We start from the raw sequence: 141,155 nt of genomic DNA, 5'->3' as shown, positions 1-141,155 counted from the left end.
GACTTCTGACATGGCTCTCTTTTCATACAGATTACATAAACACAGAAGGTTTGTTTTCGATTTGACTTATATGTTTTAAAACCTGACATCTTAACGTTTTTTTAGACATAAGTGTAATTTTTTTGTCATTAGTATTCACTAAGTTACAGTTCATTTTCTAAGAACTATCAGATTGGACTTCGTTCAGAGGGAGACGAGAGATCACGCATCATGTTAGTTTTCTTTATTTTACAAAAAGCACAACATTTTGTTTTTACTCTGAGTGTACACAAATGAAAGAAGATATTCCACAGATTAAAATGGTGTATAACTCTTAATTGTATGTGCAACATTGATGGAGTATTTGAGTCTCTTTCACACTGATAAGAAAAAAACCACGGTGGTATCGCCGGCGATACCTTCAGACCTCAGAGTGTTAAGGCATTACATGGAATGGCACCAGGATATTTGGTGGAGCTCATTAAGCCATATAAATCACATTTAATGCTGAGATCCTCAAACAAACTTTTATTAGTGATCCCAAGAGTACGTCTTAAATCCAAGGGAGACCACGCTGTCACTGGTCCAAGATTATGGAAAAAGCTTCCTTTCGAGATTAGATCGCCCCCTACATTAGGTATCTTCAAGAGTCATTTAAAATTACATCTGCTTTCTCTGGCATTTTAACTTTACACAGGAGTATTTATTCTTGATGAGGACTATTATTGATGATGATGTGTTTTGTTGTGTTGTTTGATTTTTTTTGTATTTTAATCATTGATTTTGCTTACAATGTACAGCACTTTGGAGCTACAGAATAGCCTGGAAAGTGCTCAATAAATAAATAAATACAATACAGTACAAATACAATTAGTTCCTGCACCTGTTCTGTTTTACTTTGATTACTCTGTGTATTCAATCCAGGGGTGTCCAAACTCAGTCCTGCAGAGTTTAGCTTCAACTTTCCTCAACACACCTGTCTATAAGTTTCTAGTAAGAGCTTGATTAGCAGGTTCGGGTGCGTTTAATTGGGATTGAGCTGAACTCTGTAGGACCCGCCAGGAGCAGGATTGGACACCCCTGATTAAGGCTCCGTTTACACTAGTGCCTTTTCATTTTAAAACGCACAACTTTTGCCACGGTTTCACCTGTTGTTTACACTACTCCAGTGTTTTTACCCTCGAAAACTGGGACTTTTGAAAACAATGGCGTAGCTGCCCATGTCCGCTCTGTGTATCCTTGACGATCGTATAAACAATAACGAGACTGAACTCCACTGAACTTTTAATACTGCAGCTACCGACATGCACAAGAGAAAACGATTTTCACTTGTACACCAGTGTTAATTTTGTTGACGAATAATTTGTCATAATTTTTTAATTTTTTAATTCATAATTTGTCAATTATATTTTTTCATGGACGAAAATGAGACGATGACTAAATAAAAATGCGTTTTGAATGACTAAATCTATGACTAAAATCTACTCTAACGAATAAAAACGAGACGAAAATTAAAGAGAGGGACAATTTGGGAAGATATCCAGTCAGAACTGCTGTTCTGTGTATAAGATGCACACATTTGAAGTGTAACGTGCTGATCCAACCATGGGAAAAGTGGCGCTGTTGTGTGCTCTACAGGCTTGCGCAGCAGCACTTCAGACTGCTTAGCAATGAGTGAATAGCGCACATTTATGCCAAGCAATTGCTTATAAGCTAATGTTGATGAATTATGACAATGTTTACTACACAATGTTTATGTGGTAATATGTTTTAGACGGTTATAAGAATGCATATTTTATCACACTCATGAGCAGTCTGCTACAGAGCATACTGCATACATTTCAGAATAAGAGTCACAGTGTATTTCGAGATGGTTTATAATTATTATTTTTTTCTGGTCATTCTTGTTATTTTGTTTACACAATAAACTGTAATTTACTTTTTATTTACTTCATAGTAAACGACTGTATCTTCTGTCACAGAAAGGAAAGACTAAGAACATTATTCAATATATTTTACAAGTATAAGGGTTATTATAGCTAACTAAACCTAAAACCAAAGAAATCTTCATTACTTGAAATTAACGTAAGTGAAATAAATAAAAAAAAAAAAAAAAAAAAAAAAAAAAAAAAAAATATATATATATATATATATATATATATATATATATATATATATATATAAAAATGTAAATTTATTTTATTTAGCTTAACCTAAGGTATTAAAATAACAAACAGGCATAAAAACTTACAGAGATTTAAAAGCAAAAACTAAAAGACAAACAACTTTTAACTAAAATTATAATGAAAGAAGAAAAACTAAAAATCTAATCTAATAAATATTTTAAACAAAAACTATAATAGTACCTCAGTGAAAAGTGTGTCAATCCCTGAAAAGTACTGAATTTTGCTCTTTCATGTCTTTTTGCACTTGAACAGTCAAAAACCGTATGCTTTGGCGAGCAAAGTATAGTTGGGTGAACATAAACAGTTTGGGGAATATCAGATGTATATCAGTGTATAGGATCTGTGTATTGTTAGAGAAATGCTTAATGCATTAGGCCTACAATTTAACAAAATTAGATTTTTGTTGACTAAATCTACTGTAGATTTAGTCGACTAAAATCTTATGATATTTAGTAGACTAAAACTAGACCAAACCTAAAACAAATTCTGATGACTAAAATATGACTAAAACTAAATGGCATTTTAGTCAAAAAACTATGACTAAAACTAAATCAAAATTTGCTGTCAAAATTAACACTGTTGTACACACATGCCCAGTGTGCATGAATGAACATGTGACATGCGATTTCAGTCGTGTAGACGGAGATCGTTTCTGAAACGCTGTGGAAACATCAGTGTAGACAATGATCATTTTAAAACAAAAATGTACTAGTGTAAACGGGTTCTCTCTTTCTTTTTTCTGTGTCGTTTATGTTGATGTGGTTGTGCTTTATTTCTCCTACATGTTAGATTTGTGATTAAAGACAATGTTTGTCACATTTTGAGTTTGTTTTTTGATTCTCTTTCTGTTCCATTCATGTCTGAGTTTTCTTTGTATATCTTCTAGGTTGTTAATAGTTTAGTCATCCTCGTTCTCCACCTGTTTGTCTCTACAGTACCTTATTTGATTAGAGTGTTCAGTTCAGGTGTGTCTGGATTGTTTCTTCCTTTGTTCTGATCAGTATTTCAGCCTTCAGTTTGTGTTTGGTCCCTGTCCTGAAGTGGTTATACATTTTCCCATTTTGAGTGATATTAAAAGTCTTCCTAAGGATCTCCATCATTGTGTGCATCATCACGGCCACTAAAACGCTGACAGTGTCTCCATCATGAGCTTCATTACAACCAGCCATTCCTGACCATTTGTTACACTGTTTTTTAGTCTGTTTTTATTTCTGTCTTGTTTCACAGCAAAGATTTGTCGGATTTCAGCATATAAAAACATTTTATAGCCACAAAGTTTAAAATGCTTCAAGGTTTAATTCTCTTTCTACTGATACACATACAAACCTGTTAACTAAAACATTTCTGAATCTTTCTTCAGATGGAGATGCAACTCTCTACATGCAACTTTCTCCATAATTTAAAATCAATGCTTAGTTTGTGGTTTATTTTTTTTAATGAAAAGTTCCCTTTGCTTTTGCCTCCAGCATCATCCTATCAGTCATCACGTCTCACTTTCATCATGTGACTCCTGTGGCTCAACTTACCTCAGTATCTCCAGTTTACACTTTATACTCTTCAGACCAGTGCAGAGCAGCTTCACTCCTGAATCCTGCAGATTATTATTGTTCATGTTCAGCTCTTTCAGATTGGTATCTGATCCAAGGACTGCAGCCAGAGCTGGACAGCTTTTGTCTGTTAAGTTACAATTATTTAACCTGCAAGGGAAATAAGTCAAAACACAGAATTAGATGGAACACTTTCAGTAAATTTTTCTATATACAAATATTAAATATATTTTCCTTTTTTATTACATAAACAGCATATATACAGTAAAGAGGCTGAGCTAAACTAACATTACTCTTCATAAAACTAGTATTTCCTGTACATTATCATTTTTTTATTCAGTGACAATTTTCCTAGATCAAATGAAACATGTTTAAAATGTGTACATAAAATATGATACAACAAGCTTTTGCATTACATTATGTTTTGTCCTCCACTATTAACTACTCAAAAATCTAACCATTTAGATACAGAGTGGCAACTGATAATATATCTGTACTTTATTTAGACTGTCATATCTAATTGTTTTATATTACAACCTTTCAGAATTACATCTTATTTTTAGGAACATAAATAACATCCGTACCAAATTACACATTTTTTCCCAGTTTGAGCATCTGAATAAAATGTATGAATTTTGTTTCCTCAAGTATAAGCTAATACAAAGATGAGAGCAAAACATGACAAAATATACTGAATGACTTACAGAGCTCTTCTGGAGGTTTTGATGACTGCTGATAATCTAACGAGACACTCGTCTGATTTCTTGAATTTCTGAAGCTCAAACTCCTCCAGCTCTTCCTCTGATGTCAAAAACACGAAGGCCAAAGCAGACCACTGGGCAGGTGAAAGGTCACCAGATGAGAGACTTCCTTTGCTAAGGTGGGTCTGGATCTCCTTCACCAGAGTTTGGTCGTTCAGTTCATTCAGACAGTAGAACAGATTGATGGATCTCTCTGCAGGCAGATTATCTTCTAATTTCTGCTTGATGTACTGAACTATTTCCTTGTTGATCTGGTCAATGTCATCTTGCTGTGTCAACAGACCCTGTAAGAGTCGTCGATTGGACTGGAGTGACAGACCGAGGAGGAAGCGAAGGAAAAGGTCCAGGTGTCCACTGTCACTCTCGAGCACCTTGTCCACTGCAGTCTTGAGAAAATCAATCATGATTTTATTTTTCTTGTTGATGTCTCGAAACAGATATGGATAACGAGTCTTGAGCAAATTTTTATTTTTGTTTTCCTGTTCTGTAGACTCATGATCAAACACATTTGTCTTGTTGATGTCTAGAAACAGATGTGCATAAAGGGCTGCAATAAACTCTTGAATGCTCAAGTGAACAAAGCAGTACATGGTACCAAGAGTGATCCCCGTTTCCTCCTTAAAGATCTGGGTACACATGCCGGAGTACACTGATGCCTTATAGACGTCAATACCACAGGCTTCCAGGTCTGTGTCATAGAAGATCACGTTGTTTCTTTCCAGCTGATGAAAGGCCAGTTTTCCCAGTGAAAGGATGGCATCTTTATCCCAGGAAACATCTGCTGTGTATTCTCCATCATACTTTCGGCGGCTCTGCTGGATCTGAAAGCGGAGAAAGTGTGTGTACATCTGTGTCAGAGTCTTGGGAGTGTCTTCAGTATTTGATTCCTGCTGTGTTTTAGAGATCTCATCAGCCTGATTGATTTTCACATCATTATTTCTTTTCTCCTCCAGAATGTTCTGGAGAACAGTGGCACATGATAAAGAGACTCTTTGATTGTTTAACATGATCAATGATTGTGTTGGCCTGATTCTGATCCGTGAATCTTTTCTTGAAGTACTCTTCCTTTTGTGAGTTATTGAATCCTCGTATCTCTGTCAGCCGGTCGATACAGTCAGGAGGAATCTTACTGGCAGCTGCTGGTCTGGTGGTGATCCAGATGAGAGCAGAAGGAAGCAGATTTCCCTTCATGAGGTTCGTTAGGAGAACATCCAGAGAGGCTGGTGACGATACATCACACCACGTCTCATTACGATCAAACTTCAGAGGAAGGCGACATTCGTCCAATCCATCAAGGATGAACAGGACTTTGAATTGATTCCTTCTTGTAAGGTTCAGTCCTTTTGTCTCTGGGAAAAACTGAGTTATAAGGTCCATCAAACTTAGTTTTTCTTTCTCCTTTAAGTTCATCTCTCTGAATGGAAGAGGAAATATGAATCTGATATCTTGATTTTCTTTTCCTTCAGCCCAGTCCAGAACAAATTTTTGCACAGAGACTGATTTTCCGATGCCAGCGACTCCGTTTGTCAGTACAGTTCGGATCTCCTCTTCTTGTTCAGGAGCTTCAAACAAATTTCTGCATTCAATCTGTATCTCTTCAGATTCATGACACCTGGAAGCAACTTCAATCTGTCTGACCTCATGTTCAGTATTGACCTGTTCACTGCCACCCTGAGTGATATAGAGATCTGTGTAGATGTTATTCAGAAGTGTGGAGTCACCTTGCTTTGCAATTCCTTCAAACACACATTGATACTTCTTCTTTAGACCACATTTGAGCTGATGAATGAAGAGCAGCTCATCTAAACACATAAACAGAGATAGTTTTAATCTTAAATTTCTCTCCTACATTTATAAGTGTCAATCAGACAGATGGTCATGAGTCTCTGACCTTCTAGAGCATCAGCAGCTTCATCTTGCTTCATCTCTCTCAGGTAATGTAGTGTGAGATCAAGAGCTGCTGCTTTGATACTGCATTTATTCTCATTAAAGTCCTTCACAAAGTATTGTGTGTTCTCATTTTGTAATATTTTCTCAAACTTTTCCAGCTCTTCCTTCAGAAATGTGATTATTTTGCTCTCGAGATCCTGCAAACAAAAGAAAGCAAAAAGGACAGAACAACACAATTTAAATCAAATTGTACATCTTTTTGGTCAACACTATTCATTCAATAATTATATCTGTTTAAAAAATCCAGTTAAAAGATTAACATCCTAACCAGCTTTTTAACAAATGGATTTAAAAAAAAAAAAAAATGCATGCTTCAATAGAAAAATAAGTTATCAGGAGGAATCAAATTAAATTTATTTTTTAATAAAATATTTGTTTGTTTTAAGTATTGAACGTTTATGAAAATGTGTTTTCCTACCTGGAAGATCCACAGATCTTTGAAACTCTCGTGTTTCCTGCGAGTCTGAACGTCTGAGTCTAATGTCTCATACTGAAGCCTGTAATCAAATAAATGAAAAAAAAAAAATACTGGTTTTCCAGGGAAAATATTACAGAAAGAGAATAAAGCATTAGCTGTGAATACTCTGATAAATATTTGATCTAAAGTGTTTCATGATTAGTATTCACTGATACAATCTCTAAACACAGTCAGTGTGAAAATTACAAACACATGAAATACCTTTTATCAGATTTTCTCTCACTGAACCCTGGTGGTAATACACCTTTTGAACTGTCACTCTTCAGAGACACAGAGCTGGACACATGTGAGTCTGATCTCACACTAATGACACAAAGAACAGAGAGAGAGAAACACTTTACTACAGGAGATACTTTAGTCTGATTTGAAAAGGTTTAATGTTGCAAATAGTATTTTAGTTTATTATTTATAGTTTATAACTACGGTTGGATGGAGGGATATACACAGGGGTGCACATAACTGGTGTGCAGGTGGACATGCATGGTAAAAATAAACGATGGACGCACATTTGAGCACCAACATTTTTGGGGACAGGGACATATTTCTTACTGGAGTAGGATTTTTCTCCATCTCTGGTATGATAGCAATCATGATAATAAGCGTGTTGACTGATTATTAGGGGTGAAACAGAACGCAGTTCATCCATACGGACTAGACCCATGGTTCGGCATGCATGTGATTTGCGGATTAAAAATTTATTCATCATAGAGTGGAAGGTTAACATTTGGACATGTTTTGTCTTGCCAATTTACACATTCAAATAACTTTAAATGCAGACAGGGTTCCTACACATTTTCCATTGCAAAATTCCATACTTTTCCACACTCAAATTTCCAGACCTACTTCCAAACGATTTCTGCCATTGGTAAGCCTCAGTCTCCTTTTCTATGTTTTCTCTGCTTCATGTTTGTCGCCCGGGTCCTGCAGTCTTTTAGTGATTTTTAAATTATTGTTTGATTGTAAAACCATGTACCTGTGTGACTTTTGTTGGGGATTAATTAGGGCTGGACGATTATGGCCTAAAATCAAAACCTCGATTAATTTAACATTTTACCTCGATTACGATTAATGAGCGCGCCATCACTATGTGTTGAACCGGCATTCACCTCCGTGTTTTGCTTTTATGCCACTGACTGGACGGGGCAAAGTGATGTGGCTACACATGCGGTAATGTTTTTAAGGGGGAAGTATTAACAGGATTAAAAAAACGAAATAACCGACATGGGAAAATTACGTCGGTTAGAGGTTCTGAATTTCGGTTTCGATTACTTTTCGATTAATCATCCAGCCCTAGGATTAATCTACAAGTACTAATTTATTCCCTGTTTAACAGGGTGGCGTAGAGACCATACCACTAACTAATTGGCGTAAATATTTAATTTAATATTCTATTAATTTGATACATTTACTGCATAGACATCCTTCTCTGATTTATCCATTCTGGTCAGTGTTTGCTCTGTTCTCGGTATTGGTTGTTAGTATCTGAGAATTTTTATAGAGTAGCCTAGGAGTATGAGTAGCCTGCACAATCACAGTATGACAACTGTACAGTTTCCCCAATTTTTTTTTTTTACAAATTCATAACTTTAAAAACATATCTGCAAAGTCAAGAGAGGTGAAAAAGGTGAGGTGTAGGAACAGACTTTTTGTAGGGGTGTGTGGGGGCATCCTCCCCCAGGAGAAGATTGTGATTTTAACATGTGCACTTATGACAAAAACATAAACCTAAATTGCATATATTTAACAAAATGCACCTCTTGAAGTTCATTTTCGTATCTGACTAATGAGTTTTTGGACATTGAACGTCTTTTCTAAGGTAGGCTAAATGTGACATTTTTACAAGCTGTTTTATTCACACTTTTCTGTGGTTGAATCGATTGCATGTGACATGATACAGATTTCAGTAAGTTGTACTGTATCTTTCAACATACCTTTGGATGTTCAATCATGTTTTGTGTTATAACTAGTAAAGTGGAAGAGATGGTTGGTTCACGAGTGCTACAGTGATCCGTTATGCCACAGAGCTCCAAGAAAGATGGCGACTCACTCCACTCTATGAGAAAGTATCCTATTTTCGATACTTGTGAAAATCTTGTGACACACACTCAGACAGAATTTTTTTTTTTGGCTCTGCACGATTCACATAAATGATGTATATTGATTCAAAACTGCTAATTTCGCCAAAAAGTGAGTAGTTTGCAGCTATAATAAATAATAATAATAATAAAAAAAACTGAATAGAGCCAATAGTCTGGAAACAAATATTTTTCCATACTATGATTTTTTTCCATGCTTTTCCACACCTGAAAATTACTCAAATCAAATTCCATACTTTTCCAAACTGTGTAAGATCCCTGTGCAGAAGAGGCAAAAATCAGTTATGTCGTAAGTAAACAGTTAAGAAATAAAACGGATGTGTGTCAGTAAATTCGATCCGCGCATTCGCTCTTAAAGGTCCCATGGCATGAAAATTCCACTTTATGAGGTTTTTTTAACATTAATATGAGTTCCCCTAGCCTGCATATGGTCCCCCAGTGGCTAGAAAAGGCAATGGGTGTAAACCCAGCCCTGTGTATTTTGCTTCGCGTTTGAGAAAACAAAAGCTCAGACGACCCAATCTGGAATCTTCCCCATAAGTCGTCATAAGGGGAAAGGTTACCTCTCCTTTCTCTGCTTTGTCCGCCCATGAGAAAATGAGCTACTACAGTGAGATTCGAGCACAATATTTTTATATATTATATATATTATATACATATATATATATATATATATATATATATATATATATATATATATATATATATATATTAGTGGTGGGCCGTTATCTGCGTTAACGTGCTGCGTTAACGTGAGACTCTTATCGGGCGATAAAAAAAATATTGCTGTTAATCTATTCTCAAAGTTGGGTTGGGAGCTGGGTCTATACTACGCAAGCTATGATGACTTTCACCTTGATATTTTAGCGCGGATGTATACCTAGCCGAATTGACCATTCGCAAAGACCCGCCCCCCTTAGTTACTGTTGCTTTGTCCGACAAGCCGTGGCGCTGTCACGCCACACAGTGAAAAATACATCACGGAGCAAAGAGGACACTGACAACACGTCGACAGACAAGACAGAGCAGGTTACTTATGATATTAAACAAAGTCCCAGCTTTAAAACGGTGTAGTTTTTTTAAAGAATAACAATAAAAAAAACAATAAAAAATGTTTTGTGGCTCTTTAATGTGTCGTGACCATGGTCGTGAGAGATTGTTGTAGCGCCTCAGCTCAAGAGGCTCGTAAACCGATTATCTCTTACTGCTAGTCCATTTATAGCATCAAATAAACATCAATGAACATGAGAATCAATGTTGTTTCAAACACGGAAAGATGTCAATATACAAAATTTTTCAAGTTTAACTCCACCGAGGTTAATCTTCTAACTCCTGACTGCTTTGTCGGACAAAATGGCGGATTACTTTTCAAGTCAAGTCAAATTTATTTATATAGCGCTTTTTACAATTGGTAATTGTTTCAAAGCAGCTTTACATATTAGGAGCACAGAAAAAAGAGAAGTGGTTAAAAAGCAAGCGTGGTAATATGTAACATATACAAGATGGTGCTACATTAAGCCAATGTCGGCTGACTCCCAGGGGTGGAAAAAACCCCCTAGGAGAAAAACCCAGCGTGCTAACACTGGGAAAAAAGTCCTAGGAGGGAAAAAACCCCTTGGAAGATATATATAATATATGTAAATGAATATGGAGATCAAAATCTGAATTATACATTTTTGTTATAGAGATTAAAAATAGATTATATATAAATATATGTAAGCGGATACGGAGATTTAAAAATCTGAATTATAGATGCAGCCAGAACTGGATCTGTAGGCCCATTGTCTCCTGGGCTACGTTGTAGTCAGGTCCAGACACTCAAACACACTTTTAGTCATTATTTGGGTAGCACACATATTCTGAATGTCTTCGGCAGAATTCAAATGAGCCATTTTAATCTAATCTAGATTAATTCCAAGATTACAGTGAGATTAATCTAGATTAAAAAAAATTAATCTATGCCCACCACTAATAATATATAATGTATATATATATATATATATATATATATATATATATATAACATATATATATATATATATATATATATATATAACATATTATATATTATATATATATATATATATATATATATATATATATATATATATATATATACATATATATATATTCATACGATAGCAAATCAGAGCAACATGAAGAGCCAACAATGTAGGCTAGCATTAGCTACATGATAATAACTGTAACAGCATACATAAACCAACTAAATTACCGTATCCAGACACAATGTTTTAAACTGACCATTTGGAGATGTCCTGCTGTAGCCGCTGAGTTGCAACTTCTTCATCCGGATCAGATTCTGTGTCAAACTGAAAGCTTGAACGACTGCGTGTCTACGAGCCATTGCGATACATCCACTGTCAACTTTAGCGCATGGTACCGTGGCCGCAAGCTGGTTAAAGCCACACCCACCCTCCACCTTGCCCCGCCTCTCTCCTCCTCATTAGCATTTAAAGCTACAGACCCAGAAACGGCACGTCCTGAGGAAAGCTCATTGTGGGACTGGCTTGTAGAGGCTGAAATTCTGCACTAAGGCTGAATTTCGGGAAAGAGACTTCAGATACAGTACTAGGGACCACTTAGGCCTATATAAAAGCATCCAAAAAGTAGCATGTCATAGGACCTTTAAGGTGACAGCAGCAGCATAATATTCCTGCTGTTGTCTGTGTCATTGTTATGTAATGGTGGTGTATCAAACACACGACGAGAAAGAGTAAAGTTAAATAAGTCTTTACTTGATAATCCACAGGGAGAATACAGAATCCAGAGCAGAACATACACCAACACATACCTTTTCTCAAACAAGAACCGACAAAGACACACTGACAGAACTGAACTGATATACACACTAATAAACTCAAATGACTAACAGCTGTGATGATGATTAGTGTCCATGAAAACAGACTGTGGTGGGAAACTCAAAGAGACACATAACAGAAGAAAAACAAACAAACTGACAGTGATGTGATGTGTGCATGTGACATATCGCCCCCTCCTGGAAAGGCGCATGCTTGATAGGCACGAGATAAGATGACAGAGAAGCAGATGACGATGTAGGAGGCGGTTTAGGAGGTGGACGGCCTACCGGGAGGAGGCAGTAACCAAAAATCCAGAGTGAAGATGATGGTGGAGTGATCAAGGGTGGAGCCTTGAGCAGAGGCAGATGTTGCGAGCTGACAGGCCACAGCTGAGACTGCGTCCCATGGCGGCGGCGCAGGAGGGAGGACCCATGGGGCGATGATCACTGGAGCCACCAATGACCAGAGGCGATGGAGACACCAATGATGAAGTCCACCGCGAAGCCAGAGAGCCGATGTATTGGAGGGACTCCAAAGATCTAGGAGGCCGCGACATAGCCGTAGTGACGACCCCCCGAGATAGTGGTAGAGATCCGGAGGGCTGAAGTTGAGCAGGAGCGACCGGGGGCAGAGGTGGAGCTTGAGGGAGGGAGGAGCTGGCGGAAGACGAAGGGGTGGAGGAGTCCTGCAAGGCTGAGAGTCTGACGGTCTCTGCCGGAATCGAGGGAGGAAGGAGCATAGGCACAGGAGTTAGGACGACCGATCGAGGAGGACTGGAGCGTGCAGAGGCAGAGGGCGGAGCCAAGGGATTCTCATAGCCATGATGAGACGACTCCCAGAGGGCCCGAGGTGTAGCCTCACCACTGAGAGGAGGCGCTGAGGGACTGATGGGAGGCATCAATAATGGGACGACAGGAATAGCTGGGGACTGGGACAAACACTGTGGAGCAGAGGACAGTCCAAAACACAAAACAGAGTCCAAGGTGTGTTGAAGAGGTAGTGGATGAGGGAGGTTGGGAGGGAACACAGATGACACAGGGTTAGACAGGACCACAGGGGATACAACAGCTCAGGGCTGGACAGAACCAGCGGGGGGACGGACAGTTCAGGTCTGGACGGGACCAGCGGAGGGACGGACAGTTCAGGTCTGGACGGAAACAAACAGTTTGAAACATGACAGACAGACTCAGGGGATAACAAAACAACCTCTCCATAAAAAAAAAATTCTCTCCAGTGCAGTGGCCGAACACTCAGTCTGCGTCCGAAAACTGAAAAATGCTGCCTTCTGAGGACACATTTCAAGGTAGGAAGGCATCAAGGCACATACGAATCCAATGATAGCTTCACTTCCTGTCTCATGAGATACCTTCCTCAGATCGATTTTTGAAGGAAGCATGGATGTATCCTTAGCTGCCTTTTATATCTCACAATCCAGTGCTTTCCATTCTGTGACAGTTGAGCTAGAAAAAATAAAGATGGCATCCAATCAAAGTTGCGTTTGCTGCTCATTTTGTGTATAAATGTACAATTTTTACCAAGATATTTCAATTTTGATATCATTTATATCGAGAAATCACTCCTATAGTAATTAATTATTTGTTTAATTCTCACCATAGCTTGCGCTATTGTGCTGTAGATCATTAAACTGTTACGCTGGCTCAGAAGTATGTCCGAAATTAGTTTCAGATGTTCGACGACCACAGATTCGTCACATGCGATATTTCACGGATCGCAGATTAAAAACATGTTTCATCAGTTTTATACATTAGTATGCACAATAAAGCTTTGATTTCGCTGTTCCTGTGTATTTAATGCAGTTTACTTTATTCTCGGTTCACGCTCAGAAACTTGCCCATATTAACATGAACATTAGTTTCAAAGTCTTTATTTCAGTGGATGATCAGACTCGAACTGAAGTAAAACTGTAAGTATTTTATATAAAAACACAGAAATACCTTATTTGACTCTTGTATAATCTTAGGTCTCCTGCAGGAACAATCATCTCTGAAGCCTCGGTATTCTTCACCTGGACATAAAGCATCTATACACCTGTTTATCAGAGCGGAAGTGACGTGTTTTCTGTGAATGTGCGACACTTCCAATATTAGCCGCTAGAGGGAAATAACGAGAAGAATATCAAAGTGCAGTAAACTGTAAAACTGTTTATAATTGAGAAAATACATTAATAATGTAGTGAGAAACACCAGTTTGCAGTATCAGCATAACAAGCTGTTTGTACAGATAAAAATAACTGGAAGCGAATGACACTATATTTACAGATCTGTCAGTCAGATTCTGTGTGAAAGTTGTATTCTGTCCTCTTGTTTTAGATCCAGTTGAATGAAGATAAGATGTTTGTGGGTCCTGATGAATCTGAACCTTGAAGAGGGAAGAACGCTTCTTCTTGTAATGTTGTGATTGCAGGGCTTGTTTGTAGTGATGCAGGTGTGTGACTGACTGCCAATGGACTCCAGGAATGTTTCATCCTGATTTATGACTGATCTGAAATCAGCATTTTACATAGGTTTAGGAATCATAAGAGCACATTGTCTCAAATAATGTTTATTTATATCTAAATGATTCAAATAGCTTAACAGAACTCTATATTTAGAATAATTCATACTGCAGTTTGTTAGAATCATATAATAAATGAAATGAAGTGTATTTTATATATGCTTATAGTAATAGTGTCTGTATTGTACATTATGTTCATATTAATGAGGTCAGTCAGGTAGGCTGTGAAAAAAACCCTCTGTAATAATGTCTCAGCTCATCATAAACAGCAATACTGTGAAATATTATTACAATTTAAAATAATGTATTCTATTATATTCTTTAAAATAAAATGTATTTCTGTGATGCAAAGTGTCTGAACAATTATGTTACCTCTATGGCATTTCATATAGGCTTTTAGCTTAAAAGCATGCACATTTGGAGAAATATTGATGGATTCTTATATATTTATGTCAATTGTCTATACAGAGAAGTAATATTTATTGTCATCACTATGAGTGCTGGATACTGTTTTTTCAATTCATCTGCAGCCGGAGGGCGCTCTCTGTACACCTTTGTCCACAAATTATTCTAAAGAAGAAGAGGACATTTCAGGAATGGTATTTTCAATTCATACTTGCAGCCGGAGGGCGCTCTCTGTACACCTTTAGTCCACAAATTCATATAAAGAAGAAAAGGAACTAGGAACTAACGGCATGTCTTCTAGAGATCGCTAACCATTGCTTTAACATCCAAATAAACACTTTTCAAGACAATAAATACATGATTGAGACGATGAATGCATGTATTGCCTCTGAATTTGAAATAGCGCTGGCTCCGTGGGCGTGGCCGCATTAGCTTTATTACGTCAGCTCTATTTTCATACAGATTACATAAACACAGAATGTTTGTTTTCGATTTGATGCACGATTTAAAACCTGACATTCAACGTTTCTTTAGACGTAAGTGTCATTTTTTGTTTGTATTATGTTACAGTTCATTTTCTGAGAACTATGTACTTCGTTCAGAGGGAGAGGAGAGATCACGCACATGTTAGTTTTCTTTATTTTACAAAAAGCACAACATTGTGTTTTTACTCTGTTACACAAATAAAAGAAGACACATTTTCAAGATATATTACTTATGTCTCTATGACGAAATAATAGTCTGTTTTGCTGCAATGTGAAAAAAATCCTGCAAAACGCACCGGCGCGTTTTCAGACCTCAGGGAGTTAACAATTAAACATGAACATGCTGTAGGATCTTTCTCACTGACTCCTCAGGTTTTTCCAGCTTCCATACTGTCTTTATGAAAGTCCTGTGAAAAGCACTCAGTGACGAACACAACTGTTTCATGACTGAAATAAGCACAACATTAAGATACAGTGATGATGAATTATTACAGATTCTGAAAGACAGTAAACATCTCTAACCTCATAATCATTTGGCACCTCACATGAAAAGCTTCATTATTTACTTTTTTGCAGACTGACAGAAAAAAAGACAGAATAGTCTGTTAGTTTTATAAATAATGGACATCTATATTCGTAATATAAATTTGAATGATGCTAGTTAATTTCATTGGAGTGGTGTAAACCTCATTAACATATTCATCACATCATGTGATATCAGTGATCTTGTCTGCTAATAATTATGAACACAGATGAAAAGATCTATAAATTCAGCATCATTATGGTAACTGGCATCATTGTAACTAAGACGTCCTGACAAGGCAAATGATCCAATTAAAGTTACACAAATCCAAAACATTTGACAGAATAACCAATATCCAGATAACTGCACTATTATATAAAGAGACGATGTGATAATTTCCCACTGAAGGATGAGGGTGTGTTAAGTTGGTCTCAGCACAAAAAGGTGAATCAACTGATCTTTATTTACTAATATAACATGATCCATCAGATGGAGAACTGCATTACATCAGAAGATAAAAGACAAGCGTCAGCATTTGGCTAGAGTTGATCTTTCACCTGAGGAGACACACAATATCTCCTGTGCTCCTGCTGGACACTGTGGAGTTGAGGAAACTTACACGCCCTTATCCTTAGATTTGACTGGCCTGACATGGAGCAGGACATCCGCAAGTGTGTAAAAAAGTTTTCCCTATAATATTTGTTGACAGGATTAGTTTTACAAGAGTAGATGGAGTAATGTAATTTTACCACAGGACATCGGTAATTTATTTTTTTAAATTAATTAATTTATTTATTTCTTATGCCAATTTGCATGGCATAAGAAATCTCAGTAAAACCATCAGTAGTGGGAGGGGGTAACTCGATTTACACATCGTATTTTTTTTTAATGTTTTAAATGTTTAAAATTTTGAGACTTTCCCCACTCTCCTTCCACATGGGTCTGTCTTACTCTTTAGCCAATCAGATTTAAGCTTATCAATGGAGCAATCATAATCACATGGTGTGTCTACATGGATGTTACATCATCAGCTTTCGACACAGTTCATGTCACAGCTGAACAGAGGTATGTGCAGTTTGATCAGTTCATTTTTACTGAAGTTAAAGAAGTTAGAGATCAGTTAAAGCAATACGTTTATTAGCTGCTGTTTAGTCCATGTGTGAACATCAACATTTATTTTAAGTATTGATGGATTCTTATGTTTACTTCATGAAGAATTATTTATGTGCATACCAGAGGATTTTAGAGACATAAACTCCATAGAAAGCACAACAATATTTTGACTGATGAGAGATGTTGTATATAAATAGACGATTATGAAAACGTTTTGGACAGTTTTCAACATAAGAGCGTCACAGCAGTGTTTGTACCTGTACATGTCCTGTCCACCACACATTCACCTGATGATCATCATGACATTGGAGACCATTTACGTTTCATCTATGTTTTGTTTAAGCTTCATATGTTTGTAGTTTTATTTGTAGTTTCAGATTTCTGAGGCTGATGATGTATGTAGTTGCAGAGACGATCTGTGCGACCTTACCATTCCTACTTACATCCCTACAATGGGAAAGGGATATGACTCCTGAAATGACTCACTTCTAATCAAAAGTGCCTCACAGATTTCATCTTTATCTGTTTATAGTCTGGATTTACTCTGTTTGCGTACAGTAATGGAGATCAAGTGACAACAGCGCCCTCTACGGTCACATAATATGATGGACACATCTGTGTTGCTGTCGCTTGCATTATTCGACCCCAGCACACTGTGATGGCGTCGGCGCTCACACTGTGGATGTCCCAAAAATTTTTATCTGCTATAGGCGATAGTATGATTGTGCCTCTGTGATGTGTTTGCAGTAGTCTAATGCTTGTGCATCTTTCTCTTTTACTTTGTTAAAGAGATTTTAAAGAGATTTCATGAGGCAAACTCTGATGCTTATAGATTGATATAATTCATGATATAATTCAGATAGTAAGGCCTAAGTAGATCATAGCACTGTTGCACTAATGGTCTCTATGATCAGATTCCCTCACAATGCTTTGAGAAACACAGTCCAGCATGGTTTCTTCTCCAACAATTCTAAAGATTGCTCATGTTGTTTTGTTTAACATCTATAACTTCCTCTTTATTTAAGAAGAACACATGTCTACACCGGACCATTATAATCAGTGATGTTGTCTACACTGGATGTGAGGGAAAAATCTCTGACATTAAAATGTTGCCTTGCTCTATAACATACTGACACAAATGCTTTATAACTGGTGTTTTGTCACGTCCAGTGTAGACAGATTTTAGCCATTCCGACAACAGTCGTGTCCGGTGTAGACACAAAACTGTCTACATCTGTAATACAACAGGCAAGAAAACTTTTCAAACATAAACAATTGTTCTTAACTTTATTAGTGTCATTTTATTTACAAGTAAATGTAGTGAAAGAGAAGATTATAATTGCTAAACAAAAAGCATTAGACTATCTAGACCAGAGTGAAAGACACACACAAATGCTGTTAACTGGTAAAAAGGTTTAGTTGTTCTGACTAGAAGAGACTCCATCCACAGAACAAAGACAATATACTGTAGATCTGAGCATTAGTAACAGACAGACACATAACTCACTTATAAAATAAAACAGAATAACAAAAATAAACAATATTCTGTGCATATTATTTAAGAGAGATAATGTAAATGTTTGAAGTAACATGTGGACTTTTATATCTTTTGATACATTTATGTGCTATACTTGACAATCATGTTTATGATTAGAAATATTTTAATCATTATGGATGAGTTCAATCCAGACATTATTATATTTGTAGGCCTGATACTGAAAAGCCTGAAGATTTCTGCTGACAGACTCATCTGAGCTTCTTCCTCCTGTTCCACCTTTAAAGTCCCCCTGTAGTCAATTATTTTATCCCTTAAAACTCATCTTTGATCACCAAAATGGCATATTTAAAAAAAAAATCAAGTGACAAAAAACTTCATGCCTTAAAATAGCTTGAATGTAACTCTACAACCCTTGCCTCATTTAATATACACAGATCAATGAATATGCAAATTGCCCCGCCTCCACTCGTGCCAGCTCGAAAAGTCTACTGTTGCTGCAGTGACGATTTGTTGTTTGTGTTGTGGCTACATGAAATAAATGCACATCCTTAAATGAGCGTAGATTTCCAGCGTATTTACTTGAACTCATCAGGTAGGCTAATATCTATGGTTTGATCCATTCCAGAGGCGGCCAAAATCAGAATTTATAATGGACTGAATAGCTCTCTCAGAACTTGACGTGCGATTCCACACTGACTGACATATGCACATGAATCACGGTCACACGTTCAGAGCAATATTGTTTTAGCTATGTTTTATAGTATTCAAATATTTTGAAGGACAAAAACATTAACTTTATTGGCTTTACTTCAAGTCGGCTGTCACTTTACTTTGGCACGGGCCCCTATGCACTCGCACACTTGACACGGCCCTTGCGACGGTTCTGTCATTAATATAGATAGCCTTTTGCTTGACTACGTTATCAACAGCTAATAATGTGTTGCTAATGTTACACAAACCATGTTCCTGTTCTTCATCTCGGACAGAGTCAGACAGATGCCTTCTAACAATCAGTATCCTTACAAACGCTTTGAACAACTCAAAACGTCAGCGGAGAAAGGCATATAGTTCATCATAACATTGTAATAGATTCCCTATATTGATAAATCTACACAATTTTTCATATTAACAGAAAATTTACCGGGATAACCTGGCTTCTCTCGAGACTTTCCTGAGAGCAGTCATAGTTAATGATATGCTAAAGCCTGCTGGCACGTTGTTCTGATTGGTTACAAGGTAGTCTGTGACAAGGTAGTCTTGGTTTACTGCAATTTCAAACATAAAATATTCAGCAATGGTGCTGACTTACGAATTTGCACATGGTTTGTCTTAAAGCATATTAAAAACACTACATAGACATATGAACAACATTAAAAACTCGATTTTTACTGCAGGGGGTCTTTAAATAAAACAAAACCATCATTTGATTGAAAACTAAAGCAACATTAATCATTCAATATCACATGTTTCTGATACTCATGCTAACACACATGCTGCTTTATTTAACACATTTACACATTAATTACACATTTATTTCTCCTCATAGACACAGTAGAGACTCTTCTGTGGATCACCTGATGATTTCTGATCCTCTCATGATGATTTCACAGATCTTCATCTACAGAAGGAGGAACAGAAGAGAAAACAATCAGTGTTCAGTGGATCAAAATGAAAATGAGTTACTATTAGTTCCTACAATCTGAACAAGTCTATTCTCAAACTGAAATGATTCACTTCTACTGACACAGTTAATAAAGCAGGTGTTGTTGAATAAAGCTGTGACAGTGTGATTTTGTTCTCTTTCCTCCTTTGTGTTGAACATTTTAATAACTTCACATTTTGTTCTCACACAAACCCTTTGTAAGGACTGAGGACGAACCAGACAAATGAATCGTTCAGATGATTCTTTAAAAAAATAATTCCAGAAACCCAAGCTTAGAGAATCTAATTGTTGGCTCCAGTCTGTCTACAGAAAAACCCTGCTAGGTAATTTTATGGCATCCATGCTTCCTGACTGAAGGACGGGTGACAAACTTAAGCTATTTGTAGCAACCAAATGGTCACCAGAAGATAAAGAGTCTTTGATCTCCAGATCAAAAGAGACAGAGAGAGTGACCTAACTTTACAGAAAAACCCACAGAGACTATTTATACAACTAAAACTGCATCGAATTGTTCCAAACTATTTGAAACGGACTTATCAAACATCTTTCAACTGCATAAATTTTATATCAGGTCCACACATTCTACATGTAACCAGTTATGCTTTAGAACAACCACAATTCATGTAAATGTTATAACTTTTGAATGATTGATTGAAAATATGCCTTATTTAGTCAACTTTGCTGCAAAGTTTAACAAACAACTTTTGCCGCCTTAATTTAAACTCCAGCCATGACAAGAGACTTCCTTTCATTTCAGCACGCTCAAACATGATTGGTTTTTACCTGACCACCATCTGGACCTAAAAAGATCCTGCAACAAATCATCGACTCGGAAAACTCTTCTCTCCAAGCTAAGGACGCCGACGAAAAGATTCATATTTGAAGTCGACAACGTGTATGAATGTTTGTGTGTGTGTGTGTTAGATTAGTTTGTGTTAGAATAAATAAAGTCTCCTGTTGATTTTAAAAGAAAGTGTGTAGTATTATGTGCTAAAGAATTAATGTCTTAAACTGTCGATCCTGTTACTTAGCTATTAATTAGTGTTTTCACAATAGTGGATATTCATATACGCTACAAGAGCTTATTACGATCCGAGCAGATGAACACTGGACGATTCAGTTGCTCGGTCGTAAAAGGTCTCTTTATAACTCCCTATAAATTAATTATTTCATTTGAGCTGATTTTGGTCCTACACCTTTGTTGCAATAAAGCTTAATGATAATTTCCTTTCATGAATATCTGAAAGGTTTGTTCACATATCAGAGGTAAATGAAGATCTTTAATATCACAGTGATGTTTCCTCACCTCAGGACACAGTTTGAGTCTCGTAGCACGTCACGGAGCCGCTGCTTTGTGTCTTCTATCGTATTGTGTCTCAGATCAAGATCTTTTAAGAACTGCAGTGCTTTTGAGTTAGTCAAAGACTGAGTTAAAGAAGAAACATCTGTAATGCCACAGTTCTGTAGACTACAAAGACACAAACAGAGGAAGAGAGATCATCTTACAAACAAATCATTAAGGTGAAGAATTTTACTCAAATATAATGTGAACTCAGACTCATTGTGAGATATTGAGTATAAAGTGATTTAAACTGTTGAAGTGATTTTCAGCATTTTTATTCTTGTATGTGAATGTTACTGACCTCAATCTCTCCAGTTTACAGTGTGAATCCTTCAGTACGTCATATAGGTGCTTCACTCCTGTATTTCCTAGATTATTCCCACTCAGGTTCAGCTCTCTCAGGTGTGACAGGTTTGATTTCAGAGCTGAAGTCAGGATGACACACTGTTTCTCTGTAATACTGCAGTTACTCAGACTGAAGACAGAGAAATAACAATAGTTCACATCTATGATGATCATCTTATTGAAGAGCTTCAGCAGCATTTAGTTTCCAATAGTCTATTCTGAAACCCAGTTACACTAGTTCTGTGTGCTGAAGACACTATTTCATCTCTTTCATTTTAACTATTTATTTGATGTCTCTATTATTTATTCTCTGATGAAAAGATAGATTTCTGCATGTACACAATCATAAAGCAGTGCAGTGGTATAAACCAAAACATAAGCACTGCTGTCTTTAAATAAATAAACTTCAATCACACTGTAACTGCTGTACAGTATAATGATACTAACTGTAGTTTCTCCAGCTTGAATTGTGGGTTCATCAGTAGATCACTGAGGTTTTTCACTCCAGAGTCTCCTGGTTTATTCATGCTCAGGTTCAGCTCTCTCAGGTGTGACGGGTTTGATTTCAGAGATGAAGTCACATCAGAACAACCTTCAACTGTCATATCACAGTCACTTAACCTACATTAGAGAGAGCAGAAAATAAGACAGAAGAAAAGAAAACTCCATCTTCACACCATCTTCATGAGCAAATAAAACAGAGGAAGAGAGATCATCTTTATTAAACAGATCACAGAATACCAAGATGAAAATGATGCACAAATACAATGTAAACCCAGACTCATTGTGAGATATTGAGTATAAAGTGTTTTAGTTTAAACTGTTGAAGTGATTTTCAGCATTTTGATTCTTGTATGTGAATGTTACTGACCTCAATCTCTCCAGTTTACAGTGTGAATCCTTCAGTACGTCACATAAGTGCTTCACTCCTGTGTTTCCTAGTTTATTCCCGTTCACGTCCAGCTCTCTCAGGTGTGACGGGTTTGATTTCAGAGCTGAAGTCAGGATGACACAATGTTTCTCCGTAATACTGCAAACACTCAGACTGAAGACAGAGAAATAACAATAGTTCACATCTATGATGATCATCTTATTGAAGAGCTTAAACAGCATTTAGTTTCCAATAATCTGTTCTGAAACCCAGTTACACTAGTTCTGTGTGCTGAAGATACTGTTTCTTCTCTTTCTATTTATTTGACGTCTCTATTCTTTATTCTCTGTTGAAAAGGCAGATTTCTGCATGTATACAATCAGTACATCTTATCAAATGCTCAAAACAATTACTAACTAGATTAAACACATTAAAAAGTGACCAATAGGGAAAACAGGAAGTGCGCTGATATAAAGAATGAAACATAAGTTCTGCTGTGTTCAAATAAATAAACTTCAATCACACTGTAACTGCTGTACAGTATAATGATACTAACTCTAGTTTCACCAGCTTGAATTGTGGGTTCATCAGTAGATCACTGAGATTTTTCACTCCAGAGTCTCCTAGTTCATTCCAGCTCAGGTTCAGCTCTCTCAGGTGTGACGGGTTTGAGTTCAGAGCTGAAGTCACATCAGAACAACCTTCATCTGTCATATCACAGTCACTTAACCTACATTAACAGAGAGAGAGAGAGATAGAGAGAGAGAGCACAGAAAATGAGAGAAGAAAACCCTTTAATCTGTAAAATCACATCTTCATGAGCAAATAAAACAGAGGAAGAGAGATCATCTTCTTTATTTCACCAGATCACAAAATACTAAGGTGAATATGTTGCACAAATATAATGCGAACTCAGACCCATCGTAAGATATTGAGTATTAAGGCCTGGTTTCACAGACAGTACTTAGATTAAGCCAGGATTCGGCCTTAGTTCAAATATGGAATTTAAGTTGCTTTTATAAATGTACACTAGAAAAAAAAAAAAAAAAAACATTATTTGTGTCCATCTTGAGACAACAAGATATGTCAGTACAAGTTGCTTTCAGTTAAAACAGCTCAAACATACATTTTAGTCTAGGACTAGCTTAAGCCTTGTCTGTGAAACCGGGGGATTGAGTATAAAGTGTTTTAGTTTAAACTGTTGAAGTGATTTTAAGCCTTTTGATTCTTGTAAGTGAATTAGACATGTGTCGATATTTGGTAATACGATATAGCACAATAATGAATATGCACAATATTGTTATCGTGGGCACTTAACAATGCAGTGAATAATTATTCATTATGAATTTTAAATTTTAAATTACATTTTAAGAACACGTTCTCCATCAACCGTATAAAATGCACAACACCACTGTATGCTGCGTCAAAGAGACTTGCACGCTCAGAAGTAAACATGCCCAACGTGCATGAGAAGCACATGAGAGAACAAGTGAATGAGACGCGCTGAATGAAACGTTCACTCTCTGACAGCAGAGGGCGCTGATGGAACAGCAGAAATGCAGCGGTTACCCCGGAAACCCCATAAACAAAGCAGCTGTGCTACTGAACATTATTTAAAATGCTTCAAACAGCCATTCAGTTTTTTTTTTTTTTTAAATTCGCAATGTTGTTCATCACAGCACCAAAGACTTAAAGACTTAATAGGCTAATTATTTTCAAACTTAAACATTTTTATATTTTAATATAGACTACAACATGTCCTATAATGATTTCTGATTATTTTTTATTGTTCAGTAACACAGGAAAAGGATCTACTGCCTGCAGTTGATTTTGATATTCTAGGTATTATCAACTGGCCTGAATTCTGAGATCACAATAGACATGAAGGACTATAATGCATTAAGAGCTCACTTCAGGTACAGGGGAGCTAAACCATTTAGTGCTTTGCAAGTAAGTAGCAAGATTTTAAAATCTACACGATGTTTAATAGGGAGTCAATGCAGTGTTGACAGGACCGGGTTAATATGGTCATATTTCCTGGTTCTAGTAAGAACTCTAGCTGCTGCGTTTTGGACCAGCTGTAGTTTGTTTAACAGGCAAGCAGAACAACCACCCAGTAGAGTGTTACAGTAATCTAGCCTTGAGGTCATGAACTAACTGTTCTGCATTTTTCTTTGAGAACATATGTCGTAGTTTAGATATATTTTTAAGATGGAAGAATGCGGTTTTACAGATGCTAGAAACATGGCCTTCAAATGAAAGATTGGTATCAAAGAGCACACCCAGGTTCCTAACTGACGCCGAAGACTTGAGATGAGAAATAAGGGTTTTATCTAGTGAAACCATCGCTCATTTTCTGAAAAAAAAAATAAAATTATATAAGGTTTTAACCTTAAATGCTCATCTTGAACTAGCTCTCTTCTTCTTCTCCTCTATTAGAATTCCAGCAGTGTATACACTGCTAAGTGTATTACTGCCCTCCACAGGCCAAAGTTTGAACTAATTGTTATATACTATTGAACTAGGATATTGCATATAAAAATTAGTTCCAACTTTGACCTGTGGAGGGCAGCATTATGCTTAGCAGCGTCTACAGTGCTGGAATTCTAATAGAGGAGAAGAAGAAGAGAGCTAGTTCAAGATGAGCATTTCTGGTTAAAACTTATATAATTTTCATTTTTTTTTTTTTCAGAAAATGAGCGATGGTTTCACTAGATAAGACCCTTATTTCTCATCTGGGATCATGTTGAACAATTTGAAGCTGCAGTGAAACTAATTTTGACCTTCAACTTTTTGGTGCCCATTGAAGTCTACTATAAGGAGAAAAATCCTGGAATGTTTTCATCAAAAACTTTAATTTCTTTTTTACTGAAGAAAGAAAGACATGGACATCTTGGATGGCATGGGGGTGAGTAAATTATCAGGAAATGTTTATTTAAAAGTGAACTAATCCTTTAACAGAGCAGCCATCAAGTGTTATACAGTATTCTAGGTTATTACGTGAAGAAGTTTTTGGTCCAAAAATTAGAATCTCTTTTTTTTTTAATTTAGTAGTAGGAAATTACTGGTCATCCAATTTTTTATATCAGCTATGCATTCTGTTAATTTAGCGAATTGGTAAGTTTCGTCAGGGCGCGAAGAAATATAGATCTGAGTATCATCAGCGTAACAATGAAAACTAACGCCATGCTTCCTAATGATATCTCTCAAGGGTAGCATGTACAGAGTGAAAAGCAACGGTCCTAGTACTGAGCCTTGCGGTACTCTATATTGAACTTGTGATCGATGTGACATCTCTTCCTTTACTACTACAAACTGATAACAGTCAGATAGGAATGATTTGAACCATGACAATGCAATTGCACTAATGCCAACATAATTTTCGAGTCTATTCAAAAGAATATTGTGGTCGAAAGTGTCAAATGCAGCACTAAGAGCCAGTAACACTAATAGAGAGATACAACCACAATCTGATAATAAGAGCAAATCATTAGTAACTCTAATGAGAGCAGTCTCAGTACTATGGTACAGTCTAAATCCTGACTGGAAATCCTCACAGATACCATTTCTTTCCAAGAAGGAATGTAGTTGCAACGATACTGCCTTTTCTTATATTTTTGACAGAAAAGGTAGATTTGAGATCGGCCTGTAATTGACATTCTCTAGGATCAAGTTGTGTTTTTTTTAATAATAATCTGACGCAATACTGTAGTAGACGTTGCATAGTGATAATTTTCTCTCTAATATTGTCAATCTTGCAAGTAAAGAAGTTCATAAAGTCATTACTGAGATGCTGTTTGGAAACATCACAATTTGAAGCTCTATTTTTCATTAATTTAGCCACTGTATCAAATAAATACCTAGGGTTGTGTGTGTTTTCTTCTTAGAGATTTGAAAAATAAGTGGATCTAGCATTTTTAAGGCCTTTCTGTACTCATTCATTCTCCCTCTCCATGAAATGCGAAGAAATTCTAGTTTAGTTTTCTTCCAGCTGCGGCCCATTTTTCTGGCAGCTCTTTTAAGAAAAAAAAAAAGGATTATTTTCCGTAATCTTCTTTAAGCGCAGAGGAACAACTGAGTCTAATGTGCTGGAAAAGACAGAGTCAATAGTTTCTGTTGCAACATCGAGGTCTTCTAAGCAGTCTGGTATGCTAAGGCGATGAAACTGATCAGGAAGTTTATTTATAAAGCAATCTTTAGTGGTAGAAGTGATGGTTCTACCATATTTGTGGCAGGGTGGCAGTTTTGCAGCCTTGGCTAAATGTAGCATACACAATACTAGACAATGATCTGAGATGTCATTGCTCTGCTGCAGAATTTCAACCGCATCAATATCGGTTCCATGTGACAATATTAGATCTAAAGTATGATTATGACAATGAGTGGGTCCTGAGATGTGTTGTCTCACTGCAATAGAATTTAGAATGTCTGTAAATGCCAATCCCAATGCATCTTTATCATTATCTACATGGATATTACAATAACCAACAATAACTTTATCGACTTTATCTGCAGCTAGTACTAACTCCGATAAAAAATCAGCAAATTCTTTGATAAAGTCTGTATGGTGTCCTGGTGGCCTATGTACAGTAGCCAGCACAAATGTCAACTTACATAATGTTACATAGAGTACCATCACTTCGAAGGAATTATATTTGAAGGACTTTTGAGTAATACTGTAAATATTACAACAAATTACCGCAACACCTCCCCCTTTGCCTTTCTGACGAGGATTGTGTCGATAATCGTAACCTTGAGAGCTAGACTCATTTAAAGTAATGTAATCATCCGGTTTTAGCCAGGTTTCTGTCAAACACAGCAAATATAGATTGTCTGTGATAATATTATTTACAATAAGTGCTATTAAAGAAAGGGATGTAATATTCAGCAACCCAAGCTTTATCATTTGTTTATCAGTATTATCTGTTTTTTATTTGTTGAACATAAATTCAATTTTTACCCTTAAATGGGTTTGGGAGTTTTTTGTATTTACTAATTCGAGGTACAGGCACAGTCTCTATGTGATAATATCTAGGTGAAAGAGTCTCTATGTGTTGGGATTTATATGACTTCTGTGACATGAGACAGCTAGCAGACGGTCGGTTTAGCCAGTCTGTCTGCTGCTTCCTGACCTTGGCCGTGGGTTGTCGTGTTTCAGCTCTAAGACTATGTGCCATATTACTAGAGAGAAGAGCAGCACCATCCCAGGAGGGATGAATACCATCTCTTTTCAACAGGTCAGGCTTGCCCCAAAAATTCTTCCAATTGTCTATGAACCCTATATTATTGTGCGGACACTACTTAGACAGCCAGCCACTGAGTGATGATAATCTGCAAACTATCTCATCACTCCGATAAACAGGAAGGGTACCAGAGCAAATTACAGTTTCTGACATTATACTTGTGAGTACAATGTCAGATAGTGCTATGACACATGGCGTAACTGTGCTGATAGCCTTTTCAAGCCAACATATTTAGTTTAAAATGTACATTTATTGATCCGAAAACAATCTTTGTTATTAATTTTGTCATTTGTTTATTTTTATTAATAACGATAACAACATTCAAAATTCAATATTTGCTCTTAACCGATGTTGGGTGAGAGTCTTTGTTTTACTGTTCTTAATGCTTAAGAAACAGCAGATTGATCAAGCATTTGGTTTTGTGAATCACTCATGAAACCTGACAATGATAACCAACAGACTAAATGATAAAGCAATGAAAGAAAAACAACACATTTCAAAAACAGACCCATATCAAACAAATCAGTGTTGGGTGAATATGATTACTACAGCTTTAAAAAGACTTGAAACATTTTGGTTGACTAAATGACTGTAGTGAACAGCAGACATGATGGCACCAAAGCTTCACAACAGAAGTTCACACGTCAAAACAAGAATCCTTTTGTCCTACTTTGATTAAAACAAAAGAGTGTGATAGGACCCTCAACGACAGCTAAAGGACTATTGTAATTAGCACTGCCAAAGGTGGAGGGCAGGAGAGATGACATCAACGGCCCATTGACCACAGGCTAATGTCATCACTAGTTACCTTTGTTCAACTCAGCCCTCCATGCCTGAGTCCAAGGCGTAAATGGGCATGGACTCCTATGGCTACCAAACCAGTTCAGGCTAGAGCATAGCAAGAACAAATAAATGTTTCAAAAGAAAGACAATTTCTAAACATATTGTCTTGAAATCTCCAAAAATCAACAGGGATACTGTAAGGAAAATGCCCTATACATCTTTTTAGTTATGCAGGAAACTGTGCACACACAGTGGAAACCACCTGGAATAAAATCCAATGCAATTGCACCCACTGAGACAGAAGTGTGATACCTCAATGAATCCACATCAAGTTTGGGCTCTACAAGTTCTGAACACTCCCACACAGACTTTGAGAAAGGTTTGAAAAAGAAATAAAGCATTTCCAAGGTCCTAAAGACAAAGTTTTATTTAAATGTGTATTGTGGGACAATGTAACAAGTTCTACAGGATGAAAGGTGGGCATGATGGCCGGACACCTGGAATGCAACGACCCAATCACATCACCACATTCAAGCAGCCCAACTGCTTCTGCAGAGGACTTTGCCTCCCGACCTGCATAACTCAAGAACCTCCAACCTACAGAACATCTTCCGTATTGCGTAGACATTAGCATTTTCAACACAATACTTAGCCTAAATTTTACAGGGATCCTGAGATCCTTTAAGACATGCTAAAAAAAAAAAAAAAACCTTCTTGATAATAAACCATATATATATATTAGTGGTGGGCGTAGATTAATTTTTTATTCTAGATTAATCTCACTGTAATCTTGGCTCATTTGAATTATGCCGAAGACATTTGCTGCGTCCCAATTCGCCTACTTATACTACGCCCTAAAAGTATGTACTCTTTTTGTGAACAAAAAGTACTTACTTTTGAGTGCGTAGCAAAAGAGTAGACAAGCATTGGGACATACTATCACATCATACAATCGTGTCTTTTCTCTCTGTCGCATCCTGTCACCGTAAACTGGCCTGTCAATCATCTTACATCCTCCACATTTCATTTAGTTAATTCCCTACCGTATCGGAGTGAAATGCAGCATGTTGATCTGCAGTCGTGGGTCTTTCATGTGGAGAATTCTTCTCATATTAATGCATAATAATGCATTTAAAAGTTAATGGCCAATCGGATCTTTATAAAAGTCCACATTGGTATTTGCAAATATTGACATCTTTCCACGTTTGAAACAACATTGATTCTCATGTTCATTCATGTTTATTTCATGCTATAAATGAACTCGTAGTAAGAGATGATCGGTTTATGAGCCTCTTGAGCTGAGGCGCTACAGCAATCTGTCACGATCATGGTCACGACACATTAAAGAGCCACAAAACGGTTTTTATTGTTTGAATTTCTTAAAAAACTACACAGTTTTAAAGCTGGGACTTTGTTTAATATCATAAGTAACCTGCTCTGTCTTGTCTGTCGACGTGTTGTCAGTGTCCTCTTTGCTCCGTGATGCATTTATCACTGTGTGTGGCGTGACAGAGCCACGGCTTGTCAGACAAAGCAACAGTAACTAAGGGGGGCGGGTCTTTGCGAAGGGTCAATTCGGCTAGGTATACATCCGCGCTAAAATATCAAGGTGAAAGTCATCATAGCTTGCGTAGTATAGACCCAGCTCCCAACCCAACTTTGAGAATAGATTAACGGCGATATTTTTTTAATCGCCCGATAAGAGTCTCACGTTAACGCAGCACGTTAACGCCGATAACGGCCCACCACTTATATATATATATATATATATATATATATTAGTCTCAGGTTACGTATGTAACCATGGTTCTCTTTCGAAAGGGAACTCAACACTGCGTTCGAAAACGCTATGGGGAACGTGAACTGGTGTCTGAAAACATATCAACTCACAACAATCCTATTGGCCGGCGACAGCCTATGACGTCATCATTGCATCAAGCTTCTTTTCATAGAAAAGAGGGTACCTTTAAGGGAATGTAGCAAGGGGGCCCGAGGGAACCCAAGCCAGTCACTTGTCAGGGGAACATACTCGACCCTGACTGCCACCAGGGAGGCCAACCTGGTCTAACAGAAACCTAGTCTTGGCCAACAACCTGTCTGATCACAGAGTCTCAATTCACATTCTTTAGAGAAGATATCCAGTAAGAGGGACAGCAAAGAGGCAGTACCCACCTCAGACCAGATCGTAGAGACGGGCATCCTGGTGAGCAAGTCTCAGCTTAAAAGCAACACCAGCCTGACCTGCTGCCGCATATAGAGTGTTGGAGCCTGCCTATATCATGAGATAGTTGCACTCATCTCGTCAGTAGGAGACATCAATGCGTACCCATACTCACTCCATCTACACCAGCGAATTAACCTGCTGAAGTTGATCGATCTCGATCTCAGTATGAAGATCAAGAAAGAATGGAAAGCTTACGGTGGCTGGAGGATTATGGCAAAAAAGGAACCGTTCGACAAAGAATCCGCGAGCGGTTTCTTTCTTAACATGCTCCAATGGCAGCTGCAGTCTGCCAGAGGCGCGTTCCATAATCCCAACACAGCTGTACATGCGTGGGGGCAGGGTGGCTTTGAGGATTCAGGAAGATCACCATCTTCATCCTCATCAGCCATCTCCTGCTCTCTTGTTTAGCTTAGATTGCTGGTGAATCTAATGATGTCAAAGACCTATGGTCACGGGGAATTTCACCCCTTCAACTCTTCAACAAGCTCCCGCTGAAAATCCCATGATCTAGTTTCTACTCTGCCTCAGCAAGTGTAAGACCTGAACCATTAGATGCAGCTGCCGGTCCTTCTCTCGAGGAAAAGACCAGAAGAGAGTGGAGCTGTCACATATCCCTTGTTTCCCTGGACTACGTTTCCCATGATCCTCCTGTTTCTTCACCTGCACTCACTTCCCTCGTCATCTCCCCATCATCACGGATCACCTGCACCTGGACTCTATTATCAGCACTCCCTTTATATTGCACTCACTCCCTTCACTCATTGTCCGTTCTCTGTTTTGTTAAGGTGTATGTCTGGTGTTCCTTGCCTTTATTTATTAAAGAGCATCTATTATTGTGGAAATCCGTATATGCCTCATCTCTCTACCAGCTACCCGTAACAGAAGAACGGACCAATACCGCTGGATTTTCCACAAGAAAGATGGATACTTTCCTCTGCTCCCTGGCTCCAGCTTCTCCCATGCCTCCCACTTCCATGACGGCCGGCGATCGTCTCATCGGGCTCTTGCAGGTTGGTCGTTCGCTGGAGAGGTATGTGGAGGAGTTCGTTGAGCTCGCTTTTTTGACTGACTGGCCAGATGCTAATTTGATAGCCCTGTTTCTGGATGGACTGGACGACAACACTATACGTTTTGATGAACCTGATTATCGTTTCTCCTTAAGCGAAACTATCAATTTAATTTTGTGTTTAAATGGCTCCAAATTCCTAGTTGAAGAGGTTCAGGATGAGTGTTTGTTTCGTCCAGTCCGTCCAGAAACATGGTTGGCCGGGCCAGTTAGTCAGCCTCAGTCTTCCTCCGCATACCCCTCCAGTGAACTCCCTGCCTGTCCCACGCTGGACCCACACTCCTCCGCTGGGTCCAAAAAGCGGAGGAGGAGGAAAAAAGCTGCCCCAGCCTGTCACGAACCTGCCGCTCCAGCCCTCACCAATGAGGCTCCAGCCTCACACGAGCCACCATGTAATGCGGCCTGGCTTATTGACTTTGTTACCGAGCCAATTTCTCCAGTCTCCGCCGAGCTAATTTCTCCAGTCTCTGCCAAGCCAGTTTCTCCAGTCTCCACAGAGCCAGCTCCAGTGCTTGTGGGGATTTTAATCATCTATAAGGGAATGGATCGGACCCCTCTTCACGCCGCCGAGCCCTCTGCTCCAGCCGCCGCCGCTGAACCCTCTGCTCCAGTAGCTGCCAACGAGCCAGCCGCTCCAGTAGCTGCCAACGAGCCAGCTTCTCCATGTTCCTTCACCAAGCCAGTATCTCCAGTCTCAGCCGCCGAGCCCGTATCTCTAGTCTCTGCCGCTGAGCCAGTATCTTCAGTCTCTGCCGCTGAGCAAGTATCTTCAGTCTCTGCCACCGAGCCAGTATCTCCAGTCTCAGCCGCCGAGCCAGTATCTTCAGTCTCTGCCGCTGAGCCAGTATCTTCAGTCTCCGCCGCCGAGCTCTCTGCTTCAGCCGCTGCCGCCGAGCCAGTATCTTCAGTCTCTGCCGCTGAGCCAGTATCTTCAGTCTCCGCTGCCGAGCTCTCTGCTTCGGCCGCTGCTGCCGAGCCAGTATCTCCAGTCTCAGCCGCCATGCCAGTATCTTCAGTCTCCGCCGCCGAGCCAGTATCTTCAGTCTCCGCCGCTGAGCTCTCTGCTTCGGCCGCCGCCGCCAAGCCCTCAGCTCCTGCCGCTGCCGAGCCTGCCGCTCCAGCCTGCCACGAGCCCACTCCAGCTACTAAATTTGAACTTTTTGTCTCCCCGCTGGTCTCCAGCCCTAAAACGGTGTTCCCTCCCTGCCTCCCTCTCCCGCCTCCTCCTATTTGTGTCCACACTGCACCTCCACCTCAAGCCCCTTCATCCAGTACTCCACCTCGGCCCTCTGTTCCATTACCTCCACCTTGGCTCCAACCTCCCTTGTCTCCACCATGGCCCATCAGTCCACCAGCTTCACCAGTCTCCATCCTTCCTCCGGTCAAACATTGGTCATTCATCAGCCTGCCCTCACCTCAGGACTGCACTCCTCCGTATTCACTCCGTCCCTCCGTCCCTCTGTTCTGTTGGCTTCTGCACTCCCTCCTGTTCTACCTGTGTTGTCTGTCGTCCTGGCTCCGCTGCGGCCTTCTGGAGCCCTGCCTACGCCTCGGTCGGCGTAGCCGCCGGTGTCACCATGGTCCGACGGACCTTCCGCGTTGCCTGGACTCTAAGACTTTTCGGCAGCCTGCTGCACCTGACCCGCCATGGCTGCCCACGGCCCCTGACCCGCCATGGCTGCCCTCGGCTCCTGACCCGCCATGGCTTTTGGACCCGCCCTGGAGACCTCCACTCCAGTCCACTCCTCTCCCTGCACCTGCATGAGGTCTCCAGGGCGCCCACCCCCCCCTCCCGGTTGTTCCATCTACGGCGCGAGGACGCGCCTACCGGGAGGGGGGGGGGTAATGTCACATATCCCTTGTTTCCCTGGACTACGTTTCCCATGATCCTCCTGTTTCTTCACCTGCACTCACTTCCCTCGTCATCTCCCCATCATCACGGATCACCTGCACCTGGACTCTATTATCATCACTCCCTTTATATTGCACTCACTCCCTTCACTCATTGTCCATTCTCTGTTTTGTTAAGGTGTATGTCTGGTGTTCCTTGCCTTTGTTTATTAAAGAGCATCTATTATTGTGGAAATCCGTATCTGCCTCATCTCTCTACCAACTACCCGTAACATGAGCATTTTACAAGTAAAACACACTCACAATAAAAAAACAAACAGATCCCACAAGAACTGCTTGTACATGCTTTTTTGTTCTCATAAAAGACAACGTTATAAGTTATGTGCGTGATCAGATGTCAACACTATTTAACACTATGTCAACAATTTATAAAGCCCCGTGCTGAAATGCATGGAAAAAATAAACCATGTTTTAGGCTAATAATCATTCGAAACATGATGATGTTTTATTGGGATATTTCATCCCTGCATTTTAATTCCACTGTAGTTAAATTGTGTCTACCTTTTAGTCTATTTTTGTGTTTCTTCGTTTTTCAAATAATAAGAATGAATTAACAGCCAAACAATGTTCTCATATTTTTAGTAGGCTACTGTGGCGAGGGGGGCGTGGTTCAGCGAGGTCTGCAACCGGAGAGAATAGCGGGAGACGCGTGGTAAGTGAGTGGGGTGAATACAAATCACGAACACCTGTTTCTCATTCCAGTGATTGGCGCGGAGAAAGGACAAAACGCCGTGAGAAGCAGGAGTGTGGGAGAGAGAGGGGAACTGCTGACTGAGTCGAGTCGAGGTTCGTGGAGTGAAGCCCTTGTGGATTGTGTAAGCCAAACTTTGAGAGAAGCCCTTGTGGATAGCGTATACCGAACCTGGAGTGAAGCCCTTTGTGGATTGTTTATTTTCGTTGTTGTGCGTTGCACCGACTTTCTGTTGAACCTTTTTGATACTTAATAAAGTCTCAGTCAGCAGTTGTTCGTCGTCCCTGACCTCTTCCTTCCCCCAACTACGAACTTCATTACAGCTACAAAGAAACATTTTAATAAAAAGTGATCAACAGGTCCTTAATTCATTTACAAAGGAATGATTTAATAAAAAGTAATCACACACATCTCAGTAGCCCGTGTTTGTTCGGGACTTGAACAGGGTCATTAGTGATACTGCTGATGAACGCTCTACCACTCGACTACGAGTTGACTTTCCCCCGAAAAGCCCAGAAGAGAAGTTCTCTTTTCCAGCAGCAACAGCGCATCCGCGCATGCAAAAGAGGAGTGGCCTTCATTCCTCTCACTTCGCAATAGTAAAAATAACCAACTCATTGCACATAAATTGTTGAGGAAATTTCTGGTACTGACTGAGATATGATGGTCTTGTGGTGTATTTTTTTATGTTTATTAAAGTGCAAGAGGGCTGTTCATTAAATAATGAGACCTTATTGTAAAGTGTTGCCTGTTGTTCTTTAAAAGTATTTTGCACTTTAATCTGCTCAAAACATTTTACTTTATATTTTTTTGTGTATTGTGTAATTGTATTAAAAAGATCAGAGCTCTTTTTGTTATAAGGTAAAGAGTTTTTAAACCTGTTATACTATGACAACCCTTTTTGCAACTTATTTCAATATCTTGATAATACCATGTACCGTGATAAAAGCTTCAGCAATTATCGCAGCATGAAATTTTGATGCCTAATGTGAATGTTACTGACCTCAATCTGTCCAGTTTACAGTGTGAATCCTTCAGTACGTCACATAAGTGCTTCACTCCAGAGTCTCCTAGTTTATTCTCACTCAGGTTCAGCTCTCTCAGGTGTGACGGGTTTGATTTCAGAGCTGAAGTCAAGATGACACACTGTTTCTCTGTAATACTGGATCTATTCAGACTGAAGACAAAAAGAGAAAATGACTCAAATCCATGTTCAGTTCATGTGTGATTTAAAGGAATCATGAATAAATGCCATACAGTCACTAATAAACCAGCAAAAAGCATGGAAACTTAATGATATAAATCGAACAAACCAAGACAGGAGCAATTTGAGTTACAATCCAATGTCTGGATCCGTCCTCACTCCACAAATAAAGTGAATTTATCACTCTAGATTAATATATACAGTCAAACCAAAATTTAATTCAGACATCTTGAACATTTCATTCATTAATACATTTTATTCACTATAGTAACTAAACGGTACTAAATGGTAAATGGCACTAAATGGTAATTAAATATATGACAAGATCTCAGAGTTAATTTCTGAATAATGTTTGGTTTGACTGTTGAATCAATACAGAAACAACTGAAAAATTAACATTTAAAAGGTCAATTTTCACTTTGTTAATGCAAGAAATCTTATACATTAATGAGTGTAATTTACAATCTCTAAATACATATTTTGCCAAATAAAAGAAAATGTAGTGAAAATCTTCCATTAGTCCAGTATAAATGTAAGATTTCAGAATAATCTATTTGTGTCAGTTTTGTTGTGTTTTATTATCATGGTGTTGCTGCCTGTGTGTGTTCCCTAGTTAGTGTCCTTGGTTGTTAATTAGGTTCTGCACCTGTTCTGTTTTACTTTGATTACTCTGTGTATTTAAATCTGTCTCTGTCTTCTGTCTCTTCATTGTTGTGTGTCATTTATGTTGGAAGTGGTTGGGTTTAATTCTTCTACATGTTAGGGTATATTCACTCTGTGCCCGAGCTCGTTTGACCCCCAAAGCGCGGTTTGTTTGGCAAGTGTGGGTGCTCCGTTCCATGCCTCGGCGTGGTTCATTTTGCCATCCCTGGCCCGCTTGGAAGAAGTGGGCCAGAGCACCTACTAGTGGATCAGATACTCTCAGATTGTTCAACATTAGGCGGTTTTGATTTATCGATGTTTAATTTAACGGGGAAGCATTTTCTAACAAATAATGGAAATTTCTGTCAATGGTGGGTTCAGAGTTCAAAACAACTTTGTTATACACCAGGCAATCAGTAAACATGATTAATAAAAGAACTCATAACTCATGCTGTGCTTTCTGATTTTGAGCTCATTTCTTTTAGATATTTTACATAAGCTCTCCTTCACAGTCTCTCCTCAAGATATTGTTCCAACTATGATATTAAAGCAGGTTATTGAGTTGATTGGTCCTTTTGTATTATCAATAATTAATAAGAGTTTTACTGTCTGGAATTGTTCCATCTGACTGTAAACATGAGTTGGGTACACTATCCTCTTTTTGGACGCATCAAGTAAAAAATGTAGGTATAGTTTGCAATAGTGCATTGAAATTAGATAAACATAAATTAAGTCATCAAAATCATTATTTTTAATCCCTAAAATGAAGCTTTTTGTATCACGGAAGGACTTAGAAAATGTTATTCATGCTTTTATTTTCACAAGATTAGACTATGGTAATGCACTGTACTATGGCGTTCAACACAAAAGCTTAGATTACAGCTGGTCCAAAATGCAGCTGCAAGGCACTCAGAAAAATGAGCATATTACTCCAGTTTTAAGAGAACTACATTGGCTACCGGTTTCCTATAGGAATAATTTTAAGATACTATTGTTTGTTTTTAAAGCTTCACATGTTACAGCTCCAACATATATTAGCTGATCTGATCCAGGAGAAGAAACCACAGAGAACATTACGCTCTGAGTAATTAAATCTCCTAGCGGCCCCGCGGACGTACCGGAAAATGAGAGGAGACCACTCCTTTGCGGCCGCCACAAGCATCAGTGTTATGTTAGAGGTGTAATGGGTTTTTATTAATGCCTCACTGAATTTAAGGTTTTATGTGTGACTGTGTGTTGTACTGAATCTAAAAGATTTTATTGTTATTTTGCTTTGTCCCATGTACAGCTGTCACAGATCCCTTGTCTCCTGGACTCCAATTCCCTAAATCCTCCTGTTCTCCACACCTGCGCTCACTTTCCTCGTCATCTCCCCATCATCACCGATCATCAACACCTGGACTTAATCATCAGCACTCCCCATTTATATGGACTCACTCCCTTCACTCCTTGTCTGTTCTAAATGTTATTCTATGTGTTTGGTTGTTGTCACTCTTCGTTATATTAATAAAACCCATCTATTGTGGATTTCCGCTGATGCCTCATCTCTACAACAGCCAGACCGTAACAACAGCAATGTGGTCAACATTTGTTGTATTAATATATGCTTTATAAATAAATTGAACATTAAACAAAAAGAGTGATCAATACACACTTATATTTAAATTTACACATAATTAACCTTTGAAAGTTAGGAAAGACATCTGTGTGTTTATAGTGCAGCTGTTTTTTTTTCAATCTATCACTTATTTGAAGAGTTTTCTAAGCTCTGGAAGAAAACCATTGATCTCCCTCTACAGGAACTGATGTAATTATTGACCCATGATCAAACTGTCTGTCAAATATTTGAAGTTTGATGTCACATTTTCATTGTGTTTAATTTCCTGTTTAATTGTATTACTTTACATTGTTGTGGCTCTGTGTGACCCTAAGAAAAAACTACTCTGACTCTACTCTCTCACACAAGTGAGGAAATATTATTATCAGATACAGTAAAATTACAATTAAAAGTAGAGATGCATCCATTTCAATTTTCTTGGCCAATTGTGATTTCCGTTTTTTTTTGTTTTGTTAGTGTGATCTGCCGATACAGATTTTTGCTTATACCGATTTTTGCCAATTCTAAGAACTATAGTTGAAAGCATATACAAATGAAAATCTACTTTTCTTCAAGGCAAAGTTTTATTTTCATTAATAAACAAGTAAAAAGTCAGTAATAAAATAAGAACAAATAAACAAATTGCAAACAACAGATAACACATAAATGCAATAGAATAAAGAGAGCTATTAAACTGTAAAAAGTTTTTCATGTTAAGAAGGTTTTTATTCAGGTTTAGAAATACTACACAAATTAATCAATTTGTGTAATCAAAGTAATCAAATGATAAATAACACTGGATAGTCTTCATTGTAAAAATTAAGTACAGATGCTGTCAGTTAAAGTTATAAAACTTGTTCAGTCTAGAGCAGAGAGTGATTTTCTTTGTCTTTTGTTCTTTGGTTAACATATGACAGACAGCAGCAGGAATATTAACCCTTTCATGCATAGAGGTCACTACAGTGGACAGCTATTCAATAGTTGTTTTCTCCTATATAAATGAGTCTGAATGTCACAGTTGCACATCAAGTCACTACATTGGATGCTAATGTGTCATGCAATACACTGCCACCCACTGGGCAACTTTTGCAAGTGCAAAAAAAAATTCTCTAAAACAAGATGGCAGACAGAATAACACATGTGCCTTGCAGGGGAGGAATGTCTGTTCATTCTTTCTATTCTAGGAGACCCTTGCAGGTAAAAAAAAATATGAGGACATCAAGCAACAACTAAGGAGCAATATAATTGTTAAAATATCCAAGTATTGATTTTGTGATTTGAGGAAATTGTGATTAATCATGTGTCCACTCAAGTGGACATCATGCTTCACTGGCTATATTTAGACTACAATTTATAGTATTGCTGTTGTTTTTTTGTTTTGTTTTTTGAAAACACACCATCTGCAGTAATGTTTTGGCTGAAAATCAATTTAATTTTTATATAGCAATATTTTGTGGATATTAGTTCTATCATTGAGAGTGATGATCCTTGAAAAAAACTCTATAAAATGTACTGTAAATTGTAGTCTAAATATAGCCAGTGATGCATGATGTCCACACATGATTAATCAATTTCCTCAAATCACAAAATCAATACTTGGATATTTTAAAAATTATATTGCTCCTTGATGTCCTCATTTTTTTTAGTCAATACAGTGGCAGTGGACCCTAATGTGTCATGCAATACACTGCCACCAACTGGTGAACTTTTGCAAGTGCAAAAAAAAAATAACAGAGACTGTTAAAAGTTCTGGAATATGTTCAAAATACAAAACATGTTTTATAGTGTTTACAATATTTATTTTTAATAATTGTTTTCTCAAACACATATTTCATCCGTTCTTCAAATGCGCGTTGTCCACTAGTGGACATTTCACCAACTCCTTGAAAAATGCATGTTTGAAAAAAATGTACGCCCAAATATTTGTATATGCCAGCCCATGTTCCCAACATTACGAAAGGCATTAGACAAGGGCAGCCAGTAACATCTGGATCTGCACAGGTGAATCAACAGACTAGGTAAGCAAGCAAGAACAATAGCTAAAAATGGCAGATGGAGCAATAATAACAGACATGATCCATGATATCATTATATTTTTAGTGATATTTGTAAATTGTCTGTCTAAATGTTTCGTTAGCATGTTGCTAATGTACTGTTAAATGTGGTTAAAGTTACCATCGTTTCTTACTGTATTCACGGAGACAAGAACCGTCGCTATTTTCATTTTTAAACACTTGCAGTCTGTATAATGCATAAACACAACTTCATTCTTTATAAATCTCTCCAACAGTGTAGCATTAGCCGTTAGCCACGGAGCACCATCAAACTCATTCAGAATCAAATGTAAACAATATAACAGTATACAATACTCACATAATCCGACGCATACATGCCGCATGCATGACGAACACTTTGTAAAGATCCATTTGAGGGTTATATTAGCTGTGTAAACTTTGTTCAAGGCAAGCGTGAGCTCCGTGGGCATGGAGCACGGGAATTAAAGGGCCAGTAGCCCTGAATCGGCTCATTTATAATGATTCCCCAAAATAGGCAGTTAAAAAAATGAATAAAAAAATATCTATGGGGTATTTTGAGCTGAAACTTCACAGACACATTCAGGGGACACCTTAGACTTATATTACATCTTTTTTTTAAAAAAGTTCTAGGGCACCTTTAATGAAATAAACTGATTTTCAGGTTTTTTTGTAGGCTCAAAAGGTACAGAAATGGTAATCTAATGTATAACTATAGAACTATAGATTAAACTTTATTAAAGTAAGTCAAGAGCAGTTATTTGAAATTATTTATAAAATGAAAAGATACTTTAAATGTGAAATTAAACCCGCCAGGAGGTGGCAGCAAGTCCCAGTTTATAAGCGAGTCATTGATATTCAACCGATTCATTCAATCGGCTGATTCAATCAGGAGTTCAGAGACGCAAAACAATTCTGTGGACTTTGTCTGGAACTATTTTCGTTGGCGAAACAAGCGATTTGGTGTCTAAAATGTAAGTCACTTAATATAAAGTGTTTGTTTATTACAACTGTACGATGTATAAAATCAATATCACATTTGTAATCAACTGATTATCACATTTGTAATATATCAAATGTACAATATGTAATAATTTTGTCTGCTAGAGGTCGCTAGAAGCCTATTCAAAATAAAGGCATAGCTTGATGAAGCCAAGTTTTAGAGCAGAATCTGGGACATGTGGTCTCCATCTCAACGGACAGTGCAAAAGAATAGGGATTGGAATCGGGAACAAATCATGTTCACAGATGTGATTATTAACATTACTGTAGTATGAAGCAGAGCAGGAGCGAGTGTTGTGGAGCTGAACGAGGAGCTGGAGCAATTGATCAACACACGCCTCACGAGCAGCAGGACTTTTATTATGACACAGTCGCCGGCGCCGCTTCTGCTTTTCCGGTCATGAGTATGAGGTAACGCAGCTCTGTTTATCATATTAGATACATTTGAGAGTGTTGAAAATGATGTTATAACGTTACTCTGTGCGTTCGCTCGGCGGCTGCTGTGAGACACTGTTACACACTGCAGTAAGATAGATCGATTTTACAATATCATATTAAATGCTGGATGATTGTGTTGATAAATGGCATGACATAAATTTTAAAACGTATTGTATGATGGAGAAAATGCTGTATTACTGTTACTAAAAATAAAGCTGGATCTGATTATGCTATGTTAGCTACTTGACTAAATAGTGTTTTTCTCTGATTCATGGTAAAGCATGGTACTCGCAAAAAAAAAATCAAGAAAATTGATTTAAACAATATGACTAAACGTGTTGAGCTATATAACAACAATTAATTTTCTGTCTATAAATATATCAAAACAGATCTTCCCTTGTCTATTAAACGTGTAATATATTAAAGCGTCTTTGGTGTTTCCATGGTTTCTACAAAATAAAACCGGAAACCGAGGGTAACGCGGGTATGACACCATTGACAGGCGACTCCTCACACGTCCCGGAGCCTTGGTTAAAACTGCAATTTTATCATGATTTACAAATAGTTAGAAATATTTGGGATATTGTTAGTACTCAAGTGAACAAAATATATAACACTGGTCTATTGGTTTTTGGATATTTTACTGCAAAAATATTACATATTGCACCTTTAACTGAATATTCACCAAGGCATTTTCACAGTTTTGACCGTTTAAGTGCAGTAAGCCAGTCATTTTGGTACTTGTGACTCACAAGCTGTTTGAGGTTGAGAAGCGATTTGTGTGCTCCACTAATACAATGTGGAGCTCACATTTTGTGTGAATGCAAAACCTGTGGGAATGACAAAATATTTGCACAATACAAGCACAATTTAACCAGAGCAAATGAGACGAGTGAGAGAGAGGAGGCGTGTGTCACTTCGCCGTTGGAGAGAATAGAGGGAGGATGCGCAGCTGACGTTATTGCCTGTGACGCTAGTAACAAAACGGATAGGCTCGGAATCGGAAACATGCAAGACTGTCCAGCCGGTCACCGATCCAGGCCGGTTATGCAGAAAATCAGCCAATTCCAATCCCTGGCCGGTCGGTCGATCGGTGCATAGCTAATTAAAAGTACTGTAATATTGTTAATAAATGAACAATACTCACATCAGTGTGTTGAATTGACAGTGTTTATCCTGCAGTAGAGCAGCGATCTGATTCACTCCTGTGTCTCCTAGTTCACGTCCACTTAGATTCAGCTGTCTCAGGAGTAACAGGTTTTTACCCACAACTCTCTTCACATACTGACAGGCTTCATCTGCAGCAGGACTCAAAAACCTGCAGAAGAGACAATTCAGTTCTCAACTAAATGTGTGTTGCTTTACAAAACTGGCTTGGGAAACTGCATGTTTGTGAACATCTGGAGACTCATAGACCTGCTGTAGAGATACAGTGAATCTGGGCTTGATGGAAAACAACTGTGTTCAGAAAACAATTTGACTAAAAGGTTATCTAGAATTTTTAATGAGAAGTGTACACAAAAACAAAATTGTGCATGTTAATTGTCAAGGTATACCACAATCCAGAATAGCAGCACATACACTGATCCATAGACAATTATGGATCAGTGTATGTGCTGCTATTCTGGATTGTGGTATACCTTGACAATTAACATCCACAATTTTGAACTGTAGCTTGTACTACAACTAAACTGTATTGACGGTTATCATCATCATGACAGAACCCACAGCATCTGATCTGATCTTGATCATTTTGATGAAACAAATTGTCCAACTCATTATATAACTAAAATAATGCATTTGTTATGAATATTTAGCCAGCATATAACTAATTTTGTATTATTTCATCCCGTCTCACCTCAGTGTCTTCAGTTGACAGTTTGGATTCTGTAGTAAATCATTGAGCTCCTTCATTCCTGATTCTCCAGGATCATTTCCTGTGAGATCCAGCTCTATCAGGTGTGAAGGGTTTGATCTCAGAGCTGAAGCCAGAGCTTTATAACCTTCTTCTGTTACACTGCAGTTAGAGAGTCTAAAACAGGAATGAAAACATTCAGCTGATTAATCAGTTAAACCTGAACAATAGAAATCCTTAAAGTGAATTTTATTTTGTTCTTTGTACAAATGTATTAAAAGATAGTTGCAAACACTGATAACTGAATATGGAGGCAAACAAAAGGCACAGAGAACTGTAATATGTTCTCTGTGCAACATCACTTTCAAGGTTTCGATTATCAAAAACTATACAGGTGTGTACAGTTGAAGTCTTTAATCTGAATGATCCACAACAAGCAACCTGAAAATGTTTGAAAAATGAGAAAACTAAAGTTTGGGAATGACTTAAATAAAGTCCAGACTTGTGGAAGGACTTGAAACACAGCTCATGCTGGAAAGCCTACAAATGTCCCTGAGCTGAAGCAGTTTTGCAAGGAGGAGTGAGACAAAATGAGACAAAATTCCTCCACAGTGGTGTAAAACACTCAAACTAAAGGAAGTGTTTTGTCGAGACTAACTGCAAAGCAGAAAGAATCAAAGATACACAGGTCCCGCAAAAACACTATAATACATTAATCCTGTTACATAAAATCTTAAGTGATATCTACCAGATCTTGCCCTCCTTTCTGTGGCAGATTTACCAGCTCTAACACAATCATCTGAATTCTGTCTCAACGGTATGCAAACAATGATTAAATCACTAAATTATAAATTTCTATGAACTAAAACAACACCATTTAAGTGTTTACATAAAAACTAAAATACACATATATAGATATTTTATCCTAAAAATATGATAATCCCCTGCATTTGCATTACATTCTGTACTGTGGTAAGAAGGGGTGCTGAGGGTACTGCCCAAGAAAAGAAAAAAAAAAATGTTGTATTGTATAATTACACTGGGTCTCCAACTAAACACTGTTTGCAGTCCATAATAAATTAACACAATCTTCTTGATTCTCCAACCGAGTTTTATGGTAAGAAGCCTTTAACATTACTATGTGCTCAACAGTAAACCTGTAACATGTCTGTAGCAAACATTAAGAATTAACAACCATTTCTACAGTTATTACAAAGAGAGAGAGAGAGAGAGCAGAGAGAGAGAGTATATTTGTCAACATTTTACTTTAGCGTCTAGGCTATACACAAGTGATTTTCCCACAAATTAAAAAACTTGTGACAACACCGGTGATACTGATTGCACCTCATTTTAAAAGAAAAGATATTTGTCAATGATGCTCAGGATCTGTAGCTCTTTTCTCAGGCCTGTATTTTATGTTTTTTTGTTTTGTTCTGTTTTGTTTCTTTTAATTGGATCTTTAACGCTAGATCTTTCCTTTTCTTTAAACAAAACTAGTGCTTAATGTCATTTCAATATTACTCAATGAAAAAAAAAATACAACAACAATAAAATAGCACAATGACAAACTTGCTAATAATAAACATCAAATGTTTATCAACAAAACAAATAGGACTGATGACATGGCCTAGCCACTTAACACAAATAAATGAAAGATATTTTCTCCTTAATTTAAAATGAATGCTTAGTTTGTGGTTCATTATTTTTTAAAGCAAAACACAGCAACAATAAAACAAAGACAAATTAATTTATATTAATCAAAAAATGCAACTGTTATTATCAAAAGGTCTCTTGCGTTTTTGCCTCTGGCATCATCCTGTCAGTCACTGTGCTTCACTCTCATCATGTGACTGTTGTGGCTCAATTTACCTCAGTATCTCCAGTTTACACTTTATATTCTTCAGTCCAGTGCAGAGCAGCTTCACTCCTGAATCCTGCAGATTATTATTGTTCATGTTCAGCTCTTTCAGATTGGTTTCTGATCCAAGGACTGCAGCCAGAGCTGAACAGCTTTTGTCTGTTAAGTTACAATCATTTAACCTACAAGGGAAATAAATCACATTACAGAATTAGATGAAATACATACAACTTTTCTATATACAAATATTAAAAATGTTAATGTTAAAAAGCAGAGAGGCTGCGCTAAACTAACATTACTTTTCAAAAACTAGTATTTCCTGAATATTAACATTTTTAGCTGAGATTACTTAAATCTAAGAACCAAAGAAATTTTATTTGTTATTAATATTTCAAGATTAACATTTACTGGATTAAAGCAATTTAGGTATTCTTGATTATTCATAGTGGTCAACCGATGGCCAATGCCGATATCTTAGAGAGCAGGGTGGCCATTGGGTGATCTATCATTCATTTAAAGATAGTAAAAACTAGGGGTGCCCCTGACTACGGATTTACATGGTCGAATCAGATTGCTTATATTCGACTGATAGTCGAATCATATATGTTGGAGGGGAGGGGGGGACTTGAAAAACAGCAGTCCACTAGATAGTGCGCACGGACTTTGAAAGGTTTGCACGCTGAACTGTGCATGAGATGGAGCGAGACATGAAAAATGAAGTAAGGCCTACACCCACGGCTTAAGACAACTTTTATCTTCTTTCACACACAGCACAGAGAAACAACTTTCTAATAAAGCGACCAAACTGCCTGTCAAGTGATAGACGAAACTGAATGATTTTTATCTTTTTAAACAAATGAAAGGCAATATAAACATTCACAGCCACAATGTACAGAACACCACTTAAAGATATAGAAAAAAATCCAAAACATTTTGGATCAATAAACCTTAAAATATATATATAAATAACTGCAGAAAGGCCACAATGCAGATAGATATGCATTTCATATGTCGGCAAAACAAATTAAATTGGCTAAATTGCCTGTGCAAGCAAGCTTTAACTAATCTACAGCGCAACATCGATGCACCAAAAAACCAAAATTAAAATAAATTTAATAAAAAAATGTAATAATTGTTTAATCAAACATTAATTTACAGAATTGAATTAAAGCAGAATATACCGTTCTAATAAATAAAAATAGCCTAATTAAAAAAATGAAATAGTCATAATCAAGTCAAAACTGCAAAATGCCTGAAGTGCAGGGGAACATAGGCTATATTCAAAACACAAGCCACAAATAGTTACATCAGATAACCCAGAGTGATCAATAAATAAATTAAAATGTAAGAAATTATTAAAATAATGAAAGTATAGCCAGAATTGGCGAATTTGTCTTTTTAACTGCAGAGATAATAAACGCTAAACTGGAGCGGCAGTCTTTTTAGCTAAACATTCACAGAATCCAAAAATCAAATTACAACTGGCTGAAATGTTTTGAAATTACTTGTACCCTACCTGATCGAAGAAAATTCAGTCTTTCACGCGATCTGCCTATATATTCATATATATGAAAGCAAAACATAACAAAACAAATTAATTGACTTACAGAGCTCTTCTAGAGGTTTTGATGACTGCTGATAATCTAATGAGACACTCGTCTGATTTCTTGAATTTCTGAAGCTCAAACTGCTCCAGCTCTTCCTCTGATGTCAACAACACAAAGACCAAAGCAGACCACTGGGCAGGTGAAAGGTCACCAGATGAGAGACTTCGTTTGTTAAGCTGGGTCTGGATCTCCTTCACCAGAGTTTGGTCGTTCAGTTCATTCAGACAGTAGAACAGATTGATGGATCTCTCTGCAGGTAGATTATCTTCTAGTTTCTGCTTGATATACTGAACTATTTCCTTGGTGCTCTGGTCATTGGCATCTTGCTGTGTCAACAGACCTCGTACGAGTCGTCGATTGGACTGAAGTGACAGACCGAGGAGGAAGCGAAGGAAAAGGTCCAGGTGTCCATTGTCACTCTCGAGCGCCTTGTCCACTGCAGTCTTGAGAAGATCAATCAGAGTTTCATTTTTGTTTTCCTGTTCTGTAGACTCATGAACAAACATAATTCTCTTGTTGATGTCTAGAAACAGATGTGCATAAAGGGCTGCAATAAACTCTTGAATGCTCAAGTGAACAAAGCAGTACATGGTACCAAGAGTGATCCCCGTTTCCTCCTTAAAGATCTGGGTACACATGCCTGAGTACACTGATGCCTTATAGACGTCAATACCACAGGCTTCCAGGTCTGTGTCATAGAAGATCACGTTGTTTCTTTCCAGCTGATCAAATGCCAGTTTTCCCAGTGAAAGGATGGCGTCTTTATCCCAGGAAACATCTGGTGTGTATTCTCCATCATACTTTCGGCGGCTGTGCTGGATCTGAAAGCGGAGAAAGTGTGTGTACATCTGTGTCAGAGTCTTGGGAGTGTCTTCATTGTTTGATTCCTGCTGTGTTTTAGAGATCTCATCAGCCGGATTGATTTTCACATCATTATTTCTTTTCTCCTCCAGAATGTTCTGGAGAACAGTGGCTGAAATCCAGCAGAAGACTGGGATGTGGCACATGATAAAGAGACTCTTTGATTTTTTAACATGATCAATGATTGTGTTGGCCTGATTCTGATCTGTGAATCTTTTTTTGAAGTACTCTTCCTTTTGTGAGTTATTGAATCCTCGTATCTCTGTCAGCCGGTCGATACAGTCAGGAGGAATCTTACTGGCAGCTGCTGGTCTGGTGGTGATCCAGATGAGAGCAGAAGGAAGCAGATTTCCCTTCATGAGGTTCGTTAGGAGAACATCCAGAGAGGCTGGTGACGATACATCACGCCACGTCTCATTACGATCAAACTTCAGAGGAAGGCGACATTCGTCCAATCCATCAAGGATGAACAGGACTTTGAATTGATTCCTTCTTGTAAGGTTCAGTCCTTTTGTCTCTGGGAAAAACTGAGTTATAAGGTCCATCAAACTTAGTTTTTCTTTCTCCTTTAAGTTCATCTCTCTAAATGGAAGAGGAAATATGAAACTGATATCTTGATTTTCTTTTCCATCAGCCCAGTCCAGAACAAACTTTTGCACAGAGACTGATTTTCCGATGCCAGCGACTCCTTTTGTCAGTACAGTTCGGATCTCCTCGTCTTGTTCAGGGGCTTCAAACAAATTTCTGCATTGAACCTGTATCTCTTGAGATTCATGATGCCTTGCAGAAACTTCAATCTGTCTGACCTCATGTTCAGTATTGACCTGTTCACTGCCACCCTGAGTGATATAGAGATCTGTGTAGATGTTATTCAGAAGTGTGGAGTCACCTTGCTTCGCAATTCCTTCAAACACACATTGATACTTCTTCTTTAGGCCACATTTGAGCTGATGAATGAAGAACAGCTCATCTAAACACAGGAACAGAAAATAGATAGTTTTAGTCTTAATTTCCTCTTTTACATTTATAAGTGTCAATCAGACAGATGGTCATGAGTCTCTGACCTTCTAGAGCATCAGCAGCTTCATCTTGCTTCATCTCTCTCAGGTAATGTAGTGTGAGATCAAGAGCTGCTGCTTTGGTACTGCATCCATTCTCATTAAAGTCCTTCACAAAGAATTCTGTGTTCTCATTTTGTAATATTTTCTTAAACTTTTCCAGCTCTTTCTTCAGAAATGTGATTAATTTGCTCTCAAGATCCTGAAAACAGAATTTAAACCAAATTGTACATCTACATTTGGTCAACACTATTCATTCAATAATTATAAAATCTGTATAAAAAAAAATTTAAAAAGAAGAAGAAAAAGATCCAGTTAAAAAAACAACAAAATGCTAACCAGCTGTTATTTTTAACACATGAAAAATAAAAACAATGTGCTTAAAAGGAAAAATAAGTAATTGTGGCGAGCAGGGCGGGCGAGAGCCGGTGACGCAAGTGATAACGAGCTCCACCTGCGAGGTTATTCTCTCATGGCTCTCGCCCGCCCTGCTCGCCACAGTAATCAAGACGAATTTAATTTTAAAAATAAATTCAATAATATATTTGTTTGTTATAAATATTAATCATTTATGAAAATGTGTTTTCCTACTTGGAAGATCCACAGGAGATTGTCTTTGAAACTCTTGTGTTTCCTGTGAGTCTGAACATCTGAGTCTAATGTCTCATACTGAAGCCTCAGAGTAATCAAATAAATACAATAAAATACTGATTTTACAGGCAAAATATTACAGAAAGAGTAATAAAATATAAATAAAAAAGTATTAGGCCTAGCTGTGTTTAAAATTTTTAATACTCTGATAAATACACAGTCAGTGTGTGACCAAAAATTAGAAACATGAAATACCTTTTATCAGATGATGGTTTTCTCTCACTGAAGTTTGGTGGAAATCCATCTTTTGACTGGTCACTCTTCAGAGACACAGAGCTGGACACATGTGAGTCTGATCTTACTCTAATGACACAAAGAACAGAGAGAAACACTTTAGTAAAGGAGGATAAACTGTGTCTGAAACACATCCGTGTCTTTATCTCTATATAAACTCCAGCAGAGTTTAAGAGTGAAAACAGATCGCAGTGTTACCTGTGTTTCTCTGAGAGACTCATCTTAGAGAGAGAGTCCTTTCCTCGCTCAGATAAACTGACACTGAACACAGATCAATCAATCAATCACTCAACCTGGAAATGACACGATTTCACAGAGATGAAGAATTATTGAAGAACACAATGAAGAATACTGAGTTACCAACAACAGCAACAACAATCAATAAAATAAAGTGAGTTACAAACAAATATATTGAACATGTAAAATAACTGAATGATCTTAATCATTTCAGATTAATGAGTTTAACTGATTCATGGATTAAATATGAATTCATTTGGGAACACAAATTTGCATTGTGCTGGAAAACTGAACACAATTTATTATATTCTCTATTGAAGTTTAATATTATTTTACAATCATATTTGCCCAATCTTTATTAATTGTTGAATCATTTGTTATTTAATCATTATTTCAAGTTCACAATGATGGTTGATTTCATTACTTTCAAATGATCCTGAAATAACTGAGTAAAAGTAACCTGAATTATAATGATCATACTGTAAAACTACTAATCATAATTTATATATATGAACTGAAATATTCAATTAAAAAAAAACCTTCTTCTACTGTAAATGTCCGGTTCAAAAATACTTTCGATTTCGCAAGAAACAAAAACAACAGCCTAAAACGGAAGAGAAAATACGAGAAAACCTTCATAAACTCACTCGTTTTCAGTAACATTTCTCCATAATCTTCATGTTTTATCATCAGTGGTCCTTCAAAAGATGGTAATTTATGGAAGATTCTTCATCTGTTCGGAGCAGCAAAATAAACAACAATAATAAGAAGAACACTTCTGTAACTTCACATTTAAATCACGCTTACATATACAATATCAAATTACTAATAATTACAAATAACTGTAATGGAGAATGTGTGTTAAAACTCACTTTCAGTCTTGTCCTCTAAGAAGAGAATTTATAAGTATTTAAAAACTCACTTCACTTCCTGTGTTTGTTTCCTGTCAGCGCGTTATTCTCAAAATCTCTTCCTGGTTATCGATGATTATGGATTAAATACACAGAAATGACCGCGAGAGTTAAATTTGGTTGGTATTGTGCTAAACTGACATCTTGTAAACACGTTTTCTGGAAAATCGCGTGGATCAAATCAGTATCTCTGTGGAATGAGTTACTTTCGATTTCCTCTCCTTCGTGGGTTTTCAGGAGGGTTTTGAAGCAGCTGAACAGTTGCACACCGCCACCTACTGTACTGGAGCGAGAATATTCTACCACATATATCTAATACTGTTTTAGACCACTTAAATTGTCATGTCAGCAGTGCATTTGTTATATTCCCTGTTTCTGGACTATTATAAGATGCTGGATATTGTAAATGACTGACATCCTGAGGTTTGTATTTTAAGTTGTTAAGTTTTTAATCCAAAAGCAGCATCTAAAGTTCCCTGTCTAACTGGTTCTTGATCCATGACTTTCTCCGGCTGATGGTCATAAACACACTTCACATGATGATGAACTCAACTGACATGGATCTGGTTTAGAGGAAACTTGTGCTGAAGCTCATAAATCAATGACCCGAGAACAACTTGTATCATGTTTCTGTTTACAGTAAAAAGATTCTTTGCTCACATTTCAGTCCTAATCTCATCTTACTTTCCTGTCTGCACTCCACTTTCCTATAAAGACAAAACACAAACAATAAAGTTATATAAGAAAGTGAAGTTATCTTTGTATTCATTTTGGTTTAATTAATATTTTTGAACAAAACTTGCTTTTTCATAAAGAGGAAAAATCTAACCTTGACAGTCATGATGTCCACTGGGATCTCCTCTGTGATGTCATTTCCTGTTTTTCCCTTCAAATGACAACAAAATGGCTTCCTGTGCGTTTCAGGGACACCTTACTGACTTTGATTTGGACGTCAACAGTGTTAATTGTCAAAGATTATGACGAGTGACAGTGAGATGAGAAAGAGTTACAGAACCTTCCTCTCAGTTAGAAGAGTCGAACAAAAGTGTCTTTCAGTCCTCGTTTGATTTGCCGTGTTCTTCTCACAAGAACCTACAAAGTACAAGGAAATAGAAATTATTTTTTAAAATTACAGTCAAATATCAAAGTATTATATCAGCACACAGACCAAATACCTAAAGGTTTTTGATTCCAAGGTTTTTTGTGAGGTTAAGAGTACATTAATGAATCATTTTCTGTTTCTCACAAAGCTAATATTTTCCAGCTTGCACACCTTTCCTCATCATTCACTGTCATGAACTTCCAAGATTTCTTCTGGACAAACAGACTATAAAGTGACCAACCACAAAAAAATGTCCTATCTACATAAAAACACATTCAAATGCAACATTTTTCCTTCAGTTTGCAATGAAACATTTGATCTCATTGGCTGAAATATATTGAGCATCAGTAAGAAATGGAAGTTGGAAGCAGGATGGAAACTGATAAATGAGAGAACATGTGATCGTTGTGAGATGCAGCATCCACCGAGAAAATGTCCAGCTTATGGTAAAAGTTGCAAGAATTCTGGTCAAAATAATCATTATGCACACTGTTGTAAAGGCAAAAGCTCATTTTGTGTTGCTTTTTTCATGCTTCCACACCAGAAAAATCGATGACTTTCATAGGTAACATTTCTCTTCAGTGTGCAAAATGCTTCAAACGTGTCCATTATCGGCTGCAATCACACACTCTCTCCTTCTTCAAAAGTGAAATTATTATATACCTCCAAAGGTTCATCGCCAACCATACAAAGAAATAATGATGTTTTTTGTCTGACTCATGATCTCCATCAATTGTAGATAAATACAGAAGAAATTTTTGCTTAAATCGTCTCTGTAAATCATCTTTACTGGTAAGTTGAAGCTTCGGAGGTGTCTCAATCCTTCCATCTCCTCTGTTTTCTCGTCACACGTGTGCCTGTAATCCTGATTGATAAACTCCACAGAAAGCATAACAGTGTTTTGACTGATGAGAGATGTTGTAGATAGAGGATTATGAAAACATGTTTTGGGATATTTTTCAAGTGGTCTCTTGTAGTTTTATTCAATAAGGATAGATAAGAGCGTCACAGCAGTGTTTGTACCTGTACATGACTGTCCTGTCCACCACACATTCATGACTTTGGTGTCGGGAATCAGAACGAGATTCAGTTCAGTTCACTTGAACGCCAATGGCAGCCGATTTCTCACCCGTGATATTTCATTAGGCTTCAGTGGATTCGAGGAAAGAGAGGAAACCCCACAGCTCCAGCTCTGATACAGTGTCTCATTCCTCCTCTCAGGGAACTGAGGTTACATTTAGAAACCAGAGATGTTTTCATTGCATTTACACCATTTTGACCAGTAGATGTCGCCAGCTTGAGGCGTTTCGAGTGCTTCAAAACAGAATAATTTTGTGAATCGATTGGTTCAATTGATGTTTTGTTTGTATAGCTTATTCATCAATCAAAATGTACTTGTTTTTAAGACAAATGGACATATTCTGCTGCATAAGGGCCTATTTCTGTTTTGTTGGTGAGTCGTTTTAAAAAAATTTTGTCCATTTTATTCTTACCACAATTAAAATAATCCAAATTAAAAAAAAGTAAGACTAAAAGAAAATAGTAATATACAAATTCAGAAATAAATGCACAGATTTGTTAGCAACTAATTACACTCCAATTAAATTTAGCTTAATTTAACTTGTCATTTAGTTTTTAGTTTTAAGTTTTAATTAGTGAACTTACAATGTTTGCTTTGATCATGAAGTCTGTTGAGCTCAGTTTGATCAACAGTCCATCATCATCTGTTTAATGAAATTTTTTTTATAGTTCAGCATTATGAACAATTTTACAAAGAAAAAAAAAATCACAAACCACAACTTTACAACAAAATCTTTAATTAAACAACAATTGAAGCTCAAAGATCTGCTAATTCAAAATACCATTTACAGTCCAGATCTTTGCTTTGACCAAACACAAAATTATTAAAGAGCAAGGGATTATGGGTATTCCACAGACACAATGCTTCTCCAGTGAGCATGAACAGTAAGAATATGAAGTTTTATAATAGTTTTACAACAGTGAACTGAAGTTTCTTTCTTTTTACAGTACATGAAGTTATTGTTTCTGTTTTCTCTCTGATGAATCCTCAAAACTCCACCTTCAACAACTGCTTGATACAAAAGACTTCAGTTTGAGATCCATATCTGTTCCCAAACACTTAAAACACTTCTACAGGGATTTTACTTACAATTTCTAGGTAATTCATTTAATTCTAAAAAGTGTCTAAAAAGCGTTTAACAGATTTACTTCAATCAGAATATCTGTTATTGTATTGTAGTCTTTTCCTCCATTTATGTGTCCATGACTTTTTAATCATTATGGATGAGTTCAATCCAATTATTATTATATTTGTAGGCCTGATACTGAAGATTTCTGCTGACAGACTCATCTGAGCTTCTTCCTCCTGTTCCACCTTTAAATAAAACTAAACCATCATTTGATTGAATACTAAAGCAACATTAATCATTAAATATCACATGTTTCTGATACTCATGCTGACACACATGCTGCTTTATTTAACTGTAAAGAGTCTCTTCCATCTGTATGAAACACATTTACACATTAATCACATTTATTTCTCCTCATAGACACAGTAGAGACTCTTCTGTGGATCACCTGATGATTTCTGATCCTCTCATGATGATTTCACAGATCTTCATCTACAGAAGCAGGAACAGAAGAGAAAACAATCAGTGTTCAGTGGATCAAAGTGAAAATGAGTTACTATTAGTTCCTACAATCTGAACAAGTCTATTCTCAAACTGAAATGATTAACTTCTACTGACACAGTTAATAAAGCAGGTGTTGTTGAATAAAGCTGTGACAGTGTGATTTTGTTCTCTTTCCTCCTTTGTGTTGAACATTTTAATAACTTCACATTTTGTTCTCACACAAACCCTTTGTTGCAATAAAGCTTAATGATAATTTCCTTTCATGAATATCTGAAAGGTTTGTTCTCATAACAGAGGAAAATGAAGATCTTTAATATCACAGTGATGTTTCCTCACCTCAGGACACAGTTTGAGTCTCGTAACACGTCACGGAGCCGCTGCTTTGAGTCTCCTATCTTATTCTTCCTCAGATCAAGAACTTTTAAAAACTGCAGTGCTTTTGAGTTAGTCAAAGACTGAGTTAAAGAAGAAACATCTGTAATGCCACATTTCTGTAGACTAGAAAGACACAAACAGAGGAAGAGATCATCTTACAAACAAATCATTAATGTGAAGAATTTTACACAAATATAATGTGAACTCAGACTCATTGTGAGATATTGAGTATAAAGTGTTTTAGTTTAAACTGTTGAAGTGATTTTCAGCATTTTGATTCTTGTATGTGAATGCAGTGAATCCATGATAAATCTGAAGCACTGAAACTAGCAGTTCCCATTCAGTCGGTCACGTTCGACATACGTCGGACAGACCGATGAATAGGAATCTCGCTAGAGAGGCCAATCTACTTAGATTGTAACTACAACGAGCCAATGCACATTGGCATGCAATCATATGCATCAGCTGCTCGCCTCGCAGTGCGGGTATATAATGAGCAGCAGGTGCGTTGCATCTTCAGCTTTTCGCTTCGGAGCCGAACCGTCTGTAACAAACAGTGGTGTCTACGAGCGAGTGTTTGTCTTCAACGAGTCAGCTTTTTTTTGGGAAAATCTGCTCTTTGTGTTGGTGCAGGCGGACAGCACGGCAGCGGGACCGATCTCTCTTCTTTATTTTCTCTTTTCTTTTGTTTTGCCTTTTTGAGAGAGCAAAGCCTCAGTTGGAAAAAGACGTTCTCACGGCTGGTGAACGGTGCACTTTTGAGCGCTTAAGAGCTGTTCTCACAGCTGGTAAGAGGGCGGCTACAAGGAGAGAGTGCACACGACAGGCTGCACTATCCCCTGTCTGTGTCTGCAGCGGTCATTCCCCTGCGTGCTTCGGCACCTAAAAGAGTAGACCCTAAAAGAGCTTACACAAGTAGATTTGCGTCTTTTTCAAGATGACATTCTACCTGTGTGCTTCTGGTTGCGGTCGTTTCCTGTCCTCACTGACGGCCACGATCATTGTTTCACATGTCTGGGCGCGTGCTGAAGCGATGCTCGTGGGTGATTCATGTTTTCATATGAGAACATGATCACGTCGACACGCCGGTCGTGACTCTTCTTTCTCCGGGAAGCTTGAGTCCCCTGTTGTTGGCCAGCTGCCGCTTGTGTGTAAAAGCACAGCCGCGGGTCTGCCCGACACTCTGGGAGACCATGGAGATCAGCGAGAGCAAACCTCTCGCTCCTCTGCGTGTCGTGCCGTCGAGCTGTCTGGCTGCAGCACGGGTTGTCACGGCAACCCAGCGCTCGCTCGGCGCTCTAGATGCGCGGTTCCCTTGCCTAATCCTCATTGTAGCACCCTCTCTGGTGCACCAGAAGAGGTCTACTTTGCTGATATGGCTTGGGTGACATGAGGTTGAGGGGTTCCTTCGGGGAACCAACCCCTTAGGGCCCCTCCCTCTCTAGAACATTGCAAGCTGTGCAGTTTCTGGATTGGATTGCTGGTCCTTCTCATAGGGGAACCTAGCATTTCATTCAGAGCTCCAGCTGAGGGTCAGACATCGATTGCAGCATTGGAGAGAGTGCTGTTTTGCTCTGGAAATGAGGGTGACGCTGCACACTGTAATGGTGTGTGCTTATGCTGACTCAGATTCAGAGTTTACAGCCATGCTTTCCCGAGTGTGAGGGAAAAGAAAAAAGCCCGGATGTGCATGGAAGACTTGGCAGTATGGAGGTATATTGGTGCCATAACTATGGAACGCCAAAAGTGCCAAAATCTGCATAAGTTTTTTCCTCTCTCACTGCCCTCTTGGATGGGGTGGCTGTACACAGACCACTCCCATCCTGCATGTGAGGCCAAGGCACTCTTTATGCATGAGGGTAGTTCCGTGGTCGGACCCCTTGTTTCTTCGCGCAGGAGTGTCCCTAGAACGGGTCCCCGGCATGCTGTGGTTTTCACAGATGCCTCGACCACCGGCTGGGGTGCCACGTACAACGGGCTTGCAGTTTAGGGGTTTGGACGGGACCCCATCTGCAGTGGCACATCAACTGCCTTGAGTTGCTAGAAGTACGCCTTGCTCTGAGCTGCCTCAAAGAGCCGCTACAGGGCAAGCATGTACTGGCCCGTACGGACAACACTGCGACCGTCGCGTACATCAACCCTCAAGGTGGTCTACCCTCCCGTCGCATGTCGCAACTCGCCCGCCATCTCCTCCTGTGGAGTCGGAAGCATCTGAGGTCGCTTCGCACCATTCGTGTCCCCGGTGTGCTCAACCGTGCGGCCGACGAGCTCCCGCAAGCTGTGCTGCCGGGAGAGTGGCGACTCCACCCCCAGGTGGTCCGGCTGATTTGGAGAGTTCGGAGAGGCTCAGGTAGACCTGTTTGCCTCACCAGAAACCTCTCACTGCCAGTTGTTTTATTTTCTGACCGGGGGAACACTCGGGACAGATGCACTGGCACACAGCTGGCCCCGGGGCCTTCGCAAATATGCGTTTCCCCCAGTGAGCCTACTTGCACAGACATTGTGCAAAGTCAGGGAGGACGAGGAGAAAGTCCTGTTAGTTGCGCCCTATTGGCCCAACCGGACCTGGTTCCCAGAACTCTCACTCCTCGCGACAGCCCTCCCTGGCCCATTCCTCTGAGGAAGGACCTTCTTTCTCAGAGACGGGGCACTCTTTGGCACCCGTGTCCAGACCTCTGGAAACTCCATGTCTGGTCCCTGGACGGGATGCGGAGGTTCTAGGTGACTTACCCCCCTGAGGTACTTAACACCATCACGTCGGCACGTGCACCGTCTACAAGATGTTCTTACGCCTTGAAGTGGAACCTGTTCGTCGAGTGGTGTTTTTCTCGCCGAGAAGACCCCGAAGATGCTCGATCAGAGTCGTGCTGTCCTTCTTGCAGCAAGGGTTGGAGCGTAGGCTGTCCCCCTCCACCCTCAAAGTCCACACTGCTGCTATCTCTGCTTACCACGACCACATAGATGGCAAAACTGTTGGTCAGCACGACCTGGTCGTCAGGTTCCTTAGGGGGGGGCGAGACGGTTAAATCCTCCTCGACCCCCCTCCATACCCTCTTGGGACCTTGCTCTGGTGCTTCGAGCACTTCAGATTGCTCCCTTTGAGCCCTTGCAATCAGCAGACTTAAAGATTCTATGAAGACTTTGCTGCTGGTTGCATTGGCCTCCATCAAGTGGGTAGGGGACCTGCAGTCATTTTCGGTCAACGAATCGTGCCTAGAGTTCGGGCCGGGTGACAACCACGTGGTACTGACACCCCGGCCTGGCTATGTGCCCAAGGTTCCTACCACTCCCTTCAGGGACCAGGTGGTGAGCCTGCAAGCGCTGCCCTCGGAGGAGGCAGACCCAGCCCTCACTTTGCTCTGTCCAGTCCGCACCTTGCGACTGTACATAGACAGAACTCAAAGCTTCAGGACCTCAGACCTGCTCTTTGTCTGTTACGGAGGCCAGCAGAAGGGAAAGGCTGTCTCCAAGCAGAGGATGGCCCACTGGATAGTGGATGCCATCGCCCTGGCTTACCAAGCTCAGGGCGTGCCCTGCCCGCTCAGGTTGCATGCTCACTCCACGAGAGGTGTAGCATCCTCCTGGGCGCTGGCTCGTGGCGCCTCGCTAACAGACATTTGTAGAGCTGCGGGCTGGGTGACACTTAACATGTTCGCTAGATACTATAGCCTTCGTGTCGAGCCGGTCTCCTCCCGTGTTCTCGCCTCAGGTCAGAGGCACGGAGAGGCCCCGGCTTAGTGTCGGCTTGCTGCGCTACATGCACTCTTTTGCTCCAGAGAGTCCCTACGGGCAGACCCCGTTGAGTGCTCCGGTTACCCTTCGGCAGCCGACGTGGCGGAGCATCTGGCGCCAGGCCTATACTCCGTTGCATCCTTGAGAACCGGATTTAGGCTGGGTTCCATATGTGTGACCCTACGGGGATCCCCTATGGGTTTTCCACGGTTGCTCCTAAACGAAACCCGTGTCTTTCCCTCTGGGAAAACCCATATCTCACCGAGTTGGAGACACCCCAGTTCTTCCATATGTTGTACAACCTACAAGGTTAGTCCATATGTACTCCTCCACATAACTCCTTCGGTGAAGGATGTGGCTTCCGCAGCGTTCCTTTTCTAACGAAAGGTTACGCTTTCCCAGCGTTATCCAATAGTCTCACTGAATGGGTTTGGGAACAGCAGTGATCGACCCTCTCTGTGTGTTAGCCCTGTCCCACCGTCCTCAGGCAAGGGGGTTCAGGTGGCTTGCAACAGAGCGCTGGAAGAGGGCAGCTCCTGTGGCGCTTTGGTAGGGATTCCTATTCATCGGTCTGTCGATGTATGTCGAACGTGACCGACTGAATGGGAACGTCTCGGTTACAAAGGTAACCCTCGTTCCCTGAAGGAGAGAACGGAGACATACGTCCCGTCACCACAGTCGTTGTCCTGCTGATGCTGCCGCCTGCTTGGTTCGGCTCCTCAGCGAAAACCCGAAGATGCAACGCACCTGCTGCTCATTATATACCCGCACTGCGAGGCGAGCAGCTGATGCATATGATTGCATGCCAATGTGCATTGGCTCGTTGTAGTTACACTTGAAGTAGATTGGCCTCTCTAGTGAGATTCCTATTCGTCGGTCTGTCCGACGTACGTCTCTGTTCCCTCCTTTAGGGAACGAGGGTTACCTTTGTAACCGAGACGTTATAATTAAATTCACTGAGTGGCGCTGTGGAGCGAATTTAACAAGTTTATTGTATTATCACATAATGTCGTCATCTGCCTCGTGAAGATTGTAATTACTTTGATGAAAATAATCTTACTAAATGAAGAATAACTTTTGATCAGATTAATTAATGAAACTGAGTTATCATAATATCACCAGCACAATGAGAAATCACATGAAATCCAAACACAGTCAAATGAGGAAAGACAGCTGTCCATCACTGCATTCACGACAGGTAATCACAGCTGTACCTTGAGTGAGCCGAGAAGATAACTGATCTGATAGAAAAATGATCTCGAGACATGTGCTTCCTTTAGTTTCGTCGAGGGAGACAGGTTTAAGATCAGAAAACACAAAGTGCTGTTAGAAACTTCTCTCAGTTCACCATCTATCTTTGTGTCTCTGAACGTCTGTCAGCGCAGTGTTTTCTCACCCGACCCGCACATATGGATATTAATGTTTTTCTCAACATGAACATGTGAAACAATATAAACATGATAACCTCATGCTGACTCGAGTGTATATGTTCGTTCTGTACGATAACTGGAGCAGTCTGATTTATTCACGTTTTTCAGCTTGAGCTTAAATGCTTTTGTTCTTTATATTTTTGTGCACATATTGTTTAATGTTTTCAACTAAAAGAAATCCTTAAGATATAACGTAATCTTGTGTTTATTGCCTAATCATGAGCTTGTTCAGAAATGGTGACAAAAACTTGATGAATAAAAAAAAAAAAAAGTATTTTTTTGTTAAACCTCATTTAAATATTTAAATATTTGATTTTTATGAGCCCAAAAGTTAGAATGCAATATTTTTGAAAAATGCCCATCCCTACAGTACATCTTATCTAATACTGAAAATTAAACAATTACTTACTAGATTAAAAAAAATAATAATGTGACCAGTAAGAAAAACAGAAAGTGCAGTGCTATAAAGAATGAAACATAAGCTCTACTGTCTTAAAATAAATAAACTTCAATCTCACTGTAACTGCTGTACAGTATAATGATACTAACTGTAGTTTCTCCAGCTTGAATTGTGGGTTCATCAGTAGATCACTGAGGTTTTTCACTCCTGAGTCTCCTAGATTATTCCTGCTCAGGTTCAGCTCTCTCAGGTGTGACAGGTTTGATTTCAGAGCTGAAGTCAGAGCAGAACAACCTTCATCTGTCATATCACAGGAGCTTAAACTACATTAGAGAGAGAGAGAGAGAGAGCAGAAAATAAGAGAAGAAAACTCGTTATTCTGTAAAGTCACATCATCTCCATAATCAAATGAAACAGAGGAAGAAGATCATCATCTTTATTTCACCAGATCACAAAATACTAATGTGAAGAATTTGACACAAATATAATGTGAACTCAGAAAGAGAAAATGACTCAAATCCATGTTCAGTTCATGTGTGAGTTAAATGGCATGGCTGCCCACGTCCGCTCTGTGTATCTTTGACGACCGTTAGATTTGTGATTAAAGACAATGTTTGTCACGTTTTGAGTTTGTTTTTTGATTCTCTTTCTGTTCCATTCATATCTGAGTTTCTTTGTATATCTTCTAGGTTGTTAATAGTTCAGTCATCCTTGTTCTCCACAGTACCTTATTTGATTATAGTGTTCGGTTCAGGTGTGTCTAGATTGTTTCTTGCTTTGTTCTGATCAGTATTCAAGCCTTTAGTTTGTGTTTGGTCCCTGTCCTGCATTAATTCTGTTCATATGTGTTAAAGTGGTTATATATTCTCCTGTTGTGTGTTTTCAGTGATATTAAAAGTCTTCCTGAGGATCTCCTTCATCGTGTGCATCATTACTGCCACTAAAACCCTGACAGTGTAATTGTATTCTCCACCATGAGCCACCAGCCCTTCCTGACCATTTGTTACACTGTTTTTAGTCTGTTTGCACTTCTGTCTCGTTTCACAGCAAAGATTTGTCAGATTTCAGCATTTGAAACATTTTATAGCCACAAAGTTTAAAATGCTTCAAGGTTTAATGCTCTTTCTACTGATACACATACAAACCTGTTAACTAATACATTCATGAATCTTTCTTCAGATGGAGATGCAGTGCTACAAATGATGTGACTTGTGTCCTGTTGACTTAAAATAAACTAAACAGTAAATACAGTATAATGATACTAACTGTAGTTTCTCCAGCTTGATTTGTGGGTTCATCAGTAGATCACTGAGGTTTTTCACTCCAGAGTCTCCTAGATTATTCCAGCTCAGGTCCAGCTCTCTCAGGTGTGACAGGTTTGATTTCAGAGCTGAAGTCAGGATGACACACTGTTTCTCTGTAATACTGCATTCACTCAGACTGAAGACAGAGAAATAACAACAGTTCACATCTATGATGATCATCTTTTTGAAGAGCTTCAGCAGCATTTAGTTTCCAATAGTCTGTTCTGAAACCCAGTTACACTAGTTCTGTGTGCTGAAGATACTGTTTCTCCTCTTTCATCTGAACTATTTATTTGACGTCTCTATTCTTTATTCTCTGTTGAAAAGGCAGATTTCTGCATGAACACAATCAGTACATCGTATCAAATGATGGAAATTTAACAATTACTAACTAGAAAAAAACATTAAATGTGACCAATCGCAAATAAATAAAATAAATAAACTTCAATCTCGCTGTAACTGCTGTACAGTGTAATGATACTAACTGTAGTTTCTCCAGCTTGAATTGTGGGTTCATCAGTAGATCACTGAGGTTTTTCACTCCAGAGTCTCCTAGATTATTCCAGCTCAGGTTCAGCTCTCTCAGGTGTGACGGGTTTGAGTTCAGAGCTGAAGTCAGAGCAGAACAACCTTCTTCTGTCATATCACAGGAGCTTAAACTACATTAGAGAGAGAGAGAATTTCAAAGATCCTTAATTACAAATTCTAAAACATTATCCAGTCGATTAACACACCAATCAACAAAAAACAAAATGAAAAAACAAAATTAGCTTAAGAGGGGTGCAAAGTACAGATTATCTTCAATAACCTCACACAAAGCCTCTTTGAAACACCAAATCAAAAGAAACATGATCATTCATGGCTTTGAAATAATGAAAATCAATTAGAATTCTGGACTTCACAGAATTGAAAAACACATCTTTTAAATCACAATTCAAGTTTTGTTCAATTTTGTGTTTTCTAGGATTATAAATTGCCATTTAAGCTTGGCCTAATAAAAAGTTGACACTTAAACCGGTGTCTCTGCACATATTTAAAACCACAAATAAAAATTCTGATAGAAAAGGTTTCACAAAAAACAAACAAAAAAATTCTGCAACACAGCGAACAATAGCTTTAATCTAACACATTGCATAAACATGTGAAACACAGTTTCTCTTTGTGAACAAAAAGGGCAACCGTGACCAACAACAGGATTCAAAACTGAAATAAAAGAATTGACCGCAAATGCACCATGCAAAATTCTCCACTGTAAATCCCCTATTTTCTTAGCTAATGGTGACTTATAAAGAGCTCTCCAGTCTGGTTTTGAACTGTCCTCCAACTGGAGGATAGTACACCAGGGTGTATCCACCCTGTTATCTAAAAACCTTTTATTCAAGGATTTGACACAGCTTTTATACAAGGCTTTTCCAGAAGCCGGCTCAGAACTAATTTTCAGATAATAAAAAAACACCTTTACAATTTTCTAGATTAGGTGGTAACAAAAGATTAGGAAAAGGAATCTCTACAGTCTGGAGAAATTAATCCCTTTGAATAGTCCTCCAGCAGTCCTGAATCCTGCTACTGTGAGAACAAGCCTCCACTTTTCAAGAAGTTTAGTCACTATGCGTTTCGAGTGAAGACCCAAATGTCCAGCTACTGAATCAACATTCTTAAAACCTGTTCCTGCTATCCTCGATAGATGTCCAAGTGTCGATACTCCAGAAGAAAGAAGAAATCCTTCAAGTGCAGGGAGAGGTCCTTCACAAGATATGTCCATGCGTGAACCATGAATTAAAGGTTCTTGCAACAACCAGTGCAATGAGCTTTTACTACTGGATCTTTTTACTATGAATAAAGACCAAACTTTAAAAAGGTTCCGATAAAAAACAGGTAGCTTGGAAAAGTCCATCCTTTTAGGATCCAACCAAAACAAAGGTTTGTCCAGGCCTAAGCCTTCAAAGTTCTGTAGAATAGCAAAGGCTATAGATTTCCAATTTGAGTCCACTGATCCAGTCAAGAGTCTCTGTACAAATTGAAGCCGAAATCTGCTGTTCTGCTCTGTAAATGAATAAGTCCATGTCCTCCCTCTTCCTTGGGCAAATACAAAACCAAGACATCCCATAAATAATTGTGCTCAACTCGATCAAAAGCTTTTTCTTAATCTAATGACACCAGGCCAAAATCTATGTTGAGACTCTTACCAATGTCCAAATCATCTCTAATAAAAGATATATTTTCAAATATTTGTCTACCTGGTACACAATATGTCTGGTCAGGATGGATCACTTGCTCCAATACTTCTCTCAATCTATAGTAGTCAACATTTGAAGTGGATCAAAACCTTTCATCAAAGTTGTCCTAAAACCTTTCTCTTAGGACAACTTAGGTCTTAGGACAATTTTGATTAACTTTTTTGATCCACTTCAAATGTTGACTACTGTATTTGCTAGAGCCTTAGAGAGCAATTTATAATCACTGCACAACAAACTCACTGGTCTCCAGTTTTTGATGTCATTCAAGTCTCCCTTTTTTGGTAACAAAGTGAGGACTGCTCTTCGGCAGCTTATGGGTAACTGCCCACTGGCTAGGCTTTCCCCAAATACCTCCAACAGATCTGGACCCACTTCTGGCCAAAAGGACTTGTAGAAGTCAGCTGGTAGCCCATCGACTCCAGGCGCTTTGCCACACTCCATACCTTGGAGAGCTTTTTCCAACTCATCCAAAGTTAAGGCTTTACTGAGTTCAGCATTAGCCTCCTTGGATAACTGAGGTAGATTCTCAAGGAAGAAACAGCAGTTTGCTCATGTGCGAGTTCACTTTCGTACAGCTCTTCATAAAAACTAACTGCTCTTCTTCGAATGTCAGAAGGATCTGACAACAAGACTCTAGCATCTGAGCGTAAGGCATGAATAAACCTTCTTTGCCCGTTTTTCTTTTCCAAATTAAAGAAAAATTTTGAGGGTGCATCCATTAATTCTATGCTCTGAAAGCGAGACCTGACCAGAGCTCCTTGTGCAACCGTGTCCAGCAGTTCAGCTAATACATTTTTCTTTTTATTAAAAGTTTCATGATGGGTCAAATTTCCTGTACTATCAGCAAGCCCCTGAAGCTCTACTAGATCTTTCTCTATTGTTTTCAGAGAATAGGTTATGTCTCTTGTGACGTTGCGAGTATATTGTTGACACAACTGTTTAATCTGTACTTTTGCAAAGACCCACCACTGCCGTAAAGACTGGAAGGAAGACTTCAAAGTTCTAAAATTGTTCCAAAATTCTTTAAAAATATCTTTAAAATGCTTATCACATAATAAGGTGTTATTAAAATGCCAGTAGGTATTTTTTGGCTTAATGGAGCTCAAAGACACAACACACCTTATCAAGCTGTGATCAGAAAAGCTTACTGGAACAATTGAACAGCTTCTAAAAAAACTAAGCTGGTGTTTCAAGCCATAGAATCTATCCAACCTTGCTAACGAAATTGAGTTGTCATAAGCATGGGCCCATGTATATTGCCTCTGATTACCATTCAAATTCCTCCAAATGTCAACAATCTCATGTGACTTCAATAACTGAATGAGGCTCTTTCGTGAAGGCATGTGTGGGTCAATGTGATTGCTATCGAGGATATGCTCAGTGCAATTAAAATCCCCACCTAGGAATAATAAATCCTCTGTATTACAATTACCGAAAACATTACTCAGAATATCTAGAAAGATCATTCGCTCCAATGCATTATTTGGGACATACACACAGATGAAAATAAAGCAGTGATTTTCAAACTGAGCTATAACTTTTAAAAGTCTCCCTTTTATAATTTCCTCTACCTGATAAGAACAGGGAATAAAATTCTTAGAAAATAAAATAGCAACTCCACCACTGGTTGTGGTCAAATGACTTAGAATAGCCATCAAATGCCCAATCAGAAGTATTTAAAATAAGCCATCAAATTCTCTTGCCCATCTCTGGCCCCATCATTTAGAGAAGAAGAAATTTCTCCCATATAGCAAGTACAGCCAAATGAAAAAAAGCCTAGAGAGATGATAATTAGGCATTATCATTGCTACCACTGATAAAAGTTTAGCAAGAATCACTGTGTGTAAAACCTCCATTTCTTGCTTTTTCAATAAAGCAAATAGAACATTTTTTGATCTATTTTCTTCTGAAAATCCACTCTTAATTATCTCAAATAATTGTCACAAAATTCTTTTTGTCTGTTTGCCAATATGATGTTGCTTTTCTTTTGAGGCTAAAAGCACAATATCTCTGGCCCTGAAAGAGGTTGTTCATTCACATTTAGAGAAGCAGCAGAAATTTCTCCCATAAAGGAAAAAAGCTAAAAAAAACATAGCATTCTTCTCAGTACAGCCAAAGCCGGACAAGCACGGATAAGATGCCCTGTCTCGCCACAACCAAAACATCTCATACCATTTGTTGTGACAAAAATGACATAATTAAACTCTTCATGACGAAAGTTTAAAGACAGATCCAATTCATCACGGTTATCTTGTAGAATCATATAGACGTAGCGCCTAAATGACACAACATGCTTCAAAAGTGGGGACTTACACCCAATTGGAATCATCTTAATCGGGGAAACAATTTTTCCATAGCGAGAAAGCATTCTGGTCAAAACTTCATTTGAAATGAAAGGTGGTACATTTGATAGAGTTACCTTTTTCGAGGGGGTGGAAAGAGGGAGAACCGGAGCAAAAATGTCATTAACCACTATCTCACTTTCTACCAACTGGTTCGCTAAATCAGTCGTCTTCAAAAACACAACAATAGCCCTGTTCATACGAGACACGGATATAATATTCTCAGGCCCAATCACTTCTCCAATAGCCAGGCTACATTCCTCTACACTTACAGCTGAGTCTATTTTTACGCCATGGCGGCGCGTCAGAAAATCAAAACTCGCGCTACCTGAGGCAGCCATGCCCCCCAAACAAAACCAAGGGCAGAAGCCCTGGTATACTATACCCCTCCTTGTCAACTACCAAGAAACTGATACGAAAAAAAAAAAGGATAGAAAAGATAGAAAATATAAAACACTCGTACCTGACACACCACACCGGTCAAACGCTCACACTCAAAGCTAAGGCTGGGCGATATATCGCATGTGATTGTCACGTGCATTTCATCAGTAAAGCCGGTTCCCTGATTGCCGCTAAATCGCCATCACCTGCTTTCAAATGGAGCGCCATTTAATAGACAGAACCGTAGATCACTGACAAGCTACGCAATATCGCGTTCATTATCGAAGGCGATTCACCTGCGATAATGAACGCGATATTGCGTTGTAGGTGATCTACGGCTCTGTCTATTAAATGCTGCTCCATTTGAAAGCAGGTGATGGCGATTTAGCGGCAATCAGGGAACCGGCTTTACTGACGAAATGCACGTGACAATCGCATGCGATATATCGCCCAGCCCTACTCAAAGCTCCGCCCACTCACTCAGCACATGCGCACCGAGAGAGAGAGAGAGAGAGAGAGAGAGATATTCTCCTGTTGTGTGTTTTGAGTGATATTAAAAGTCTTCCTGAGGATCTCCTTCATCCTTCAACCCTGACAGTGTTATTGTATTCTCCACCATGAGCTTCATTACAACCAGCCCTTCCAGACCATTTGTTACACTGTTTTTAGTCTGTTTGCACTTCTGTCTCGTTTCACAGCAAAGATTTGTCAGATTTCAGCATATGAAACATTTTATAGCCACAAAGTTTAAAACTCTTCAAGGTTTAATGCTCTTTCTACTGATACACATACAAACCTGTTAACTAATACATTCATGAATCTTTCTTCAGATGGAGATGCAGCGCTACAAATGATGTGACTTGTGTCCTGATGACTTAAAATAAACTAAACAGTAAATACAGTATAATGATACTAACTGTAGTTTCTCCAGCTTGAATTGTGGGTTCATCAGTAGATCACTGAGGTTTTTCACTCCAGAGTCTCCTAGATTATTCCAGCTCAGATTCAGCTCTCTCAGGTGTGACGGGTTTGATTTCAGAGCTGAAGTCAGAGCAGAACAACCTTCTTCTGTCATAGAACAGCCTCTTAACCTACATTAGAGAGAGAGAAAGAGAGAGAGCAGAAAATAAGAGAAGAAAAGAAAGCTCTTTATTCTGTAAAGTCACATCATCTTCATAAGCAAATGAAACAGAGGAGGAAGATCATCATCTTTATTTCACCAGATCACAAAATACTAAAGTAAATTTTGCACAATTATAATGTGAACTCAAACTCATTGTGCCTCAGGTGAGCGAGGCATCTGCATGATCACTTGAATTTAATAAAATAAGGATTAAAAAAAAGTACAATGTGTTAGTGTCACAAATACTACTTGTGCAGTTTCTTTCTTTTACTAATCTTAGTTAAAGTTAATTTGTTCTGTTTTTCTCCACAGAAGCGCTGTGTGATGTGATGATGTGAGAATCCTCATGTTCTGCTGCTTATGCTACTATTTGTGAATGTAAAGATAAACTCCAGGGGAAAACCATAGACTGTAAAATAATATAAATGTAGTGCCGTGACGTCTGAAGAGCAGTTTTGAAGCGAAAACGAGGCCGCTGCCATCTTAGCAGCGCGTCACCGCACGTCACTCCCGGATAACTGAAAATGGACAAAGAGGCGGGACCTAGTTGGAGCCCATGATGTGATTGGTTGCTGAAAAAACGCCCACCTAGCTCGACGTGACCATGTTAGCAGGCAAATGAGCTATCTAAAATATTAATAAAGAAAAGTTATACCATTAGAAAGTTATAAAGGTTTCCTGTCAATCTACGGTGTTTTTTTAAGATATAGATGCTCCAACACCAGTAATTAATTTGTGTGGGGTGTGCAAATAAAATACGAAAAATCAAACAGGACTTCATAGCTTTATAATGAAATAGCGATCGCGAGATCAATCCAATCTGTGGCACTTGGGTAAAATGTCCATACTCTTTGTCCACGAAAGTGTTAAATCCATGAAATATTGATATATTATCCATTGTTTGCATCACATTTCTTCAGAATGATCTGCTCTCCATCATCGTTCTTCAAGAAATGATGCAACCTGAGCAACGTTTATGATGTAAAACTGTATCGTACCTATATATCTGTATATTTCTCAAATGTTCTCTCAAACAACTGAACATGTGTGCAAAGCATATATTTTTTAAAAAATAGTGCAGCAGTTTTAGTTATAATATCCAAGCAGTGCTGTCAGAGTTTTATAGCTGCTATTGTCATTGTAGGAAATCTCAAGATGATCCAACAGCGTGTGTTCTGTTTATCTTCCTGTAGGGACTCGTTCGACGGACGTTACCAAATGGCTATCAGCCAGAGGCATGATTGAACAAAGCTTCGTTTGGTCCAAAAGAACCATTTCCTGACAGGAAAAACCTAGCCTAACAGAAGTGATGACACGACTTCTTTTAACAAAGGACTCTGTCTAAAGGACTTCTTAGCTCATCAGCAATAAACTAATCAGAACCTATCACGAGGGTCTGATCACATTAAATCTATTGACTCTCTCACAAAACCCTCTTGTATTATCGGACGGAACAGGAAAACACCCATCAATGGATTTAAAGACGAATATGTCCTCTCTATACCCCCTTTTGTGTGGAGCAATCCATGTTGACCCGGTCACTTGTGACTCCGGTCGCTGTCCAATGACTTTATGCTTACAGACTCAATCTTGAATTTCAAATGGACCATCATTAAGAGATCATTTTAAACTATATACAGAATAACACTTGCTATGATGTGATTACTAACATGTTGGAGTCAATGCAGTATATGTTTGTATTCCTGTATGCATTTTTCTTTCTCTTGTAATCATTGTTTTAATTGGGTCAGTCTAGTAATATGTGTGTAAGAAGTGTGTCATGTTTGAGTTCAAAATGCAGAATTTATAATTCTCTGTAATTCTGTGTGAATGAAACATTGAAATTCAGTATCAGGAAGATATTAAGAAATGTTATAAAGTTGTTAATAAAACAGGAGAATGTTCCACAGATATCACGCGATGTGATCAATAGACAATAGACGAGGCGTGTCTAATCTCCGTAGCAACGTCTCATTGGAGGATCGCTCCTTTAAAACTACAGGGAGTGCAGAATTATTAGGCAAGTTGATTTTCTGATCATATTTTTTTCCCAAGCACATTTTACCAATTCCAATCCACATCAATCTTAATAACTACTATTAATATTGTTTTTAATCATTTATAAGTGATATATAATTGTTCATGAGGCTGGAAATGAAAAATGCCTTATATTCAGGTGTGCAGAATTATTAGGCAAGTTTTCTTTTACAGGCAAAATGAGCCAAAAAAGAGATTTAACTCAGACTGAAAAGTCAAAAATTATTAAATACTCATGAGAAGGATGCAATACTAATGCAATACTAGAAATTGCAAAGTTAAAGCATGACCAAGGGACAGCAAAATGCTCATTGGGTCAGCGGGGTCAGACAAAAACAGGTGGAAAAGAAAAGACACATGTTAACTGCAAAATAATTAAGAATTAAGGTGAAGAATTAAGTGTGAAACCATCAGGAACCCTTTAGTCTCCAGCGCCACCATTTTCCAGAGCTGCAACCTACCTGGAGTCTCCAGAAGTGCAAGGTGTTAGGATCTCAGAGACTTAGGTTAGCTAAAGAATCCTAAAAAATGACCTGCACTTGATAAGAATCACAAGCTGAAGTGTTATAAAATACATGAAGACTGGGTTTTAATAGGGCTTATAGACAGACAGCTTGAGAGTGACTCCTGATGGACCAGCACCAATCCTCTTGTACCACTGTTTGAAGAATTTATCCAGAATCTGGCAGTAAGGTGTTTGAGTTCACTTTTAGTCCATCTCTTATCCTGAAATGTCTGTCTTGCAGAGATGGACTAAAAATGATCTTCCAAAACTTACTGCCAGATTCTGGAAGATAAATTCTTCAAACAGTGGTACAAGAGGATGTGGTGCTGGTCCTTCAGGAGTCACTCTCAAGCTGTCTGTTTATAAGGCCTATAAAAACCCAGTCTTCATGTATTTTATAACACTTCAGCTTGTGATTCTTATCAAGTGCAGGTCATTTTTTAGGATTCTTTAGCTAACCTAAGTCTCTGAGATCCTGAGACCTTGCACTTCTGGAGACTCCAGGTAGGTTGCAGTTCTGGAAAATGGTGGCGCTGGAGACTAAAGGGTTCCTGATGGTTTCACACATAATTCTTAATTATTTTGCAGTTAACGTGTCTTTTCTTTTCCACCTGTTTTTGTCTGACCCCGCTGACCCAATGAGCATTTTGCTGTCCCTTGGTCATGCTTTAACTTTGCAATTTCTAGTATTGCATTAGTGTTGCGTCCTTCTCATGAGTATTTTGACTTTTCAGTCTGAGTTAAATCTCTTTTTTGGCTCATTTTGCCTGTAAAAGAAAACTTGCCTAATAATTCTGCACACCTGAATATAAGGCATTTTTCATTTCCAGCCTTCATGAACAATTATATATCACTTATAAATGATTAAAAACAATATTAATAGTAGTTATTAAGATTGATGTGGATTGGAATTGGTAAAATGTGCTTGGGAAAAAAATATGATCAGAAAATCAACTTGCCTAATAATTCTGCACTCCCTGTATGCTGTCCAAACAAGCTGGAAGTCAGAAAAAGCCAGAAGTCGGTCAGAAATCGCTCGAAGTCGGTCAGAAGCCGGACTGAAGCACAGTCGTTGAAGCCCGTTAGCCGAAGCACCGCTACTTTGACCACGGCGGAAAAGTCGCATGGGTCATTGATAACTGATTGACCGGGGCTGATTTTCCATCGAACACCCGACTTCAACCACGAGCTGCGCCGCTGATCATTCGACAGCCGTCACATCCAGACTCCAAAGCACTTCGTGAAATATCTGACCAAAGTCTCCCAAGAAGAGAGCCGCTCAAGCCAGACGCTCAGAACAGTTGCACCAGCCAGCAGCATCCTTCAAAGCTTCCGCGCAACCCACAGGGCTTTCCCGAGAAGACGTCACCTGAAAGACAGCCAATCCAGAACGGGATTCCGCTGTACACGAGTCACGGAACAACCCGATTACCTCAGCTGTCACAGCAAACGCAGGTACAAGCAAACTTCTCTCTCTCTTGCTGGAAACTGGTGAAACTCCTTTAAACCTAAAGAATCAAGCCAAAGCTCTGCTTTTGTGATTTTCCTCAGGTTATGAGTTAAGTTAGCACTGAACTTGGGACTTTTCATAACTCATCAACTCCGCGAATGTGTGTGCATGTATGTATGTGTGTGTGTGTGTGTGTTTAGCCTTAGTTTCCTGTAATCATTAGAAGTAGTCAATAAATCTTGTTTTGATTTTCACATATACGAGTTTCTTGTGCTGTGTGTCAAATTACTGCCTTAAACGTAAAAGATCAAGTTACCTCTTGCTTATAATATAATAATTACAATAATAATAATAATCATAATAAAATATTGTTACTGTTGGCCGCAGAATAATATTTTATCCAGAATTGGTAAAAGACTTTAACCTCAGTTTTCGCTGGACGAATAATTGATGAAGTGTTAAATATTAATTCTGAATCATTTACAGTGAATCATTTACAGTTGATTCAATTCTTATTCCCTGTAACAATTAAATTGAGCTAATAAATGACCCAAGGTCTTACATTCCGCATGCGAGCACATGTACTCAGACACACATCAGTCTCGACTATTAATGCAGCAAGCCATATTTTATAATTGTATAAAATAATCGAGGAAAAAGCACAAATACGGCTGAGATGCCAAATTCATCGGCTGAAATGAGCTGCTGAGGAAACATGACGGCTCACAGACAGCAGCGGCATACCTGTCACTCAAGTGACCACGCCCTTAATTATGCAGAACTTTAAGGCTTAAAATAATTTAAACGGATGAGTTATAAAAAAATTCACCCCCCTCAGAGTTGTCATGCAGGGCAAAATACACCAATTAATTGCAATCAATAAAACCAGTTTATTGGCAAATTAGGTAAGTGTGATAACTGCATTACAATATAAATACAACATTAAAAAAGGCAACGTGATCGGCTCCAAATGCATTTTCAAATTTTGCTACATTCATTGCGGGACATTTAATGAAAATGCAATCGCAAGTGTCTTAACTGTGAGTGCAAATGCAATTACGGAAAAAAAAAACATTTAAATGGTCATTTTGCTACATTTTTTCAAACTTTTATAACTTTTAAATTTTAAAACATGTTAAACATATATAATCATTTCTGTAATACATTTTCATTTTAATTTTGCAACTTTTAAAGCGCTAAAATATATGTTTAAATTATATTTTAAAACTATGTTAGGAAATAGCAAATGTAAATTATATTGTTAAATATGAATTATCATTTTGCTCCAAACATTGCTCATATGATATGGAAAATGTTAATTCAAATACAGAAATGCTTTGCCATTTTACATATTACATTTCAAATTTGCTACACATATGCTTACATACAAAATTTTTATTAATATTATCCTTTTTATTCAGGCAAGGAAGCCATTCTTGTACAACCCTGTCACGGATAATATGTATGCCATTGGAGGAGTAAAACAAAAAAATAGATTTTTAAAATCTAATGTTTTCCTAATAGTAAAATGTCTCTTTTTTGGAAACCATCAATAGAAAGTCTGTAATTTAATTTTTGTTTTTTATTCTTAGATTTTTAATATTGAAATATGAATTTGACTTTTCAATGGCCTCATTGTTCGTACTGAATAAATGAATTCACTTAAAAAATACAAATAAAGTCACATTTATCTGATTAGTCCACACAACAAGAACATCATTCAACATTAATTTATGTAATATTTCATTTTCTTTCCATAAACTTTTAACAAAATGTCCCTGTGACGGGGTGGTAAATGTGACGGGTGGTTCACTTTGACAGGGTGGTATGGACAAAGTATTTCTCTATATGATCTGCTGGTTTTAAACTTTAAAAACTGGGGGAGGGGAGACATTCAAATTGAGTAAAAAGCGAGTGAGTGAATCAAACAGTGTTGCCAAGTCTGTGGTTTTCCAGCGGAATTGGGCTACTTTTTTCACTGTTGCTGCGGGTTGTTTTTTGTCTGCGAGCCCAAATGACATGATGTTTAGCCTTTGGAATGCACATTTTACCAAGGTTTTACCCCCCAAAATGTGATTTTTATCGGGGGACATTTTGGGATGAAATTGGTATGTGACAGGGTGGTAAATTTCATCCCAAAATGTCCGCAAATCTTCCATGTGGTCAAGTTTCTCACTTAGCATACATGCATTTAATTTGAAATATAATTTCCTTTGTATTAATAATGTAAAAATTATGTCACTTCAGCTTTGTGATATCATTTGAAGAAACAGTGCATTATTTATAGATAAAACAAGTTAGTGTGATGGGGAAGTCAAAGTGTAGTAAGTCAAAGACAGACATATAATCCTGAAAATAGTATATGCTTTAAAAAAAAAAAAAAAACTTATTTGGTGATATTTTAGATGCAAATGTCATGTTAATTAAAGGGGTGGTTCAGTGTTTTTTCTAGGCTTGATTGTGTTTTTGGGGTGCAGTTTAACATGTCTTAATGCTTTTTTTTTTTTATATATATATATATATATTTTACCTTTATTCTACACCTCTGTTTCCATTGTCATTCGAACGGCTCGTTTGACTTCCTGCTTCTATGAAGCCACTCCATCCAAAATACACAATGTGCTCAGATTGGTTAGCTGGCCCAGTGTATCATGATTCGCTGAAGCATCCGGAAACGCCACGCCCCTTACCATTTTAGTTGTTACCAATTACGTGGGCTTCGGTGAAAATGTAAATAATGGCGTCTATATTGCTGCATCAAATTGAGCCGAATCAGACCCAGATGAAGAGGGTCAAGCTCTCTGCAATCACGGCTTTTAAAGGATGTTTATGAATGGTATTTCATTTAGTATTTGTGTTAAAGTGTTTAGATATGCTGTCACTGCTGTTTGTTAGCTTTCGATATACAGTTTTATCCTGATTAAAGCTTTACTGTAGCCGAATACATGACTGAGTAGTAGCATTTTTGTAAAGGTAGCGTTTAATTTACAGCATGAACAACTGTTATTATGAACATAGAAGTTTGTTGGTGTGTGTTGAAGTATCCACTAGAATTTAGCTAACTGGCTAGCGAAGCAAAAACGAGTTGGTCTTTGTTTATGTCCTTGATGCAACCAAAAAATAGCAACAGAACTATAAGCTTAAAAGACATGTACAAACAATAAATCATACTTACAGTCTGGAGCCAATAAACAGCAGCTTCTGCTTTTAAAGTGAGAACTGCTTCATCTTTCAGTAAAAGCCTTTGTGCAAATCCAGCACTGAACTCGTGATTCTGGAAGCTGTCTTCAGCGCCGCATCCAGTGTAGACAATATCACAGATTATAATGGGTTCTTTTATCTTTTGACGCGTCACGCCACTCGTGTCCGGCGTACACAACTCTTCCGCTTCCACATGCTGCAATATGGCCTCGCCCACTTTGTTGCGTGTTCCCGGGGACGTGTTTTGCAGGGTTTATGATGTCACCGACCCGTTGTAGTCCAAACCAGTTGTTTTTGTAGGCATTAAACTGCCGTAATTTTAAAAGACAATATCTCCGTTTGCATTGAACTTTCAGCGCTGTAACTTTACAGATACTGTTTATGCTCAAGCAGCAACATTACACACTAACTAAAGTTAAAAAAGTGAAATCGCATTGAACCACCCCTTTAACACGTACATGTGAAATTGGCTATGTAATAATGAAAAATGATTAAAAATAGTATGTTAATCTTCAAAAAAAAAAAAGCATTTGATCATATATCATGTTAAAAAGAACACTTGAATTAATAACTTTAAGCTTTGGAAACACACTATGGGATATTTTTTCTGCCTTATGCATCTGATCAAACATTGCGGATATATATATATATATATATATATATATATATATATATATAGATATATTAGAAAATATGGTCCTTGGAAAAGGCTAACTGACTTTGGCCATGTTCACACAGCAGCAGAATACGGTTGTCAGTCCTGTATTTAAATCCTTAATACAGTTATGTTCACACACAGTACATTATTTATGTGAGTGACAACCGCATTTTATAACCGAACTCACATCCGTAAATTTTCAGGACTCAAAATCACATTCTCAGAATATTTGCGCTGTGTGAACAGAAACGCACTGGACAACTAGTTGTCTGTCACGTCATACAGTGCGAGAGAGCCAGTGTTTTGTGTGTGTTCTCGCGGTTCAATTAGTCTCTATTGTCATGTCCAAAGTGATAATACTTTTTAGTTTAATGGATGTCGCCATCTTTAATATTATGCTGGTTACTGTCGTTATGGTTACTAGTAAGAGAATACGGGCTTGACACTCGTTGCATGTTCACACAGTGTTACAAACACTACTGTAAGTTGTTGTGTGAATGAGACATTTCAAGACTCACACCTGTAAGTAAATGCAGTTGTCAATCCCAAAAACTGACAGTGTCAACGTGGCTGTAAAGCGCTTTGGGTGTACAGCAGTAAAGCACTATATAAATGCCTGGGTCATTCATTCATTCATTGATAGCGATAACATTAAAAATGACCATTTATCAGCCGATAATCCTGATATATCCTGCATCCCTAAAACGAATGCTTAGTGTCGATTCAATATTACTCTCAATGAAAAAAAAAAAAATACAACAAATACAATAAAATAGCATACTGACAAACTATTAAACATTTATCAACAAAACAAATAGGACTGATGACATGGTGTACCCACGTAAAAGAGATAAATGAAAGATATTTGGATTTTCTCCTTAATTTAAAAACAACAATAACACAAAGGCAAACTCATTTATATTAAAAAAAGAAATGGAACTGTTATTATCAAAAGTTCCCTTTGCTTTTGTCTCCAGCATCATTCGGTCAGTCATCACATCTCACTTTCATCATGTGACTCCTGTGGCTCAACTTACCTCAGTATCTCCAGTTTACACTTTATATTCTTCAGTCCAGTGCAGAGCAGCTTCACTCCTGAATCCTGCAGATTATTATTGTTCATGTTCAGCTCTTTCAGATTGGTATCTGATCCAAGGACTGCAGCCAGAGCTGGACAGCTTTTGTATGTTAAGTTACAATCATTTAACCTACAAGGGAAATAAATCACAACACAGAATTAGATGGAACACATACAATACAACTTTCTACATACAAATATTAAATATATTTTCCTTTTTTTATTACATAAACAGTTTTTTTAATTTAGTTTTTACTGATTATTCATAGTGGTCAACCAATGACAGATGGCGATGTCTTAGAGAGCAGAGTGGCCAATGGGTTAACTTTTCATTAATTTAAAGATAGTAAAAACACATCCATAACAATGGCTGGAATTAAATTTATATTTATTTTATTTAATATTTAATAAATCATTTAAATTTTTTTTGAAAAAATAAATAGAATTTGAACTTGATAAAAAAATATTTGTAGACAGACCATCTTAAAATGTGTACATAAAATATGATACAACAGGCTTTTGCATTACATTATGTTCTGTCCCACACAATTAAAAGTACAGAACTACTCATAAATCTAAGCATTTAAAATATAAAATAATTGGGAGATACAGAGTGACAACTGATAATATATATGTACTTTATTTAGGTTGTTATATAAAATATAATTATTTTATATTACAACCTTTCAGAATTACATCTTACTTTTTGGCAATATAAATAACATCTGTACCAAATTACACATTTTTTCACAGTTTGAGCATCTGAATAAAATATATGAATTTCTTTCCCTCAAGTATGAGCTAATATAATGATGAGATGATCAGATGAGAGCAAAACATGACAAAATATACTGAATGACTTACAGAGCTCTTCTGGAGGTTTTGATGACTGCTGATAATCTAACGAGACACTCGTCTGATTTCTTGAATTTCTGAAGCTCAAATTCCTCCAGATCTTCCTCTGATGTCAACAACACAAAGACCAAAGCAGACCACTGGGCAGGTGAAAGGTCACCAGATGAGAGACTTCCTTTGCTAAGCTGGGTCTGGATCTCCTTCACCAGAGTTTGGTCGTTCAGTTCGTTCAGACAGTAGAACATATTGATGGATCTCTCTGCAGGCAGATTATCTTCTAATTTCTGCTTGATGTACTGAACTACTCTCTTGTTGATCTGGTCATTGTCATCTTGCTGTGTCAACAGACCTCGTAAAAGTCGTCGATTGGACTGGAGTGACAGACCGAGGAGGAAGCGAAGGAGAAGGTCCAGGTGTCCACTGTCACTCTCGAGCGCCTTGTCCACTGCAGTCTTGAGAAAATCAATCAAGGCTTCATTTTTATTTTCCTGTCCTGTAGACTCATGATCAAACACATTTGTCTTGTTGATGTCTCGAAACAGATGTGCATAAAGGGCTGCAATAAACTCTTGAATGCTCAAGTGAACAAAGCAGTACATGGTACCAAGAGTGATCCCTGTTTCCTCCTTAAAGATCTGGGTACACATGCCTGAGTACACTGATGCCTTATAGACATCAATACCACAGGCTTCCAGGTCTGTGTCATAGAAGATCACGTTGTTTCTTTCCAGCTGATGAAATGCCAGTTTCCCCAGTGAAAGGATGGCATCTTTATCCCAGGAAACATCTGCTGTATATTCTCCATCATACTTTCTGCGGCTGTGCTGGATCTGAAAGCGGAGAAAGTGTGTGTACATCTGTGTCAGAGTCTTGGGAGTGTCTTCAGTATTTGATTCCTGATGTGTTTTAGAGATCTCATCAGCCTGATTGATTTTCACATCATTATTTCTTTTCTCCTCCAGAATGTTCTGGAGAACAGTGGCTGAAATCCAGCAGAAGACTGGGATGTGGCACATGATAAAGAGACTCTTTGATTGTTTAACATGATCAATGATTGTGTTGGCCTGATTTTGATCCGTGAATCTTTTTTTGAAGTACTCTTCCTTTTGTGAGTTATTGAATCCTCGTATCTCTGTCAGCCGGTCGATACAGTCAGGAGGAATCTTACTGGCAGCTGCTGGTCTGGTGGTGATCCAGATGAGAGCAGAAGGAAGCAGATTTCCCTTCATGAGGTTCGTTAGGAGAACATCCAGAGAGGCTGGTGACGATACATCACACCACATCTCATTACAATCAAACTTCAGAGGAAGACGACATTCGTCCAATCCATCAAGGATGAACAGGACTTTCAACTCATTCCATCTTGTAAGATTCAGTCCTTTTGTCTCTGGGAAAAATTGAGTTATAAGGTCCATCAAACTTAGTTTTTCCTTTCTCCTTTAAGTTTATCTCTCTGAATGGAAGAGGAAATAATAATCTGATATCTTGATTTTCTTTCCCTTCAGCCCAGTCCAGAACAAACTTTTGCACAGAGACTGATTTTCCGATGCCAGCGACTCCTTTTGTCAGTACAGTTCGGATCTCCTCGTCTTGTTTAGGAGCTTCAAACAAATGTGTGCATTTAACCTGAATCTCTTGAGATTCATGACGCCTGGCAGCAACTTCAATCTGTCTGACCTCATGTTCAGTATTGACCTGTTCACTGCCACCCTGAGTGATATAGAGATCTGTGTAGACGTTATTCAGAAGTGTGGAGTCACCTTGCTTCGCAATTCCTTCAAACACACATTGATACTTCTTCTTTAGGCCACATTTGAGCTGATGAATGAAGATCAGCTCATCTAAACACAGGAACAGAAAATAGATAGTTTTAGTCTTAATTTCCTCTTCTACATTTATAAGTGTCAATCAGACAGATGATCATGAGTCTCTGACCTTCTAGAGCATCAGCAGCTTCATCTTGCTTCATCTCTCTCAGGTAATGTAGTGTGAGATCAAGAGCTGCTGCTTTGGTACTGCATCTATTCTCATTAAAGTCCTTCACAAAGTATTCTGTGTTCTCATTTTGTAATATTTTCTTAAACTTTTCCAGCTCTTTCTTCAGAAATGTGATTATTTTGCTCTCAAGATCCTGCAAACAAAAGAAAAAAAGACATTTACATCTGCATTTGGTCAACACTATTTATTCGATTATAAAATATGTAAAAAAAAAAAAAAAAAATGCTAACCAGCTGTTATTTTTCACAAATAGATATATATATATATATATATATATATATATATATATATATATATATATATATATGCTTAAAAAGAAAAATAAGTAATCAAGAGGAATTAAAATCAGACAATAAAACAATCAGACATTCAAAATCAATTAAAATCAATAACATATTTGTTTGTTATAAACATTAAACATTTATGAAAAAGTGTTTTCCTACCTGGAAGATCCACAGGAGATTGTCTTTGGAACTCTTGTGTTTCCTGTGAGTCTGAACGTCTGAGTCTAATGTCTCATACTGAAGCCTGTAATCAAATAAATCAAATAAAACACTGATTTTCCAAAATATTACAGAAAGAGAATAAAGCATTACCTGTGAATACTCTGATAAATACTTGATCTGAACTGTTTCATGATGGTATTCACTGATACAACTTCTAAACACAGTCAGTGTGTGACCAAAAATTAGAAACACACAAAATACCTTTTATTTGATGATGGTTTTCTCTCACTGAAGTCTAGTGGTTCATCTTTTGACCAGACACTCTTCAGAGACACAGAGCTGGACACATGTGAGTCTGATCTTACACTAATGACACAAAGAACAGAGAGAGAAACACTTTACTACAGGAGATACTTTAGTCTCATTTGAAAAGGTTTAATGTTGCAAATAGTAATTAAATGCAGTATAGCTGTGCATTTGTCCATTTATGACTATGGTTGGATGGATGGATATATACATGTTTAGTTGCATGATCTATTTTCCATAGTGAATTTACGCCTCCTTGTGTCTGTCTGTGTAATTGTGTTACTGGAATGAGCTCCATAAGGTTCCCAGGAACTGAGTTTTATTGTCTTATTGTTTTATTCAGTCAAGTTCAATCCCCTACACCACTGAGGACAAATAATGCAACACTATAATGTAAACACACAAAATACCTTTTATCAGATGATGGTTTTTCCACACTGAAGTCTAGTGGTTCATCTTTTGATCGGTCACTCTTCAGAGACACAGAGCTGGACACATGTGAGTCTGATCTTACTCTAATGACACAAAGAACAGAGAGAAAGACTTTAGTAAAGGAGGATAAACTGTGTCTGAAACACATCAGTGTCTTTATCTAATCCTCCACAGAAATACACACACTCACACAATTTACAGTTTTATAGTTAACAATCATTTTATTTTACTGGCTCACACTGGATTAATGATTTATTTAATGTACATGAGTGAGATTAAATATGTTAAAATTCCTCACTCTAATTTGAGAGAACATGTCAAGTTTTAGTTTATTGACAGAAATGGAGAGCAGAAATGTCTGTGCGACACAGTTTTGTTAGCAAACTTCAATTAAATTAAGTGACCAAAAAAACCAAAGTCATGTATTTGGTAATAATTAACAAATTATTAATGATTTTGTCTATAGAGCTTTAAAGGCAATGTCAGAGTTAATTTAAGTTCAAAACTGAAAGAAATATAAATCAATGTCTAGAGTTTTGTTATTCACAGTAAAACAGAAACTCCAGCAGAGTTTAAAGTGAAACAGACGCAGTGTTACCTGTGTTTCTCTGAGAGACTCATCTTAGAGAGAGAGTCCTTTCCTCGCTCAGATAAACTGACACTGAACACAGATCAATCAATCAATCACTCAACCTGGAAATGACACGATTTCACAGAGATGAAGAATTATTGAAGAACAGAATGAAGAATACTGAGTTACCAACAACAGCAACAACAATCAATAAAATAAAGTGAGTTACAAACAAATATATTGATATGTAAAACAACTGAATGATCTTAATCATTTTAGATTAATGAGTTTAACTGATTCATGGATTAAATATGAATTCATTTGGGAACAGAAATTTACATTGTGCTGGAAAACTGAACACAATTCATTATATTCTCTATTGAAGTTTAATATCATTTTACACTCATATTTACCCAATCTTTATTAATTATTGAATCATTTGTTATTTAATCATTAATTCAAGTTCAATGATGTTTGATTTCATTACTTTCAAAAGATCCTAAAATAACTGATTGAGAAAAAGTAACCTGAATTATAATGGTCATACTGTAAAACTACAAATCATAATTGATATATATGAACTGAAATATTCAATGAAAAAAAAACATCTACTGTAAATGTCCGGTTCAAAAATACTTTCGATTTCGCAAGAAACAAAAACAACAGCCTAAACCGGAAGAGAAAATGAGAGAACACCTTCATAAACTCACTCGTTTTCGGTAACATTTCTCAATAAACTTCATGTTTTATCATCAGTGTCATTCAAAAGATGGTAATTTCTGGAAGATTCTTCATCTGTTCGGAGCAGCAAAATAAACAACCACAATAATAAGTACACTTCTGTAACTTCACATTTAAATCACGCTTACATATACAATATCAAATTACTAATAATTACAAATAACTGTAATCGAGAATGTGTTAAAACTCACTTTCAGTCTTGTCCTCTAAGAAGAGAATTTATAAGTATTTAAAAACTCACTTCACTTCCTGTGTTTGTTTCCTGTCAGCGCGTTATTCTCAAAACATCTTCCTGGTATCGATGATTATGGATTAAATACACAGAAATGACCGCGAGAGTTAAATTTGGTTGGCATTGTACTAAACTGACATCTGTAAACACGTTTTCTGGAAAATCGCGTGGATCAAATCAGTATCTCTGTGGAATGAGTTACTTTCGATTTCCTCTTCTTCGTGGGTTTTCAGGAGGGTTTTGAAGCAGCTGAACAGTTGCACACCGCCACCTACTGTACTGGAGCGAGAATATTCTACCACATATATCTAATACTGTTTTAGACCACTTAAATTGTCATTTCAGCAGTGCATTTGTTATATTCCCTGTTTCCGGACTATTATAAGATGCTGGATATTGTAAATGACTGACATCCTGAGGTTTGTATTTTAAGTTGTTAAGTTTTTAATCCAAAAGCAGCATCTAAAGTTCCCTGTCTAACTGGTTCTTGATCCATGACTTTCTCCGGCTGATGGTCATAAACACACTTCACATGATGATGAACTCAACTGACATGAATCTGGTTTAGAGGAAACTTGTGCTGAAGCTCATAAATCAATGACCCGAGAACAACTTGTATCATGTTTCTGTTAACACTAAAAAGTTTCTTTGCTCACATTTCAGTCCTAATCTCATCTTACTTTCTTGTCTGCACTCCACTTTCCTATAAAGACAAAACACAAACAATAAAGTTATATAAGAAAGTGAAGTTATCTTTGTGTTCATTATGGTTTAATTTATATTTTTGAACAAAACTTGCTTTTTCATAAAGAGGAAAAATCTAACCTTGACAGTCATGATGTCCACTGGGATCTCCTCTGTGATGTCATTTCCTGTTTTTCCCTTCAAATGACAACAAAATGGCTTCCTGCGTTTCAGGGACACCTTACTGACTTTGATTTGGACGTCAACAGTGTTAATTGTCAAAGATTATGACGAGTGACAGTGAGATGAGAAAGAGTTACAGAACCTTCCTCTCAGTTAGAAGAGTCGAACAAAAGTGTCTTTCAGTCCTCGTTTGATTTGCCGTGTTCTTCTCACAAGAACCTACAAAGTACAAGGAAATAGATTTTTTTTTTTAAATTACATTCAAATATCAAAGTATAATATCAGAACAAAGACCAAGTACCTAAAGGTTTTTGATTCCAAGGATTTTTGTAAGGTTAAGAGTACGTTTATAAATCATTTTCATCAGTTTATCACAAAACTAATATTTTCCAGCTTGCACACCTTTCCTCACATTCACTTTCATGAATTTCCAAGATTTCTTCTTGACAAATAGCCTAATATAAGTGACCAACCACACACAAAAAAAAAAGTCCTATCTACATAAAAAAACACATTCAAATGCAACATTTTCCTTCAGTTTGCAATGAAACGTTTGATCACATTGGCTGAAATATATTGAGCATCAGTAAGAAATGGAAGTTGGAAGCAGGATGGAAACTGATAAATGAGAGAACATGTGATCGTTGTGAGATGCATCATCCACTGAGAAAATGTCCAGCTTATGGTAAAAGTTGCAACAATTGTGTTAAAAATAATCATTATGCACGCTGTTGTAAAGGCAAAAGTTTTTGTGTTGCTTTTTTCATGCTTCCACACAAAAAAAAATCAATGCCTTTCACAGGTAACATTTCTCTTCAGTGTGCAAAATGCTTCAAACGTGTCCATTATCAGCTGCAAAAGTGAAATTATTATATACCTCCAAAGGTTCATCGCCAACCATACAAAGAAATGATGTTTTTTGTCTGACTCATGACATCAATTGTAGAGAAATACAGAAGAAATTTTTGCTTAAATCGTCTCTGTAAATCATCTTTACTGGTAAGTTGAAGCTTCGGAGGTGTCTCAATCCTTCCATCTCCTGTTTTCTCGTCACACGTGTGCCTGTAATCCTGATTGATAAACTCCACAGAAAGCATAACAATGTTTTGACTGATGAGAGATGTTGTAGATAGATGATTATGAAAACATGTTTTGGGATATTTTTCAACTGGTCTCTTGTAGTTTTATTTAATGAGGATAGATAAGAGCGTCACAGCAGTGTTTGTACCTGTACATGTCATGTCCTGTCCACCACACATTCACCTGATGATCATCATGACTTTGGTGTCTGGAATCAGAACGAGATTCAGTTCAGGCACAACAAAACTCAGTTCATTCTTAGTTAATTTGCAAGGAATGAGAGAAGCTGAGTCTGGGAAATGGGAAACAAACCAGGCAGGGGTAGAGAGAGAGAGATCTCTGTAAAACAAGAAGGAGAGAGAGAACAAAACTACAAGACTTTTATGCAGGCTGGAACGCAAGGTAAACATACACAATGTGGCACAAGACAGCGAACACGAGAGGAGTAAATAGAGGGATTAATGAGGAAGTCAAGGCTGGTAACAAGTGCAGGCAGTCCGCCATTAGGGGCAGTAAGAACCACACCAGTTTGTGCAATGCAAGTGGAAGCTGGGGAAATGCCTTTGGGGCTACACAGACTTCAGTTAGCAGCCAACTATTGGATTAATATTAGAAGGCATGGAGAATATCATCTAGTGAAAAATGTCTTGCAGTTGAGTTGGGAGAAGGAGAAAGTATATAGAGAAAGCTCTGGTTGGACGGGACACCAAATAGCAAAAAATGTAAGAATATACAATAGAGAATTTGAGAAAACTGTAATATGGCCAATTAAACCAGTTTGGGTATTAGAGTGTCCAAAGGTATATTTAGAGCTACTGAAGGCCAGGCAATGTGATAGGACATCTGATATAATAGAAGAATATCATAGATATAGGGATAATAAATATAAGTACTGTATTCAGATCTTTACAGATGGATCTAAAGAAGCAAATACAACTGGTTTAGGAGTTAGTGTACCAAGGTGTAAAGTGGATATTAGTATAAGAACATCTGATTATTTAAGTGTATATGCTGTAGAATTAGTTGCTATTTTAGAAGCAACAGAATGGATTGTAGAAAGTGGTGCCAACAAGTTTTTAATATGTAGTGACCCTGTATCTGCTCTTTCAAGCATTAAATTAGGCACAACTAGAAACCATAAGGGCTTGATCTATGATATTTTATTTATTTATACAACTGCAGTTAGGCAGGGGAAGAATATTGCATTCATGTGGGTTCCGGCTCATTCAGGTATTGCGGGCAATAAAAGGGCTGACAAGTTGGCAAAAATGGCAACTAAAAAGGAAAATGTTGAAATCAATATTAAGTTATCTAAATCAGAGGGAAAGAGCATAGTGTGGAAAGAAATAATAGACAAATGGCAGCAACAGTGGCAGAATGAAACAAAAGGGAGGTATTTATACTCAATACAAAGCAGAGTGGGTGTGTCAAGAGATAATGGTATGAGTAGGAGAGAACAAGTCATTTTAAACAGAATAAGAATGGGGCATAGCAATCTTAATGGCACTCTGCATATTATGGGGAAACACCCAACAGGAATGTGCACACAATGTCAGGAGTATGAGAAGGTTGAGCATGTTTTAATATCTTGTGGGAGGTTTATTCAAGAAACACAAGAAATGATGACCCAGTTACAGAGTTTAGGACGAGTAGAGGCAAGTGTTAAAGGTATTTAACATTTAAAATATTTAAAAGCAGTAACGCAACAAATTGGATTCCAGTTGCCGTAAAAACCCAAAGAAGAAGAAGAAGAAAGTATCCCAGAATGCATCTTGCACTAACCAGCAAGTGTGAATAGTAAAGTAGAAAACCACTATTATGTCATGATATGTAGTTTTAAGAGTTTTTCAGGCAGGAATGTAGGGTTGCAGGTTGAAGGCAAAGTGACGCTTCATAACTTTATATATTTAGGCTATTTAACTTTACCGTTGTAGCCTACTAAAGCGCTGATTTTGTACGCTTCACTGAATTGTTTGCTTTAATTCTAATTGCATATTCTTATACACATATTAATATGTTTAATATTTTTAAAATGTAAATGAAAAGAGGCAGGGTTGTTTAATATTTCGTTTTGTTATACTATATATATGCAGACATTGAAGAAAATCAATGAACGCATTGCTTGAACCACAACTGTGAGTCTATTAATGTGTTTTTGTTTGTTTGTTTTTTAAATAAAGCGAAAAGAGGCAGAGTGGTGTTTTATAACACATTACACATTTTTATTGTTGCCTAAAATATACATACAGAGATAACTGGAGAAGCCAGAGCGAGCTGGGTGACGTTATCAAGTATGCTGCTGTGCCATTTGCAGAATCACCGTACTTGCGTGTACTCTCATTCACAAAAGTTTGTTAACCTGAGTCGAACTTGCCAAGTCCTAACTACCAAAGATGCAAGTCTGAACTTTGCGAACTTGGTATTGAGAAACGCCTACTGTCTCGTTCCCTCCTCTCAGGGAATAAAGGTTATGTTTGGTAACCAGAGACGTTTTCGTTACGATTTTGACCAGCAGATGTCGCCACTCGCCATTGATGTTTGTGGATGTTTGCACTCATCCACACATTTTAATCATGTTTGTTTTGTATGTATAGCCTATTTGTCTATCAAAGTTGGGGTTTTTTTTAAGAAAAATGAACATGTTCTGCTGCATAAGGGCCTATTTCTGTTTTGTTGGTGAGTCATTTTAACATTTTTTTTTTATCCACTTTGTTCTTTTATCTTTGGTAATGGACAAAGAAATATACCACAATTAAAATAATCCAAATAAAAAAATGTAAGACTAAAAAAATAGGAATATACAAATAAATATACAGAGGGCAACTAATCACACTCCATTTGAGTTCAGCTTCATTTAACTTGTCCTTTAGTTTTAAGTTTTAATTAGTGAACTTACAATGTTTGCTTTGATCATGAAGTCTGTTAAACTCAGTTTGATCAACAGTCCATCATCATCATCGGTTTAATGAAAATTTGTATTATAGTTCAGCATTATGAACAATTTTACAAAAAAAAAAAAAAAAAAACACACAAACCACAACTTTACAACCAAATCTTTAATTAAACAACAATTGAAGCTCAAAGATCTGTCAATTCAAAATACCAGTTATTTACAGTCAAGATCTTTGCTTTGACCAAGCACAAAATTATTAAAGAGCAAGGGATTATTGGTATTCCACAGCCACAATGCTACTCCAGTGAGCATGAACAGTAAGAATATGAAGTTTTATAATAGTTTTACAACAGTGAACTGAAGTTTCTTTCTTTTTACAGTACATGAAGTTATTGTTTCTGTTTTCTCTCTGATGAATCCTCAAAACTCCACCTTCAACAACTGCTTGATACAGAAGACTTCAGTTTGAGATCCATATCTGTTCCCAAACACTTAAAACACTTCTACAGGGATTTTACTTACAATTCTAGGTAATTCATTTAATTCTAAAAAGTGTTTAACAGATTTAGTTCAATCATAATATCTGTTAGTCTTGTCCTCCATTTATGTGTCCATCTGATACTTTGTCACATGACTTTTTAATCACACATTTATTTTTCCTCATAGACACAGTAGTGAGACTCTTCTGTGGATCCCCTGATGATTTCTGATCCTCTCATGAAGATTTCAAACTATGATATAAAGCATCCATCAGAATTTGGGGATTGAACTCTTTTAGAGACATTTTTTGCGACTGAACTCTATCAGGAATGTTTGGAGATTGAACTTGTTTAGAGACAACTGGCAATTGATCTTCATCTACTCTGTAAGGAGGAACAGAAGAGAAAACAATCAGTATTTAGTTGAACAAAGTGCAAATTATTTACTATATTTAAATTACTGTTTTTTGAGAAGTTACATCCAATTCCTGTAATCAGATTAAGTACTGACTTTACATGATCTTGCAGAGATATTTGTGTTCTAATATAATACATTTAAACATGAATCACGTTGATATGTTTGTTTGTTTGCTTGTCAAAGTAAAAACACACTAGAGACAGAGACGTTTCTCATGTGAGGCTGGACGGCTGTGAGCTGAAGCTAAACTGATTTTAGCAGGAGTGCAGCGTTTTCTACAATCTGAACAAGTCTATTCTCAAACTGAAATGATTCACTTCTACTGACACAGGTAATAAAGCAGGTGTTGTTGAATAAAGCTGTGACAGTGTGATTTTGTTCTCTTTCCTCCTTTGTGTTGAACATTTTAATAACTTCACATTTTGTTCTCACACAAACCCTTTGTTGCAATAAAGCATAATGATAATTTATTTTCATGAATATCTGTTTGTTCGCATATCAGAGGTAAATGAAGATCTTTAACATCACAGTGATGTTTCCACACCTGAGGACACAGTTTGAGTCTCGTAGCACGTCACGGAGCCGCTGCATTGAGTCTCCTATCATATTGTGTCTCAGATCAAGATCTTTTAAAAACTGCAGTGCTTTTGAGTTAGTCAAAGACTGAGTTAAAGAAGAAACATCTGTAATGCCACAACGCTGTAGACTAGAAAGACACAAACAGAGGAAGAGAGATCATCTTACAAGTGAAGAATTTTACACAAATATAATGTGAACTCAGACTCATTGTGAGATATTGAGTATAAAGTGTTTAATTTTGATTCTTGTATGTGAATGTTACTGACCTCAATCTCTCCAGTTTACAGTGTGAATCCTTCAGTACATCACATAAGCGCTTCACTCCTGTGTTTCCTATTATATTCTCTCTCAGGTTCAGCTCTCTAAGGTGTGACGGGTTTGATTTCATAGCTGAAGTCAGAGCAGAACAACCTTCTTCTGTGATATAACAGAAGCTTAAACTACATTAGGAGAGAGAGATAGAGAGAGAGAGAGAGAGAGAGAGAGAGAGAAGAAGATAGATAAGATAAAAGTGATTTTCAGCATTTTGATTCTAGTATGTGAATGTTACTGACCTCAATCTCTCCAGTTTACAGTGTGAATCCTTCAGTACGTAACATAGGTGCTTCACTCCTGTGTTTCCTAGTTTATTCCTGCTCAGGCTCAGATCTCTCAGGTGTGACGGGTTTGATTTCAGAGCTGAAGTCAGGATGACACACTGTTTCTCTGTAATACTGCATCTATCCAGACTGAAGACAGAAAGAGAAAATGACTCAAATCCATGTTCAGTTCATGTGTGAGTTAAATGAATCATGAATAAATGAATCATGAATAAATGTGACCAATCAGGAATAAATAAAGTAAATAAACTTCAATCACACTGTAACTGCTGTACAGTATAATGATACTAACTGTAGTTTCTCCAGCTTGAATTGTGGGTTCATCAGTAGATCACTGAGGTTTTTCACTCCAGAGTCTCCTAGTTCATTCCCGCTCAGGTTCAGCTCTCTCAGGTGTGACGAGTTTGATTTCAGAACTAAAGTCACATCACAACAACCTTCTTCTGTGATATAACAGAAGCTTAAACTACATTAGAGAGAGAACAGAAAATAAGACAGAAGAAAAGAAAACTCTTTATTCTGTAAAGTCACACCATCTTCATAATCAAATAAAACATAGGAAGAGAGATCATCATCTTCATTTCACCAGATCACAGAAAACTAATTTGAAGAATTTTACACAAATATAATGTGAACTCAGACTCATTGTGAGATATTGAGTATAAAGTGTTTTAGTTTAAACTGTTGAAGTGATTTTCAGCATTTTGATTCTTGTATGTGAATGTTACTGACCTCAATCTTTCCAGTTTACAGTGTGGATTCTTCAGTACGTCACATAGGTGCTTTACTCCTGTGTTTCCTAGTTTATTCCAGCTCAGGTTCAGCTCTCTCAGGTGTGACGGGTTTGATTTCAGAGCTGAAGTCAGGATGACACACTGTTTCTCTGTAATACTGCATTCACTCAGACTGAAGAGAGAGAAATAACAATAGTTCACATCTATGATGATCATCTTATTGAAGAGCTTCAGCAGCATTTAGTTTCCAATAGTCTCTGCTGAAACCCAGTTACACTAGTTCTGTGTGCAGAAGATACTGTTTCTCCTCTTTCATTTGAACAATTTATTTGATGTCTCTATTCTTTATTCTCTGTTGAAAAGGCAAATCTATGCATGTACACAATCAGTACATTAGGGGTGTGCACAAATAGTCATATAATCAATCTGTCTTTATTATTCGAAAAATAAACATACTGAGAACTTTTTCTTTTTATACTGAGTTTTTCTTTTTTATGTTGGTACTCATCACTTTCTCTTAAAAACAGGAATTGTTTGCAGACCTTAGTTAGGACGTGCTAAAAATTATTGGTGTGCCTTTGTGTTGTCTAGCAGAATTCCATGAGCAACACATACTAAAGAAAACTCGGAGTATCACGGAAGATGACTCTCATCCCTTGAGGGTTTACTTTGAAGCACTGCCCTCTGGAAGAAGATTTAGAAGCATTAAATGTTTATCTAATAGATATACATTTATATTTGTACCAGAGGCTATTCATCTTTGCAATTTAAAGTTTTAATTAGTGTTTTTTATTTTTTTTTAATGATTTTATATATGAAGCATGTTGGGTTATGTTTTTACTTCTTTATTTACTTATTTTCTGTACTGTCTAGGTGATATTTTGTGTCTGCTACATGATGCTACTACCCTACTAGAATTGCCCCTAGTGGGATTAATAAAGTTCTTAACTTTAACTTTATAAACTTAAATCTCACTGTAACTGCTGTACAGTATAATGATACTAACTGTAGTTTCTCCAGCTTGAATTGTGGGTTCATCAGTAGATCACTGAGGTTTTTCACTCCAGAGTCTCCTAGATTATTCCAGCTCAGGTTCAGCTCTCTCAGGTGTGATGGGTTTGATTTCAGAGCTGAAGTCAGAGCAGAACAACCTTCATCTGTCATACAACACCAGCTTAAACTACATTAGAGAGAGAGACAGATAGAGAGAGAGAGAGAAATAAGACAGAAGAAAAGAAAACTCTTTATTCAGTAGTCACATAATCTTCATAATCAAATAAAACAGAGGAAGAACATCATCTTTATTTCACCAGATCACAAAATACTAAGATGAAGAATTTTACACAAATATACTGTGAACTCAGACTCATTGTGAGATATTGAGTATAAAGTGTTTTAGTTTAAACTGTTGACGTGATTTTCAGCATTTTGATTCTAGTATGTGAATGTTACTGACCTCAGTCTCTCCAGTTTACAGTGTGAATCCTTCAGTACGTCACATAGGTGCTTCACTCCTGTGTTTCCTAGTTTATTCCAGCTCAGGTTCAGCTCTCTCAGGTGTGACGGGTTTGATTTCAGAGCTGAAGTCAGGATGACACACTGTTCCTCTGTACTACTGCATCCATCCAGACTGAAGACAGAAAGAGAAAATGACTCAAATCCATGTTCAGTTCATGTGTGAGTTAAATGAATCATGAATAAATGTGACCAATCGAGAATAAATAAAGTAAATAAACTTCAATCACACTGTAACTGCTGTACAGTATAATGATACTAACTCTAGTTCCTCCAGCTTGAATTGTGGGTTCATCAGTAGATCACTGAGGTTTTTCACTCCAGAGTCTCCTAGTTCATTCCAGCTCAGGTTCAACTCTCTCAGGTGTGACGGGTTTGATTTCAGAGCTGAAGTCAGAGCAGAACAACCTTCTTCTGTGATATAACAGAAGCTTAAACTACATTAGAGAGAGAGAGAGAGAGAGAGAGCAGAAAATAAGACAGAAGAAAAGAAAACTCTTTATTCTGTAAAGTCACACCATCTTCATAATCAAATAAAACAGAGGAAGAAGATCTTCGTCTTTATTTCACCAGATCACAAAATACTAAGATGAAGAATTTTACACAAATATGTGAACTCAGACTCATTGTGAGAAATTGAGTATAAAGTGTTTTAGTTTAAACTGTTGACGTGATTTTCAGCATTTTGATTCTTCTATGTGAATGTTACTGACCTCAAACTCTCCAGTTTACAGTGTGAATCCTTCAGTACGTCACATAGGTGCTTCACTCCTGTGTTTCCTAGTTTATTCCTGCTCAGGTTCAGCTCTCTCAGGTGTGACGGGTTTGATTTCAGAGCTGAAGTCAGGATGACACACTGTTTCTCTGTACTACTGCATCTATACAGACTGAAGACAGAAGGAGAAAATGACTCAAATCCATGTTCAGTTCATGTGTGAGTTAAATGAATCATGAATAAATGTGACCAATCGGGAATAAATAAAGTAAATAAACTTCAATCACACTGTAACTGCTGTACAGTATAATGATACTAACTGTAGTTTCTCCAGCTTGAATTGTGGGTTCATCAGTAGATCACTGAGGTTTTTCACTCCAGAGTCTCCTAGTTTATTCCAGCTCAGGTTCAGCTCTCTCAGGTGTGATGGGTTTGATTTCAGAGCTGAAGTCAGAGCAGAACAACCTTCTTCTGTGATATTGCAGAAGCTTAAACTACATTAGAGAGAGAGAGAGAGAGAGAGCAGAAAACAAGACAGAAGAAAACAAAACTCTTTATTCTGTAAAGTCACACCATCTTCATAATCAAATAAAACAGAGGAAGAGAGATCTTCATCTTTATTTCACCACATCACAAAATACTAAGATGAAGAATTTTACACAAATATACTGTGAACTCAGACTCATTGTGAGATATTGAGTATAAAGTGTTTTAGTTTAAACTGTTGAAGTGATTTTCAGCATTTTGATTCTTGTATGTGAATGTTACTGACCTCAATCTCTCCAGTTTACAGTGTGAATCCTTCAGTACGTCACATAGGTGCTTCACTCCTGTGTTTCCTAGTTTATTCCAGCTCAGGTTCAGCTCTCTCACGTGTGACGGGTTTGATTTCAGAGCTGAAGTCAGGATGACACACTGTTTCTCTGTACTACTGCATCTATCCAGACTGAAGACAGAAAGAGAAAATGACTCAAATCCATGTTCAGTTCATGTGTGAGTTAAATGAATCATGAATAAATGTGACCAATCGGGAATAAATAAAGTAAATAAACTTCAATCACGCTGTAACTGCTGTACAGGATAATGATACTAACTGTAGTTTCTCCAGCTTAAATTGTGGGTTCATCAGTAGATCACTGAGGTTTTTCACTCCAGAGTCTCCTAGTTTATTCCAGCTAAGGTTCAGCTTTCTCAGGTGTGATGGGTTTGATTTTGGAGCTGAAGTCAGGATGGCACACTGTTTGTCTGTAATACTGCATCTATTCAGGCTGAGGACAGAAAGAGAAAAGACAATGACTCAGATCTACGATGATCAACTAACATGTTTAGCTTTATTCAGCAGACTTTTGCTGACAAATAAACAGGGATATCCAAGAGCAGAAACATGGAGAAAGACTACACATTGTTCATTTAAATATACTACCTACATTGTAATGATACAAAAGTCGAAATCATTGATCTATTTATGTTAGTTTACACATTCATTTCATATCATCTTTAAGGTCCTTTCGTGTCAATGTCACTCTTGGTTTGATCACTGGGACAAATGTGTTTATGTTGGTTGTTTTCAAACACATTGTCTACTCTCTAACACTTTACAACAGTTGTCGGCAATAGGCGGCCTTCTGGCCAAAACTGGCCAGCCAGCAATAATATCTGGCCCGCATCCGCAGCCAGATTATTTTAATAGCAGCTGGTTCTAAAATAGATTTTCCGTTTTGTGGTGCCGCCTGAATACACTGAATGCGACAAACCGACTGTTGCAAAGCACTTGGACTACATCAGAAATAGAATGGGGAATCCGTTTACTGTCGAGAAAGTGTTGTGTTGTGTCGTGCTGCATCCAGTGTAGACAATATCATTATAATGGTTTCTATTATCTTTTGTAGCGTTGCGTCGTGCCGATCATGTCTGGTGTCAGTGTGATATTCTTTGAAAACAGAGACAACGTCGTTGCAGATAAGACACACCGGCTTTGCATTCACAAAACTAGATCGGATAAACACATTGTCTTTCCATTCTTCTTTGTATGCCCTATTTTCGCTGTCAACTTTCCTTTTTAGACTCTTTGATAGTGCCATTTTCTCTTACCAGCTAGCTTAAATGTTAAATTCACTCTGCACACGACGTAATAGCGTACCTCCATCACACAAACAGTTTAAAAAAAAGCAGTTTAGTGCGTGAGGATGCCAAGGAATAATTCTGAATGTAACAGTAAGCTACGTTATATATAATTATTAAAATAAGTTATGCTTCATTGTGTAACAAGCAAATTAAAATGTTACACATTTATTATTCACAATATGGAAAGAGGAAATAAAACTTAGTTTGTTAAGAGCATGACTCAAACATGTCATTAATGGGCTTATTCATGTTACATTTATCCGTTTCACATCTCTCACATATATGTGTTTAAGCAAGGCAGTCTGTGTTGCAAGATGGTGAATGAAGATACTTGCCAGGTTACGTGTCACTGCTCTGCTTTATTAATTTATCATGTAAAACCTGGACACTGCCACACAAATGTGGCTTTTTGTTAATGACTGTCCTACTACAGGATTTAACAGAGTAACAGCTCACTACCAGTTACAAAAAACACTGTAAGAGTCTGTCACAGGCAATTCTAGTTGCATTTTTCAATTTCTTAAATTATACTTTGACTATATTCTGGCCCACCATCTAGTGGCGAATTTTTTTCTTTTTGGCCTGATGCCAAACTTAATTGCCGACCCCTGCTTTACAATAAGTTTTCATTTGTTAACATTAACTACATTAGTTAACTTGAACCAATGATGGACAATACAAGAAGAGCATTTAATAACCTTAATGTAAGTTTCAAGTAAACAAGTTTTGGAAAAGGTTCATTAGCTTTAGTGCTGCACCGTGAGGCAGTGTCACATCTGTTCTTGTAACATATGGGACATGACAACGGAGTGGAAGATCCAAATGCGAGCTTTATTAGCTGAAGAGCGTAGTCAAACAGGCAGAAGGTTGAACACCGGCAAACAGGTACAAGAAGGCAAGGCAAAGGGTAATCCAAAAACACAGGCAAGGGTCAGGACGGGCAGCAAATGATCATAGAACAAGTAAACAGTCCAGGGAAAAAACACAGGCTAGGCAAGGCATGGAACAAAGAGCACGAAAACTACGATAAACAATGGCTAAACAATACTCAGCAGCACATAAGTGAAACACAATAACTATTTATACACAGGCACAAACAGAATAACGAGTTAACTAGGGGGCGTGGTCCAATGAGTGTCCATGGTAACAAACAAGGGGAGCAGCAGGGGAGCATGAGGTGCACACACAGAGGAGGTACAGGACAAGATAACAAGTTAACAAGGGGGCGTGGTCCAATGAGTGTCCATAGCAACAAACAAGGGGAGCAGCAGGGAAACATGAGGTGAACAGACAGGGAACATGACAGTTCTAGTGCTAGTTCTGCTGCTCAATTGCTATATTTAATATTCATATTGACTCGCACATTACATAAACTTCGCCAGCAAATTGAGTTAACATAATTTGTGAAACATAACATGACAAATTGGCTAGATCACATCGTCACCCGCCACAGTTGATTTTTACCTGCATTTGACTGTGTTAATTTCAAACCATGTCATTATGAAACTGCACAGAACATCTTTTGAGTGTAAAAGCAAACTGTTTAATTACATTGTGGTTATGACAGTATAGTAAATGTAACGTTAATAGAGTTAAACAAGTTGTATTTGGAATAAAAAAGTACGTTAACAATGTTAAATAAAAACAAGTCAGCCATGTCAGGCTAATTAACAGTCCCAAACTTTACATTTCGATACTTAACACTCAGAGGTCGGATAGTCGCGCCGGCGATACTACTTCATTTTTTTCTTGCCAGTGTGTAAGAGACTAAAAATACTCTGGCAATTTTGGACGTACAAATAAGTTATATATCATTAAAAACTGTGGAATGTCTTTTTTTATTTGTATACACTTACAGTAAAAACTAAATGTTGTGCTTTTTGCAAAATAAAGAAAACAAACATGATCTCTCTGAATTGTGTAATGATATAACGCAGTACGATATTTCAATCATCATTTTAATACCAAAGTGGGAAAGGGTATCAAAAAGATAGGCCCACTCCACCCTATCAAAAGCCTTCTCAGCATCTAGGGAAAGTAAGGCTGTATCAGAGGTTCCTTTTTTAACATGTATGATATTTAACACACAACATATATTACGAAAGGCTTGTCAACCCTTTACAAAGCCATTTTTATCAGAATCAATCAATAATGGTAAAAATGATCAAGTCTGCTGGCTAAAACTTTGGCAATTATCTTGGTGTCTGAATTCAAAAGACTAATAGGTCTGTAGGAGGCACATTTTGTAGGATCTTTCCCTGGCATAAGAATTAAAGTTATAAGGGCTGAACACAAGGAAAAAGAAAGTTCTTCATTGTTGAAAGATTCATTAATCATATCAATAATTGGGGTTATTCATTTGTTATGAAAAATCTTGTAGATGTCTATAGGCAGGCCATCGGGGCCTGAAGCTTTTCCACTATTCATCCAATTAATGGCTGCACTCAAGTCTGCATAATTTTTTTATAGAGATGGGAATTCACAGGAGGTGTCCATTTATAAAGATCTTGATAATAGTTTCTAAAAGAATTATTAATTTCAGTTGGAATCATGGTCTTTTGTCCATCTATAATTTCTATTTCATTAATCACTTTTTCATTTTGCTGAGCCTTAATTCTGCATGCCAATAGCCTACCAGCCTTTTCTCCTTGGTCATAATATGATTGTTTAAGCCTAGTTATATTAGCCACAGCTGTATTGGTAGAGAGCTCATTTAATTCTGCTTTAAGTAGTAAAAGGTTATGTCTCAGATCAGGAGTATCTTGTTTGAAAATTTCTTCTTCTAAGTCCTTAATATTCAATCATTTTAAGGGTAGATCTGTTCTTTTTAGAACTAGTAAAGCTGATAATTTGTCCTCTGATGTAGGCCTTGAATGCCTCCCATCTTATTGAGGCAGACGTCTTGTGTTACATTAAAAAAATGTCAATATTATTACCTACAAAATCAAGAAACTCAGGGTTATGTAACCATTTTGTGTTCAGACGCCATCTAGGTGGGTTATTTTGTGTTAAAATTAACAGTGGTTTGTGAACGTAGACGCGTTAATAACAAATGGTTTATCAGGAGTGTTAATGCTGGGCTGTGTAGGATTCGTGACGACACGTGAACAAACAATTTCAAGGAAATTGAAATATTTGTTTTTAAAGGTGAAGCACTTCTCCTTAGCCTTATCTTGGAGTTATGGTTCACTCTATGTGTGTGTGAGAGAAAGCATAGGAGTCACGTAGTTCACATTTGTGTGTGCAATATTTATATATGCCATATATTTTTAACCTCTATTCATAATGAAGAGCTGAGCACGTGCAAGTGACAGGATTTTGGGTGTGAGAACCACTTGCACACAGTCACTTCACCACTACTAGAATTACCACCGATTTGCGACTTTCTTGTGTCTTTGAAAATGAATTATAGACTTGTGCTTTGAGCGTCTCAAAGTTCGTTTTGTGTTCTTTTTGGAAGTTCGAAACGGCTTGCCAAAGCGAACTTTCAGGAAAAAACACCTTCGTACTACCATTGGTCAGTGACGATAACATATTAGGAGGTGTGCGCTGAGGCTCCGCCTTCACTCGCGTGGGACACATCTTGGACTCATTTCGTGTGTTTGAGTTCGTCAAGGTAAGAGCTCCGCGGGTGAAAACATGAACACACTGGATAGCCGCTTTATAGTACAAAATGAAGTTGTGCTTGTAAAAAAACAAGGCACTAACACTGTTTTTCATGTTTGATACTGTAAAGCTGCTTGATTTTAAGCAATCTATTGAATAAAGTGCCATATGAAGATGTGACGTGACTGGAGTGCTAATTTGCAGAGCTCTTGCTAACATACCCATGTTGTTCTGATAAGATGTTTTTCTTATGCTTTCTATAATAAATGCTTGCTGTTTTCTCATTTTTGCTGTTTATTTTGTTACTGAGAAGAAAGTGCATGGCACATATTTACATATTCATCTAACCGTCGCTCTCAGCAGTGTGGGCGGCGTCAGATGTTCAATTACAGTATATCGCTGGTCATTCCGAACTTCATTTGAAGTATACTGGGGCCTTTAGTGGTTACCAGGGCTGAAAATGGGTGAGATTCTTTGGCGGGACTCTATGTGGGAAGGATATATATATATATATATATATATATATATATATATATATATATATATATATATATATATATATACACACACACACAGGTGCTGGTCACATAATTAGAATATCGTGAAAAAGTTCATTTTTTTATTGTAAATTATTTTAAAAAATGAAACTTTCATTTATTCTAGATTCCCTACATGAAAAGTAAAACATTTCAAAAGATTTTTTTTTTTAATGGTTGTTTAGAGTGTACTGCTAATGAAAGTTCAAAATCCAGTATCTCAAAATATTACAATATTTACATTTGTGTTTCATTAAATGACCATCCCTACAGTATAAATTCCGGGTATCTCTTGTTCTTTGAAACCACACTAATGAGCTTCACAATGAGTAGAATGAAGCCGTAGTCAGTGCATCAAGAGTCACCACACTCAGACATCTTCAGGAAAAGGACTACCAAGCCACTTCTGAAACAGAAACAACATCAGAAGCATCTTACCTGGGCTAAGGAGATAAAGAACTGGACAGTGAACAGTGGTCAAAAGTCCTCTTTTCAGATAAAAGTAAATTTTGCATTTCATGTTGAAATCATGGTCCCAGAGTCTGAAGGAAGACTGGAGAGGCACAGAATCCAAGCTGCTTGAAGTCTAGTGTGAAGTTCTTTACTTTAGCACCTGCCCACAGTGCAAAAGCCACTTCCAAGTGGTTTGCTGACCATGATATTACTGTGCTTTATTGGCCAGCCAACATGCCTGACCTGAATCTATGGGATATTTTTTAAGAGAAAGATGAGAAACAGTTGATCCAACAATATATAGATGATCTGAAGGCTCAATAATGCCTCAGCAGTGCCACAGGCTGATCACTTCCATGCCACACTTCACTGATGCTGTAATTTGTGCTAGGAGCAAGTCATTTGCTGTAAAATGTGCTGCCGACCAAGTATTGAGTGCACAAATGAACATACTTTAAAGAACTTGAACTTTTTTGATTGATCTTAGGAAATATTCTAATATTTTGAGATACTGGATTTTGGACTTTCATGAGCTGTATGCTCTAATCATCAAAACTTAAAAAACAACAACATTTGAAATGTTTTAATTTACATGTAGGGAATATAGAATATATGAAAGTTTCATTTTTAAAAATAATTTACGATAAAAAATGAACTTTTTGATGATATTCTAATTATATGACTAGCACCTGTATAATATATATATATATATATATATATATATATATATATATATATATATATATATATATATATATATACAGTCCCCTCCAAAAGTATTGGAACAGTGAGGACTATTCCTTTATTTTTTCTGTAGACTGAAAACATTTGGGTTTGACATCAAACAATTTATATGAGACAAAAGATCAACATTTCAGCTTTTATTTCCAGGTATTTACATCTGGATCTGATACACAACTTAGAAGATATAACCTTTTGTTTGAACCCACCCATTTCTCATGTGACCAAAAGTATTGGAACAGATTAACTTAAAATAGATTAAAGTGAATAAGACTTCATATTTAGTTGAAAATCCTTTGCTTGCAATAACTGCATCAAGCCTATGACCCATTGACATCACCAAACTTTTGCATTCTTCTTATGTAATGCTTTTCCAGGCTTCCACTGCAGCCTCTTTCAGTTGTTGTTTGTTTTGGGGGGTTACTCCCTTCAGTCTCTTTTTTAGCAGGTAAAATGCATGCTCTATAGGGTTTAAGTCTGGAGATTGACTTGGCCAGTCTAAAACCTTCCACTTTTTGCCCCTGATGAACTCCTTTGTTGCTTTGGCACTGTGTTTTGGGTCATTATCTTGCTGCATGATGAAGGATCTCCCAATCAGTTTGGTTGCATTTTTCTGTAAATTGGCAGACAAAATGTTTCTGTACACTTCAGAGTTCATTTTGCTGCTGCCATCATGTGTTACATCATCAATGAAGATCAATAAGCCCGTCCCAGAAGAAGCCATGCAAGCCCAAGCCATGACATTACCTCCACCGTGTTTCACAGATGAGCTTGTATGTTTGGGGTCATGAGCAGATCCTTTTTTTCTCCAAACTTTAGCCTTTCCATCACTTTGGTAGAGGTTAATCTTTGTCTCATCAGTCCATAAAACTTTGCCCCAGAATGTTTGAGGCTTGTCTCTGTAGTTTTGGCAAATTCCAGCCTGGCCTTCTTATTCTTCTTGCTAATGAGAGGTTTGCATCTTCTGGTGTAGCCTCTGTACTTTTGTTCATGAAGTCTTCTGCAGACAGTAGACTGTGATACCTTCACTCCTGCCCTCTTGAGGTTGTTGCTGATGTCACTAACAGTTGTTTTAGGGTCTTTCTTTACAGCTCTCACAATGTTTCTGTCGTCAACAGCTGATGTTTTTCTTGGTCTACCCATTCGAGGTCTGTTACTTAGTACACCAGTGGTTTCTTTCTTCTTCAGGACATTCCAAATGGTTGTACTTGCTATGGTCAATGTTTGTGCAATGGCTCTGATTGATTTTCCATCTTCTCTCAGCTTCACAATTGCTTGTTTTTCACCCATAGACAGCTCTCTGGTTTTCATGTTGGTTACACGTCTAACTATAAATGCAGTCTGCACAGGCAAAACCCAAATCTGAAACTGAGTGCAGACATTTAGTGCTATTTATTGTTTGAATAATCAATGTAATAGGACACACCAGGGCAACAAAACACACCTGTCAGTCACATGTTCCAATACTTTTGGTCACATGAGAAATGGGTGGGTTCAAACAAAAGGTTATATCTTCTAAGTTGTGTATCAGATCCAGATGTAAATACCTGGAAATAAAAGCTGAAATGTTGATCTTTTGTCTCATATAAATTGTTTGATGTCAAACCCAAATGTTTTCAGTCTACAGAAAAAATAAAGGAATAGTCCTCACTGTTCCAATACTTTTGGAGGGGACTGTATATATATACTTTCAATGACTTTTTAGATGCATTTAAATATAAAATATTCTATAATATGTGACCCGTCACGGAAACCAGGGACACAAGTCGGCAGCACAACTATCGAGCAAAATGAGAAAGAAGCGGGTTTTTTTTCAAAATTGGTGATTTTCGTTTTTTTGCAGAATCTGTTAGTTGAGATCACGAAGAAGCTTCTCCGTGTTTGAGATAGCAGTTTTGGTATATTTAAAAGCGTACGTTTTGAGGTTGAAATCGGCTTGTTTTTCTGAGATTCTAGCATGCAGTAGGGGCGTGTCATTGTCTGTGTGTATTTCCACACTGGGTAACGCGCCGGCGCGTTTTGCAGGATTTTTTTCACATTGCAGCAAAACAGACTTAAAATACTCTGTCATTTCTTGTCATAGAGACATAAGTAATATATCAATTGAAACTATAGAATGTCTTCTTTTATTTGTGTACACTCAGAGTAAAAACAAAATGTTGTGCTTTTTGTAAAATAAAGAAAACTAACATGATGCGTGATCTCTCGTCTCCCTCTGAACAAAGTCCAATCTGATAGTTCTCAGAAAATGAACTGAAACTTAGTGAATACTAATCACAAAAAAAATACACTTATGTCTAAAGATACGTTGAAATGTCAGGTTTTAAATCGTGTAAGTCAAATCGAAAACAAACATTCTGTGTTTATGTAATCTGTATGAAAAGAGAGCCATGTCAGAAGTCTGTGATTCAGCTCATTATCCACTAATGTGGCCACGCCCACGGAGCGAGCGCTATTCAGACACAAATTCAGTCAATACATGTATGCATTGTCTCAATCGTGTATTTATTGTCTTGAAAAGTGTTGATCTGTATGTTAAAGCCATGGTTAGCGACCTCTAGAAGACATGCCGTTAGTTCCTGGTTCCTGTTCTTCTTTAGATGAATTTGTGGACTAAAGGTGTACATAGCACCCTCCGGCTGCAAGTATGAATTGAAAACACAGTATCCAGCACTCATAGTGATGATAATAAATATTGAATAAATATTACTCCTCCGTATAGAAAATTGACATAAACATATGAGAATCCATCAATATTTCTCCAAATGTGCATGCTGTTAAGCTAAAACCCTATATGAAATGCCACAGAGGTAACATAATTGTTCAGACACTTTGCATCACAGAAATACATTAGGCTATATTTTAAAGTATATAATACCATTATTTGAAATTGTAATAATATTTCACAGTATTGCTGTTTTTTCTGTATGTTTGATATACACCATCACAGAGGGTTTTTTCACAGCCTACCTGACTGAAAGGCCTCTTTATTATGCAAGTCATTTCAGGTCATTATTATGTGATTCTTTTGTCTTCTCTGGTGAGAAAATTTCATTTCATGATTATAGTGACCAAAATGATCACGGTTATCACAGAATCCTGTTCAAAAAGTCCTAATGCTACACAATGAAATCAATTCACCAAGTTTTATTTAGAAAACCAGCAAATAACAAATAAAATTAGCATCAATATGTACTTTTTCTTTACATAAACATTAAAATAATAACATTAAAAATGATGGCCAGATTTTAAAGGAGTGTCTTGCAACATGTTATCTCTAAATCATTTTCAGCCTCTAAATCATTTTTATAAAAGTCAAAAAAGATAAATTACTGACATTTACAATGCACATTATCCTTTATTATTAATAGTATGTGGTCCATGCAGCTTTACAGGGGGTATGGCTTATCTAAATGAGATGTAAATGAGCCCTATTGTCACTCCCAGCAGGTGAGAACAGGTGAGAACTGCACAAAGGCGTTTTTCTCTCTTTAGAGCTTTTTTGAGTGCCTACCTTCAAATGGCCACAACTTCTCCAAATATTATCAGATTTCCATGTGTTACACATCGTTGGAAAGCTTGGAGACTGCACTTTCAGAATCTGTGAATAACTCAAAATGCCCCAGAACAGACTTGTGTCCCTACTTTCCGTGACTGGTCACATATGCTAACATTAAACAGGCCTAATTCATGTTTCCTCCAAACAATATTTTCTTAATTATCAAACAAGCACATGAAAGGTCAGTGAACAACATTTATGATTTGTGTGTGGCACAAACATGTTCATTCAACAGAATCTTTGCTTGGAGAAAATTACCTGTTTGATTTTGGCCAAATTAAAGATACATTGTCTAGGAATTTGCATATGTGGTGCATACTAAATTGAACAGGTCACAAACCTTTTAAATACATTTGTCCTCAGGTTAAAGAAAGCTGAATGTTTTGGATGGCTACCTCTCAGTTTAGTATACTTTGAAAATCAACAATTAAACACATTTAAAGGGGAATAAAATTCCATAGACATGGAGTTTTTTGAAACATTGCTACCTGAACATGCAGTTCTATTTTAATATTCACTGAAATAATTTCATTATAACCCCCCCCCCCCCCTCATTTTTTTAAAACAGTGTTCACAATTCTCCCATGATTCTGAATAGACAACTAAAAAAAAGTAACATGTAATTTACTAGAGATTCTGACATAATGTTAATTGATGCAGTCTATTTACAAAAAAACATTAAATGGGACCTATTATGCAAAATTCACTTCTGCATGGTGTTTGGACATAAATGTGTGTTGGCAGTGTGTGTACACAACCACCCTATAATGATAAAAATCCAACCACTCTTTTTTTTAAATCACCATTAAACATAAGCAGTGTTTCAGAACAAAGCCATTTCCAGATCCCTGGCAGTGTGAGGTCACAAAAGGCACAGGCCCCGCCCACGAATGTTGACAGACACTGCCGTTTGAACATAGAACCGCCCTGAGCGTGTTCACAGCGAGTCCGCCATTGCTGCACTGACGAGAATGTCTCCCAAGCGTTTTAGGTGTTCTGTAGCTGGATGGAGAACTACCTAAACAATATGAGATCTAAACATCTGTTGGGTGCTGCCCCTTTAAGGACACTGGAAACCAGGTTGCCATAAAGTAACACTCAAAAATAATTATAAGAGCTTCTCTCACATGAGTGAAAGCTGAATAAGGTGTACAATACTACAAATGAAGACGTAAAGTGTGTTGGGCGTTACCCCCTTAAGGACGCTGGTACGGTGGGCACATAAGATTTGCAAAAAAACAGAAAAAGTTGCATATAGAAAACACTGAGAAAGCCATGTTAAACTTCATTGAACCTCTTTAAGTATGTTAATTTCAGTTTAAAAATATTCCTTGAGAGTAATTGTGAATTTTTTGTTTTTACAGTTTGACCACACACATACACATAAAAAATACTCAACTAAAATTAAACTACAACAACAACGACCAAATGTATATATTATGAGTTCTGCACAAGAGGAATAAAAGAAAAAAGAAAAAAATATCAAGATCCAAGTCAATGTTATCATTTCATGGGTAACAACATCATTGGTTCAAATGCACGCTGGAGCTTTCATGTTATCTAAATGATATGATCTTATGTAACTTACGTGCGTTGATATAAATTATTTGATCGTTTGATTGACGCACTGACCTGTCAATCTTGTCTTGTAAATCAGGATGAGCAAGTGACAGATGCTTGGCAAGGTTTGATGGTTCTTCATCATTTTTATAAGCAAAGTAATTCCAAATTATGCGTCTACTGCTCTCATTATTAATTCGTTTTGGGCATGTTAAGTGAGATTCAACTGCTTGATCCATTTTATTCCTCTATGTTGTCACATTTGCCGGTTTCGCGTCAGTTTGGGTAGCACGAAATGAGCAAAATCATGATGTCGTACTGTTTGAATTAAAATATATACCGGTATTTTTACGGTATACTGCACTGTGGCGACCAGGGCGGGCGAGAGCCGTGAGGGAACGGCGTGAGGCCGGTGACGCGAGTGATAATGAGCATCACCTGGGAGGCGCACCGGCCTCGAGTCTCTTACGGAGGAGCTCCGGGAGCATAAAAGGAGGAGCGACTACCTTGAAGGATGAGAGAGGACCAGGCCTGGGGCCTGATGTATAAACGTTGCGTACGCACAAAATGGGCATAGAAATATGCGTACGCATTTTTCCACGCACATATCGGGATTTATAAAAAATAAACTTGGCGTAAATAAGTGCGCACCGTAAGGATGCTCTTGACCGTGCGTACGCACTCTTTTAGAAGAGTATGTGTTTTGGCGACACCAACTGGCCCAAATAGCAATAACTATTTAAAATGAAAAACTTCTAAATTATCCTATTACATCACCCAATAAATCAAATTGCATCAACCTGAATTATCATTATCAGCATTCTTAACCAGGTGCAAATACTTTGAATTTACTAATTTTTTTTAATGAATGGGCTATAAAAAGGTATGTGCATATATAACATATCATCATAATGGATGCTCCCCCCCAGGGGAGACAAAAGTGATATGAATTGAGATAGTAGATGTGCTACTTTCGATCACTTTTCCAGTGACACGCTGTTTTAATGACAGCAAGGAGCGCTGGAAGCACAATAATTCCTCTTTAAACCACACTGCAGATGTTATGACAAAATATTTTTTCGAGAATGACGATCAGTGATGCACACTTAACTTAGATATTATGGAAGACACTGCTGGATTCGGTGGTCGAACAGTCCGTTGTCCAGTTTGAATAGGTCCAATAATATCTTACTGTACAACCACAGCTGCAGGAGGTGTTCGTGTGAAGGATCTTCAAATAATTACCATTTGAAGGATATCATTTGAGGAAAACGGTAAGATTTGCATGTTTTCTTTTAAAAATACTTTGTCAGTGACGCGCCGTTTCAGACAATTGTATTTACACTGCAATAAATAAGTGCCTATAAATAATAGCCTATAAACTTCCTAAAAGATATGTTCACCTTATCAGCAAAACTGCATAAATTTGATTTGAATTGTTTAAAACTATTCAAATACTACCCCTCCTCGAACCGTCGCCCCTCCTCGAACCGTCACCTTAACGTGGTGGAGGGGTTTGAGTGCCCGAATGATCCTAGGAGCTATGTTGTCGGGGGCTATATGCCCCTGGTAGGGTCACCCAAGGCAAACAGGTCCTAGGTGACAGGTCAGACTAAGAATGGTTCAAAAAAGCCCCTTATGAAAAGATTTCCACCTAGATCAGTTACGTCGCCCGGTATGGCGCAACCGGGGCCCCACCCTGGAGCCAGGCCCGGGGTTGGGGCTCGCATGCGAGCACCTGGTGGCCGGGTCTTACCCCACGGGGCCCGGTCGGGCTCAGCCCGAAGCAGCGACGTGGGGTCGACCTCCCGTGGGCCCACCACCTGCGGGAGGGATCGTAAGGGGCCGGTGCATTGTGGATTGGGCAGCAGTCGAAGGCGGGGGCCTCGGCGACCCAATCCCCGGACACGGAATCTTGTGCTAGGGACATGGAATGTCACCTCGCTGGGGGGGAAGGAGCCTGAGCTTGTGCGGGAGGCTGAGAGGTACCGACTAGAGATAGTTGGGCTCACCTCCACGCACAGTTTGGGCTCTGGAACCCAACTCCTCGAGAGAGGCTGGACTCTCCACTACTCTGGAGTTGCCCGCAGTGAGAGGCGGCGGGCTGGTGTGGGCTTGCTCATAGCCCCCCAGCTTAGCCGAAATGTGTTGGAGTTTACCCCGGTGAACGAGAGGGTCGCTTCCCTGCGCCTTCGGGCCGGGGATAGGTCTCTCACTGTAATTTGTGCCTATGGGCCAAATTGCAGTGCAGAGTACCCGGCCTTCTTGGAGTCTCTGGGAGGGGTGCTAGAAAGTGCTCCGACTGGGGACTCCGTCGTTCTACTGGGGGATTTCAACGCTCACGTGGGCAATGACAGTGACACATGGAGGGGAGTGATTGGGAGGAATGGCCCCCCTGATCTGAACTTGAGTGGTGTTCTGTTATTGGACTTCTGTGCTAGTCATGGCTTGTCCATAACGAACACCATGTTCAAGCATAAGGGTGTCCATCAGTGCACATGGCACCAGGACACCCTAGGCCGGAGATCGATGATCGACTTTGTGGTTGTTTCATCGGACCTCCGGCCGTATGTCTTGGACACTCGGGTGAAGAGAGGGGCGGAGCTGTCAACTGATCACCACCTGGTGGTGAGTTGGATCCGATGGCGAGGGAGGAGGCTGGACAGACTCGGCAGACCCAAACGTGTTGTGAGGGTCTGCTGGGAACGTTTGGCCGAGCCCCCTGTCAGAGAGGTCTTCAACTCCCACCTCCGGCAGAGCTTCGATCGGATCCCGAGGGAGGTTGGAGACATGGAGTCCGAGTGGACAATGTTCTCAGCCTCCATTGTAGACGTGGCCATTCGGAGCTGTGGCCGTAAGGTCTCTGGGGCCTGTCGTGGCGGCAATCCCCGAACCCGGTGGTGGACACCGGAAGTAAGGGATGCCGTCAAGCTGAAGAAGGAGTCCTATCGAGCCTGGCTGGCTTGTGGGACTCCTGAGGCAGCTGACGGGTACCGGCAGGCCAAGCGGACTGCAGCCCGGATGGTTGTGGAGGCAAAAACTCGGGTCTGGGAGGAGTTTGGTGAGGCCATGGAGAAAGACTATCGGTCGGCCTCGAGGAGATTCTGGCAAACCATCCGGCGCCTCAGGAAGGGGAAGCAGTGCCCTGCCAACACTGTTTACAGTGGAAGTGGGCAGCTGTTGACCTCAACTGGGGATATCGTCGGACGGTGGAAGGAATACTTCGAGGATCTCCTCAACCCCAGCGACACGTCTTCCTCTGAGGAAGCAGAGGCCGAGGGCTCAGAGGTGGACCCGTCCATCACCCAAGCTGAAGTCACCGAGGTAGTTCAGAAGCTTCTCGGTGGCAAGGCACCGGGGGTGGATGAGATCCGCCCTGAGTACCTTAAGTCTCTGGATGTTGCAGGGCTGTCTTGGTTGACACGCCTCTGCAACATCGCGTGGCGGTTGGGGACAGTGCCCATGGACTGGCGGACCGGGGTGGTAATCCCTCTTTATAAGAAGGGGGATCGGAGGGTGTGTTCCAACTACAGGGGGATCACACTCCTCAGCCTCCCTGGAAAAGTCTATGCCAGGGTACTGGAGAGGAGAATAGAGGACTATGTCTCTCGGCTGGCCTGGGAACGCCTCGGGATTCCCCCGGAAGAGCTGGAGGAAGTGTCTGGGGAGAGGGAAGTCTGGGCGTCTCTGCTTAGAATGCTGCCCCCGCGACCCGGCCCCGGATAAAGCGGAAGAAAATGGATGGATGGATATTCAAATACTATCTGGCCAGTGGAAATGAATGAATCATCTCTATTCTAAAACCTTTATCTGAAGAATTTATACAATTTTGTTTTTATGGATATTTTGATATACTTATTCTAAAACAAAGAGGATATTGGATTATCTTTATCAACATAATGTGTGGCACAAATTGCATTTATAGTCCATATCTAATATTTTCCAATGTCTTGTACCTTTGACGGTGTTAACCGTGGATGTCATGTGGATGGGAACATGTATGGAAATGATATGCAGATGAGGTTATGCATAGTAAAACTAGGCGCCGTAAGCTCCATATATGGTGATTTCGGGGAGGAGACAGGGTGGAGATGCACGTACGCACAATCTTCCGCTGACTGGGATTTATAAACGGATTTGTGCGCAGGATCTGGCGTACGCATGGTTTTATAAATCAGATTTTTTTTGTGCGTACGCAGAATCTAGCTTTTGCGCGTACGTACAATTTTAGGATGAAATCTACGCAAAGTTTTATAAATGAGGCCCCTGGACTTTATTTTATGTTTTATTATGTTTGTGTGGCCAGCAGACATCCGCGAGGGTCTGCCGGCATTACTTTCGTTTTGTTCTTTGTTTATTTTATATTAAAGTTACGTTGAATGTTCGCCGGTTCCCGCCTCCTTCTTCCTGTATTTACGAACTGTGTTACATGCACATCCCTACATTGAAGCCTTTAATCATATAAATAAAATAAAATACTGAGAATGTTTCATGATGGTATTCACCAATACAACTTTTTAACAAAGTCAACGTGTGACCAAAAATTAGAAACACATGAAATACCTTTTATCAGATGATGTTTTTTTCTCACTTAAGTTTGGTGGTACTTCATGTTTTGACTGGTTACTCTTCATAGACACAGAGCTGGACACATGTGAGTCTGATCTTACTCTAATGACACAAAGAACAGAGAGAAACACTTTAGTAAAGGAGGATAAACTGTGTCTGAAACACATCCGTGTCTTTATCTAATCCTCCACAGAAATACACACACTCACACAATTTACAGTTTTTACTTTTATAGTTAATGATTTCTTTAATTTACATGAGTGAGACTAAATATGATAAAAAAATACCTGACTGTAATTTAAGTCAAGTGTCAAGTTTTGTTTGCTGACAGAAATGGAGAGCAGAAATGTCTGTGCGACAGTTTTGTTAGCAAACTTCAATTAAATAAAGTGTATAGTAGTTAATATCTAATATTAGCTAATATCTGTCAATAATTTATGATCTAAAAAACAAAGTCATGTATTTGGATTAATTCAGTGTGTTCACGTCTAGAAGGTAATTAACAAATTATTAACTGTGATATTGTCTATAGAGAATGTCAGAGAATGTCAGAGAATGTCTTAATTTAAGAAACTCAAAATGGAAACAAATATAAAACAATGTCTATAGTTTTGTTATTCACAGTAAAACACAAACTTAAAATGAAAACAATCGCAGTGTTACCTGTGTTTCTCTGAGAGACTCATCTTAGAGAGAGAGTCCTTTCCTCGCTCAGATAAACTGACACTGAACACAGATCAATCAATCAATCACTCAACCTGGAAATGACACGATTTCACAGAGATGAAGAATTATTGAAGAACAGAATGAAGAATACTGAGTTACCAACAACAGCAACAACAATCAATAAAATAAAGTGAGTTACAAACAAATATATTGACATGTAAAATAACTGAATGATCTTAATCATTTCAGATTAATGAGTTTAACTGATTCATGGATTAAATATGAATTCATTTGGGAACAGAAATTTACATTGTGCTGGAAAACTCAACACTATTGCAGCTTAATATTATTTTAAAATCATATTTACCCCATCTTTATTAATAGTTTAATCATTTGTTATTTAATTATTACTTTAAGTTCACAATAATGGTTGATTATTATAATACTTCCTAACCTACTGAGACCCTGCGACCTCATATGAGGACATTACATTTTTGCCTCTTGACACAATGATAGTCAATTTTGTAAATCTTAGACCTGTTGGCCACATTTAGGGACACTGCCCACACCACCTTGTGGTGATATCACAACATTACACCACTGTCAGTGAGAACAAAATGGCTGGAATATCAGCAAAAAACTTCTACCCCAGTTCCCAAAAGAAAAATGACCCAGGTAAAAAATCTATTCAAATTATATGAATGAAACAAATGTATTTATGTACAATACTGTCTCTATCATCATATGGGGATTAAAATTTGACATATTTTAGTAATAGTAGCACTCTAGGACATCAGTAAATGTGAAGCACTCGTTTGAGGACATTGGGACTATATAACGTTATTTTTTCTACCATGTGGTTAGCTAAACATGGGAATATTTAGATGGATTTAGACGCATTAGCATTGAAAAAACAACAACATTTGTCTGTGTGTGTGTGAGCAGAGTAAATCATAGTAAATCATAATAAATAATACTACAATATGGTTTATCAAGGTGAATCATGCTAGAATCCTGGTAAATCATTCTAGTAAATATCGGATATCGGCAGATAGGCCTACTCAAACCCCAGCTGGATCTCTAATTTTTTTTACGTTATTACAGCGAAACTTTCATTGTCAAGAGCAGAACAATTGCTCATGGCAATTGCAAACAACTCTGAGGTGGAGGATCTCTCAGATGGGGAAGATAATGATCCTGCTGTGGACGAAGTCATTTTACAAGATGTTGACCTCATGGATAAGCATCCTGATTTTTCGCCACCTGATTCATCAGGAGATGATTCCGGTGAAGAGTACACACCACCTGATGCAGCTGAAGATACTGACTCTGAGAATGAAAGTCAGCCAAATCATGCACAAGTGCACAGACGTGGACGTTAAGAACAGCATATTGAGAATGATGAGCTGGATGAGGAAGATCAGAGACATGGAGAGCCCAGACCAGAACCAAGGAATGCTGGACGTGGAGAACGCTGGAGGTCTGCTCCATTTAGACCAAATTTGGTCCAGTTTCAGGATGGAGATGATGGACTGAAAGATGAGCGAACAGGTTGGCAGCCACTGGATTATGTGGAGCAGTACATTGACTCAGACCTGATGAAACTCATTGCTGACTGCACAAATGCCATGTCACTGGGTAACAGTGGGAGATCTCTCTCAACTTCGGTAGATGAGATTTATCACTTTTTTGGAGCAGCAATCTTGATGTCTTGCATGCCTTATCCACAGATAAGGATGTTTTGGTCCAATGCCCTACAAATCCCCGCCATTAGTAACACAATGTCACGTGATCGCTTCTTCAAACTTAGGAGCCATCTGAAAGTAGTTATTGACTATGATGTATCAGAAGATAAGAGGGAAACCAACAAATTCTGGAATGTGAGGCCTTTTATGGACCGTATTCTTACTGGCTGCCGCCTTCAGGTTCATCCAGAATGCGTCTCAATAGATGAGCAGATGATCCCGTTTACAGGGGCCTGTCCAGATGGGAAACTATGCGTGGTCAAGTGGTACGACAACAAGCCAGTTGTGATGCTCTCCACTGTTCACTCAGAGCAGCCAGAAGATACTTGCCAGCGGTGGTCCAAGAAGGGAAAAAAGTATGTGACCGTGACAAGACCAAGCATCGTGCGCGAGTACAACTCAAAGATGGGAGGTGTAGACATGCCAGATAGAATGATGAGCTACTACCGAATGTCTGTGCGGACGAAGAAGTGGACAATTCACATGCTGATGCATTTCATGGATCTTGCCCTTGCCAACAGCTGGCTGCTGTATCGCAGAGATAACCAGGAAAATGGCACCCCAAGGAAATCTATCATGAAGTTTCTTGAGTTTCGCATGGTAGTGGCTCAGGTATTCCTCAGCAAGTGTGATGTTCTTCATGAAGGTGCTCATGTCACAGAACAAGAGAATGAGAAAGGACACCTTCCACCACCAGGCAAAAAATCTCGGGTCGCTCCAATCCCCCATATCTCAGTCCGTTCCAGTGCTGCTCATTTCCTGGAGATGGTGGCCTTGAAAAACCCCATGCGTTGCAGAGCACAAGGCTGCACTGGGAAATCCCGTGTGCGATGCATGACATGCAATGTGCATCTGTGCTTGCAAAGTGAATGAAACTGCTTTGCAGCATTTCACACCGGTCAATAGGGGCTATTCCAGTCAGGCTGGAAAGATAGAGGCAGCTAGTTAGGAAAAAAAGCCACAGTTCAAAGGCTGCTATGCTGAATTCAACTGTTTGTTACTGTTACAGTTTGCACTTTAGCTGTTTTATTAGCCATGTTTCAGGCTGTTTACATTTTATGTAGGCTTTACACTCTGATGTTTACATTTTCAAATAAACTGTGAAAATGTGTCAAATTAACTTTTTGTACCAATGGAGTCTATGTGTGTCATACAGTAAGATAGACCCACTGTACTCGTACGAGGACATTAATTTTTGAGAGAACTACTTATTGTATTAAGCTGAAATTTTGAATTTTGACTAATTGGGACCTTCTGGCCTCAACAACAAATAATATTTCAAAAAGTTATGATAGACCCACTGTCCTCACATGAGGACATCTTTTTCTGCAAAAACTACTTCCTGTACAAAAACAAATTTTAGGTATTACACTTATTAGGTCCTACATATCCCAAATAGCAAGAACAATTATAAAATGCACACCAGGCAAACTCTCGGGTCTCAGGAGGCTAAAATAACAGAGTAAAAGTAGGCTGAATTATAATGGTCAAACTCTATAACTATTAATCATATCACAAAAACAGCAGCCTAAAACGGAAGAGAAAATAAGAGAAAACCTTCAGAAACATAGTCGTTTTCAATAACATTCTCCATAAACTTCATGTTTTATCATCCGTGGCCTTAAAAATATTGTAATTTCTGGAAGATTCTTCATCTGTTTAGAGGAGCTGTACACTTCTGTAACTTCACATTTAAATCACACTTACATATACAATATCTTCCTAATAATTACAATTGAGAATGTGTTAAAACTTACTTACAGTTTTGTCCTCTAAGGATTCATAAGTATTAAAAACTCTTTTCGTCCTACGTTTGTTTCCTGTCAGGGCTGATATCAGTTTCTGTTGATGATGTGTTCCAGTTAGTTTTTAAATGCCCTTCCCTCGCTAACTTCCCTCAGTCTCGTTGACTCATTGCTTACGTTGCACTACTGGAGGAACCCGTGCAATGGGCTGAACTGGAACATCCTAATCCATTGATCTCTTGGAATCTGCTATGGAATTAATTTATTATTAAATTTTTCCCCTTTCAAAATTGTTTAATGCAGCATTCTATATGTATATATGTGTGTGTGTTTTAAATATTAAAAAATGATTATTATATCATAGAGTTTTTTTGTTGTGTGTTAATGTGTTTATGACACATTGTTTGCATTTTAGATGAAGAAACAAACGCACCGCCGTCTGAGGTGCCAGTCAGGAGAGATGAATTCAGATGTATATAAAAAGATGTGACCGCACACTCAACTTGCAAATAGTTTATTTACCAACGTTTCGGCAAAAAGCCTTTGTCAAGCCTTCACAGGCTCCCGTTCAAGATGCTCATGCAGAAACACATTTTCTAATCCATCCGTCTCTCCGAGATTGGTTTGCAGCGATTGACCTCTCGACCTGATTGTCAGGTTCCTTACGGGTGCGAGAAAGCTAAATCCTCCTCGTCCTCATGTCACACCCTCTTGGGACTTCTCCTTGGTGCTAATGGCATTACAGAGAGCACCTTCTAGCCTCTGCAGTCAACTGAGCTGAAAATCTTGTTGTAAAAGACGGCACTCCTGACTGCACTGGCCTCCATCAAGAGGGCAGGGCACCTTCAGGCATTTTTGGTCGATGAATCACTCCTTTCAGGGACCAGATGGTGAAACTGCAAGTGCCGCACCTGGAGGAAGGAGACCCAGTCCTTGCTCTGCTCTGTCCCGTCTGTGCATTGTACCTGTAGGTGGATCGAAAGCAGAGCTTCAGGACCTCAGACTGTCTGTTATGGAGGCCAGCAGAAGGGAAAGGCTGTCTCTAAGCAGAGATTGGCCGACTGGATTGTGGATGTCATCATCTTGGTGTACCAGTCCCAAGGCGAGCCATGCCTCCTGGGGATGAGCGCTCACTCTACTAGGAGTGTTGTTTCTTGCTGACAGACATCTGTAGAGCTGGGGGCTGGTCAACACCCAACATGTATATGGCTTAATGTAACATAAATGATGTCTCTTACTGAAATATGTAGTATGTTACGACCCTGTCTTTTCCTTTGTCACCTGGTGGTGGCAGTGTGGCGTCTGGATATGGTGTAAATGCCAAATTGGATAATTTATGGGTGGATAGTATAAATATCTGGCTGATTTACTCAACAGTTCTTCCTCTGGTAGAACGTGTTTCTCCAGAGAAGTCATTTGCTCCAACCTGTTTTCATTTTGTTCTTTCCAACCTTTCTTACCCATTGGATTCTTATTTTCTTTTGTTTATTTAAACATCTAGACATTGTGCTATTTTGTTTGGAACAGATAATTTTTGTAATAAACAACATGGCAATTCAAAGAACTAATTTTTTTGTGTTATCCTCTTTATGTTACAGTCAAGAACGAGCTGGCCATGACAAGTAGAAAACCCATTAAAAGATTTACCTTATTTAAAAAATCCATGACATATTTTGCCAAAGTGAAGAGATCTTTAGGAAGTTTTATTCTTCCCATTCTTTTCTCCTCGTATCGCTAGTAAAGCAGTAAAGATCGCTTCTCTTGGCTCATCGACTGAAAATTACAACCAAAAGCTGCACAATGTGGCATCATATATTATATTAGAGTTGTGTTGTGGTAAAAATAGCAATAGGACAGTGTCAGTAGCTCACCAAGAGCAACCATTTGACGTCATCGACATAGAACACAAACAAAATGGCGCCGCCCATTGTTCAAATATGATTTTTTAAATAACGTAAATCTTTCATGGGTTTTCTACTGCATATTTCAGTAAGAGACATCATTTACATTATATTTATCCATACAAGTCTTAATACCAGGGGTTCCCTTTAAGTGATTTGTTTCATCACAAAAGTAGTTCATTCAATGTACTGAAGCCTCTTCTCCAATGGCATCCATTCAAAAACAACTGACACATCTGTTTTTTCATAGTTCTTTATACAAAACAGATTGTTTAAAAGCAGCTTCACAATAATAAACAGTAAAATAGTGATCAATGATGCAAACTTTATCAAATATAAGACAAATTCTGCTGTAAAGCAGCTATACAGAGGACATTAGTGTCATTATTCAGCTGAGGTCTGTTCAGTGCTGATTCAGCTCAGTTCAATAACTGTGTAAAGTTCATCAGTTATGAAATGAGTTCAATTCAGCTATAAGCAGCTTTACAGAAGACAATAGTGTTGTTGACGGAGTCAGTTCAGTGTTGATTCATTTCAGTCTGGTTGAGCTAGTTAGTAGTGTGTTGAAACTGGTGGTTATGGTAAGGGGCGGGGCATTTCCCAAACAAGCTCGAAACATTTGACCAATCACAGCACACTGCTCCAACCGACCAATCAGAGCACATTGTGCTTTTCAGAAGGAGGGGCTTCATAGAGACAGGAACTAAACAGAGCGTTACTGACAGACTGTAAGAAGAGGAGCTGAACAATGGAGAATATGAAGAAAATAATCAACATTCAAGCAGGAAAACCTGTTCTTGTAAACTTAATTAAGGGCATAACATGGGCACAATACAGTACATCCCATTGACATAAAAATAAAATCTTATTTTATGCCTTCAATATGCCTTTTATTATCTTTCTTGTTCCAGTTTGTGCTATTCTGGACAATGTTTGAAACTTTGTATTGTTAACAAATTATTAATCAAATTAATCACTTGTCTTTATTTTTAAATTTGCTAAAAGTGATATATAAGTGTGTATGTTAAATGTAAATATATTTTAATTTGATTTATTATAATTATTTTTTTATTTATTTTTATTATTTTATTGTAACATATGTCTGATCTATTGGCACCTATTTCTCAATCCTAGTCTCGTATATAGTCATATCATGACAAAAAACAAACTCGTGGCACAAGTTTTCTCATTAGTTTCAGGTGCAATACACACAAGGAGCACAGAGACAACAAAAGCTGGAGGATTCTTCATCCATCATGTACTTCCCTGAGTTGGGTGGGTCCCTGCATTCAGATATGAAGGCCTGCAGCTCTGATAATGGAGCTCCACGCTTCTGGTAATGCTGCAGTTAAAGAGAGAGCAGCGGTGAAGTGTGGTTATTCATGCTGGTTACTGAGACTATCAGCACCACACAATAGATCCTGAAGATATAATCATCTAGTTTCACTCGTAATCTCTTGCACCACAGCTGCGGTGTTGACTTCAATACCAAGTCAGTACTGAAATTTTAAAAATGTGACACTTTGAGCGCTGTTGAGGGGATTTATAAACACCTCTGATTGGCCATTGAGTTCACACGCTCAACAGATATGTCTCTGATTGGCCATTGAGTTCACACGCTCAACGGATATGTCTCTGATTGGCTACAATGATCAACACTTCAAAAACATGCTGTAAATAGACAATAGCCAATCAGAGGTGTTTACGAATCCAAATTTTTAAAATTATCAACTTGATATTGAAGTCAGGACTTTTGACAGCACTAGTATAACGCACTATCTGAGTAGCAGGCTTTAATAAACTCACCTTGATGGTTTCATACGTGTCTGTGATAATGGCAATGAAGAGGCTCAAAATCATGTATGTAAAGAGAGCGATGAAGCTGTAGATGTACATTCTGCTGAACAACCACACCAGATACGTCTTGTCCCGGAGCTTTTTGAAGGTAGAGTAGACTTCATCCCCGTTAATCATGGAAAAAAGGCAGTAAGCTGCCATGTTAAATGTCCGAAACTGTGAGGAAATAAGCATTATTATTGTTTTCTTCATCATCTCTTCATTTAAATGCTTAATTTAGCTTAAAACTGCTTGAATGGGTAGTTGACATCATTGTAACGAGCTTAATGAGATAAGGAGGCTTGCCTGGGGGAGTCAATCGACAGGGAAAAACTACAATGAACTCTTTGATATTGCTCACGTTTTCATGATGTGGGCCCAAAATGATCCACCCGCAGAAGCAGTAGCTGAGATAGATCATAACAGCGCAGAAGGAGAATCGAATGGCATTAGGAAGAGCAGCCTGCAGGGTGAGGATGAGGATCTGGAGCCACAAAAGAGACAAGGAAAGCAGACTCATCATTGTCTTAGATTAATTACGAAGCAGATTGAACTTGTTCTTAGTTAATGAGATGAACTGAGAAAAGACATAATTTGCTTTGCCGATGACACCTTTTTGTATTATTTCAAATCAAAAACTGAATAAATGAGTATCTTACATAATATTTCTGAAAGAAACTCAGATAACGCATTACTCCAATCCACACAAGCATTGTAGCTGAGCCCAGTAAAATACTGCACACGTCATAGTTCGTCAGCTCCTGAAAACAAGACGATTACTGAACATTAGTGCATAGATCTGAACAACTGTATAACAACAATATATGAAAAAGCATAATAGGGGCACTTTAAATCTTTATGGTGCATCTCTTGCTCACCTTGCTCTGAATGCAGATTTTGAGAACTGAACCTGCAATACTCAGAGTATCACTGATGATGATGAGAATGTACCAGCCATTGATAAACTCCATTCTCTCAGACCAGGAAACAGTTTTATGGTGGTGAATGGACACGAACGTGGTGTACTCCTGAGGAGAAAAGACATGTATATGACATAGCTGTTACTATCGACATATTGTGACATGCCCATGCCCCTGCTCCTGATTTTATTTTTCTTTAGATTTAGGACAGTGACTTGTTGTCTGTTTACTAAATGGATTTCAGGCTTAATGCTTTTTTCATTCTATATGATTTGAAGTGCAGATTCCATTTCCTTTTTTTGATCTATATACATTATATGGACGAAAAAAGTATTGGGACAATTGACCATTACACCATAAGGGACTATAATGACATTGCATTCTAAATGCAGACATTATTATGGATTTGGTCCCTTATTTGCAGCTATAACTTCTAGTGAGGGTTTTTCACAAGTGTTTCTTTGGGAATTTTTGCCCATTCATCCAGTAGAGCATTTGTGAGGTCAGGCACTGATGTTGGATGAGAAGCACTGGCTCGCTTCCCAAAGGTCTTTGATGGGAGTGAGGTCAGGACTCTGTACGAGCCAGTCAAGTTCTTCCACACCAAACTCATCCAACCATGTCTTTATGGACCTTGCTTTGTGCACCAGGGCACAGTCATGCTGGGATAGAAAACAGCCTTCCCCAAACTGTTCCCACAAAGTTGGAAGCATAGCATTGTACAAAATGTCTTGGAAATGTTTGTAAATGCAGACTGCATGACCAGGTGCCTGATTTTATACACCTGTGGCAATGGGTCTGAATGAAACACCTCAGTTCAATAATTAGGAGGTGTGTCCCAATACTTTTTTCACATAGTGTATGTTAGCTGCATCTCATTTTGAAGGCTGTGCTTGGCTGCACAAATCACACGACACAGGAGAATTACTAGAATAAGTCAGTCTTTAAAGGATCAGTTAACTTTCAAATGAAAATTTGCCCAAGCTTTACTCATCCTCAAGCCATCCTAGGTGTATATGACTATCTTCTTTCTGATGAACATAATCTGTGTTCATGAATGTGTTCATCAGAAAGAAGAAAGTCATATACACCTAGAATGGCTTGAGGGTGAGTAAAGCTTGGGATAATTTTCATTTGAAAGTGAACTAATCCTTTAATAAGAATACTCTGGGAACTCAGGAGAATCACTGGATTAAAACAGGATACATCAACCAAGTAAACTAAGACAACACAGAACAATGAACAGAGGAAACTAAGGGCACATATACACTTAAATACACATGGAAATCTAATTAACAGAAACAGAAACAGCGTAAAGTAATCAGTAACCAGAGGAACTAAAAAGGGAATGTAGATGGGTAGGCAAACAGGGAAAACCAAAACAAAAACACAAACAAACTGAACATAAGGTTACTTTTCAGAAATGAGACATCCTTGATGATATATGTGTCAGACAAATGTGACCACCAGAGGGCACAGCCTTTAAAATGAGCCGTAGCTGATGAATCAACTCTTAGTTCAAAGTTTAGTTTGAACTTTTAGTTAGTGTTTGACTTTTTTCATGGATCGAATCTCTTGATCTACACTTTATGGAGACTTACTGACTGCAAGAGAAGGCCTGTGTAGACTGAGCGTGTGCAGAGGATGAGCGACAGCAAACAGGAGCAGATGACCACACAGTCAAACAGAACAATGAGCCGGAAGTGACTGTCTGCTGGAACAAACACAGCAAAAGAGACTTTTAGACATTAATCTCATTATGTCACATAGTTAGCTGCTACATGGACAGCAGGAATAATTATAGTTGATTAAAAATGTATTCAATGTCCTCATTTTTATTTGCTCAGCCATCAGATAACTGATCACATCAATGTGTTGAAAAAATGGATCAGAAAATATTTTTTTAAATATGTCTGAAGTGTCCGAATACTTTGGAGTCACTGTATATGATAGATGTTATGTTGGTCTCAGCATTGAAAGTATGTGGACTGAGGCTCCTTTTTTTCCTCTGTCAAAGTTGTATACTATGTTTTAACATATGGTTTTCTATGTACCAGAACCATTTCCATATAAGGCTCTACTAGGAGTGAATGTGAAACAGGGAATGGTCCCTGCTTTTCTGCATCACCAGAATAGGAGAAGGTCCTTGGGATTTTAAGGGACCTCATGGGTACCTGACCAATAGATGACCATATTTAGACTTGTTTTTCTATATGTATCACATTCCTATACCATGATCTATATGATGTATTCTCTTTCTCATTGGCTGAAACTATACTACACCCCTTGTACTCTTTCTATATATTCTCTCTTTTCTTATCAATAAAAGGAGACTATATTCTCCCTCAGCGCTGAGTGATTGCTCATTCAATTGCCAAATAAGAGGTCTGGGATGAGGCACGAATTAGGAGCAAAAACCTAACAGTATATTTATGTAATGTCCTGTTAAGTGATGACTGTGATGACCACAGTGTGATATGTGATGATGACCGCTGATTTTGTAGAGAGGAAGTGTTTGTGGTAAATGGTCCTGTATCACAAATCAACTTACTTGAGTCAGAAACATTCCAGTCCTTACAAACATTTATCTGTACATGACTGCTTAAAGATATCTTGATTTTTCCACTGTGTGCATTGTTGTCAAACATGATCTGTAATCAAACACAGCACTGAATCAGTCAGTCATTCTCTAGTTGACACTGAGAAATAAAGAACTGAACAGCTTGTGACATGAAGAAATTGGTTGACATGAAAGAAATTAAAACCAAAATGATGTAGAAGTGGAAAACGTATAGCTTTCATGTGACTAAATGTGAAAAACCTCTATTAGCCAATCCTGGAAATTCTGGCAAGTAAAAACTTGAAAATGTTCTTTTTTAAATCAGAAACTATCTTTCTTTGAATGTTAAGGAAGTAGAAAAGTGTATTTCTTGAAGTCTAACACTTACATTAATGTTGAAGTCATAGCAGTCAGGAAGCTCTTGATGGCGTACTGTTTGAAGGTTGATAGCCTTTACTTTAAAATGGATGTTTACTGCTAACAAACTGGAAAATGATCACAAAAATATCATTTCATAAATATCAAACTCTATACAATAAAACTGATGAATGTATTTCAAAGAAGAATGTAGTGTACACACCTTTGAAAATCTAAAGTGAGGTTCATGTCATTGTCCAAACTATCATTCTTGTAGGGTAATATGGGATAAATAGAAATACATTCTGCAAAATTAATATAAAAAATATATATATTTAAAAGGTAAATAAATACCAAACAATAAGCTATAAATCCACAGACCAAAACCCTTCAAAGAAAATTCTATTAACATTACAACACATTATTTAACAGAAACCCCAGATCTAATAATGTACAGTAACAGTGTGCGTCTACTATCTAGAAAATTGTGCATAATATCTTTATCACTCATCTGATCTTTTCCACAGAATTCTGATGAAGTATGGTACAGACCTGTCTCTACACGTGGATCAATATCAAAGGTCTCACTGGCAGGTGAAATCTTAGCGTGTCGATAGAAGTCTTGACAGAGGGACAGAGGGGTGAACATGTCATCGATCTTCTCAAACGCGTGATTATCTACTGTCAGGTTTTGTAGGTGTAGATACTAAAAAAAAATGAGACAATTTATAAACCATAAAGCAGTTTCAGTCACGTCACTCTTACTACATTTAAAATGTTAGCAACTTAATATTTAATTGTACTAAAATGAAATTCAACCTTGCATAAGCAACCTAAAACATTCCCTTTCGAAGTGGAACTTTGACGCTATGTCTTGGTGTTGATGTTACGGGAATTATCCATACTTCAAGACCCAACAGTAGTTGGGGAGGGAGGTAAACGAAATAGAGGGAGTCTCCATTGCCCAAATAATTTCGTTCACCCAGCATCATCTCCTAAAGCGGAGTTGGAAGCCAGTTCAGTTCAGTCCCTGGTCGGTTTTTGTCTGTAATTTGCTGTGGTATCATTCTAGGTTAGTGTTTGGATTATAAAAAGACTGTTTTCTAGAATCTGCTTCATGTGTGCTTACCCCACTGTGACAGTGACCCAAAGGACTTACCCTTCTGATTACGTAGAGTATGTGGTCATGGACCTCGTGTCTTGTGTACAAGGCATAATCTTTGTTGCTGTCCTTGTAATTTTTCAGGAAGAAATGTTTGAAGGCGATGAGATTTTCCTCTTTAAAGGTGACCATCATCTCGTTGCTCAATCCAAAAGAGACTAACTGTGATACAAAAACAAAAGGTAACACGTTATTTCAATAGTCAATTTTAGACATTTTACTAACTTTAAGTAACTTTGCAACTACATGTCAACTAGCAGACATTAGAGTATTAGTAGACTGTCTGCTTAATACCTGCTAACACTTTATTTTGATGCTCCTCAACAGACATGAATATGTAAATATGTGCTGTGTGCTTTCCTTTCAATAATAAATACACAACAAAAATGGCATTGATGAGAAAACAGCAGATAAGAAAGCATCTGATCGCAGCGATGTGGATAAGTTTGCATGAGCTCTGCAATTCTGCACTCCAGTCAAATCACATTATGTTTATTTATATACCACTTTATACAATAGATTGTTTAAAAGCAGGCAGCTTTACAGTATTAAACATGAAAAAAAACAGTATCAGTGTCTCTTTAAATTAGAATTACAACTACATTTTCTACTATAAATTAGATATCTAGTGTGTTCATGTTTTTAATCACAGACGTCTGACCTTGAAGGACTGAACAGAAGAAATAAACCGGAGAAGATTTACGATTTCCAAGAAGGCAAAGCCTCAGAGCCACACCTATCTATTACGTAATCGCCATGGACCAATGGTAGTTTGAAGGCGTTTACCAGCCAGAGCAATCATTTCCGGAAAGTTCGCTTTGGCAATTTTTTTGGAACTCCTGAACCGAACACAAAACAAACTTCCTTCTGGCCTAATTTTTTTCTAAATGATGTCACACCAATTCGTTCTTCAATTTCACTATTAGTATATCAGACTTAACACTCTGTTTAGTTCCTGTCTGTATGAAGCCCCACCTTCTGAAAAGCATGATGTACTCTGATTGGTCAGCTGGAGCAGTGTGTTGTGATTGGTCAAGCGCTTTGAGCGTGTTCGAGAAGAAAAAAATATTTACTATTTTACAGATATTGTAAAGAAAACTCAAGACTACAATGGAGACGTTTCAGGGAATTCAGAAACACTGACACTGATATAGAGAATAACTTTATGTTGAAGTTTTAGAGTGTTTTCATGCTCAAACAGCAACATTACACACTTAAGCTAAAAAAAAGTCCTCTTTAAAAAGCTTCTCCTGTGACAAACTACAAAAACAATTTGATAAATCAGTAGTTCTGGGGTAAATAACATTAATTAGTAAGGTAATCACATACCTGAATGGTAATAATGGCGATCTTGAGTATCTGCAGGATCATTTTCCATGGCTTACGACCTCTTGCTCTGTATTTCTGGCATGGACTCATGAAGAAATATTTTAGTTTCCTCCTGAAGTTTTCCACAAACTGAGGGTCCGCATGTGATTTATCTATCCTGTTGCATTCCAAGTGATTATTTGAAGCACCACACGAAAAAAGCTCCCCATCAGTCATTTGTGCCACCTCACTCTCGTCAGAGCATCAGACTGACTCGGCACTTACCACAGACAGGGCTTTTCTACATTTGAGGAACTGAAGCTGTTGTCTTGCAGTTTTCAAACTGGCAGAACCAGAGCTCATCTTCAAGTTGAGTTATCTCTCAGTGCTGATAAAAGTAAAAATCAGATAAAGTCACATTTTTTAAATCACCACACTGTAGAGCAGATGATGTGCAGACTGGAGAGCAGGTTGAACAGCATTCACTTCATTTGTCTGTCACTCTTTATGGGTGTGACTGTAAAGTATAAAAAATATGAAAATGCTATGATATCCCTAAAAAAGAGATAAATAACATGAAAATAATGCTTGAATCAGCCAGAATCTGTTCCCTTAACATCAAATAGTTAGTGAAGTCAATCGAGCTGAGAATGAATTCCTCCATCACTCATCAGCGACACATTCAGTTATTCAGACATTATATGACTGGATTTCACAAGCATGGCTGCCGGCATGACACGTTTTCAAAATTCCAATCTGACAGTTTCATAACATTTTGTTGACAGTTCATAAAAAACTGAAAGAAGTTTCTTTATAACTTTTTAAACACATTTAACAACACATTTTAGCATTATTGTAAAATAAGTGTAACTAAACCTTGTGTGATGTTTATATAAGTTCATATGAAAGATGATATTTCTATAATGTCCTTGAAGGAAGTAAAGTCATTCAGTATGTGTACAGTAATTAATATAGCCTACACATATCAGCCAGTTATAATTGATTTTGAATTTGAAATCCTCATATTATATTTTCATGAATCTAAATAAGTGTAAATTTAATTATGAAAATGTATTGACAGTGTCAGAAAAGTGCCATCATTTTTTTATTTGCTTTTACAATGCACATCAAGACGCATATACTTTAATGAGGACCTTTTATGTTTTTCTCCATGTTTGACTTTCTTTAGTGTGTAATGTTGCTGTTTGAGCAAGAAAAAGGTTTCCAAAGTTCCTCCAGCAGGAGTTCTTCTCTATATCAGTGTCAGTGTTTCTGAACTCTATTAATTTTTTTCTTCACAATATTCCTCATTTAAATAATGCATATGCAGAATAAAGGGGTGGGGCCTGGTTGAGTTAGTTGGTAGTGTGTTTCCCAAATTACCAATCACAACATACTGCTCCAGCCGACCAATCAGAGCACATTGTGCTTTCAGAAGGAGGGGCTTCATAGAGACAGGAACTAAACAGAGCGTTACTGACAGACTGGGAAGAGAGGAGCTGAACAATGGAGAATATGAGGAAAATAATCAACATTCAAGCAGGAAAACCTGCTCTAGTAGAGCACAAAAACTAAATAAAGACTTGAAAAGGTCATCTTTAATACTACCATCATTATCATTATTAAATAATTTGCTCTTGTTTGTGTCTCTGATGGGTACAACTAAAAGAAACAAAATCCAGGGGTCTTGAGGTGTTTTTTTTTTTTAACTTAAAGGCATAAAAACTAAAAATCAAATATAAATACTGTAAAACAATGAAATTATAGAATAATATCCAAACTACTCTTCTTCACACAGTGGAAGTGAACGGTGACCACAGCTGATTTTCAGTGTATAACAGCCTCAGTTTCAGTGGTTAATAATCACAGAAAGATATTATACGGCTTCAGAAGCTGTGTTGGTGATCCCGGGAGTGTCCAGGAGATGGCAGTGGAGCATTGTATTCAGGTGAATTAGAGCGGGCAGTGGGTGGATGGCACCTACCTGTATGTCTATGGCTACTGAGATGGGCTGTGAATAAAGAGACCATCAAAGATTAAATCCACAGTTTTCCTTTAGTATTCAAGATACTACAGCAGTCATCTGGAATTGCTTGGTAGTATTATGCTGTTTTTATCCCTATATAAACCTGACAGTCCCAGATATGTAAGAGAGCAGTGTGAAGAAACTTCTCTTCTGCTGTTCCAGAAAATAAAGAAAGTCATACGAGTTTGAATGATTTATAATGTACCTGTTGAGCAGACAAAAAAACGCTCAAACTCACATTAACAAGCTAATTACTTTAAATCCACAGTCATGCACTGTAAAAACAAACCCACAGAATCTACTCGAAACAGGTCATTTGCACCCATTTTGTTTGGGAAGACTTCATCCCATGTGATAAGTAAAGTCTTCCTAAATTTAGCAGTTGAGATAAACTGAACATTTGTCAATACAATACACAATACAAAGTGAGTAATATGAACTCCTGTTTGTTATTGTACTAAAAAAGCTTCTGTTTGCAATGAACAAGAAGTTACTCATTTCTGCACTGATTTCAGTACAGCTTTTGCTCAGTGAATGGAGAAACTTACACTGAACTTAATTCATGCAGCCGCCCACAGCCTCACCACACGCTTCACTCTGCAGCACAATGTAACCACAACAAACTTCAACAAACTCGGTTAAATGTCAAACAGCAAATAAACACTTAATTTCAACATTTACTCGCCTGATCCAGCCCTATGTAAAGCAAGCTGGAAACTAAAAATCAAATGCCCAGTTTCAGTTAATGCTAAAAAACAAAAAGATGTAGGTAGTCCCAACACAAAAACAGATTTCAGTAGATTGGACACAGTTAAATTAACTCTTTCCCTGCCAGTGTTTTATTTTTAAGTTGCCAGCACCAGTATTTTTGATCTTAATCACTAAACTTTCATGGCCGCCAGAATATTTTGTTGCACAAATATGTAAACAGTCCATACGTACGCGATAATTCATGGCTGTGGGATATCATTTGCCAACATTGACAACATAAGCTGATGTTTTCAGCTCAATATTTGACCAAAAAATTGTGGTTATTTTCATCAGTTATGGCTCGTTAGATCTGAACTAGACACAAACTAGTAAGAAAGATTGCATTTATTTCAGTGAACTATAGCATGTATTTGAATTCATTATCGAGTGAGAGAGAGTGAATTGCCTGCGTCTATGAGTTTAATTACTTCAAAACCAGCGATGTTACTAAGAAATTGTTATTTCTTAGTAACATTGTTGCTTAGTAACTCATTGCTAAGAAATATAATGTAGCGAATCAGAAGCTAAGCTATTTTACTAATAAGAGTCGTGTAGAACCCGTTGAACCCCAGTGAAGTCCACTATATGGAGAAAAATCCTGGAATGTTTTCCTCAAAAACCTTACTTTCTTTTCCACTGAAGAAAGAAAGACAAAAACATCTTGGATGACAGGACTTGAATTATCAGGACATTTTCATTCTGAAGTGAACTAATCCTTTAACTAAAGTTATCATGAGCACTGAATTACAAACTGTAACACAGAACACGAGTGCAGCGCTGAAAAGGGGCGGAGCTACAGAAGCTCTATAAATCAAAAGAAAGAATAGAACCTCTGCTTTTAAACAACAACAAAAACATTTTATTCTAGCTTCATTCATTATTATCAACACTTGAATGTGGGAAAGTTTCATTAAAAATATGCATTTTCGAAACAAAAAGCTGAGAAAATCATGTTTTCGTCCATAGCTGTAGTAGATCGAGCCCATCATCACCCCAAAGCCGTTTCCTCTTCATGGGTTCGACAGTTTATTCAGTAACGTTAGTCAGTTTGGATTATATGATCATGTTAGCTTCCATGTGTGTAAACAACTTCTATCCGCTCTTTTTCTTTGATTGTTTTTGGATCTGGAGATGCTGTACTATTTCAGAAGATCTGTAACAGCGCCCCCTACCGTATAACAGTGAAAACACAGAAAAACTCGTCAATGGCGAGGAAAGAGTTAAGCGGAAACCAAATGTTCAGCAATTGTGTTACTTTAACTTATTTTAATTAAGCAAATTTAACAAGCAGCAGAATGTGCTTTGATTGGAGAAAGACATAGACTAATGGTTTGGAAATGTTCTGAATCTCACACAGAGATTGTGTTGAAGGGTTACGCTAGGACATGTGTGGAGTTAAACAACGCGAGCGCAGCGGCTGGAAGTTGGCGTCCCCGCTGCTCCCTGCACTTCCACATACAGCAGCGTCCGGATCCTCCATGTCCAGCTCCTCCGGCAGCGCTGGAGCTCCAGGGTCTCCAGGTTTAGGAAGGCTGGATGACGTTGTGGAAGACACGTTCATGCTCCCGCTGCCTCCACAGCCCGACAGACCCTCGTTCCCTCGACCCGACCCGTAGCGTAGGTTAAAGGATCCTGTAGCGACTGAGGCGGACGTACTTGCTTCTCCTTCAGGATGGTAACATATAGTGGAGTACTTGTCATAGTCCAAGTCCAGTTTGGAGAAGTCATTGGTTGCGTTTTTTGTGCTTGAATATGCCGAATTGGCCGAGGAGCCTGCTGCAAAACATGAAAATATGGGGTTGTTTAATATTGTCATGTCTGGAGTCCTTACATTATAAACAAGAAACTATTCAATAACATTCAAAACCAAGAAACTTATTACAAATACTTAATAAATTACTCCTATACTATTAGTTATGAATGCAACTTCTTTTATTAACCACAGCCTCCAGATGTTGTGAGCTTTGGCAGTTGAGACATATATATATATATATATATATATGTGTGTGTGTGTGTGTGTTAATGTATATGACGTAATTTATTTTTCATGTCTATTATGTCTATTACTGTTGCACTTTTAAAGGGGGCATGAAATTTTAAAGATGTTATAATGTTCTTTGAGATTCACTTATAATGCTTTTTTTGTGAAAGATTTTTACATAAAAAAAAAAACATCAATTTAGAAGTAATAAGCTATTTTCAATCCTGTTTTTGATCCTCTCTTTCAAACACACTGTTATGATTCAAGATTTGGATCATTTGGATTGTGAATGGGTAACAATTTTGCATATTAAAATTATTTTTAACATCCCTGCGTTTACACGTGTGGAACTGTTTTGAAAACTTCTGATGTTGAAAAATGGTATTTTATTACACTATATTATTGTTGAAGATGCAACAGAAAGGTGTTTATCATGTTACACAGTTGGAACATTTGCCAACTATGAAACATTATTGTGTATTAAATATTATTTATCAATGTTGGTTGTTGCAAATAAAGTTTAAGGAGTTTCCAGTTATATCTGACCGGATAGCTTGCAGTGTTTTGTGTAAATGAATTATTGTCGCGTTGTCATTCTTATAGTCATTGTTCATAATCTTCAGTAAAGTGAGTACATATCAAATGACCTGTAACAGACAAAGCAATAGAGACACATGGTAAAAACTCACACTTGTGAGACCCAATATAGTCGTCACTGCATCATCTTTTATTTTCAGTCTCTCTGAAAAGCCTACGTCAAACTGTGTCGTTTAAAAACGAATCCACAGTAAAATGAAACAAACAGTGTTTACTAATGCGATTCTGGAACTTTGTTCAAATAAAGTTCACACAAAAATTAAAATTATCCCATGATTTACTCATCCTCAAACCATCCTAGGTGTATATGACCATCTTCTTTCAGACCAACACAGTCAGAGTTATATTAAACAATATCCTGGCTCTTCCCAGCTTTATGATGGGAGTGAATGATAACTGAGATCTGGAAGCTTAAAAAAGTGCATCCATCCATCTATCATAAACATATATGCATAATATAACCACCATCTGTTTCAAGCTAAGATTTAAATCTGAACGAGGTTTGCTGCAAAATATAACCATAAACCCTATAAACCTACAGTAGATTTGATCCACAAATTTCGAAGGCCTCTCAATGATCCACATGATCAAAACTTTGCTGTTGATCTACTGTAGTATTTCTGTCGTCTGAATAATAGTTCACACTGTTTTAGCAAATAAAAAGTAATTAAAGTAATTGTACAAACGTCAGCTTGTGCTTCACGTCTTTTTGCTATGAAATTTTTATCAAGTAAATGTAAGAATAATTTGATCATAAAACTAAGTATTTAAATATCATCTTACTAAGAGATTACTGGCAGATAGAGTGACGACTGATATTGATATGCATTTTATGTAAGTATCTGCTATACTGTTATAAAGATCTCATTGATTTACATTAAAAGCATCATAATTTAATATAAATGTGCAGGAAATGGCTTATTTTTGCTCAATTTGGGCCTCTGAATAAATTGTAGGTGTTTTTCCTCCTCAGGTTTAAGCTCCATATTATCATATTATATGAGCCATAAAAGCCTGATACTCAGTTCAAAGCGTTCATCGCTGCCATTTCACTCTGCGGCCAAAAAAAGGCTGATGGTCTTGTTTGAGTCACTGTTTTCATCAGCATCAGCTCGTCTACGGGGGCCGCTGTGGCCTGGTGGTTTCAGAGTTGGACTACAATGAAAGGTTGTGGGTTCGAGTCTCGATATTGGCAGGAAATGTAGGTGGGGGATTGAATGAGCAGCGTGGTCAATGTGTACCATAAAAAAATAAGTTTCAGACCTTAAAAATTCCTCCTCGCTGCAAATTGGCATTTGTTCAAACCAAGCTGGGCATTTTCTACTTCCACCACAATAATATGTATGTGTACACTCGCACTAATTTACATCAATCATAATGAATCCAATCCGATTCGGACATTGTGTTTATATGAAAACCCTAAACATTGCAATCTGATTCACATGTTCATTTAGATGAGCATTACATGTGTTCAGAACAAAACCAGTCCGTCGCGTGTTCAGGACTGAACTGTGGTTTGTGTGTTTGTTTGAAGGCTTTTTAATCCAACTGAGTCATCCATCTGATTTCTAACGATTATTTGGTTCCATGTACGTCACGCTGAGGAGGAGGTGATGTTTTTGTTCTGGAGGACTTTGGTTTTACCATTACTAACTTTTAAGTGATAACGGCATGTCTTGCCTGACAGCTTGTGGTCAAAATGACCAAAACTTGTCCTAACACCACTGTAAACTGCCCTTTGAGATCAGAAAGTGGTAGTGTACTTTCATCTCATAAAAAACAAGAACATTTGTATATATAGCGTCGCTGTTGAGCAGAAACCTCATGTGTACGAAACAGCTACTTCACAGGAAATGGAAATAATTAGATACAATGTTGCCATATATATGGCTTTATAAATGGTCAGACACTTGCATGTGTATTATTAATAACAATATTAATAACATTCTACCAAAATCAAGCTCAAATTAGATTTCCAAGTATTTGTCCAGTGAATTGTGTGTTTTATACGTCAACAGATCGGACGCATCTGAGACAGTAAGACAATCGCATTACACTTTATACCAGTATGCTTTACTGTAGCTATATGTGGGCACTCAGTTTTTCCTGTAATTTGGCCAAAATCTCATCTGATTAAAGCATTAGTTCACTTCAGAATGAAAATGTCCTGATAATTTACCATGTCATGCAAGATGTTCATGTCTTTCTTTCTTCAGTGGAAAAGAAATGAAGGTTTTTGAGGAAATCATTCCAGGATTTTTCTCCATATAGTGGACTTCACTGGGGTTCAACGGGTTGAAGGTCCAAATGTCAGTTTCAGTGCAGCTTCAAAGAGCTCTACATGATCCCAGACGAGGAATAAGAGTCTCATTATTTTTATAAAAAAATAATCATTATATACTTTTTAACCACAAATGCTCATCTTGCACTACTCTGTGATGACGTAATCATGTTGGAAAGGTCATGTGACATAGGTGGAAGTACCGCAGTAGGGCGAAAAACTCAAAATTGTCCGACATCATTGTTTTACCTTTTTTTGTAAAGGCCGTTTGACTTAGTCTTTGATGTTCGCTTTGTAAACACTGGATCGGTACTTCTGCCTACGTCATGTGTGATCTTTCCAACATGATTACGTCATGCGTGGAGCATCTCAGAGCAGTGCAAGACGAGCATTTGTGGTTAAAAAGTATATAATGTTTATTTTTTTAGAAAATAAGTGATGGTTTCTCTAGATAAGACTCTTACTCCTCGTCTGGGATCATGTAGAGCTCTTTGAAGCTGCACTGAAACTGACATTTGGACCTTCAACCCGTTGAACCCCAGTGAAGTCCACTATATGGAGAAAAATCCTGGAATGATTTCCTCAAAAACCTTCATATCTTTTCCACTGAAGAAAAAGAGACATGAACATCTTGGATGACATGGAGGTGAGTGAATTATCAGTGAACTAACTCTTTAAGAAACGTTCTAATTCTGAATAACAGCGGCAGTATTTGATTCATGATATGACCCTTTAAATAATGTTTTTTTACCTTTTAAAGCTTCTAGTCGCTCATTTTTCACGCGCTGCACCTCATCTGTGATCTTTGCAATGATGAAGTTGAGTGTGCGGCCCCACTTGATGGACTCGATCAGCATGTCTAAACCCCGTGGGTTTTCTGCGAGGATATCCAGCAGTTTGCTGGTGCGTCTCCCTCTCGTGGTCCTGCAGCTGATCTCCTCCGTGTCCTCTCTGGTCAGGATCTTCTTAGAGCGCAGGTAATCGAAGTGCCGCTCCGCGATGATCTTATCCACCAGGTATGGTCGTAACCGGTCTATGGCCTACAATAAAAAACAATAAAAGTGAAATACTTACAGAATGACTTTTACAATTAAAGAGGACTTGTGTGATGTTGATGTTTGAGCATGAAAAAGTTCCAGTTCTTCTCGCCTCCATCTTGAGTTTTCTTCACAATATTCCTCATTTAAATAATTAATGCGCAGGCGGGGCCTGGTTGAGTTAGTTAGTAGTGTGTTGAAACTGGTGTTTATGGTAAGGGGCGGGACATTTCCCAAACACCAATCACAACACACTGCTCCAGCCGACCAATCAGAGCACATTGTGCTTTTCAGAAGGAGGGGCTTCATAGAGACAGGAACTAAACAGAGCGTTACTGACAGACTGGGAAGAGAGGAGCTGCAACAATGGAGAATATGAGGAAAATAATCAACATTCAATCTAGTAGAGCACAAAAACAACATCAAGAAAAAATGTGGAAGATTTAATTTCACATTCCTTTGTATATTTACCATTACATATGACATACTTTAAAAGACCCTAATGGTTGTATCTAAATAGTTAAGACGACATATGGCCTATTATAAATCAAATACATCTTAAAAGGCCTTCAGCCAATGGGATCACCCATTTGTTAAGGAACACCTTAAAGAAATGAATTCATGATAGTTAAAAATAGTATGTGTAAGCAGTTTCTCAACCCCAGTCCACGTGACTCACTTCCCAGAATGCTCTACATTGCTCTAATCTATCTAAAACATTAAGGTATCCTGAGGACCAGAGGTGAGAAACTCTCCCTGTGTCTGAATATGCCTACTTCCATACTATATAGTAGGCGAGAAATAGTGTGCGAGTCAAGTACCCAGACAGCAACATAGTCTGGCTCAGATTCGGCCCTCATCCGGTACATGTGGTTTATACGCGGACCAGATGTGGGCCGGATCTGTGCCGTCACTATGTTGCTGTCAGGGTAGTATGTCCAAAATCACATAACTTGGTGAAAAGTGACCTACTACTTCTTGAACAGATACCAAATGTAGTACTTACTATGTAGTATGCGATTTTTGGACACAGCATACTACTTGCTTCACCTACTCAGTAGGGAAGTATGCATATTTGGACTCCAAGCTTTATGATTGGCTGACACGTGTGGAAAAGCAGATGTTTGTTTACTCAGACAGTGATTTCTCATAAAGCAGAAATAAAGGTTTAACTTCTGTTTTTGAAAGCTGTTTTGAGCTACACATTTAATAGCCTACATAAACTTTGAACAGTAACTTAATTATTGTGTCTGATATCCAAATAATTTATCGCGTATTCCAATATAATTAATATACAAGCATGTCTGAAAGTTCAAGTGTACTTTATAGTGTTTATACACTGTACGTAAACTGATGAATCTCAATGAACCGAATTAATTTGTACGCTCTTTCACATATTTCGATCAGGTTTATGATCAGCAGACCAACACCTCTTTCACTTCCACTTTATCGAATCATAATCAGCCAAACTCACCGACATATTCACACACAGTGTTTTACACACTTTCATACACATCACACTTACTTCCTTCTTTATATCGGCCATTTCGTCCTCCGTCAGGTGAGTAACCTCCATCCTCCTGTTCTGTTTTTCACCTCTCGAGTTTTCAACTAGTTCCGGTAAGAAAAATATGACTGCGATTCCACGTCAAAGACGGGAAAAGAATGAAATGAGTATTTATGTTATAGGCGTTCATAAACATGCGATGGCGAAGCTCGAACTATAATAGTTCTCTAAAGTTAAGGGGAACTACCGGGATCTCCAACTTCCTGATTTGATACATAGAGACGCTCTTACGTCACAATCCATGCCCTGATATCTGCTCAGTGTGTAATATCTACATCTGCTTTACTGGTGCTTCACACATCACTGGCCACATGGAAAATCTCTGATTCTTCTGAATGCTTGTGCACAAGTCTGTCTGTTCCTTCATTTATATCTTATTTCATGATTATTCATTTGTTTTACACTTTTAGACTTTATTTTAAGGTGTCCTTGTCTGTACTGAGTAATGTACTTACTATAGGGTTATGGTTTGGTTTAGGGTCAGTTATTCATGCATGATTTATAGTTTTTATTATAATAAGTACATGTAACTGAGTGTCATGTCTTAATGCATAGTTTAGGTTTATTATGCATAGTTATTTGAGCATTTTATGCAACCTTGACTCAATAGTTCAGATTTGGCACAATATAGAAATGTTGAAGCTGGCCAGAGGAAAATGGCTCCCCCTGTTGGTTGATGGGTCATCCCAATCTTTATTTTTTTATTTCATCTCATCAGGCTGCTGAAAAAAAGTTTCTTATCCTTTCATATAATGTGCAATCTTACAAATAACAGTAATAATTAAAAAAATAATTGTCATATAGCTTACTACTCATTAGTACAGTTCAAAACTGTAATTAAAAAAAAATACCACTCTGCTACTAAAACATGTTTTGTACCTTTAACATTTACTGATAACTATGGAAGCCCGTTTCCGCCATAAAAAAAAAAAAGCCACTAAAAAAAAAAAAAAAAGCAAATGAATGACTTTTTATCTCAGAATTCTGACTTTTTATCACGCAATTGCAACTTTATATTGAATTCTGACTTTATTCGCAATTGCGACTTTATATCTCAGAATTCATCCGACAATCTTATATCGCAATTGCGACTTTATATTCAGAATCTCATCAGGACTTTATATTCTGCTGCAATTGCGACTTTATATCTCAGAATTCTGACTTTATAACTCGCAATTGCGACTTTATATCTCAGAATTCTGACTTTATATCACGCAATTGCGACTTTATATCTCAGAATTCTGACTTTATAACTCGCAATTGCGACTTACAATTCTGATAACAGTAATAATTAAATTCTGAAAATAATTATGTCCTATACTCGCAATTGCGACTTTATATTCTGACTTTATATCACGCAATTGCGACTTTATATCTCAGAATTCTGACTTTATAACTCACAATTGCGACTTTATATCTCAGAATTCTGACTTTATATCACGCAATTGCGACTTTATATCTCAGAATTCTGACTTTATAACTCGCAATTGCGACTTTATATCTCAGAATTCTGACTTTATAACTCGCAATTGCGACTTTATATTTCAGAATTCTGACTTTATAACTCGCAATTGCGACTTTAAATCTCAGAATTCTGACTTTATAACTCGCAATTGTGAGATATAAACACGCAATTGCGAGTTAAAAGTCAGAATTCTGAGATAAAAAGTCGCAATTAATCTTTTTTTTTTTTTTTTTTTTTAGTGGCGTTTTTTTTTTTTTTAGTGGCGGAAACGGGCTTCCATAGATAACCACCATAATAACCTGATGGTAAATGGATTTTCCACATGATGAATCAAAGTTAATCACAGGCAGCTTTTCCATAATCTGAGGAAAATACTGATATATAGAAGGTGCACAAAATAATACAAAACACCATCATGGTAACACACACAACACTAAAATAATGCTTTTAATAACATTTGATGTAACAAAAATCCCTAAGGTACATCACTGATAAGAAAAAAAAACATCAAATGTGAGCTGTCAGAGAGAATTTATATATAAATTATGTATAAGATGTATTTTTAAACCTAGATGCATTAAATGCATACTTTGTGAAATCATTTTAGACATGTCAAGTTGCGATGCTGAACAGAACCACATGGAGATGGTAAAAAAAAAACTAAACCAACCACCTTGACCTGACTGCACATTAGGGGTTGCACCGACTAATCGACTTTAACGCTCTGCCATGACACTTTAAGCATGACATTAGCTAGTCGCTGGTCATGGCCTGTGGAGGGTGCAACAGGATAAAAAAAATGTTGCAATTTTACAGTCTTCTACAGTTAAAATTACAATAATTTTTAGAGTATTCGGGGGCATTGTAATTATAGAATCCTTATCACTCTTCCTGCAATTCATTATTTGTTGTAATTTTTTTTTAAAAAGTATAAATTGTGCTGATCGAAAGCAACCAAAGCACAGTCCACTGAGCCCCACTAACACCAGGCCTAAATGGGGTTTTATGGCAGATTCACTATTCCCTGGTTTCACAGACGAGACTTAATCTAGTCCCAGACTAAAATGCATGTTTGAGCTGTTTTAACTGAAAGTATATCACTGAGCCATCGGATTTCATCAAAATATCTTAATTTGTGTTCTGAAGAGGAACAAAGGTCTTATGGGTGTAAAACTACATGAGGGTGAGTAATTAATGACAGAAATTTCATTTTTAGGTGAACTAACCCTTTAAGAGGGTAAATAGCAGGCAGGCGCTGCTAATTAAATGTCTTTGATTAACTTATCACCAGCAAGTGTCATCACCTCTATAAAAGCTGAAGTTCTGGCAGTTTGAGTGTCTGGAGCCTCCAGATGTGTGTTAACACAATGCCAAGGAGAAACGACATGAGATATGATCTTAGAGAAGCAAATGTTGCTTCCATCAAACTGGGAAGGGTTACAAGGCCATTTTAAGGTACCTTAACAGAGCTCCTGCATAAACAAATGCCTGTGAACCTCAATGAACTGAAGCATTGTTGAAAAGAAGAGCGGCCCAAAACAATGCTTATTATCTCAACAGTGTGAGACACTGATAAAGTCCTATAGAAAACAATTACTTCAAGTTATTGCTGCTAAAGATGGTACTACAAGCTATTAAATCATAGGGTGTACTTAGATTTTCACACATGGCTTCTCCATGTTGGCTTTATTTTTGTTAAATAAATAATGACATGGTGTGATATGTCATGTGCTGTTGTTCAGACCTGCTAAATACCAGGGACCAAGAGTTCTCCTAAACAGCAGTAAAAGTTCTCATGTAAGAGCTTCCTCTTAAAGGAATTTTCTGAGAGGCTAGCAATAGCGAGCTAGCTTTGAAAGCACATGATCCCTCCCTCCCACGCCTCTTTCAAAACACATGAACGCACACAGCAGGGAGCAAACAAAAGCGTCACAAGAGACAGTGTTAAACTGCCTCATGTCTCAAAACACATAACATTTTTATATGTTTTGCAACATAATGACAATTGACTTTTAACCTTGTAAATCCTTACATAAGAAATAATAGTCAGAAATATATATTTTTTAAAAATGGAACAGATTTATTAAACCTTTGTCTTTTAATGGCTTATATAGTTTTATATATTGAGAATATGGAGCTCAGACACCTTCATTTTATTTAGAGGCCTAAACTGAGCAAAATTATGCAATTTACTGCAGATGTTGATATTTATATGTCCAAAAAAACAAGATGAAATTCTGAATTCTGAATTTTTGAGGGCTGTCTCTCACCGGAGCAAGCATGTTTAAAATCAGGGCTGCGTTGTCGTCATGTCTAGGCACAGGTCCTTCATCTCATCTGGATACGGTGTGGATCTGCAGACTACAGCAAACCTCGGGATAAACAGAGAGACTAATATTAGTGTAGATGCCATTCTTCTTCTGATGTAACGAGTACATCAGGTGTTATGGGAAGTGTTCCCAGTTCCGGCTGACCTAAATTATGCAGCCTAACAAAAACCTGTTCCAAAGTTTAGGTGCTAAAAAGGAGAAGGATCTTATAATTGCCCTCCTCTATTTTAAAAAGGCATAGCTAACGATAAATCTAAGGGAGAGGCTTACCAACCACAATTAATATCTTTTGTGATAGAAGTGATAGTTCTACCATATTTGCAACCAGGAGTCGACTATGCAGCCTTGGCTAAATTAAAATTGATGTTCTAATCGGAATGGAAGAGCGGTGTTTTGTCGCACGAATATGCCGCCTCACGGTCACCTGATTGCCCTGCTGCACGGGCTCTACAGCCAGAACTGAACAATGTACAGAGTTCACTAAGCTAGTCGCATCCAAAAAAGTATCTAAAGCCCTTACATTCTTACTATGGATGCGTGTCTCTAATACTGAAATATTCTCCATCAGCCTGACTATCTCCCTGCATTTATCACATGTGTAAATATCACAGCTGACAGAGAAAGCTATACTACACAAGTGCCAGGCAGTGCAAATAACAGTAACAGGTGAAGATGACATGACTTACCATGTTTGATGACTGATCCAAATCACCACAGTCAGTTGATGGACTTGTAAAGATGCGAATGCGCACGAAAAAAAAAAAAAAAGACGGCAAGCATGTTATGGCAGGTTAACAGGTTAGTGAAATACTAGCACATTGTGCTAACAATAACAATTTAGATTTAAGCTAGCGGTGTCAGATTAATATGGTAGGCAATATTAGACCATATCTGATATATGGTGAAGAGTAAGTTATATTTAACAATATAAACAACAATAAATGATAGTGAATAGAGATTCAAAACAAAAAACTATACAGAGCTTGCAGAAGCAAACCACTCAGCAGTGAGGCAGACAGGAGGGGTTAATGCGTGATGCTTCTGTCTGCCTTGCTGCTGAATAGCTTGCATCTGTAGCTCCGTATAGCTTTGTTTGTTTGTTTTGTATCTATTTATTATCACTGCTGTTATCACATTATCACTGTTGTTGTCTAATTTATCATCACCATATATCTGACATTGTCTATTATTGTCTAATATCATCACGTTAATCTGATGTCGCTAGCTTTTCATCTTTTAATCTAAATCGTTATCATGAGTTAGCATTTCGCTAGCTTGTTAGCTTGTCATCCTTGCCCACAGTCCTTTTCTCTCGTGTGCTCCTTTTTTCTACGATTCCATCAAACAACTGTGGTAAGTCGGATCAGTCTACAAACACGGTGAGTTATGTCATCCTCTCCTTTTGTTGTTACTTGCACTGCCTGTCATATGCATAGTATAGCTCTCTATGTCAGCGGCGAGGGATTCACATGTCACAAAAAAACAAGGGAGATAGTCAGGCTGACAGAGAAAATCTCAGAATTAGAGACACGCATCCAAACTTTAATTGAGGATAGTAAGAATACAAGGGCTTTAGATACTGTTTTGGATGTGACTAGCTTAGTGAACTCAGTACATTGTTCCGTTGCGGCTGTAGAGGTTCTCCCCACTCAGTGACACACCCACTGAGAATCCTGTTGAAAGTGCCCTAGTTATTGGCGATTCTATTACACGGAATGTGAAAATAGAGACACCAGCCACCATAGTCACATGTTTGATGGGAGCCAGAGCACCTGACATCAAAGCAAATTTAAAAGTGCTGGCTAATGCTAATCGTAAATACTCAAAGATTATTATTCACATCGACACTAATGATGTTCGACTTCACCAGACAGAGATCACTAACATTAAAAAGGTGTGTAAACTCGCAAGAACAATGTCAGAAACTGTAATTTGCTCTGGCCCTCTTCCTGTTCGTCGAAGTGATGAGAGACTATCGTCACTCAATGGCTGGCTGTCTAAGTGGTGTCCGTAGAATAATATAAGGTTCATAGACAATTGAAAAAGTTTTTGAGGCAGACCTGACCTGTTGAAAAGAGATGGTATTCATCCGTCCCGGGATGGTGCTGCTCTTCTCTCTAGTAATATGGCACATAGTCTTAGAGCTGAAACATGACAAACTGGGGCCCAGGACAGGAAGCAGACAGACTGGCTAAACCAACAGTCTGCTAGCTGTCTAACATCAAAGAGGTCAGAAAATTCCCAACACATAGAAACTCTTACACCTATATATATCTTCAGTATTATTCAAAAGTCTTTCAAATATAATTCCTTCAAAGTGATGGTGCTTTATGTAACGTTATGTAATGTAAGTGACAAATCCCATTCGACATTTATGCTGGCAACTGTATACAGGCCACCAGGGCACCATACAGACTTCATCAAAATTTTGCTGATTTTCTATCAGAGTTAGTACTGGCTGCGGTTAAAGTCCTTATTGTTGGTGATTTTAATATCCATGTAAATAATGAAAAAGACGCATTGGGATTGGAATTTACAGTCATTCTAAACTCTACTGGAGTTAGACAACATGTGTCAGGACCCACTCATTGTCAGTCGTAATCATACCTTAGATCTAAAATTGTCACATAGAATCGATATTGATGTGGTTGAAATTCTGCAGCAGAGCAATGACATCTCATATCATTATCTAGTCTCTTTTATACTACATTTAGCCAAGGCTGCAAAACCGCCTCTCTGCCACAAATATGGTAGAACTATCACTTCTATCGCTAAAGACTGATTTATAAATAATCTTCCTGATCAGTTTTGCCTTAGCATACCAGACAGCTTAGAAGACCTTGATGTTGCAACAGAAACTACTGACTATGTCTTTTCCAGCACACTAGACTCAGTTGCTCCTTAAAGAAGATTAAGGAAATTAGTCCAACACCATGGTACAACGAGCATACTCAAGCCCTTAAGAGAGCAGCTAGAAAAATGGAGCGCAGCTGGAAGAAAACAAAACTAGAAGTTTTTCGCATTTCGTGGAGAGAGAGAATGATTGAGTACAGAAAGGCCTTAAAAACTGCTAGATCTGCTTTTTTTCCAAAACTTTTAGAAGAAAATAAACAAAGAATTTATTTGATACAGTGGCTAAATTAATGAGAAATAAAGCTTTAACTTCTGATGTTTCCAAACAGCAGAACAGTAATGACTTTATGAACTTCTTTACTTGCAAGATTGACGATATTAGAGAGAAAATTATAACCATGCAACCGTCTACTACAGTATCGTGTCAGACAGTGCATTGTAGTGTCCCTGAGGAAAAATTCAATTTATTCGCTGCTTTAGGATAGGAAGAATTGTTTAAATTTGTAAATCATCGAAATCAACAACATGTATGTTAGACCCTATACCGACTAAGCTATTGAAAGAGATGCTTCTAGAGGTCATAGATCCTCTTCTTAATATCATTAATTCATCTTTATCACTAGGATACATACTGAAAACTTTTAAGCTGGCTACTATCAAACCTCTTATTAAAAAACCACAACTCGATCATAGAAAATTAGTCATTTACAGGCCGACCTCAAATCTCACTTTTCTGTCAAAAATACTAGAAAAGGCAGTCTCATCACAAC

At 38.0% G+C, this 141,155-nt stretch overlaps 6 protein-coding genes across 12 annotated transcripts; all 6 read right to left on the bottom strand.

The window, feature by feature from the left end:
- Window positions 1-5,406: 5,406 nt before the first annotated feature.
- On the bottom strand, window positions 5,407-11,362 carry LOC125251971 (NLR family CARD domain-containing protein 3-like). The gene is made up of 6 exons (XM_048165025.1): window positions 11,260-11,362; window positions 9,234-9,255; window positions 7,103-7,204; window positions 6,842-6,920; window positions 6,365-6,560; window positions 5,407-6,275 (listed from the first exon to the last, which is right to left on the bottom strand). The coding sequence occupies exons 1-6, from the start codon at window positions 11,360-11,362 to the stop codon at window positions 5,407-5,409; spliced, it is 1,371 nt and encodes a 456-aa protein (XP_048020982.1).
- An 8,502-nt stretch (window positions 11,363-19,864) lies between these two features.
- On the bottom strand, window positions 19,865-51,715 carry LOC125250025 (NACHT, LRR and PYD domains-containing protein 12-like). Of its 2 annotated transcripts, none has more exons than XM_048162322.1 (16): window positions 51,697-51,715; window positions 49,732-49,826; window positions 49,495-49,602; window positions 49,240-49,324; window positions 48,655-48,850; window positions 46,730-48,560; window positions 45,134-45,304; window positions 43,268-43,441; window positions 42,557-42,727; window positions 35,497-35,670; window positions 23,132-23,305; window positions 22,576-22,749; window positions 22,152-22,325; window positions 21,661-21,834; window positions 21,324-21,485; window positions 19,865-19,972 (listed from the first exon to the last, which is right to left on the bottom strand). In XM_048162322.1, the coding sequence occupies exons 2-16, from the start codon at window positions 49,752-49,754 to the stop codon at window positions 19,969-19,971; spliced, it is 3,795 nt and encodes a 1,264-aa protein (XP_048018279.1). In that variant the 5' UTR covers window positions 49,755-49,826; window positions 51,697-51,715; the 3' UTR covers window positions 19,865-19,968. The 2 variants fall into 2 exon arrangements, with proteins under 2 accessions (XP_048018279.1, XP_048018278.1); XM_048162321.1 differs by lacking the exon at window positions 51,697-51,715 and adding an exon at window positions 50,418-50,480.
- Window positions 51,716-53,583: 1,868 nt separating this feature from the next.
- Window positions 53,584-82,523, bottom strand: LOC125250029 (NACHT, LRR and PYD domains-containing protein 3-like). Its single transcript, XM_048162329.1, is given in 15 exon segments — window positions 53,584-54,425; window positions 54,774-54,935; window positions 60,524-60,697; window positions 62,164-62,337; window positions 67,556-67,729; window positions 76,650-76,820; window positions 77,555-78,984; window positions 78,986-79,386; window positions 79,481-79,676; window positions 79,987-80,071; window positions 80,251-80,355; window positions 80,706-80,810; window positions 81,326-81,420; window positions 82,009-82,093; window positions 82,281-82,523. Coding segments are annotated over 13 exon segments (3,204 nt in total). The 5' UTR covers window positions 81,349-81,420; window positions 82,009-82,093; window positions 82,281-82,523; the 3' UTR covers window positions 53,584-54,421.
- Window positions 82,524-87,259: 4,736 nt separating this feature from the next.
- LOC125250030 (ribonuclease inhibitor-like) lies at window positions 87,260-110,291 on the bottom strand. Of its 4 annotated transcripts, none has more exons than XM_048162330.1 (15): window positions 109,962-110,288; window positions 109,293-109,400; window positions 93,245-93,418; window positions 92,923-93,096; window positions 92,471-92,644; window positions 92,149-92,322; window positions 91,699-91,872; window positions 91,377-91,550; window positions 90,927-91,100; window positions 89,919-90,092; window positions 89,479-89,652; window positions 89,142-89,315; window positions 88,854-89,027; window positions 88,553-88,714; window positions 87,260-87,974 (listed from the first exon to the last, which is right to left on the bottom strand). In XM_048162330.1, exons 1-15 carry the CDS (start codon window positions 109,982-109,984, stop codon window positions 87,827-87,829), a joined length of 2,355 nt encoding a protein of 784 aa, XP_048018287.1. In that variant the 5' UTR covers window positions 109,985-110,288; the 3' UTR covers window positions 87,260-87,826. The 4 variants fall into 4 exon arrangements, with proteins under 4 accessions (XP_048018287.1, XP_048018288.1, XP_048018290.1 ...); XM_048162331.1 differs by having other exon boundaries at window positions 89,142-89,306; XM_048162333.1 differs by lacking the exons at window positions 89,479-89,652; window positions 89,919-90,092 and having other exon boundaries at window positions 109,962-110,291.
- Window positions 110,292-110,417: 126 nt separating this feature from the next.
- Window positions 110,418-123,870, bottom strand: mcoln3a (mucolipin TRP cation channel 3a). Of its 2 annotated transcripts, none has more exons than XM_048162338.1 (12): window positions 123,520-123,870; window positions 122,188-122,352; window positions 121,581-121,734; window positions 121,252-121,333; window positions 121,060-121,156; window positions 120,663-120,762; window positions 119,713-119,822; window positions 118,070-118,219; window positions 117,851-117,952; window positions 117,553-117,675; window positions 117,162-117,368; window positions 110,418-116,697 (listed from the first exon to the last, which is right to left on the bottom strand). In XM_048162338.1, the coding sequence occupies exons 1-12, from the start codon at window positions 123,733-123,735 to the stop codon at window positions 116,551-116,553; spliced, it is 1,653 nt and encodes a 550-aa protein (XP_048018295.1). In that variant the 5' UTR covers window positions 123,736-123,870; the 3' UTR covers window positions 110,418-116,550. The 2 variants fall into 2 exon arrangements, with proteins under 2 accessions (XP_048018295.1, XP_048018294.1); XM_048162337.1 differs by having other exon boundaries at window positions 119,713-119,825; window positions 123,520-123,869.
- A 3,240-nt stretch (window positions 123,871-127,110) lies between these two features.
- Window positions 127,111-133,955, bottom strand: LOC125250036 (B-cell lymphoma/leukemia 10-like). 2 transcript variants are annotated; one of them, XM_048162342.1, is made up of 3 exons: window positions 133,696-133,955; window positions 131,885-132,173; window positions 127,111-128,047 (listed from the first exon to the last, which is right to left on the bottom strand). In XM_048162342.1, exons 1-3 carry the CDS (start codon window positions 133,744-133,746, stop codon window positions 127,653-127,655), a joined length of 735 nt encoding a protein of 244 aa, XP_048018299.1. In that variant the 5' UTR covers window positions 133,747-133,955; the 3' UTR covers window positions 127,111-127,652. The 2 variants fall into 2 exon arrangements, with proteins under 2 accessions (XP_048018299.1, XP_048018298.1); XM_048162341.1 differs by having other exon boundaries at window positions 127,111-128,050; window positions 133,696-133,952.
- Window positions 133,956-141,155: the final 7,200 nt, after the last annotated feature.

This window comes from Megalobrama amblycephala, linkage group LG17 (genome assembly GCF_018812025.1).
Source record: "Megalobrama amblycephala isolate DHTTF-2021 linkage group LG17, ASM1881202v1, whole genome shotgun sequence".
Lineage (NCBI taxonomy): Eukaryota > Metazoa > Chordata > Actinopteri > Cypriniformes > Xenocyprididae > Megalobrama > Megalobrama amblycephala.
The sequence above is the reverse complement of the archived record's forward strand: the minus strand, read 5'-3'. Positions and strand labels throughout refer to the sequence as shown.

Coding starts and splice junctions, on each gene's coding strand:
- LOC125251971 (XM_048165025.1), bottom strand. CDS start 11,362: ATGGCTCGTAGACACGCAGTCGTTCAAGCTTTCAGTTTGACACAGAAT. Junction 7,205..9,233: donor ATCTTACACAGTTTGGAAAA/GTATGGAATTTG, acceptor TTGTGTCATTAG/TGTGAGATCAGACTCACATG. Junction 6,921..7,102: donor GAGAGAAAATCTGATAAAAG/GTATTTCATGTG, acceptor ATTTGATTACAG/GCTTCAGTATGAGACATTAG.
- LOC125250025 (XM_048162322.1), bottom strand. CDS start 49,754: ATGAGTCTCTCAGAGAAACACAG. Junction 48,851..49,239: donor ATCTCCTGTGGATCTTCCAA/GTAGGAAAACAC, acceptor TTCTGTTTTCAG/GATCTTGAGAGCAAATTAAT. Junction 48,561..48,654: donor AGCTGCTGATGCTCTAGAAG/GTCAGAGACTCA, acceptor TCCTGTGTTTAG/ATGAGCTGTTCTTCATTCAT.
- LOC125250030 (XM_048162330.1), bottom strand. CDS start 109,984: ATGAGTCTCTCAGAGAAACACAG. Junction 93,419..109,292: donor AAAACATCATCTGATAAAAG/GTATTTCATGTG, acceptor TTCTGTCCTCAG/CCTGAATAGATGCAGTATTA. Junction 91,101..91,376: donor TGTAAACTGGAGAGACTGAG/GTCAGTAACATT, acceptor TCTCTAATGTAG/TTTAAGCTGGTGTTGTATGA.
- mcoln3a (XM_048162337.1), bottom strand. CDS start 123,735: ATGACTGATGGGGAGCTTTTTTCGTGTGGTGCTTCAAATAATCACTTG. Junction 121,735..122,187: donor TACTCTACGTAATCAGAAGG/GTAAGTCCTTTG, acceptor ATTTTTTTTTAG/TATCTACACCTACAAAACCT. Junction 120,763..121,059: donor GCTATGACTTCAACATTAAT/GTAAGTGTTAGA, acceptor GTTTGATTACAG/ATCATGTTTGACAACAATGC.
- LOC125250036 (XM_048162341.1), bottom strand. CDS start 133,746: ATGGAGGTTACTCACCTGACGGAGGACGAAATGGCCGATATAAAGAAG. Junction 132,174..133,695: donor TGGCCGATATAAAGAAGGAA/GTAAGTGTGATG, acceptor TTTTTATTGTAG/GCCATAGACCGGTTACGACC. Junction 128,051..131,884: donor GCGACTAGAAGCTTTAAAAG/GTAAAAAAACAT, acceptor CATGTTTTGCAG/CAGGCTCCTCGGCCAATTCG.